Source organism: Physcomitrium patens, chromosome 17, assembly GCF_059467195.1.
Source record: "Physcomitrium patens ecotype Gransden chromosome 17, ASM5946719v1, whole genome shotgun sequence".
Classification (NCBI taxonomy): Eukaryota; Viridiplantae; Streptophyta; class Bryopsida; order Funariales; family Funariaceae; genus Physcomitrium; species Physcomitrium patens.
Genome location: NC_143426.1, coordinates 3,842,839 through 3,984,802, shown reverse-complemented (window position 1 = coordinate 3,984,802; position 141,964 = coordinate 3,842,839). Strand labels below are relative to the sequence as shown.

Genomic DNA, 141,964 nt, shown 5'->3' with positions numbered 1-141,964 from the left:
TGGAGCCCACTTCTAGAACCTTCTAAAAGAATAGTTGTTTTGGTAGAGCTTACAACTAGGAACATTCTAAAAAGTTCTAGGATGGTTGGACAAAATATAAATAGGACTGACTGAGGTCATTTGGGATATTCAATTAGGTATGGCTTTGATCCCTTTTTTTCAATAAAGTTTGGTTTATATATTTTTTTTTGTTGTCATAATTTAGTTGGTATCATATACTACCTACACCACAACCTTAAACCATAGTGCACCTCAATTCAATCCACTTTGATTGTGGGCTTTTTGATTTTGAAGAGGTATCTATAACATGGTTAATTGAATAAATCCATTTTTAAATTAAACGTGTAATTGTGCCAATGTATCAATCTATGATATAATATTTTTGATACCAATTATATTTCTCTTAGTGAATTTTGTAATATTTTCTTTAGACCAATCATAGAACTGTGTACCTAAGCATTCAATTTACAACATTATAGATATACATACTTAGCCTACATAATTATTAATGGTTTTTTAGTATGCTAATTTCTTTGAAGTAATCTTATACTTATAGGAATTCATTGTAATATACAAGTCTTTGTATGAATTAATTATATTTTTTATTCTTTAATTTGAGCTTATTTTATATATAAAAAGTACATTTATATTCTAAAATAATTTGCTTGTTCAACTTGTTGAACTAAACTAATGAACAAGTATACACTTTGAAGTGCATGTATTGAAATAATACACATTATGTAGATAATATTTTTTTTATATTTGTACAACTACTTATAAAAAATACTCATATTGGATGAAGACTTAACAAATATAATAAGATGAGAATAATCCTAAAACATTCCTATGTGTTCTTCCTACTTACTTGCTAAAAAACTAGTTTGTTGAAGTGGCATAATAAAGTTATTGTTTATTCATAAAATATTACTGAAGATTAACATAAGATGTGTAAAGTACTTCAATACCTTCTCTCATCTTATGTTGCTTATTGTTGCATCTTCAAATTTGTTATCATCACGATGTTTGATTTTGAAGCTCAAGAAAATATTGCCAAAAGGGTACAATTTGTCTTCTTTCTCTTCACCAATTTTAATAGTTAAGTGCCATTTTACTACTTTTTGATTATGATCGTCTTTGTTGTATTACTTTATTGATCAATAATTTATTTTTGTATTGCCATTGTAATTAAATGTGCTTTTTATGTTGTTATGGTTTAATTTATTTTTTTTGTGATATATTTGTAAATTTATATTTTGTTTGGTGAAGCAACTATGTCATGTTTTGATTTCTTCTTTATATTAAAGAGAAATCATGCAAAATCATGCACCTCTTGTGTCATGTTTGCTGGTTTAAGATTTCTTTATGATAATATCATCATTGGAGGTATATGGCAAAGATTAGATGCAATAGAAGATCCTTTCTTGGTAAGAAGAACTTGACTGAGTTGATTTCCTTCTTTACTGCTACTACAATTTGATTTGCCTTCTTTCTATTGTGTCATAATTTTGAATAGAAATGGATAGATTTTGAATCCTCGTACAAGAAGATTTTAATTTGTATAATAAAAATTGATATAAAAGTTTTTGAGTAAAAAAAAAAATATTGATAGAAATAGTACATCTAAAAAAGATTATCCACTATGAATGTTTTTTAGATTCCAATGAATGTTCTTTGAAAACAAATCCTCATTGGGAAGAAAGTTTAGATTAAGATTTACTCTTTATTGTGAACTCCAATTATGTGCCTCATTTTCTGAAAATATATTTTGCTATGGAGTTTTGTAAAAATATCTATCTCATACTTATTAGTATGAATAGATGATATTATGATTTCTTATTTTTCAATGTATTCTTAAATGTAGTGGTATTAAAGTTTGATGTACTTCATCTTTACATACAATTCTAGACTCTTTAAGATTTTTCTTGAACTTTGATTGTCACAATATATGAATGTTGAGCCTCAAATTTCTTATTCCAACTCATTTAATACAATTCAAAATCGACTTTTCAAGCTCCATCTAATAATATTCAATATTATGCCTCTATTATGGAGAAGGCTACTATTAGTTGAAGGTTTTTGTTTCAAAGAATGAGAGCATTTTTTATTTTGAAAGTCATTCATTTTGTGGTTTTTTTTTATCCAAATTCTTTTAAAGTATAAATCTATATAGCCTATTAATATATCATTGCATTGATTTGAAATAAAGATACTATGATTTATTATAACTTTGATATAGGAAAAAACTCTTTTGGTCGCTTCAAGATGTGAGTGTTGTAATACAACAATAAATTTGCTAAGACAACTTATAAAGTGCAAAATAACTAGGCAAGTATAAGTGAAGTAGATTAAACTACCTACTATACTTTGATACTCATTAGAATTGGTAAATTTTTCTTCGATGTTTACATATAGGCTGATTATCTCTTCTATAGATTTGGCTATTGATACACATTCTAATATCTCAAATCTTTTCAACAAGTTTTAGTAGTATTTTTTTTAATTAAAAATAATCTATTTATTAATTTTTAAAATTATATTTTTATATAAAATTTAATTTCCTTAATTTATATTTTTTTCTAATTTGATTTAAAAATTAAAAAAGTGAGTCTATTTTATCTTAATTATTGCTTGTAATTAGATGGTCATCAATGTAGATTAGTACTATCAATGTGAAGCTTGTCTTTTTGTCAAAATACATATTATAATTTGCTTCACTTCTTGTTTTATCAAATTCAATGAAAAAGTCATGTATTTTTATATACCATATTTAGTTACTTTGCTTTACAACATAGATTATTTTTTTAATAAATATATATTTTTTTATTCCTAAATAGTAAAATTAGCTCCTATGATATCTACATATGTATCTATTCTTCTAAATCTCTATTTAAAAAAGTAATCTCAATATCAAGATGCTTAATATTTCATTTTTTTCAAAGGCAATGGTTATTATTATTTGTATATTAGGCCATTTAATTATTGGTGTAAATGAGTTTATATAATCTACTCGATCTTTTTGTTTGAATCTCCTTGCAATGAGCCTAACTTTCAATTTTTTCACTTTGTCATGTACAATCAATTTTTTAAAAAACTCCATTTTGAAGAGATTAGAATCTTATTTGAAGATAAATCAACCAATTCTTAAATCTCATTTTTTTGAATTGACTCTAGCTCTTCATCTATCTTGGACATCTATCTTAGATGTTTTTTTTGCTTCATCATTTTTTGTGGAATCATTGTGATCAATGGAATAAACATAGACTTTAGTGTTGAATGAAGATCTTTAGATTTTGATTTTTCTTCTTAACATTTATACTAATGCCAATTCTACATTGTCTATTGATACTATTTTTTTTTATGATTTTTGATTATATGCTTTATCAAAGATTGTTGCTGTTGTTGATTGTAAAGTCATAAAGTTGTGATGCTGTATAGATTTAGTGTATGATTTTCTTTCATTTAAATCTATATTCAAATTTTACTCCTCTGTGGATAAGTTGGATTTTAAGTAGATTTCTATATATCATTCTAATTATTTTGGTTGCATAATTTGTTTAATGTCCAATATGCTTTCATCTAAAATCATGTCTTTGATAATAATTAATTTTTGAGACCATAGATTGAATAGTTTGTAAGTCTTTATGTTGTCATTGTATATATAAGAAAAAATAGCAGACAGACTTTGGCTACAATTTACAATGTTGATGCTTTGATATATAAAGATGTGCTAGTGCTCCAAATATTCTCATGTGCTTCTCATTTGATTTATGGTTAGTATTTTTTTTTTGTTGTGTAATGTCGCCATTACTTTGAATTGGACATCATTTTGTGATATAAGTTGTAATATTGATGGCTAAGTAGTATGGTGCCTTGCATGCAAGTGACATCATATGCACATAATCTAGCAATGTTCAAATTATCCTTTCCACAACTCCACTCTAATAAGAAGTATAAGCTTGTATTTTTGATATGTTATGCCATGGTCTACCATAAACTTTTTAAACTTACTCAAGGTATATTCTTTTCTTCTTTTAGTTTCAAGAATTCTAATTCTTTCATCCATTTATATTTCTATTATTATCTTAAATTTCTTGAAGGTATCAAATTCCTTAAATTTTTCTTTTTAAGATATATATATATATATATATATATATATCCATGATTTTTTTTAAAAACCATCTATAAAAGTCATGAACTTGAAAGTAATGGCAATGATATGGAACCATAGGAATTTGAATGTATCAATTCATTTCTTTGTAGTACTCTAGTAAAACTAACCTTAGATACAATTGCTTTGCTTTCTTCCTATACAATGTGAATATGGTTGATCATGAGTTTGAAAATAGAAAAATCTTTTCAATTTGTTCTACATGTCATGTAGTATCATGTAATTTATATATCTGAGATAATTATGACAAATAAAAATTTGAACCTTTTTATCTACTATGAAATTAAATTATTTGTTGAATTAGATTTTAACCAATATTCACCAATATTCTAGTAAGTTTCAAGCTCTCCCATATTAGATATATGATATAAAATATTATTTTTTATAAAAAAAAATATGAGTACAATCAATGTTCTATCCTTCTTCTTTCTTTCTTCTTCAAGTATAAATTTTGCTAGTTCTACAACTATCCTAGCCTCTTATGGACCCATATAATGCCACAATTTTTTTCCCTAAGAATAGTTCTCATCTTAGTTTTTCAAATTTCATAATTTGAAGAACTTTCTAAGTTATTTGATTCTACTATATTGAACGTGTTGTCTAATAGTTTCTAGTTTTATACTCACTTTATTTAATGTTAAATATCTAACTTCTAATCTTGCCATGTATTGTTCTTCACAAGGCTTCTTCAATGTCTTTGTTTAGGTGTAATAATACTACTCCTCAACCTTGTTACTTCAATAGATTTTTTTTTCAATCTTTGATCATTCTTGCTTGCAATCTTTGATCTTTGGAATTACACTCTCTATAAGATGATTTGATTTGATACCATGTTGGTTCAAATCAATGAATAATAGCATGTATTATGATGATACATATCATACATATAATATTCTTTTCTATTTGCACAACTACTTATTAGAATTAATCATATTAGATGAGAATTTAAAAGAAATAATAGAATGAGAGTAATCCTAAGAAATTCATATGTGTTCTTTCTACTTACTTGCTAAAAAGCTACCTTTCTGAAGTGGTACAATAAAGTTATTATTTATCCATAATATATTACTATAAATTACCATAAGGTGTAAAAAGTACTCTAATACAACTTAGATATCGTAATAAGTATAATTAATGTGGTTATCTTCTATGTCAATTATTGTATCTTTGGTTCAAATCTACTAATCCTTGGCATTCTCAAGATTGTGACTCATACAAATATATATTCAGAATTATTTCAATCATAAATTTATGTATGTATTGTATATGTATGTATAATGTATGTATTGACAAATACACAAAAAAATTATATAAATGTAGAAATTCTAGATATGTGTATTAATATGAATTTATTGATATCATGATTTTTATTTTTCTTATAAATAATGATAAACTTCACTAGTTTAAATTTTTTGTATGATCAGTCAACATTGCTGAATGAAAGTTTTTAAGAAGAAGAAAGAAAAAAATAAAAACAACAACAACAACAGAAACCAAAAATTATTCAATCAATGTACAATTGGTATTGTGATGTGAATAGTAATAAAAGTACTCTACAAAAATAAATAATAGAAAAAAAAATCATTGTGTTTATTATCATATAATGAATTGATTGGAAATATTAGCATTAAATTATGAACAATTTTTTAAATTGGTATTTTTTTTAAAAACTGAGTAAATATTTTATATAATAAATAGATGTTTTTCATTACGTTTATAATCACCTATTTTATATTCATATATTATCAATCAACTGAGATAGAAAAAATACTCATTAAATCCATATACATACATACATACAAACACAATCTGATACTACGATTAAAATCTTAAAACATATCAAAGTTCATTTAATCAACATTTCAATGAAAAGCTCTCATCAAAAGCGGAATGAAATACCAGAAGAGGTTGAACGAAATAGTGTTGATAGTTCGAGAATCACAATAAAAGAAGTGAGTTTTTTGCAAGTGTGACTCTCAATGAGCCTTCTAACAAAGTGAATATTTTATCAGTTTCCTGACATGAATTCATTGCAATGTAATAACTCCAAGCGTACAAAAACTTTCGTCTTTTTCTATCTCTCACACTCATCAATCTGCTGACCTCTGCTAGTCCACGCAAAAAGCTACAAACATCCATGAAATGTAGAGGAGAAGCTTAATACGAGATAAGTTTCGCAATGTTGTTGTGGTAGATTACTAGTATGTGATGTTGTAGCACTAAGAGGGAGTGCAAGACTAACGCCCCATTACAAACAGTGATACATTTGGATTCCATGCTTAAAGGCATCGTCGGTTTGCGATATTCATACCCTACTCGAGATTTTTACGCCAGATTACTAATACGTGCAAATATAAGGCAATTGGGGCCTGAATTACAACCAAAAGGGCTGCCTAATCTGTATTATGATAGAGAGAATGATAAACAAATACATCATCCACCAATGGCTGTACAAACTTTGTAAGGTGTGGTCTCACATAGACAAAATTCTCAAGATAATTGCTATATGGAGCCTCAAAAATTGCCAGTACAAGGTGCCAATTTGATATCTGCAATGCCAATTGAGAACTTATTACCTAAGTTATACTTGCCAACTTTGGTAGTTACACAAAGTGGTGCTAGAACCACTCCCTTAGAATCCAGGGAAGAAGAAGTAGAAGACGTGGAATCTCCATCTTCATCAGAAGAATCACTTCACTTCCAAGAATTCAATAAGACCACTAAAAAAACAGCAAAAGATATGTAATTTGAAGATGCATATGAAATGGAGCTATCCGATGATGATGAATTCCAATTTGTGAATAACAATGATTTCCAAGCATCCCTCCAATGAAAGACTAAAGTCAAAAAATCCAAGGTGAACAATCTAGCAGACCCTTATGATTTGTAGAAAGACCTAGCTTATGTAAAGGTAAATATATCTTTTGGACAACTCATCCAGCTAATGCCTTCATTGCAAAAATAATTGAAGGAAGGTGCCACAATGCCGAGGCAATTTAAGAAGTTTGGAGAATCTTGAAGGATTAAAGAAGAAGAATTGGATTTTTTTAATTCAAAGGAGAATTATGATGAAGTAGAAATAGAAGTAGAAATTATAGATAAATTCATATTAAGTACTATTGTAGATGATGGTAGTAACGTCAATATCATGCCCTTATCTTTAATGTAGAAGTTAAGACTCCAAGTCACACACTCCTCCATTTTTAATCTAAAGACCGCAGACCAAAGAAGTTGTAAGCTACTGGATATGATTAAGAACTTAAGAGTTAGGACTGGTGGAGTTGATTATATCCTCAATTTTGAAGTAGTGAAGATGAAAGAAGAAGAATGCAGTTATTTACTATTATTAGGCCAGAGTTTTTTGAAAAAATGTAGAGGCATTATAAATTAGTTATCAAAAAGACCATACTTTACTTATGGACCTCAAGAAAATAGAACAACCGTGCTAATTAAGCCTGCATTCTTCATAAAGAGAGGTGAAGAAAAGGTAGTAAGGCAAAAAGGCTCTCGATCCTTGTTGGTGGGATCTTCCACAAACCTAGGACCTATTAAATGCATTGGACCAGGTTTATATGATTATAAAGATGATGGAACTTTTACACAATAGTTGGCAGAGAATCTCTATTTGGAAGAAGAACAATCAGTACTTTTTTTAGAAGTGATATCAATCATAGAAGAGCCTTCAGATTCTTTTTGTTGGAATATGGCTACGTTGGTTGAGGAGGTGGAAGAAAAAGAAGCCTTCCGATTTAAAATAGATGGTACACAATTAGAAGAGCTTAAAGCTTTAATGCAAGAAGAAGACATTCAACCCCCTTTGCACTTCAAAAAGACTTCAAGTGGCATTGAAGTAGGCCATAATCTCCCAATCTATCCTCCGGTGCCCAAGGATTGGTACCATGGACCTACAAACCCTATGCATGTATGTCCTTTTGATTGGCAGCAGATAGACATGGCACTAAAGGGAGAAGAGCCCAAATTAATTAAGATTGGCTCTCATTTAATATATGAAGAGGTGTCTCATTACAAAGATTTAATTATGGAATTTAGGGATATCTTTGCATGGTCTTATTTGAATCTAAGAGGGATTCCATCACACATTGTGCAACATCACATTCCCTTACTTCTTGATATGTAGATCATGCTTCAAGATGCACAAAAAATGAAATTCTCAGAAAAATTTGATGTTGTATGGACTGGCCTTTATGTTGTGGTGGATGTCTCCACCAACAACTCTATACAATTGAAGACCTTAGATGGCTCATTATTTTTTACATGAACAACAGGAGAATGTTATAAGGAATACAAAGTGTGATGATAGGAACAAAATTCTTTTATGGATTATATTTTTCTAACGTCAAATAGTATGTTGAAGAGTAAAATGGAAGCTATAAAGATCAATATTAATCAACCCTCAAGGACGATTGATTGGTGATTTATTAGCAACCACAAAGTTGAAATATCAGCTAAGTGCTTCTTTTTATAATATTCTTGTTATATCTCAAATTTTTCTTCTTCTCTTATTCTTCTCTTTTTCTTCATAGTTCCAAGAGAGGATGTTAATATTATGAAGTTAAGTGGAATAGTATGATTTATATGGTATTCTTATATTTATTAAAAATACATAAAAATAAAATATAATATGAATATTCTTCTATGTGTTAGGCCCAAGACATAATGTGGAGGGCATTGAGTGAGTAATTTTCATCTTTTGCTCGTAATATTCAATCTTATCTTACTTCTTGAACTTGTATTAGATGATTTAGATAGATTAGGTCCAAATTTCTAAGAGAAGGACATTGCTTCCTATGTAGTAATTAACAACTTCTTATTTTATTATTTTTCTTTTATTTTCACTTCTTTTCTTTTATTCCAAATCCACTTTGATAGAGAAAGAAGGCCGGTTGAAGTAATTTAATATCTATAAGTCAAAATTTTCTCTAATAAGGGAGGACATGATTATTTTTATTTTTTAACTTTTTAACTTCTAATTATTTTTCTATAGTGCTGCAAATCAACATTACTTGAGGAAGAAGGATGAGTTCCAATATTTTAAATTATAATATTAATAAATTGATATTGTAATAGATATGATTTGGTATCGGGTTCTATAATATGATTTTATTTTTTAGAGCTCTCCAATCGTATCTCTTCGACTTGTTGTGTGAGATAGGTTTCATCAAGTGGTGAAATTTGGCCTCACAAAGGGCGGTTATTTTGATAGGACCTATCATTAAGAATATTCTAAAAAGTTTTGGAATAGTTGGATAAAGTATAAATAGGACTGACTGAGGCTATTTGGAGCATTTAGTTAGATATGACTTTGATCCCTTTTTCTCAATAAAATTTGATTTGCATTTTTTATTTTATTCTATTTTATTTTTTTTTTCTATTTTATCTTTCATATTCTATTTTTTATAATTTTGTTCAATTTTGTTCAAGTTGGTTTTGTCTTACTTTATGATGGAATTTATGTTACTGTAGATTGAAAGGATTTTAGATCTTTAAGAGAATGCAGTCCCATTTCAATCAAAGTTTTTAAGATTAAAATTGAAAGTGAATACTTGAAGGAAATTTTTCACAAGAAATTTTGGCCAAGGCAAGAGGAATTAATTAAGTTGGTGAAAAAAACTATAAGACCAACTTGTTAATGATAATATAGAATAAAATAAAAAATGCAAATCAAATTTTATTGAGAATTTTAATGAAAACAAGTAAAAAAGACATACAAGTAGATTAAGAAATAAAATCAAAAAACGAGATTGGTGAAAACAAGTAATTGCTTGAAGAAAAGTCTCTTCTTTCTTTAGAAATAGATTATAATGAAGCAACCTAAGAAGAGCAAGAAGAACAACTAAGAATTTGTAAGAAGCTCTAGAACTTTAAAGTAAGGGAGAAGAGAATGAAAGAAAGGATAGAAACCTAAGATAACAAAATCAAACTTCTAAAATCTCTAGAGACTCAATAGAAGAATCAAGAGTAGAAAAACAAAGTGTTCTCTTTTTTGATGAAATTGAAAAAATAATAAAGAGGCTTATAGAAGAAAAAAACAAAGAATTTGAAAAAAAGATGGAAGTGAATCAACTTCTAATAGGCTCTTTGATGAGAGAGAATGTAAAGAAAGAAACTTTACTTATAGGTAAAAAGGAAAAATCAAGCTTTTATAGAATCAAAACAGAACAATCTAAGAAGTGGAGTGGCATAAAGTACGAGAGAACCACAAGGAAGTTTTTCAAGGAAGTTGAGCATTGGCATTTGACCAATGATATTGAATTTGATATGGACAAGATTAGAATCTTATTAAGATTACTTGAACAAAGTGTTTTGGATTGATTTGATGGAAAAATCAAAACTAATTCTAACTATGCCTAAAAAACTACTTGAATTGAAGTATATAATAGACTCATAAGGAGATTTGAGAATAAATCAAAAAACTTGATAGAAAGGTTGTAACTCTTCAAATTAAGGCAAGAAGGAAGAAAAACCTATCTCTTTAAGTATGTTGGAGAATTCTAAAATCAACTTCCTTATATTCAATTGGATTATGAAAAATATCTCTTATTTTTTTTTGTAATGAATTAAGTGTAATAAAAAAGAAAAGTTATTTAAAGAAAGTGATAATTTTAACTAACACCAATGATGTCTTTGTTTTTGGTTCTAAATTAGACTTAGAAGAACAAAGGATTGGCCATAGTAAGCAAAGCATTATGACAAAAAATTATAAAGGAAAAAATAACTCTTAAAAAGGAGTTAAATCCTCAATCTTTTAAGTCTAAGACTTAAGAGAGGCAAGGAAATAATACTAAAAAGGCAAAGGCAAGTTCATCTAATGTGACTTATTTTAAATGTCAAAAAAAGAGACATTATGCTAATGATTGTAAAAATAAAAAAATATCTAAAAAGATAAGTGAGAACTTTAATATTTTTTTGTTAATTGAGACTCATAAAATAAAAGAACTTCAAAGCATGAATCTTAGCAAGAGGATCTTGATAAGAAAAGAAGATTTTGAAGGAGAATTCACCTTAATAAGCTTACATAAGAAACTCATGTATTTAAGTTCTAATGTTGAAGTATTGAAGTTTCTATGTTGATTGACATAAAGATAGCTAACTTGTTTATGAGTCCAACTTATGCTAAGAGGTTAAAATTGATTCAAGAACAAATAAAGGAAGTAAAGGTGACTTTTTTTCCAAGGTGGAAAAATAACCAACTTGGTTATACATGATATAAAGTTTAAGTACATAAACATAAGATTCCAAGAAGACTGCTCAATATGCAACCTTAATAGAGAGGATGTATTAATAAAAAATACTTTCTTAGACTTCTATAGAATAGAATTTTTATAGAAATCCAAAGTGAGAGTAGTCATGGTTGAAAAGAATGGAAAAGTATTAGACTTATCATCCACAAACTCCTTCATGTTATATCAATTTAGGATCTTTATAATTTTTCAAAGTAAGTTAGAAAGAAAGTAATTCTTTTTATACTTGAAAAGGAGTGATTTTAATTTTGAATGTAAAAAATTATTTTCCTTATAATAAAAAAGAGTTGTTAAAGACTACTTTACACTTTGTAAAACTTCTTTAAAATCTTGTAATAGATTTTGGAAATGTATTAACAAATGAACTTCCAAAAGAACTACTACCTAATAGATTGGTGGATTATAAGATAGAATTAATTTCAAGTATACAACCTCCAAGTAAAGCACCTTATAGATTGAATTAAATAGAGTTAAATAAACTGAAGATGTAACTCAATGAGTTGCTTGAAAAAAAATATATTAGATAAAAAAATCTTTGTTTGGAGCTTTTGTCTTTTTTGTAAGTAAGAAAGATGGAAAAATAACAATATGTATTGATAATAAGGTCTTAAATAAGATCGCCATTAAAAAAAAATATTTACTTCCTAGAATTCATGATTTATTGGATAGATTGAATGTTACTAAGTGTTTTAGTAGGATTGATCTTAAGAATGGTTACTATCAAATAAGAGTTGTCAAAGAAGATATAGAGAAGACTACTTCTAAAACCAAATATGGTTCCTATTTGAATTGTGTAATGCTCCTGCTACCTTTACTATCTTGATGAACTCTATCTTTCATTAAAAAAAGTGGTAAATTTGAGGTAGTCTACATTAATGATATTTTGATCTTTTCCAAGAACAAAGAAGAATACAAGCTACATTTGAAAGTAGTCTTAAATAAAATAAAAAATAATCAACTCTATGCCAATATGGAAAATAATATTTTTTATTTCAAAGAGTTAAAATTCTTAGGACATCTTATCAATGGAAATGAACTAATGCTAGATCCAAAAAAGATAGAAGGAATCTAAAGTTGGGAGATACAAAAAATTCAAAAAAAAAAATAGGTCTTTTATATGATTAATTAATTATTATAGAAAGTTCATAAGAAACTTTTCAAAGATTGTTAGTTCTCCCACAAGTCTTGTTAAGAAGAATAAAATAATCATCTCATAAAATTTAGAATGTAAAAAATCTTTTCAAGAGATAAAAGATGCTTTAGTATCGAATAACATCTTATTCTACTGCAAGTTTGATATAGAATTTGAAGTCCATATAGATGCAATTGACTTTGTAATTAGAAGAGTTCTAATACAAGAAAGAAGACTTCTAGCTTTTTAAAAGTAAGAAGTTTAATAGAAGTCAATTGAAGTGGCCAACATATGAGAAGGAGATTTTTATAGTATTATATTGCTTGGAAGCTTAAAGACACTACTTCAAAAGTAGGACAACCAAAGTATATATTGATAACATTTCTCTTAAGTACTTTACTTCAAAAATCTAAGCTTCTCCTAAAGAGTTGAGGTGTTATGATGTGATAATGTCAATGAATACTGAATTTATTCACAAACAAGGCAAAGACAACTTGGTGCCAAATCTACTAAATAGAAGAGAAGAGTTCATAGAGAAAAAGCTTTATGATAAAATTATACTAAAGATAATAGTGTATTGTGATGATACTATAGTCATAAAAGATATTAAGAAAGGTTATGAATAAGATGAAGATGCACTTGAAAAAAAAAAAAAAAAAAAAAAAAAAAAAAAAAAATCTACTCAAATCAAAACTACAAGAAAATAGTAAAGACTTATGAGAATTTCATTTATAAGAGATGGAATTATTTGGTTTAAGCAAAATAGATTCTAAATACCATAAGGCAAGTAGAGAAGAAAAATAATGTATGAAGTATATGATTCTTTATGTGAAGAACATAGAGGTATAAAGACCACATTTAAAGATATGACAAAATCTTATTATTATCCTTCTATAAGAAAAGATGTAGATAAATATGTAAAAAAAATTGGTATTTCAAAGGAATAAACATTCTATACATTAAAAGTATGACTTTTGGAACCATTGCCAAATCTATTTCTATGTTATAGACATGTTTTATTAAATTTTATAATTAGCTTATCAAAGTATAGTGAAGCTAATTTTATACTAATATTTTTTAATATATTTAAGAAGATTGTTAGATTTATATCTATAATTATGTTTTTTAAGGATTCAAAAGAAGAAATTAAAACTATCTCAAAAATTATTATAAGCCTTGTCTTTGATTGTTGAATTTTTATATATGAAAAATCAATATCAATTATGAATGATAGAAATGTGAAATTTATAATTTAATTTTGACAATATGTGATGAAAAAATTTGCTTCCAAAATAATACTAATAATTTTTTGGCATCCACAAGGAAATGGCCAAACTAAAAGACTTAATGGAGTTCTTTCAATATACCTAAGGCACTATGTAGCAAGTAACCATAAAAATTGGATTAAATGGTTGCTCATAGCAAATTTTAGTTATAATACTATTCAAAGTATTTCTTTAGAAAACACACTTTTCTAAGTAGCTCTTTGTTTCAATGCTTTTAGGCCAATTGACTTGATAAGAATTAGGCAAAGTGATGAAACAACTTTTGGTTTTTATTCAATACAAGGAGTAAGGTAGATAGCTACAAGAAAGGCCATAATGAAAATTGTCAAAGCTAGGCTAGAAGTAGTCTAAAGAAGATATAAGAAACAAACTAATAAATATAAGAGAGATGTACACTATGAAAAATGAAACAATGTATGATTGAATACTTTATTTGCCTACCACATCTCACTTCTAAATAGAGCCAAAAATGGGCAGATCTTTATGAAATTGAAAAGGTCCTATATAAGAATGTATATATGTTAGATATACCAAAGATATTGAAGTGGCATCCAATTTTTTATGTGAATGTCCTTAAGTTTGTAGAGGATATAAAAGGCTTCAATAAAAACAAGGCAAAGATCCTACCTCAAGAAGACATGTGGAATCAAACTATGGATCAAATAGAAGCAATACTTGATAAATATATGAATATGAGAGGAATTCAATACTTATATACTTTCAAAGATTATCCTCCACATGAGTTTCAATGGATAAATGAAATGAACTTAAGATATATATAAGGATTAGTCATGGCTTTCAAGAAAAAAGTAGATGACTATAGAAAATGGAGGACCATAAAGAAACAAATCAAAAATCACTAAAAGTGATTCTTTGATAAAAGTTGTGGGAGGCAAGTGAAGGTGATTAAAGAAGATGAAGAAATCTTCACTCCAAAGTAGATGAAGGTCACAATCCTATATGATAATAAAAGATATAGGTATCTATAAGCCGAAGTATAAGAAATCCCAATAACACCAAATAAGCAAGATATGTTAGAGGTAAATACTACTTGAAAAAAGTCTAGGTGAAATATTTTAAAAGACTAAGGTGGAAGAAGTTTTTAAGAGATAAAAGATTTGAAAGAATTCCAAGTCAAGAGAACTTTGTAGAAGAAAACCTTAAGAAGTTTATATGATGTAAATATAAGATTCTAAGCAATGAAGCTTGAATGATTGGCCTTTCCTAAATGGATCTCTTATTGAGTAATTGGAAGTCACTTTGATAGGATAAGGAAGAGTACTCAGATGAAGCAAGTCTTAGTTAAGAAATTCAATAGTTGTGGCAAAGTCTAAGTGAGGATGCAAGTCTTTATGTTTCACGTAAAAAAATGTAAACTTTCAAATCAAAAGAATTGAAAGAACTTTAAAAATTTTAAGAAAAAAAAAAAGAAGTTATACAAGAAACACAAGATAGAGGTAGCATCCTATTTCAATAGGTAATTAAAAAAATCTCAATTCCTGAGAAAAGGACAAATAAACTTGAGGCTGGGTAAAAACAAGCCTTTAAGCTACCTATAGAAAAAATGATGTAGTACAAGACATCTCTTAAAAATAAATTTTGAAAAAAACTAACTTCTTAAGCAAAATATCAAATTGTGTATTAATGAGGACATTGACTCTTGAAAGTGGAAGAAGGTGTGAGGGTCAAAAAAGTTTGACCCTCTCACTTGCTTGTTAAAATATTCATAAAGAAAGAAGAAGTTAAAGCTTTGTGAGCCAAGACACCCCCAATGCCCATAGGAGTACAACAGCTAGGTGGGAATGGAGAGATTGGGAGGGCCACCTTCCCTACCCCGGGGTTCACATTGTGAGGGGACCCCTGAGGTTCACACTGTGCAGTGGAGAATGTTAGAACCTGAAGATGAGTCCCAGATGCCTCGGAAAGAGACTCCATGACCCCTGTTCCTTAGAATCTAAAAGTTTGATTTAGGCTTAAGTGAAAGGGTCCGGAGTTGCCCCCCAGTTGACTGAAATTAGCGGAAGACAACCCCCAAGTGTTGGCTACAAGAGGACGTATTGCGACACAAAGTTGCGACGTGATGCAACTAAGGGCCGCCACACGACTGGATCCTAGATTGGATTCCAGACTGATTCTGTCTTGTTTTAGAACTAAGTGGTAACTTGGTGGGGCAGTTTTGGGATTGTTTTAAGATTATTTTCAAGTCAAGCAACGTTGTTTTTATTGGGTGTTTTCAGAATTGAAAAGGAGGTCAAAGTGAAGCGAAGTTACACTGCATTGCACACACGAAAATCAGAACCAAGTCCTGCTTAACTAGCATGATTATGAACTTGCTTCACCTATTATTGAGCTGCTGTGCTTGCACTTGCAGCGAGGATTCTCAAATTAGTAGTTACATTTGGAACAACTCCTTCTCTTTGCATCTCGAGAAAGAGGGAAAAGGGTTCATGTCCAAGCCCATTTTTGTGCAAGTCCACCAATCATTGCAGACCCCCTGATTACATCAGGATCCAGCATTCCATCGAAAACGAGCCTAGCATCATCAACTTTGGCATTCTTAGAATACATGTAAACTAGCGCATTCTACACACACATGTCTGAATCAAATCCAGCTTTGAAAGTGTGACGATGAACCTCCTTTACCCATCGCAAAGCCCCCGCGCTAGTGCGTACAGTTGCAGTGAGGATGCTTAAATAATTAGTTGCATCTGGTACAAACCCTTCTTGCATCTGAAGGAAAAGGGAGAACGCTTCATGCCCATACCCGTATTGTGCAGGTCCACCAGTCATTACATTCCATGTGATTACATTTCGCTCCGCCATTGCACCAAAAGAATATTTTAGCATCCTAAATGCTCGAGTCTATACAGGAACGTAAGATTAAAAACCACTACGCCTGCTATGTGCATGAATTTCTTTGCCCCAGATTGCACCAGCCGGGCAGGCGCATGCTTTCAAAATACTCAAATAAGTCACCTCATTTGGCCTCCCACCTTCTTGACGAACTTGATCATAAACCTCGATTGCGTCAGTAGGACGACTGTGCTCGGCATAACCTCCAACCATGGTTCCCAAACAGTTGTATTAGGTGCATGTTGGGATAGCGTGCCCTCGCTACAAACGAAGGCTTGAAAATTGTTGAGTTGCACAACGACATGTTGATCAGCTATTGCACAAGCTTCCCCCAGTTGTCATCAAATGACATTTGGCATAGCTTCCCCAAGTTGTCATCAATTAATATCACCTTTGACTGCAAAAGTCGAGACCCAGGTCTGAAGTCGATCTGCTCGAACCCATTACAGCACCGTAAGGAATGTCCTGGATTTCAAGTTTTCTTACTGATTTCTATTCGCGGTAGGTTCCACTTCATGCGGTCGAGAAGATTCAGAAGAGACATCTTTCACTGCGATATCCGGCTCTTTGGGAGTGAGATTGAGATCAGAACCCCACGGATCTGTATCATCACATGGACTTATCTTTGCATTAAGACCTGTCTTATCTGGTGTCGAGTGACCAACTTCATAATCAAAATGTCCTTCCGTGCAGCTCTGATTGGTGTCCATGCGAATTATCAGGTCACGGAATATAGCATTCTTCATATCACTATCCAGTATCAAAATCTCGCGTCTCCTCCTCCTCTGATGTTCTCGACAACACAACACCGAAACAGACGTAAATATGACCCACCAAATGAAGTTAACAAAAATACCCAGTCCCACTTGCTCGGCAAGAGTTCGAATGACGTAATCGATGATTGTATCCCACGTAGATTTCTTCTCTGAATCAGACGCCATGGCTTCAACTTCCTAACATCACAAGGTTTGGCCAAATTCAAATGTTATCATTCAACAATGTATAGATTTGCTCATCACAAGTGTTTTCAACCCATGTCAACCAAATAACTGGTCTCTGATTGTGTCGGGTTCAAATTTCTACACCACTGTTAAGCTGTACAGTGAAAGATGTTCACCTGAGATTTGATGCGGGGGCCTCAACCTGCACTGTCAAGCCGCAGCGACAACAAAGTTCGTCGTTTCGTTTCGACCCGACTTCTAAAATAGAAGCAAACGTTTTCGAATCTATTGACTACACATTGCCGAAACCCAAACTTAACTTCTCCGAACCTGAGTGCAGTAACTCAACATTCGTGCATGGGGAGTACCGTCAATACATGGGGTTACATTAGGTTCTACTGTTGCTCGAACTAGCACACCAAGCGGCTGCCACATCAACAGCTGTATAATCTCAAGGAAAGCTGATCTCTCGAGCACGAATACTGCTGGAGAGAATTGTGTCCCCACTTTGCTCCAATTTGATAACTGATGCGAGAAGCCTCGTTCTAACACGACAGGTCCGCAAGCGAGCTCGTCATCACAAAGCTATATGGTCGAAACACCTAAGATCAACAGATGGTAGACAGGATATGAGCCAGTTAACTGAAAGAGGCCACCCTGGAGTGCTTCATTCTTTGTGAATTTGCACCCCGCTTTGCCTCTGTGTGCCTCCAGCTCGACGAGATGATCGAAGACAGGGAGTGCTGTCCATCGAAAAATCGGTAAATCGATGACGATGGAGGGCCCAGTTAACGCAAGCCCTTCGCCGAACTTGCGTGGTCTAGGTTTCAATATTACTGTGAACGCGTTGAAATTCCAGTAGCAAGAAACCTGCGCAGTGGTTAGGGGGGTGTAATCCGCTTAAGATATTCTGCACTACTCGAGAGTTGGAGAGGAATCATTTTTCGACGTCAATCATAGCCAGAAAGTGCCAAGGTTCTGTACAGACACGCACTGTTTCTCATAGAATGATGGCCACAGTGATTGTGATGCAAGTTGCAACAAATTCAACATACAGTGCTGACTATACAAAGGTGTGCTCCTCCAGAACTGTTTGTTCTGATGACGCGTACCCACTGCCAAGGACTACTCTCGCATAGTGCTAGGAATCTGGCCAGTACTACTCTGCACAGTACTATTTTGGCTGATATCGGGTTCCCTATCAGCAATCCAAAATTTGGTGTGCTAGATGTAAGGTTATCTTCAGTAATGCTCCGTATAACTTCAGCCAGGTCTGCCATTTAGCATGGTTCGATAAGATTCACGCCGGTATGGCCAGAAGGAACCATATTCTTAGTTATTTTGATACGTAAGGTGCAGACAAAAATTGAGCAATCGCAGATGACTATACCGACACTTGGTGCAAAAACAAAAAAAATTGTACAGGTGGGCTGGTTTCTCGCCGCTGGAGATTGTCACGCCACCGAGTAACTTGAAAGGGACCTCGATTTGTACATTGGAATTATTGATGAACACCGTTTCTTTCAAAAAAAAATAAAGAAAAGAAAGGATATATCTTACTCATAAGGAGGAAAAAGATCTTGCAAGATTTGTGGGAAGTGTTAATAGAGTAACATGGCCCACAAAAGATTACCTCTCACCGTGCAAAAACTTCAAAATTAAAACATATTCTACAGAAAACTAACTTTATTTGTAATAAAAAAACAAATTATTAATTCAATCAATACTTTCTTATTGGCCCATTGGGCCATGTTAATATTCTTTGGAGATTTATTGGATGACATATTCCTTGTTCGAGGCCCACAATTGAATAAACTACTAGAATGATTCTTTGAACTCATACATAGAATTGAGAAAGTTCAATTTTGGAAAGAGCAATCAGTTGACCATTAATCAAAATTTATGGGTAGTCTCAGTCAGTTTGAATTGTTTATAAGATAATTCATGGCCAAGTTGCAAGTAGTGGATAGGTGGAGAGATAATGAATTTACTATTGCTGACATTTGTATTGTATGTTCATAATGCCATGGATCACTTAATGACGTAGACAACGACACAATACAATTGATTGTGTACATTGTCAGAAAGAAGAAATGAATCTTAGACTACGTTGGGAAAGACAAGATCGATAAAGCATTAGAAAGAGGACCTACGTCGCCATTAATTCTCCTTAACTGGTAAATCCACTTATTAAGAGTTCGCACGGAAAAGAAAACGAAGACAACTCGGTTATGTTATTAGTTCTACTAAAAGCAAAATCGAGCATCTCCACATGCCAGAAAGTAGTGGATGCGAAAAAGAAAAGCCACGTATAGAGTAGAACACCACAACCACGTTAATCCTGATGCCTCAGGATTTTCAAGGTAACTGAGCGTTTCTGGTCAGAAGCACTCAAAAGGAGTAGATCGCTGGCACTGGGCTTTCATGCCGTTAGCATATGAAGCGAAGTTCTTCCTTATGATTAATCAAAATTGCTTACTGATAACGCCCTACAAAATCTCTAGCTTTCGTAAACAATACAAGAGACTGTGCTTCCACTTTGTATGATCCTGCCAAGAAGCACATGCTCTCACTTCAAATGATTTTCTAACCAAAACCTGTCTACAATGTGCACGTATCTACCGCCCTCTAGGAAGACAATAAGTTGTTGAGAGCCCAGCCCTAGACTCAACATCTCAAAACAACTCCTGCTAGACAAAAACACTTGTCAGCTGGTTCCTAAAACCTAGCGCAACTCTGTGTTATAACCTAGAACTATAAAATTACTACAACCCGGCAGGGAAGTTATTAACTTGCCCTTGCTCTAGTACATTGTTTCCATTTGCCTTGTAGCTCACTCTCAACTTCATGACTAAAGCTTTCTGCAATATCAACACATGTAAGAACGCTGAAGTGAGCAAGCTGGTCGTGAGGAGCACCTAAAATCAAGGTTTACCAACACATGTAAAAAAGGAAGTTGAAAAAGCACTGAACGAATAGTACCTGCCCATGCATATTGTTGGTGAGTCTGATCAATTGTGTGACTGAGTTGGTTGAATTAGCAGGAAGAATTCCACTTGTAGCAGGCTCCAACTGCAATTGCATGAACTGCAGTAAATGGTCCAAAGTGTTACATTAGATTCTTCAAGAAAAATACAATGTAAGATTTAACAAAATTGCTATTTCCACGTGCGACTGGCTTAAACAAAAGGATGGAAACTGACCAGACCCAAAATATTCAAGATGAGTAAGGGATCCCAAAAAAATATAAGCAATAAGAAAAAAATATATATATATATATAGTAATAAGAACATGAACAAGTGGAAGTAAATCGTAGGAAGTGGTATAAAGTATAAGAGACTTAAATCTCAACATCCAATTTCTGATAAGAGCAAAGACAATAACCTTTGGTACTGCTGCCTGAAAGACAAAATCTGTGTAAGGATTTGATGACAAGTTACTGTAGAAGGCCTTGATGATAGTAGTTTTAGGTGAATCTGCAGGTTTCGTGAAGTCGAATGAGATCTTTAGTCCACTTGTTTGCATGGCAACAATGGTCGGAAACCCTGAAAAAGAATCACAATTCGAACAAACTTCATAAGTTGAGAATCAAGACCTCAGGCCACTACCTACATCGGGATTTACAGATGTAAAAAAGAGAGGAGGCGACTCAGGCACACCCAAAAAACAGTTTACTAGGTATAATTTTAACGAGCAAGTTTGACTCACCAGGAGCAGGATCAGGAGAAGGCACTGATGCAAGCATTGCTGTAGATGTAAGATTTGCGAAGGGATCCACAACTGCGGGCGGGCCTTTAGGGGTACCTCCACTGAGAGAGAGGTTACCCAACGGAATATTTCCAAGAGGATCAACATCCAGTAGACCTGCCAGGGGAGCTGCAGCAGTAGATGTAGGAGCAGATGTAGGAGGAGCTGGCCCATCTAGAGAGAGAAGGTCCAACAACATGTCGGCCCCTCCTGCTGAGTGTTTAGCTGTGAAACAATAATATCAAGCTTAGTTTACGAAAACCATGGACTTGGAAGGACTCCAAAAAAAAACAAAATCATAAGAAAGAAACTATTCCCGGCTTCATCGACCAGATTACAGATGCACCTTTAACTGGAATTAGAAATCAAGGATGCACAATTGGATATCGAATTAAAATTGTGTCACGAAGTTTACCTGAAGAAGTAAGAGAATTAGAGCCATCCAAAGGACCATTACCAAGGAGATCCAACAAGGCATTTCCTGAGGAGTTCGATGAAGTGCTTGGCTGCTCATCAGTAAAGCTAAGTAGATCCATAAGGTTGGCAGTAGCAGCAGGTTGTTTTCCAATTCCATTTGGTTGTTTCAAGTGCCCATTAGCATCAGATTCCGATGCTACAGCAGCAGCAGTTTGTTGCCCATCAACGCCCATTTCATTCTTGGCGGAATACGTAGCTTCATCCAAAACAGGCATCCTCTCCAAAAGTGTTGCCCTGAGAATAACATCAAGAACCAAGCAACAATGAGCATGAATACTCAGGACAGATAACCATTGACTAAGCACAACTGATAGAACAATGGATTTCCATAAGTATTGTTCAGTGGCAGTAATCCTGGTTGGATTCTTTGAGAATTCAATCCCATCGAGTAGAGTTATTAAAAAACACAATCTATTGGATGATTTGGTACTGACAACAATCTCAAAGGTGACGTACCTGATGACCCTATCTGAAAGTGTATAATTCTTTCTACAAGCACCATACATGTCAAGAAATGAACAGTAGAATAGGTGATGAAACTAACTTCAATTCACTGTGCTTGGTAAGGATTGACCCGAATTCAATAGCCCGTTGTTGCAACTCCAGTACCAAACTTCCTTTATGTTCTAAAATCAAGTTCTTGATGCGGCTGCAGAAAAACGAACACAAAAGAGCATTAAGACAAATATGATGTCTGCGATAGGAAGAAAGGAAGAAAGAAAAAAAGGAAGTGAAGTAAGAAATAGAGGTAAAAAGAAACGAAAATCAAAAATTTAAAAAGACAAAAAGACAAGAATGAAAAGATGGTCATAGTATGACTTGGAAACTCTCATCAAGACAACAATATCATGAATACGTAAGGCTCATTAATTAATGAATGGTGTCCTATGTCTGTGATTTACTCTGCACAGGTAGGTAAACGAGTTGAGAGTTTCAGAAGCGCCGTAAGTGCAAATGCTACTGTGGTGGGTGTTACTCTCGAGTCTTTTAAGACACTTTCAACAACATCCACAGCGTCTGATTCTGCAACCTGTTGAAGCATGAAATCACAACATGTTTATCCTCGAGAATTACCCCTCAAATTTACAAATCAAAGTCATTCAAAATATGCAGCAGAATAAACATATGAATTTTAGACAAGGTACGATGTAATTATTGCAAACATTACTTACTTCTTTTCCATTTAATACTTAGAAACCTGATGGTATAAAGAACATATGACTGAAAGCACAAATTCGAGCTGAATCCATTTCCCCATATACACATATAGATAAGTGAATCTAAAAGGAATTAAGAAAAAAAACTTACAGTGAGTGGATCTTCGCCTTCCAATTCATTAGCACTGTTAATTAAAAACTCTCCATACTCACCAATACACCAAACAGTGACTTGTCCAAGACTTTCCTGCACTCACAAGAATGAGCGTGGTTACCATTGCCGGATAGAAAGAGGGCAATGCATTGGCATACTCGATTATCATGTCGTTAAAACTTCAGACCAAAAGCAATACCTGCCCATCCCACGCTTGAAATACTCGGTAAAGGGTTCGAACAACATAGCCTTGAAGATCATTTGCATTGCTTATAACGACTACCAAAGACCTGATCACTTCATTGGTAACATATTTCCCAGCCTGTACAAGACATCAAAGACTCATTATTGATACATTGAGCAGTCAGGTATACCCAGACAGGACTGCTCCGTTTGAATTGAGATAAATACTTTGATGTTACAAAAAGTAGCCATAAGCTTGGAAACGTTACGTAACCAGACCCTGTCCCACTTATTATACTCTTCACCCAAGAATGGAACTGGGAGGACGACTTCCAACATCCCAATCCAATCTTACTAAAACCCTTTACTTCCTGCCATCTACCAACAGAGCGACCTCAAAATATTGTGCCTAATTGAAAAACACTCGGAGGTTAACCGAGAAATTCGCAGGGGTCTATGAAGTATACAAAGTCATCACATGCGTCAAATGGAAAACTGCAACTGCATACCTCAACCATGAGCAATATCATCTGATCAATGTACCACTGCTTGTTTGGCGCAAATCTGCAAGACGTATACAAACTTAGTGTCTCTACACAACTTTCACGCCAGCGTGTCTTAAGCAAATTAAACACCACAGACCATATTAAAAGTCAAGCCCCTCACAAAGTTGAACGCAGACAACTGTTGCATGATAACAGAAGTTCCACGAACGTGATAGATGCCCTACTTTTGAACAAGTCCAGCTATCCTTGCAGTGAGGTCTCCCTTAAAGTCAGGATCACTGACTTTCAGATATTCAACCAACTCCTTTGTTAAAACCTTGACGTTGTTTTCATTCACCAAAGCACAGACAAGCTCCAAAGCTCGTCTTCTAATGGAAATATCTGAATCCTGTACAGAATATAGTCAGGTCAATTCTGTACTTTTTATTCCATACTAATAGATGAAATCAATAATCGATCAACATGAACCATGAGCCCAGACACAATCACTGACAGAACAGTGCTTGTAACACTCCTACCCAAATACAGATCCTTAAAACCTGCACTTAGGCACATACTCATTACGGCAGACGGGCGAAGGCACTTAGCAGTGAATAAAAAAAATTAGGGGCGAACACTCGTCGATTAAATCACACCATGATATTAAGAGGGGAGGATTTCATGCCTTCACACATTCAACAATCGTCGTACGATGCCGCTGGACGGCTTGAGTATCGACTGATACGACCTTGACAAGGGTGTTCAATGCTACATATCTGCAACCAATGTTCACAGGGGCAATGCAATTTATTTCACATTCATGACGCAAGACTTAAAAGAGTACATCTATGCAGTTCTGTAAACGCCTCTAAAGCAGAGAAACAACACGTAAAAAGAATCAAATATAAAAATGAATTTTCTGAATGCCACCATATCCTCGAGAGAGAGAGAGAGAGAAACCTTTCTTAAGCATGGCGCCTTAAGAAACCAAAGTGAAGACAGTGACGTCAAAATAAACTATACCTTATATTGTTATCACGATTAGCCAAAAAGCGACCCAAAATGTTGATAGCCAATACGCGAAGGCCTCCAATAGCCTCTACGGCCATGATTGTCTGTACACACTCGTATAAAATAGCGTTGCCCGCATTCTTGTTGCTTTCTGTGTTCGTTGCAACCTACAAGAAAAATTTCCAAAACGTTCGTTACGCTTACAAGACTAGATATAGGAGAGTGGAGGAGGCTGTCGGAGTGCAGATAAAGTCGTGTCGACTACTTACCTGCGCAAGGACATCACTCATTGCATCGCTGACATCGGCATCACCATTCCCAAGTAGGCGCAGCAATCTAAGAAGCCTGATTTGTAAAAAGGGGTCTGTAATTCCACTGACATCATACTCAGGAGCATAACCACTGACAACCAGGTTCTTCAGCACCCGGACCATTGTCGACACATGCTGCACAAACAAAACATAAATTGGAAAACCAATAGTATTAATATTGTAACAATCTTCCGTGAAAGTAACTAAGTATATCTCAGGCACATCAAAGAGAAAAATCCTCGCAGGAAGGAATAAGATCCTGATCGACAAACTAGGTTTGAAAACATGCGACACAGTTGCACACACCTTCCTAAAATGTTCAAGGGCTAGCTCGTTGGATTGACAAAGCTCTGTACAAAGCTTTACTCCTGCTACCAGAACCCCATGATGCTTGTCTGTGAGAAGTCCTGTAGCTGGAACCGTCAAATACTCAACAAGGTCCGGCACCTTCCGAACGATCCTCACGGAACACAACGCTGCCTACAAGACCATACAACCACCACCAAACAAATGAGGACAATAAGCTCACTGCTTCTACACACCTGGAAAGAAGATGATTCCTACTGTCATGCAGATACATGGGTGTAGCAAAGTGATGGCTGCAAGAAGCCTCAAAGCTTTTTAAGACGAAGTAAGCCCGCGCTAATGAAGATATAGAACTCAAATTTATCACAACCGAATTATAAATGTTATTTAGCTCTCCTAATTGAACATAATTATTACGAAAGAATTTAAATTTCTCAACCTTCTTACGAATGTAGGAGTTGTTGCTTTGTAAAAGTTTTTCAACTTCTGGAGCAAGATCCCTAGCCATTTCAGCGGTACAAATATTGCCGAGAGCGCAAAGTCCTAACCCAACAATAAACTGATTGGTGTGGCCCAAGTCACTGCGGCAGAAGCAACAATCACGCGTGAAAATGTCAATCACGCTGACGTACTAATCCAGTGAAAAATACACTACATTGACATGAAAAGCATGAATTAATTCTTCAAGAACCACTGAGGTTTTTCAGGATAGTACAGCAGGCATGAGTTACCAGTTTTTTCATGTACTTAGGGTTATATCTAAACCATAAACTCATCACATTAGCAACTAATAGGACGGAAGATAACAGTGTCATACTTTTTCAAAGAATTGGTAACCAACATCAACACTTCCTGGCGCTCATCAAGCAGTAACATGAGACCCAGGTAACCAATTCTTTTCTCAGGAAAGGAGCCTGCAGCGATCAACTTGATGCATTCCATCTGACCAAAGTGAGTGGGATAGCCCAGCATATGGATGAACATAAGCTTGGCAACGTTGCGGTGTCGATAATCCTGGTCATTATCTTTAAAAGCATTTCGAAGTAAGGCGCACTCTTTTGCAACTACACTTCTCTCCTCAGCTGCAGTTTTACAAGCTCGAATGGACCGTATCATGTCCCTGCAGTGCAACAAACAGACGTCCACAAATATTACTAGAAGTTTCCTTGTAAACTAGAACCTGTTGTCAACGTAGTGTCGCATTCGAACGGACAATTAGTGAATTTGAAGGTTGACCAGCACATCGGATACCACCAAAGCTAGCTACAGATCAACCCAGATACATACCCACTTCGGTGCAATACAACTTTACCCGCCTTGGCTCTGAACTCGGATTAGTTGCAAAGGAGTAGAATTATTTTCGATGAAAAAGCCATGCCCACACATGAGACAAACTCGCAGAGTCTCAAGTAGTAAACACCACATTAAAATTCAGGGTTATTTTTATTAAAAGTGACACCGAAGGTTGAACAACATTCCGTTTTGGGGCCCAATATTCTAATATAGTTTGTCATAGAGTAATACGATAATAATTATTCGTAATGAATATTTTTCTACTAAGATAAAGAGAATAGTAGCTCTCAAAACATATGCACACTTGCTTCCTAAAACACGTATCAATTAATTCAAGTAACACAGCACTCCAACTCGGAATTATTTGAAGGAATGCTCCTGACTGCAACTGCAATTTGCGGATCACGCATCATGGGGCAAAAAAATGGCATTCACCAACGACAAGGTAAAATTTTCCCAGAAGAGTGGACTCTCAAGAGAACAGCTAATCAACACTGGCCTGCTACCGAGACGCCTAAACTGCTAGTAAGGAGAAGTGATCCAGACTGACAAAATCATGGAAGGCAGAGCAAGACATTCTGAAATATCTAGATGCAGGATCATGTCCTAAAGCCACTCGTTGTCAAAACCGAACAGGGATCCAAATTGAACGCACCTCAATCTGCTCCCCATTGTGAAAGAAATCTTCACCCCCAAGCCAACGATCCAAGATCCAAAACTCCCTTAAGGATGCTGCTCCTACGTGAAAACCGACCGTCAACCCTCTTGAAACCTAAAAATTCCAAAATCCCGCCGCGTGTCTCCGTCCATCACCTCTGCCCATCCTCGACACCCCTACATCACGTCCCCCCTACAGAGTCAAACTCATCGTCTCCCCTCCAGATCCAAACTCCACTGCCTCCAAAGCTTTACAGCACGAACACACAACCCTCCGTCGCCCTCGCTATAGCCTTCCTCACTCCTTCAGCATCATCGCAGCAGCATTCACCGCGTAATCAAACCCGAAACCCTAAGGGATGGAATCCGAGGCCACTGGTAATCAAGAACGAGCTGGAAACGACCAACAGCAGAGGGACAACGAGATACACAGCTCAACAGAAGACGATTGCAGTGAGGGAAACGAGGTCGGAGGTGCGGGGGCGAGGAACGTAACCAAGCCCTGCCCTGCAAATGCAAATCAAGCTGCAGCCACGACTATGGCTATGGAGTTCAGGATCGTTGCTTCAGAGCCGAAAGCGTTTGGGAAGGGAGAGATAGCAAGGGCGAGATGCCTGGCACATTGGTAGATATGACTCTCCTGGAGATCTTGATCGAAATGAAGATTCTAGGGCGGGACATTATTGACCGGGTCTGCTGGGTGGACATCCAGGGCCAGGTCTGGTGGATAGACATCCAGGGCCGGGTCTGAACGCCTCGGGGTTTCTATTGCACCCGTCTGAATTGCCCTGAACGATTCCCATCAAGTGCTAATCTATAAATAGCGATAAGTAACTAAATTTATATAAATTAATAAATTTATAAAATAAAATAAAATAATCTTTGGAGCATATTATTCTACTAATTCAAAAATATTATAATAAAAGATTGTTTTTTTACAAATTACAAACTTATATGTGTAAGGAAATGTGTAAGACTATGGATATGATTGTGTATATAAATATATATGTAATAGCATTAGAGTTTGCTGTTGTGCAACAAGGACAATATGTTAAATCAATGGGGTTTTAAAAGCTTTGAGAGAGGTGGAAATCAATTGTTACATAGATATTTTTTTTCAAAACGACATTGTAGCAATAAGACTAAAATAATATAATGTCATGTCTCCTATATGTCATAAATGCACAATACAATTGTAGTGCATGCAATTTTTTGTATTAAAGTTGGATGTTAGGTCTTTTTTCTAAATTATATGTTTATTGAAATGCATAAATGAAGTAGGAATTGTTTAATAATTTTGGTGAAATTTTTAGATGAATTGATAATTGGATGGATACATGGAGAGATGGATAGCACTTTGGATGAATACATATAAACAAACACCATTGCCTTTAATATGGGGTATTGCTAATGCCACCACAATTATTGCTACTACCACTGCAACTTGCCACCTATTCAACATATTTTAAATTTTAAATTGGTTTAAATTTTAAAAATTTTAAAAAGAATATATTTAATTTATTTTAAATTTATTATTAAAAATTTAAAAAGATAATTACAAATCTAATAATAGCATATGTTTATGAAATATTACTTACCTTTATCTATAAAATATTACAATTAGAATGTAAATACATAAAATACAACCAAATAATTTTAAAAATAGTACTTTCTATTTACCATTGACAAAAGGAGTGGGTGATGAGGTGGATGGGGGGTTGTGGTGGCATTAACAAAAACTATGGTGGCATAAGCAATACCATTAATACATAAAATGTATGTGTATATGCACTAGTATGATATGACAAATAATATTATATGAATCTCAATCAATTTATTGGACAATTATTTTAAAAAATATATATCAATTAAAATTTGAGTATTCAACTAAATTCATTGCGGCACAATAACATCGTGAAAAATATTATCCAGCATCAACTGTCATGCATCTCCAGTCAAAGAATTTGAGCTGTGGTTCGTAGTTGAAAACAAGACTGAATGAATAATGCATAGAATCTTTATTCGTGTAGTGAACAGCGTGAGACTAGTTTAGTTTAAAGATTTTTGATTAAGATCAGTCAGGGAAAGGCTTTTGCTGATAGATGACCCCAGTGATTTGCCATTTCAAAAGTAATACTATATTTAACACTACAAATCACAGGTGAGTCAACCAAGAAACTTTCGACTTCCCCAATCCTCTCAAATTTGTTTCGTTGAAACAATTGTATCCACCTTGCTCCATGACGCAACATCAATCTGAAAAGAATGGAACGCATGAAAACAGCCCACCAGGTACAGTTTTATGAGGTACAACAAGATTTCAAAAGTAATGACGGTATTAAGTTAATAGGACATTACCAACGTACAGTATTTCAAACCAATCAACGACGAGTTGTGAAGTAAGGGTTCGAATCTATAACGATTTATTAAATCAGTATCATAAGCTGACTTGTACAGGCCCATTAGATGTAACCTATGTGCCTCACGTCAAGCACAATATCTGGCCAAAACCATGTACCAATGTAGGGAGTAAGTGAATCCTTTCCTTTGGATTTCAAATCTAGAAATTAGTAACAATAATCTACTCCCAGTAGTCATCTATATGCTGAAATATTTCAGGTGTAAGAATACCCTAGTTCAACCTAAAATACTTATCATCACCTCCCCAAATCCACATGTGCAATCTCGTTAAATTTATAAATGAAATGGTCCTATCCTCGCCTAATACTACAGCCGTAATCTGTACACTCAGAAGTTCACTCACCTCCAGTCAATGAGGAACCACTTGTACAACCTGCACATGTGATTACAAAATGTTTCAACTATGAGATCTAGAACTAATATTCCCAGAACGTCATTACGAAAAATTGATACTGCTCATTAAGATAACACCTGAACTAAGGATCACAAATTTTAGCCTTAAACGTTCAAGGTGACATAATTGGTCATATGTTCAGTATACAGGTCAACTGGGCTTTTAAGGATGATAACAACATTCCATTCAGACTGGGTAAGGGCCCACACGATGTACAGAATGATCATAGTCTGATTATATCACTAAACTACAGATAAACAGATCCAACAATAAAACGAATCCTCTCCTCCGTATGACTCTAGACGAAGGGACAAAGAACTTACAAGCATTAATTTGTATGCAGTGCTGTCAAAGCAGATTCAACTGAGAAGATGCTTAGATGCAACAATAAAGATTTCCTTAGATTCAACACGTTATGACAAAAGTGGCGTAGGGCCATAAGACAATTTCGGAAGTTTCTCCACCCTGCACAAACATATGAAGATTGCATGAAGTTAAACGAAAAACTCTGCTTAGTAAATTACAAATTGATACACAGTTGGGTTGAAATAAGACGAGCAGAAAGCTTACTTCTGGCGGATCTTGAAAAGACCAGTTCCTATGGGCATCGGAATTCCCATGATAATACATTCACTAACACCTTCGATCTTATCAACACGCCCGTGAATAGCAGCATCAAACAAGTGGTCAGTGGTCTTCTCGAACGATGCCAGCATAAGCACACTATCTTTCATCTTTGCTATACCAAACCTTGTGATTCCAAGAACTTCACCCTGTGTCAATGACATCAAAGCACATAGTATAAAGGTTTTAGACAAACCAGACATACCACCGATAACTTCTCAAAGAATACTCATACATGCATGCAAAGCTGATTCACAAAGTCATCATGATACAAATGAACTTGTATAACAAAGGGCATAGGAACCAGACATCGTAAACAGTATACACCCAAATCAAGAATTTAATAACGACCCGACGAACTGTTCCGATCAACACCAGGCAGTATACACAACTCAATAAAGACGTGCAATATGAACGCCGAATTAAAAAAGAGGGAGATCTTCACAGACACGAGACGCTACAATTCACGCTATCGGACCAGTGCAGTTATGTGGAGGAAATCCCCCAGGACAGAGCATCACACTAGACACTGCAGAAACATGAGTCTTTAAAACTCTTGGATATTACAATTTTGGGTAAAATGAGAAAATGTACATATAGGTTGAAGTTTGAGTAACAGGAGAGAAATCGAAGAGTAAGATGAATGACCTTGTATGTCATAACGTCGGCAAGTAACATCATATGCCGTGCATCGATGGTCATTCCATGGCTGCCCATAGTATACTGAATTTCATCAATGATAACATTCCTTGCTGCCTCTATTCCCAACGTCTGCTCTGCTTCTATGACATGGTTGCTCTTGGTGAGTTTCCCATTAACTCCAGATATGCCCATAACAGCCTTCAGATTTGTCCTGATCGACGAAAAAAAATCGAATTCAGACTCTCAATGCCTTACTTCCAATTCACTAGAGGAACAATGATGCCCTGAACAAGTTTTTCTGCCACATAGAAACTTCCATAAGCGAGACGAATCAAGTATGTGATACAGACGAAGCTTCTTACCCTTCCACTAGAAGATTGTATACACCTTTTTCTTTGTTGATAACAGCTCGTTCAACAGATGGTATGCCCTATGGATAACCAACAGATTAGCTACAAAAACATTGTTACTACAGTAACAAAACGTGATAATAAGTTGCCCATACACATTCATATGCCTTAAGTAATGAAAACAAGGAAGCTTTTGAAACGAAGGATATCATGAAGTGAGGCAGAAAGAGATATGAGACATTCTCCCTAGAAAAGGGTAAACTCGAACAACATCATACCTTCACAATGACTTTTGGGAGCATATTGCAAAGCGAATGAAGGTAAAAGTACAGCTTGCCCTTGTCCTGATCCGGTGGTATGACAATAAGCTTGTCGCGATCCACAATTCTAATATTCTGCCATTCCAAATGAGGCCATCAATCTTGGATCTCTAAACCCTAAAATCAAATTTATTTAAAACATTTCCTTTCCTATCCACAACCAATGTGCAAGCTGGTCATCAAGTCAAATAATTTAGAAGAAGCTTACTCTATTAGATTACGAAAGAAATTATCCCACTAGACACTTCCCTAATCGCTTTGACACAACACAAAAATAACATAATATAAGCATAATAAATGTGCCCTCGCAGCACTAACCACATGCTTGAGTTTAATTTTAGGAGTTTGGACAATAGCCAGTGCAACAGTGTCAGAATTGATGTCAAGTTGAAGTGCGTCGATTCGTTTCATATCGAGCTTTACTGAAATAATTGCTTGACTAGCCCTCAGCACTGTCTTTATGCTTTTCGCTACCTGCAAGTAGAAATAATGCTCCAGGACATCAGAATAAGCTGATCAATCTCAAATCCTTCCCTGATCAAGCTAAGAAAAACCTAGATCAATGACAACTCCACATTCTTCCACTGGATATGATTATCGAATATTGTGCTCTTGCACAGCAAAGAGTGCACAAAGACTACGAACTATTAAAAGGAAATTAAGGAATAATACACTGCAACACTGTATCGCCACTAAACAGTCACGACAGTGAGAGATATACGTTTAAAACTGACCTAACGACAAAAGAAATTCAAGATAGTTAAGATTCAAAAAACGTCAGATGATATATCAAAAGACCTATGCATCATCAATAAAGCAAAATGTAAGATCAGACCTCTCCAAGCGTAGTTTTTTCAATGCGACCTTTCACAATTCGTGCTGCTTTCTCATCATTCCCGCTCACGAGTACTGCGGTGATAATGGGGGTACTGATGTTCTTCGATGCATTGATGATCTCCTTGATTCGCGGCACTCCAAGTGTAATGTTCATACTTGCCACACCAGCAAAATGAAAAGTTTTTAGAGTCATTTGTGTTCCAGGCTCTCCGATACTCTGCGCTCCAACAGCTCCCACAGCTGCGCCAGGCTCCACACGCTTCATATGATACCTTTTAATACATGTATCCAGAAACACCTGCAACAAACAAATCTTCAGCCATCACACATGAGCTATAAATGAGAAATTAACATACACGTTCAACAAGATAGTGAAAAAAACATAGAAGGCAGATTTATGACCTCCAGCTGCCGGGAGGTAAGCCCAGAAATGTAGGTAGCTGTGCTTTCCAGCAATGTCTGATCAGGACCTCCATTACAGTCAAGAGGCAACCCCAGCTTGGTCCGTGTTGATATGTTATCTTTGATACAAGAGTCCATGAATTTTTTCAATGACGTCTTGAAAGCGCCTACTGTTTCGGAAGTCATATCTGGCTTTGTAAGCCTCTCATTGAATAGCTTTTCAATTTCAGTAGGAGGGAGACCGAGCTGTCCATATGAAGGGCATGTTGCCTAATCCAAAAGATCACAAACAACATAAGGTATCCATGAAGATTAAAAGATAAATAAAACAGGGTGTTCTTCCATTGATCTCTCCATTACATCCTGGAAACCTGACATTTCTAAACAGTACGCTAAACATCAGAAATCCATTTAAAATCAAGTGAACACGTAATAGCATTGGTACCGAAAACAAATTGAATTAAATTAAAATCAACTTAACAAAGTAAAGAAACTAATTAGTTTCAAGTATGACATCAGAAATATAGACTTGCACGATTGATAAGCTACAGCTTTGTCAATACGCTATTTTAAAAGAATTCACGTGCAACCTCGTCACTTTCTAATAACCATCCTCAAAAAAACCAACTGAAAACAATGAAAAGGGGTTCAACGTCGTACCTTAGTTTTCATGAGCATCCGGTCAAGATTGAATGGAGCTCCATCTTTACCCTCCATGTATACGGGATCCATACCGTCATCTCCGTACAAAAGTTGAACTATTCCTCCACTCGAATTTCGTACAGTACCATCATACTGCGCAGATAAATCCTCCAAAGCTTTCATCAAACGACGAGACATGTATCCAGTTTCGGCTGTTTTCACCTGGTCAAGAAAGTTTACGGAAAGTGCAAAGCACCACATTATCAGAAATTAAAGCACAAGATACAACCATCATCTTGATAGATATTTAAGTTGACGAACCGAAAGCACTTGCTACATAAACAAAACATGTTTATGAAAGGAATCAAGTGAGAGCCACCGAAAACGTACTGCGGTATCCACAAGTCCCTCTCGTCCACCCATAGTGTGAAAAAAGAACTCAGTAGCAGAGAGCCCACTGTAAAAGGAGTTCGCAACAAAACCCTTGCCCTGCACTCGCAAGTTATGATCTCAAATTATTACACCATTAAATAAGCATAAAGAATGTCAGTACAATCGAGCAAAATGAGAAGTAAGTCATCTAAAACATCAAATCAAAAAGCCTCGTACAAAATCCACTCTTTACCTGAGGTGTTCGATCATGCCTTGGAAAATGAGGTAACGTCCGATCAATAAATCCATTAGGGGCACGTTTACCTCCAACAGACTGCTGACCGACGCAAGCAACCATCTGGCTGATATTGATGAAAGAACCTTTAGATCCACATTCCGACATGATGAGCGGGCTGTTGCGCCAATGTAACTCATCTTTACACACCTGCAGAATATTACAAAATGGTCTTAATACCACAAAAAACACACGGCACATAAAAAGGCAATGTCGGTCACAAGAAGAACAATAAAATTGAAACCATAACAGAGACGCAAAAGAGGGCCCACATTTCCAGCAGCCTCCCGAATTTTATTCAGCTCTCCTGTGACTGCAGACTCAAGAGTCTGAGCGGCATTACAACCTGGCTGAAGCTCCAATTTCCCTTTCTTATACAACTGAATATGTTGATCACAAGCATTATATCCTTTTGTAATCTGCTTCTCCTTTTCTCGATTCAAACGATCACTAGGGGCCACGTCATCAATACCAATTGAAAACCCATGGTTTCCAATCCACCTCGCACTGCATGTATAGATTGATCCAAATGTTAAGAGCTGAAGATTCACTGATTTATACAAGTCATTGGTTCAGGTAATTAGAGATGAAGTATGTGTGTGTGTGTGTGTGTGTGTGTGAATATGAATAAATATTATTTCAATGTGCAAAACAGTGAGATAAGTCGACTGGAATATATATTCAACGACTAACGCGTGCATAACAGCAAAGCCCACCTGAGTTTTGCTAGCCTATTCATGCAAACCGCAGCTGCTTCATTGCCATAGTCTCTAAGGAGAACAGTGAAAAGGCCATCCTTATTACCATTCCCTGCGAAATGGAAGATGCAATTCTGAAGTCTCAGCTCCTCTAATAATATCAATCATAGAAAAGAATTCCAGGTAGACTAAGTACACACATCGATCGCAAGCAATAAAAAAGATGACAAAGGTTGCAACCCTAATCATTCTGTGCCTACCAACAAGGAACTGACTATGTGTATCATATTTATGGTGTCAATCAATATGAAAATCACAAATACATGCTTATATCAACAGAAAAGATGGATAGCAAACGAAACCTTTAAATACTAACGACACAATTGCAGATAATCTAAAGATCTACTTAGAGATAAACTCTTAAAATTCAAAATGCATGAGTAAACTTAAAGACAAAATGAACAAACCTAATGTAGCCTTGCCAAGTTGCCCACATATCAACTCACTATTCCGAAAATAAACGTAGCCATCAGTAGGACACATGGACCCTTTATTGGCTTTTTTATCGTAATTTTTCTCATACGAAACCAAGTTAACAAACACCCTTGTCTTAGCATTTGGTCGCACGAGAACGCTAAAAAGCTGCTTTCCTGTCCACAACTCCATGGGCTGCACACAGCTGAACGTCAATGCAATGCTCTCTAGATATATCTGAAAAACAATCGCCCTTACATTCTATTTAATACAAATGACATTGATTTAATTCCAATATCGTAAAGAAGAAAAATGTCAGCACCACTTCCCATTCCTTAAATGATGAACTTCGCAAATCAAAGAGCATGGAATTAGTACCTTGATAATGCTTGGAGTTGGAAGGTCAATATTTTCTGCTGCATCCCCCATGTAAACGCATGCCTGTGTAAATGTAGCACGATCGTAGAAAGTGTCCTTCCTTGTGAACAAGTAAGAAGATGTCAAGAAATCCTGTGTTGAAGCAACCAATATCTCGCCATTCTTAGGAGTACACAAATTGTTGGCCACCTGAAGCAAACAAGACTATCAGTACATGAAAAACACGATGTAAGAGAGGCATCAAACCCTCAATGTAGACTTTCTTGACAAGGTCAGCAGACAGCTTTAACAAGACTTAATGTCAAAAAGGAGCAGTGTACCCCCATAAGCATCAGCGCTTCAGTTCGGGCTTCCTCAGTTTGAGGAACATGCAGATTCATTTCATCACCGTCGAAGTCAGCATTATACGGGTTACAAACGGACTCGTTAAATCGAAGCGTACGCCATGGCATAATTCTTGCCTGTAATAAAAGCCGGTGTTAACAGAAATAACAAGGCAGGAAGGACAAAAATACATCCAGTACGATGCAATGTTGATCCATCTAGCAGCATATTTCCAAAGAAGGTTAAAATTATCATGTAATCTAAAAGAATAAGGATCTTACCCTGTGTGACATGATAGACATCCTGTGCAGACTAGGTTGCCGGTTAAAAAGTACAATATCTCCGTCTTCCAGATGCCTTTCTACGATGTCACCGTATTTGAGCTCAGCTGCATATCGTCTTCGATCACCAAACTTCAAGTACCTGTTATGGCCATTTTAAAAAGCATTAAAAAATCAAGCACCTGATAGGTACAAGTTTAAGATAAGAAGTTATACAAATAATGATTTTTGTTAACTTCAAAAACCGATGCAAATATAGAAAGGTTTTGCACAAGCTTACAATTTATTGCCATCGGGAAATATTATGAAGTTGGCTCCAGGATGTTTTGTCATGCCATTAATAATACGCCCTCGTAATTTGTCGATGTTATAACGAGATACCTTCTCTGGATAGGTTAAAAGCTGCGCCATCAGCAATGGGACGGCAACCTGTTTCAGAACATACAAAGACAAGAATTACTCACTTTTCGACACAAATTCAGCATTAAAAGTTCAAGTAAAGTCACACACGATTAAAATGGCGCTGATAACTGAAATGAACAATGGCGATGTCAGCTAACCTCCGTGATTTTCAGATTTGGATCTGGTGAAATAACAGTTCGGCCAGTGAAGTCAACCCTTTTACCAGAGAGATTTCCACGGAACCGACCCTGTTTTCCCTTCAAACGCTGCACAAAACCTCGAGGCTGCTTGCCAGAAGTGGGTTGTTCAGAACGAGGAACTGGTGTTTCACTGTTGATCAATTGTGAGACCTGTGACTGAAGTAGTTCCCAGGTTTCCTGATAAACACAATAATCGCCCAAAATAGGGTTATAAGCATGATTAAGGCATGTAGACAGCCCTCCTCCGTTTTATATGATGACTCGCTCCTGAACCAGTCAATAGATTAAGCAAATATTGTTGACTACACCGCCCACATAAGATAACGGCAAAAAAAATTAAAAGTTGTTCAACCAGTCATCCAGCCATCGTCAGAATAAATTGCATCAGAATATAATTGTGATAGAAGTTTGCTTCAATTATTAATTAAGGAAAGAATGCTGACTCTTAGTGCAAAATGAGAAAGTGTGTACATTTAGATCATAACTACACAGTTCCCAGTGTAAAGGGAAACTAAAACTACACATTCAAATTCAGGTTCAAATTCAAAAATTACCATTGTTTTTTCTGCAGCCAACCCTTGCTCCACACAGGTACGAAGAGAATTGTTGCAGTTCAAGATTCCCAAAAGCCGCACTGTAATGTCATCTTCATTGCTGGTTTCAATAAGTCCAGTAACACAATGATCAACAACCAAGTATGTTACAGCACAGTCCGCAAAGTTGCTCTTTGCTCTATAGATCAAAAGAATCAGCAAAAAGAATACGAAGCTTGAAGAGTGTTCTCATGTTCACTCCATGCTCTTCACTACGTTTTTAAGCAAATGAGAAAGAACACACCAATTGAAAATTTTGAACAAAAATAATCGAAAATCCTCACAAGCCCTGCAATTTATGATTAAGAAGAAGTAAAGAATTGTTTGAGTAACTGCCCGAGCTCCAAGACTATACATGTATAACTCACCTTCCAGCTGCGGATTCCATTTCCACAGAAGGTCGAATGGCCACCGGGGGCACAATCAAATGCGTTACAATTAATTTTTCTGGTCTTTCCGCTAAATCAAGCACCTCGCAATCCTACTCACACCAAACGGATAAATAAACATGTAACACCGTGTGCGTCTTGGTCCTTCACAAACGTATGAGCTCTAAATTCACGAACAATAGAAAAGATGACAACAACAACAACAACAACAACAACAACACTACTACTACTGCTAGTAAGAATAAAAATAAAAACAATAATAACAACACGTGCAGAGAGTTCAGAATACCTGTTCAATCATAGATTCAAACAGCTGAAGCACTCTCATAGGATCAAGGTTATCATAAACGCGATTAATACAATTCTTTAGTTCTGGCTTGCACTTCATAGCATCCTCCAGTGATACAATCATCTCCTCTTTTAGATCTAAAGCCTTGCCATACTTGTCATGAATAAGTTTTACTGGTGGTTGTGCCATTTTCTTCACCACCCCTGGTAACAAAATTAGATATTAATTGCCATCACTCTAATATAGTTACAGCAAAATCTTCCAGCGTCGTTGATCAGAACGGCGCTAAAAGCAGAATGAATACATAAATATAAAACAATGTTTATAATTACGATAATAATATGATACACTGTCAAAAGTTCATACCGTTATAATCTCCACAACGAGTACAAACGCGCACTCGCTTACACCTATCGATGACCTTCTTCAAAACTGCACGCCTCTGCAATACCTCGATCCGCGGATTTCGCATCTTGCGAAGAATCAATTTGCATTCTTCCTCCGGCATCAGAATTCGGGCACATGACTGCAATGATCCCAACCTCTAAAAGAATGAGGATGACTACCATAAAGGTCGGTACTAGATGAGCATGACTACTTCATACGGTAGTAAAACTAGCAACTACTGCAAACTGCGGCAACACTTGAACTGGACTTAATCACAGAACAAGCAGATCACAACCCCTCCAAACTCTTTTAAAAAATAATATAGTAAAAAATTGGACACAATATCGATAAACTGAAAACGTACAGAAAAGGGGCAAGCATCCTAATGCATTACATATCAATGCATCATCAAGAAAAAAACTGAGAGGTAGCACCTTGCAAATGCACTGCAGAATTTGGAGAATGTTTTTAAGATAACCAATGTGAAAAACTGGCATCTCAAGCTTCGTGTGTCCAAAGTGCCCGGGGCAATCGGCCAACTTTCCAAAACAAGTAGAACACTCTCCCTTCTTATTCGTTGTTCCCTGCTCATAACAGGATATTAGTTAACATGTAAACCGTATATAGAAGAATTCAATTGGATAATCATGTATTATAACATAATTCCCATCGTAGTCTGTATCCACAATCCCACTCCATTATACATCTCCAATTGTGTCTTGACAAAATTGTGAGGAAACGTTGTAGTGAAGGAAGACTCGTACCAGCCGAGTGTCGACAACTGAGTATGGAGCTGGATTCCTTTCCGGCATAGTGTAAAGCATTGACTCGTACACGTGTAACTCAGAAGCTTTGACAATATCTTGCTTCGACATTGTCCCAAAACGAATGCTCTCGCTGCAACCACAGAACCAAATTATACCCTACTCGATACTTCGAGAACAACTACGTACCAAAATCTCAAAGATGTTCACAGGAGCCCACGTTCGTACGCAGCAGCAGAAACAACAAACAGAGAAAACTCACATCTTGCGGGGTCCGACATCCTCAATGAAGGGCCGCTTTGAAAAATTGATGGAGGCATGGGCAGGAGCAATTGGCGCCCCCATGGCAGTACCGCCAATCCCAGCGGCACCTCCACCTCCCCCTCCGCGCCCCATCGCTGCAACTTTTACCGCCTCCTACACGTCGTATCCTGTTCTCCTAATTTATCCCCTCCAATTCCCCAGCTCTCCCTGCCATCCAAGACCATAACTTCATGATGACCAACATACCCAGATTAAAATATTTCACTCATCTCGCTATTTGCCACTTGTGACCTTCTGAACAATTGCCATCACCAACCTACTCGAGCATGTGAAGCGACTCATTACACTCAATCCAAGTGCTGTAGTAAGCTCAGGCGCAGGAACGACGACCAGCCCCCTCACTCACAACCACAAGATTTCCTCTACCCATCTTCTGCGTACTAATGCCTAAATTGCCTAAATTAGGGTTTAAGCGAGGAGAAAATGTATTACGATGCCCGGAAACTTCTAGCGGCACCGGCTTATCGCGCATATGCAGATGAAGATGTTCAAAGATTCTGCCCAGTGAGAGGATTAAAAAACGACAATCAACGTAGAAATAATGCCGTGGCATCCAAGTCTCGGGCCATAAAAGTCACTGTAGGGACCCCAAGGTTTTTCTGAAAGAAGCCTAAAATCAGTTGCCGATGCATCTCACAAAGCTCGAAATTCGCGTGAGAACTCCAACGACCGCCATAGTGAGCCTCAGCACACATCTGTCAACAATTTCGTGGTGAAAATGGAAAAACACTCGCGAAAAATGTAGTGCGTACCGTAATGGTTTAAGTTTCCCAAATTACGAGCAATCCGAGGAGGCTGGCAATTTGCTAGCGGTCCGTGGAAGAAGTGCAAAAAAAAAAAAAAAAAAATATATATATTTTTTTAGAATTGCAAGGCACTGTCCGACTGATCCTGATCTGAGCTTCTGGTGCAGAGGACGGACAATGCCTCGTCCCTTGCAAGTCCAAAACCCTACCATGAACAAAATAACAGGAATCTTCTTCTGAGGTTATACTCAGACTTCGTTCTCGACAATCTTCTCATCCACTTCGACGTGCAGCTTCGTCTACCGCGGTTCGTTCATCTGTCCTTCGTACATTCGTCTGTGTATACTTTTCATCCAACTGATAGATTTGGTAATAAAATTTAAAACAAACACATTGAGACATTGATTTGTGGCATTTAAAAAATTAAAAGTAGTTCTGTAATTGATCTGTGTTTCTGAAATTCCCTATTTTCTAGCTAGTTAATTGATATGTTGAAGATTTAGTGGAAGAAGTAACTACTTGTATAGAAGAATAGTTAATTGACTTACATGTGAAACGATTTTTTTTTTTTAATTGTAATTTTGCATAGAAGATAATATCAGATGGTTGATGAGTCATGAAGTACATTGTTTTCATTTTTAATTGCATGGTTGAATGATAGGTTTAGTGTAATAAGATATATCAATTGTACATATATAATTTCTGCTCCTACTCAATTTCATTGTTTGTATAGAATGCATGTTTTCTTTATGCTCCCATCCTAAATTTTGACAATTTATTTAGTTCTTTGTAATAAAATAGTGAATGATTTGTATATATATTTTTATATATGTCATATATATATATATATATATATACATAACAGCTTAGGTATAAGATAATGAGACAAAAATGTAAACTATTTAGTTGTTAAGAAGAGAATTTTAAAAACCTGAAAACACAAAGTAGTTGAGGCCCTATGTATTTCCAAGAATAAAATTATTATTGTTTGTTATCTTTTGCATCTTGGTTTTCAATGCCTTTAATCCATTTTTGAAGTGTTGATTTATAAAGTTTCATGAGCAACAATGAGAACATAGTAGAAGCTTATAAAGAATATTATTGTAACAACTTGAGGATTGTACTACTTCTTATCATATCAAAAATTGATAGCCTGAAATACTTTATCTCTTGCCCTCTTTTGCAAGCTACTAACAAAGCTCTAGACTCATCAACTTAAGTCATGTGACTAGACTATTCTTAAATCCAGTAGAACCTTTACCATTCACATATAGATATGTAATTAGTTATATGATATCTCATAGATCTAAATTCAATTTTCTATCTACTATTTCTTCTAAAGTAATACTTGAAGCCTTTGAAATTGTGAAGAATGATAATGCTACTCCAAAGTAGTAGCCACTACACTAGAATGTCACTATAATTGAAACCAACATACTAAAGTATCTATAGTTGTAACATCTAACTCCTTGATTAAATTGCCAAAGAAAGACTTGATTACGTACCTTGAAAATACAAAAACTTTACCTTTGCATGCATAGACAAGTACAAAGAAGTTAGCAAGCTACCATGCTTTCAAAGGCTCACAATTCTAAACTAAGTATGAAATATCAAAGAATTTTCTATTGTTGAATATAGTATTGATAAGTATATAAAGGCATGATTTTCAATCATAGATTGGAAATCAAAGTTATAAGTTGAAGAATAGATGCAAATGTCATGTAAAGAAGTTATGATGCATTTGCATTGACATGGACAACACTTTAAAGAACTATTAACAATGATTGCTAACCAACTATAATATCCAATTTTTTGTGGTATTGAGTAAAGTTTTATCAATTATATTAAGAAAGAAGATATACGAGCTATACAATTTACAATCTTAATTGGCAATAGTGTTTATATAAAACTTTATTCATTAATAGCTCTAATGTTTGTAAAATCTTTAGACAATTGAAAGTTAAGACATACTATTCATATGATATTACAATATATTGTCCAACTCTAAGATACAAAGATACATTGCTTTTAAGAGAAACAATATGATTCTTAAAAATTCTTCTTGACATTCTAAGCAGTGCTACCTTAAAAGGTTTGACATAGAATATAATCAAAGTAAGAATATAAGATAAAAATAGTACTTCTCATAGGAATTCAAATTTTAATAAATGTTACATTGGCTGAAAAGATTTAATTAGAGGTGTTCTAAGGAGCTCATTGGATGTTTCAATTAATATAATAGAAAATAATATAAAAAATACTACAATGATAGATAATGGTGAAGCACATAAGAACTAATTAGAAGGATCTTGATCTAAAATAATAATGTCAAGTTTTTGCAATAAAGCTTAAATAAGAGAGATTATAGTGAAAAAATCTCAAGATCAAAGATTTAGAGATATTATAAATAGAAAATTTTAATATAAAGCTTAGGTAAGCTTGAATGAACAAACTTTGCTGAAGTTCTTTACTAGAACCATGAGTAGACTCATGAATAGAAACTTATTACTTTAAAAAATAACTACAAGACATACTTGATTAAATAGAAAAAAAAAAAAAAAAAAAAAAAAAACTAATGTTTACAAGTGCATCAAATTTAGATTCTTTATCTTTTCAATTTTATTTTTCTTCATCGACAATTATAGCAATGATATTTATTATAATAGTAATATTTGATGATGTATCTATCTTAATCCACTAAAAGACATTGTTTGAATCTACAACCAAGTATTCTACTTCAAAAATTATAGAATTTAACTATCACATTAATAGATGAGGTTAAAAATAGTACAAATATGTGCTTTGTATATGGCTTCAAAAATATATTTTAATTATATTAAATATATTTTATAGATTCAATTTTTTAAAGAGATTTGTCAATATTGGTTTTTTATAATATGAAGACAAATTTGACAATGAATTGTTTAAATGCAAAAAAATGTTCCTCACATATTTTATTCTATATTATATAAATGAGTTGATTGTTTTATATGAAAATAAAATGTTAATTCTTTTGATCTATCAAGATGCTAGTCATATTGCCTTATTTGATTTTGATTAATTTACATGATAGTATTTTTTAAAATTGTAATTTGATTTATTTAAGCTCCAACATATCATTAAAAGATATTCTATAGGATATAAGCACGATGTATTTGAAATTGCTTTTGTAATATGCTACTAAGGATTCTTAGATTGTCTAAGCATCCCAAAATAAAAATAAACCTTATCTCTTGTTCATAACATATTACTTAAGAAAGATCCTTTAAGAAATACAAAGAAAAAAGACATATCATTTTTAGAAGAAGTATCAAGGACATGAATTAGAAAATGATGCATAAACCAATGAAATCCGTATCAAAGAAAAAGTGACAAAATAGAAATAAGAAAGTAAGTATATTAAAAAGAAACTAGAATGGCTTATTTCCAGAAAATAAGAAAACTTAAGACTCTTGAAATTAGGCTAGAAGCAAGAAAGGAATTGATAAGAGTCAAGAAGACTTCACTCTTGTCTCTCTATATATTATCTAACTAGGACCTACATGGCAATATTCTATTGGACATCTAATATGTGTTGACTTTGTAAGATATATACCTTGACTTACAAAGCAAGTTTTTTTATATGTGCGCCACATAATTAGCTTGTTTTTTAAGCTACCAACATGTATGGCACATGGTTAATTTTTTAACCAAGTTTTTAACCTAAAAGTCAATAATAGACACCTATAAAGTCAAAGAAGCATCTATGTAGCTTCTAAGAAGTTTTTTTAGAAGATATTATAGAATTAACTTACTTTTGTTTATTTCTATCTACTTCTACCTATTTATACAAATAATTATTGACTTATATGTGTATGTCCATGATATTACTCTCTTTTCTAGGTACAAGTTCTACGAGGAGCAGACTTCATATGTTGAAGAAATCAAAGATGGAGCGAATAATATTTGTCACATACTCTGATCCTTGTCCTCTTTGAAGATAGTTGATAGGCCATCTCAGCCATCGATAGTATCTCATATCAGGGCGATAATACCAACCTATTATTTGGTCATTGTTGAGGCCTTCGTAACTTCCTTCAAATAAAATATTTGAAATTCCATGAGGTGTCGTTCCTACCTCTCATAAAATTACCAAATATTAGAAGTCTCTTCGAAGGTCGTGATATCAAATGCGTTGTATCTTATCATCTATTTGAAAAAAAATATGTCTTTTTCAAGGATCTTCATCTTGATTGCATTGTTTTGAAGGTTTTAACAATTCGAATGTCTTATCTAGCAGATTAGCAAATGAAGGCTCTTTACTTGAATCCCCTGTTTTTGGTTCTCCATCTTCTAAGTATCACAAATATAAAGAAGCTACAAACAAGGATTGGAAGTAAAATGTTATCTTATCTAGATCTTATTTCTTTTATAAAAAAAAGCTTCATTTTGATTTTAATGGATGTCATCGATGAAAAGCCTCCACCTTCTTTGATGCATTTGTAGGATTCTTTATTGGTTGCCATATATATTCATTAATATTATATCCATGCTAATGAACAAGATATTCTAACTTATTTTGGTGCGGCCTTGACTCTAAGACTTCTTACAATTCAAATTCTTCATTATTGTCTACTTCTATAGGAGGAAGTGGCTCTTGTCTTTTTCTTGGTACGTCCACTAATTTGTATGATTTAAGAAAAGACCTATCAAATACTGGATAGATTTTTATTGACTCCGGTAGGTGTAAATGATATGCATCTAGATTGATTTGTATAGAAATACGAAATGATTCAGGCCTACAATAGTCCAACTTGTCATAAGGATAATAATTTTGATAATGCGATGAAGTAACTATACCTTGTCATCCACGTGGAATGGTGGTTGTTCCTTTCTATAGACATCCACTATTATATTGTGGTTTGGCTACTATATGAAAATAATGTGATTATGTATTTAATGTATAATTTACTTAACAACATCATGAGAGCCATATTACTAGATTTTAGTTGGTTGTAGAATGTGGTTAAATTACTACTTTAAAAGGAGGTTGTTTCAAAGAATTACTATTAGAATTTGTATAACTTTATTTTCTTTTAATAGTGGCTTTTGAGATTGATTTTGTTGGTAGTAATTTTAAATATTTTGAGTCACCTTTATTAGACATTGGTGATCCTTGAAGTCTTATTTTGGTTCTTTAATTTGGTGTCGAGGTCATATATTGAATGAATCTTATAAAAAAAGAGTTGGAAAAGAATTTTGGTAGCAAAAAGAAAATTTATGGTATTCATATAGATGAATGGAGATGGATGATGAAAATCTCTATTCCTATTGGTCAAAAATCATGACCAATGGACTTTGAGTAGGCTGCCCCAGGCCATATTAGAGATTAGGGTTAGTTTTTTGGGGCCATTCGAGCTTTGAAGGCAAAATTCAGCAAATTTAGGTTTTTGGCTATGGTTTTGGTATAAATCTTGTATGATTTGGAATTTATATGAAGGAGATATAGGCGCTCAAAGTTAAGGTGTTGATTTGGGAGCTACTTTCACTCTTTTTGATATAACGCACGCATACGGAGGGCAATTGAGGATCGATGACTGTAATTAAAGAAAGCACTTTTGTAGCTATATTTTTTGTATATTTTTTGCTGGATTCTAAGTTGGATTAAAGAAGATATTGGATTTTGAAGCCAGTGCATGCAATCTAAGGGTAGTAAGTAACACAATTTACTAGTGGTTGTATCTTGAGCTATATCTTGAACAATTTGATAAGATTTTGGCTCAAAATTTCAAAGAATGTGTATATTCATGTTAATAAACTTTATACATAAGTTTAATGATATTTGAGTATTGGATTCGTGAGGTATTAAGAAAATAGTGGTCGGGTACTTTTAAATTAGAGTTTAGAGCATCTGCTAGGATTCCTTAGATGCCAAGATCAAGAGTAAATTTAAAATTCATTTTTTTTGTGATCAAATTTAAGGATAAATCCTACCTATCCTATAAATTTGATACAAACTAAACAGTTAGATCAAGAATAATGAATTCTTAAAGTTTGGGAAAAAAAAACCCTTCATGGAAAAAATGTGTTTTGAAGGGATTTTGCTATATTTTGAATTTTATGCAAAATAAAGGAGTTTGGAAGCTAAGACAAGTTACATATAAAATTTTAAGGTAAACCCTCTATAATTAGATATTGAGTGTATTCTTAAATAGTAAATCATGTGATATAACACCACATTGATCTTTTGTTGTTCTTGAGTTTCTTTTAACTGCGCCTTCATTGCTGCATGTAGATTTGACAAACAATTATCTAAATCTTCTACCACAAGATTATCAGCTTCTAAAAAATCAAAAGTATCAAGTTATGGATGATAACCATAATTGGCATAGAAAGATATTTATTTTATAGAAGAATATACTGTATTATTATAAGCAAACTCTGCCAATGGCATAAGAGTTGTTCAATCATCTTGTTGGTAGTTGATGGTACATCTTAAATACTGCTCCAAAACTTGATTAACATACTTTATTTGTCCATTAGTTTTAAGATGAAATGTCAAAGATAGTTTTATATCTATTTTTAGAATCTTATAAAGAGTCCACTAAAATCTTGATATAAATTGAGTTCTCTTATCTAATATGATATCCTTGGATAATCCATAATATCAATAGATACTGCCAAACAAGACTTTAGCTGTTTCTTCATATGTAATAGATTTTGTACTTGGTAAAAAATGTGTCATCTTGATAAAATGATCTACTATCACAAATATAGAGTCATAAGAACCTGAGATTAAAGGATCTATAATGAAATCCATAGAATGAAAAGACAATTGTTGTTCACGAATGATAATTGTTGAAGAAGTCCGTAAGATCAATGATAGAGAGTTTTTGATCTTGAACAAATGTCACATGATTGAATAAAGTCTTTAACATCCTTCTGCATTTGTAGCCACTAAAAATCTCTAGATATAAGCTCCAAAGTCTTATTGTATTCAAAATATCTTGCTACTGAAAAGTCATGACATGCTTAAAGAAAACGTAATCGTGCTTCTCTTTTTGGAGTATATAATCGACCTTTGAAATAGAATAGTTTGATTTTGAACTCAAAATTAGAAGTATCATGCGACTTAAAAGAAGGATTCTTGATATTGTGAATAAGAGGAGCAGAAGACATACTTGATTGGATTTGTTTCACAAAGGTGGAATGAATATTCAATGTTGATTTCATTACTCGAAGATGAAAATGCTCTGGCTTCAAGAGAATCATTCTTTGTTGATTAAAAGATGCATTTCCTTCTTTTGGTAGAAGATAAGAATGTTTAGAAAGAGACTCTGACAAATCTTATTATTTTCCAGGTCAATATGTTATGTGGAAAACAAATCTTGATGAAGACATGCTCCAATGGGCTTGGCAATGATTCAAAACACGTATTGATATGAAGTACTTGAGATTCTTGAAGTCCATATATATATAGTGACTAGATTGTAAGCACCTTTTAGATGATGACAACATTCTTGAAATGAATCCACAATTGCAAGAAGCTCTTTATTATGGATTTCATAATTAATCTCAATTACTAAAAAAATTTTGGAATAAAAAGCTATTAGATGAAGTTTATCGTCTGTTCCTATTTGTGATAATACAACATCCAAAGCAAATTTTGATGCATCTGTTTCCATAAAAAATGCCCTAGAAAAGTTGACGCAATATAAGATTGGTCCAAAAATAAAAGTTGACTTCAAAGCTTCAAAAGATGCTTCAACTTCTCTTCTCCACTCAAGTTTGTCTTTGCAAGTCAAATGTATAAGTAGGACTACAACTCCAGAGAAGTCTTTGATGAAGATCCAATAATAGTTAGTAAAGTTTAAAAAGCATAGGATATCTCTTACCATTTTTAGACCACTAATATAATAGATAGAAGAATATTTAAATAAATAAATAAATAATATTTTGATTCATATTTAATTGTAATATTGCAACACAATGAAACATATATATTTTGTTAGTTAGATGGAGCTATCATTAGAATTCCAATAGCAAGGAAGAGAGTGAAGACTTTTAAGAGAAGAGATAAGCGGTTTCAAATAGAAGACCTTCGAGAATTCTTACCTCAATATTTGGACTAAGAATATAAAGAAGAAGATGCAAACATAGATGAAGATGAAGAAAATAAGAATTAAGGTTAGCACATGCTAGAGGATGTGCAAGTTTGGAAGAGGTTGATGTCGTACTGGAATTGATTATAATATGTAAAAATTAATTAAGACATATAATATGTTTGTAAGTCTTGATGTAGATTAGAGTAGTTAGTAAATAAATTTAAACAGAATTGATATAGAAAAATTTATTTGGAGATTTATTTATTTTGATTATAGTATTTATATTATGTAGAATGTAGATATTTAGTATAAAACTTAAGAGAGGTTGGAGTCTAAAGATGAAAGTCTAAACTATTAGGAGGCTTATTGGGAGGGATGAAAGGAAGGCATGGTTGGATGAAGGCAAGGAATGGAGATCTTCATTCCTATTGATCAAAGGCCATGCCCAATGGGCTTCAACGAGGCTGCCCGAGGCCTTATTAGGAATTAGAGTTTCTCTTTCAAAGTCATTCGAGCTTTGGAGGCTAGAGTCAGCAAGTTTAAGATATTAGGTATAATTTGGGTGAAGAGTTTGTATGAATTTGAATTTTTATGAAGGAGATATAGGTATTCAAAGTTAAGGTGTCAAATTTGTACCTACTGTCACTCTTTGGAGCATAACATATGCGTACGGAGAGCAATGAAATATCAGCAACTAGAGTTGGAGAGAATACTTTTTTGGCTATATTTTATATATACATTTTGATGAATTTCAAGTCTAGATGAAGGAGTTATAGGGCATTGAAGATAGTACATGTAATTCAAAGACAGTAAGTGAGTCATTTTGTTGATAGTAATGTTTGGAGCCATAGCTTGAGTTTTTGGATGAATTTTTGGCTCACATAAGTGTGAGTTATTAAGTTAAAAAGCTATATATCAATGTTTCATGGTATTTGAGTACTTATTTTGTGAGATATAAAGAAATTATTATGTAGGTGTATATAAGCTAGGGTTTAAAGCTACTGTTAGGATTTTAGTGATATCTCAAGATCCGTAATGAATTTGTAGTTGAATTTTTTTGTGGTAGTTTTTGAAAGTATATCAATATTTCAAGTAAATTTTAAAATAGTTTAGACAATCCAATCATGACATAAGAGTTGTTGAAGTTTGGAAAATATTTCTCATATGGATATAGAAGGTTTTAAGATACTTTATTATACATTTGAGTGTTTATTTGGTACTTGGGCTTATGTTTTGATGTAATTGTTCAAAAATGGAAAACATTATATATATAAACTTAGTATTTTATATCTTAGACTTGATTGAGTATTTAGTCGCAGCTAGAAGCCCAACGCTTTCTTGAGACAAACTCTCTCTACCTCCACAACGTCGAGTCTTTTCTTACTTGGTAAGAGGTTTAAAACATACCACATCAATTTGCATATCCTCTACTTTTGAATGTTTTTATTGAAGAGATGCTAGTATTGCTATTAAATTGTAGTAACGTTGAGGCCTACTTGTGTGACTCTCAAATCAAAATTCAAAAAGTTGATGGTGGCATTTCACAGCAAAGTGAATTGCTTGACGCAATATTTGAGGATCAAGTAAGTTGAGCATCAATTTCTTTACTTCATATTATAATCCATAAAAAAATTGGCTAATAAATATAGCATCATCCTACTTGATATCAGTTGCAAGTTGTCAAAACTATAAAGCATATAATGTTACAAATCAATTGCCTTGTCGTAAAATACAGATCTTGTTGGTTGCAACATGAGTTGCATCATGTTCTCCATACATAGATCAAAATTCCATCAAAAATGCCTCCAGATTATCCAATATTAGATCTCATTATTCAAGAAAAGATGAAAATCATGATATTGCTGAACCTGAAAGAAGTATACCTATAAATCTAACTTGTGATCCTAAAATTGGATAGCTTTGAAGTTGAAGTTCAATCAAAAGTTGTACTTGATTGATAAATCCTCAAAATTTAGATCTTATACTATTAAATTTCTTGGACAGGGTAATTCTTAGTTTTCTAATATTTGAAGGATGTTCCATCATGGGTGGAGGGACATGATTTGGTGCAAATATTGACGTAGCTCTAATCATTTCTATATCTTCACTTCCTGCCATTCTTGTTGATCCTTGTGGTGGTAAGCTAAGTTGATGCATCGCAATAATCAACTCTCTCAATTACTCTTGCATTTGTGCTATTACACTCTTCATTTCAAGAAGCTCTGCCATACTAACACTCAGAAAAATATCCAATATTACTCAAGACAAGTAGAAGAAAGGACTTGAGGACAAAGAAAATTATAAGACTAATATCAGTTTAGAAAAAGGTAATCCACAACTTCTAATATGCTTATGTCTTATCATGAGAAAAAGATAATCCACTCTTAAACAAGATAAGACAAAGCTCTGATATTATAAGTGTACTCTTGTCAATTTATCAAAGACACAAATTGAAAAATGATGCATAAACTAATGAAATTTATGTCAAAGAAAAAGTGACAAAATAAAAATTAGAAAGTATGTATATTAAAAAAAAAAACTGAAATGTCTTATTGCCAAAAGATAAGAAAACTTAAGACTCTTGAAACTAGACTAGAAGCAAGAAAAGAATTGACAAGAGTCAAGAAGGCTTTACTCTTGTTTCTATATATATTATCTAATAAAGGGCCACATGGCAATATTCTATTGGACCTCCAATATGTGTTAACTTTGTAAGACACATGTCTTGACTTACAAGGCAAGTTTTTCTACATGTGTGCCACATAATTAGCTTGTTCTTCAAGCTGCCAACATATATGGCACATGGTTATCTTATTGACCAAGTTTTTAACCTAAAAGTCAATAATAGACACCTATAAAGTCAAAAGAGCATCTATAAAGCTTCTAAGAAGCTTTTTTAGAAGATATTATAGAATTAACTTACTTTTATCTACTTCTATCTATTTATACAGTCAATTATTGGCTTATATGTGTATGTTTGTGACAAGAATATACAGAAACAGTGAATGCAAGAAAAACTCTCTTCTCTACTTTGAAAATTTGTCAACAAATAACTAACCCAAATTCCATAAAAAAGATAGTGAAATCAAAAAAGACAAAAATCTTTTATAAAATTCTATCCAAACTTTTATAATTGTAAGGCAAGCCAAAAAGGAAGCACAATGAATAATATAACAAATATTACCAAAAGTATAGTATTTAATACTATTAAATAAATATATTAAATTATATGATATATTCTTTAAATGTAATACTAAAAACTATCAAATACATAAATTAGAAAAAATGCACTTGAATGTACTAAAAAGATAATAATTTATTAGATAAATATCAGAGATCAATAGGATTCAAAAATTTATCCTTGCATTTTAAATAAAATAAAATAAAATAAATAAAAAATAAAAATAAAACTTTAAATGATATACAATTTTTTTCAACAAGCAATTGGTTGCTAAAAAAAGAGGTCTTCAAGAGGTGTAAATTAATGAAAAATTGATGGTAATATTACTATGTCTATATAGTTTTGCAAGAAAAATATCTCCTTGCTTTATTTTGACATGAATCTATCCAACTTTTATAAGAATGTACTCTTAATGCATGAAATGGTGACAATAACTATTTTGCAAAGGTATTTGTTGCATTATGAGCAATGGTAAAAAGTTGATAAAGTTTCTTTTTTTCTTTTTCTTTTTTTCTTTTTTCTTTAGTTAATATGAAAAGAAAGCATCTGCATAAGAATCAAAGCTATGTTTGGCAGATCATTGTTCTTACATATAATACCATGATACTTGTATATTGATCATAGAGAAAAGATAAGATTGACTTGTATCTCTTGCCACAATTTGGGTTTGATTTTAGAAGAGCAAGGTCACTTCTATAATAAAAAATGACATCAAGATAACAATAGAAGAACTTTGAAAAATAGATAAACAAGTGCATCAAGTGCATCTAAATTGTGTTTTTTATTGAGACTAGCAACGACACATTATGTATTCTAATATTTAGAATTTCTACCTAATTGAAAGCATGCAATGAAATTCTTTTCAAATAAGGAGTTGAAATGAGTACAGAAACAAGAATTATCATAAAAAAATAAAAATAAAATGTAAAAGAGAGATAGATTTCATTAGCAAGAAATTATTTGCTCAATTCCTAAGTGCTTCTTGAATTTTTTTAGAGATGAAACTCAAATATCCATAGGGATTTACTCTCAACATTGTTAAAATGCAAGTTATTTCACATGCTCTTCTTATATCTAATATTAGAAGTTTTTTGAATATTAGTGAGAATTTTAATTTTGGATTTTTAATATATGGTGATTTTAGTTTTGGATTCTATAGTAATCAAAATTGAAATCACCATAGAATTATTGTAGATTACTCTTATAAGAATTTAAGCTTTTTTGTCCTTGAAATTTTTAAAGTTTCGCTAATCAAATTAATTAAACCTCCTTTAAAGCTTGTGATAAGTTTTTGACTTATGTATACATGAAATTTGGTTTATTTGTACTATGGACTGTGTTTCTAAGTGTCAAATATATATATATATATATATATATATATAACTTTTGTATTAAATTTATAATAATTTTTGTCCTTGAAATTTCTAAGGTTCTAAAAGCTTACACATGATATATAATTATACAAAATATTTTCTATTATTATTAGAAGTATATTATATGGCAAGATTTCCATGTACTTCTATTATGAAAAGAATATATTTTTATGGTATAGGAAGATATAAATGGAATTTAGATTTTTTAAATAAGAAGTTTCAAATCTTCTCCATTAAAATGAAACACAATTGGCTATTTTACAATACGATTTATATAATAGATGTGTATGTATAATGCAAGAAACTTAGAGAACTTAGAAAAAAACATAGAAATGAGAAAACATGGAAACTAATGAATACAAGGAAGCATGGATGAATAAGAAAGTAGATAGATATGCCAAAGATTGCAATGTCCAACAGCACAAGTTTCTACTAGAAAACATAAATATATAGTAAATAATAATTATATTTTCTTAGTTAAGAGTGGTTAGATTTTGACTTAGGAACCACAAATTAAAATTTTATAACTTTTTCGTGGCCAACCATGGATATACACACTTGCTTTAAATGTACTCAATGTGACTGCTTTTCCTCAACCAGTGGAAAAACAAGTCAGCAACAAATAAAACTGAAGCATCTCAATTTGAATAGTGTGGAGTTTTACCACAATGTTTGCTCTTCAATTATATTTCATGGCAACATGTCTTTGGCTCAAAAGACATGCAGGTTTAACACAATGCATTCCAACTCAAACATGGGATTTTCTATCACTCCTAAAAACATCAATGCAGAATTTCTAATCAGCGAACCACATCGGAGTCTGAACATCACATATTGATAGTTCTAACCTTTTCACTTCCCCAACAGCATCATCATCATGAAACACAAATGTATGAACGTATGTGTGTCTGTGTACATGAAGAAACAACAATGCCTCAGGCCTTCAGATCTCACAACGCAGGTGGAGGATCTGAAAGACAAGTAGAGCATATAACGACCCCGACTCTCAAAAGAGGTTTAGAAATCACAGAGCTAATGTCTAGTGAAAGAAGAAGTACAAGACGCGGATACACAACAGTATGAGTTTATCATGTGTTTATTTCACACCGAAGATCTGTCAAAAGTGTTTCAAGCACTAAGTGTAATGAAAATGCAATGGTCCAGCAGGATTGGCTGGATCGAAAAAGTGTTGAGTAGTTTCACTTTTTACTTTTTTTTTTGTTTTTTTTTGTTTCCCTTCCCTCTATCGTACCGATTGTAGCAACTGGGGACTACCAAACTGAAAGAATGTGCAGCGAAGCAGCAGGTCTTCGTGACCGTCTCGGGCTGCGATCAGCTTCGCGCGGACGAACGGGCCATTCCTGCAGGCACATCAGGGTCCGAGGAGCGTCGTTGAGTTTCGATCGAAACGGTCCCTTGCGAGACAGACTAAGAATCGCGATGGGTCCCAGTGGGACTATCTGAACTGGCAGCCCTCCCACGTTTGCCGCTCTGTTGGACACTATGGACCGTCCGTCTGTCGTCGTGATCATGAAAGACAATGCTCCAGCTACCTTGGTCCGGCAAGTCCGTATCGATCCCCAGTTCCGGAATATGTTCACCCAACCGCCATACTGCCCCTTAACCCTCATAGACCTGATATCACCTGCACCTCCAACGTTGTCGATCAAAATCATTGTGAAGTATGGGTTTCCTCCGATAGTGAATCGAACTCCACCGCGTTTCACACATTTAACCCTGTCATCGCAAGTAACCTTGCCACCATTAGTACCTTACAAGCAGGATGAGTTCATGTTAAGAAATGCAATGCAGAACGATGTCTGCACTACAGAAAGTCACATACCTCCTGTAGAAAACGGGAGCGACTCCTCCTTCACGTCTTGCAAGCGCGGTAAATGCGGGCATTGGCAAGTCGAAGTGAGGGCGATAATCACACCATCCTCCGTGAGAGCCTCGAGGGCACAGATTAGTGGCAGTCACAACGATCGTGCGAAAATAGTTCCAGCACCAGTTTCGCGCGATTCAAGAGGCCCTCACGAGTGCGCACTTCAGCTGATAGCAGCTCTCGCAAGCCGCTCCACCCTGGAACAGAGGAGAACTCAATGCCGCAGTCAAGGGTCAATACCCGAGGGCGTATGTATTTTGATACGCGCCCCCCCTGCGTTCCACCACCATTAGGTGATCCGTAGTAGGTGATGTGTGCATCCTTCCATCCATACGGAGCTCCACGCACGGAACTCAAGCTCACAGACAGAAGCACGGTTACGACAGTAGCAAGCTTTAAGCTATACGTAGCATTCATCTTCATGATCTAGGCCTGGTCTGATAATAGACGGATCCAGGAGCCATCAAAGTTAACGAATGCATTGATAACTTTGTCATTGTGAATCAGTCTTTAAGAATTAATGTACTTGAATTTAAATATTTATCGAAATTTCGTAGTGCAGCAGTTCATCGAAAATAATGTGAAATGAGTACCGGCGTGAATATGTCAATCTATCGAGACAGGTTCACAAATCAGCTGAATCTGCAACAGGCATGCCATTAAAAGTCGAGTTCGTCACTTACGATCTAGAAGCAGATGTGAACCTATGTTCAAAGGCAGAAAACCAAATTAGTAACTGGCTTCCCAAGAGGAGCTCATGCGGAAGATCGAATCTTTGTCAGATGCTTGGAGCTGAAAGAAAAAAGAACTCTCGGCCTCAAATGAGAGCCTAAATTATGAAGCTTCTCAGGGACTTCAAGCACCTTATACGTTGCTTCTCTCTTTCTTCCCTCCACCCAACCGACATCCGAATCCAATGGAGAGAGAAGAGGGACAGTTCTTGAACAGTTCTACAATTACATTCTAGTACTTAAATTGAACATCATAATCTGCATGACAAATGAGATATGCCTCCGAATCGAAGGAAGCTGAGCACTCGGGGCAAAGCTGAAATCTGGGCACTCGTTTAACATCCCTCCTAGAACATCTCGCAGAGCCTTGCCCATTTCTGCCATTATCCCAAGCATCTCCGTCCTGAAGATTGCCAAGATCGCTTACGTGCTTCGTTGTGCTTCGTGATTGTATGCAGTGGAGAGCACAAGCGGTGTTGGGAATCTTGGGGACGGAGCTGGCGGGGGCGTGAACATTCATCAACGGCAGAAGCGGGCAGAGCTCCGCGCGATGTCGGTGAGGGATGTTTCACGGGCATCACTGGCATTCGATACAGGACGATGTTTGGATCAAGTTGCAGTGTCTAGGGCATCTATCAACAAGAAATTTGCAACTGTAGCAATAATTGATCCACGAATATCACTGAGTTCTTGAGTCCAATTGGAGGACATTGTGGGACAGATACTCGGCGTTACCCTTGGAAGTCTCTCAACTAATGGTACACAAATTACTGAATGTGTGTACAACTGCCCCGCTAGATGTCGTCCATTACTCGTAAACATCTATAAGGGCCAATTCACGTTACAAGAAGTGAAGGATCAAACTTGTTCTGTCTCTCCCATCATTACAATTCAAACCCGCAAGACATTCGTCACAGGAGATGAACGTGGATGTAATCGTTCAGTTCACTGTAAATTAGCACGTGAACATGCTGATGCAATGATCAAAGGATCACTCAGTGTGAACAATGCCTACTTGTCCAAGAACGGAGTTAGATAGAAACATGATCAAAGGGGCAAACTGGTTTGACAATAAAAAATAGTGGAAAATATGCAACTGATGGTTGAAATACAGCCACCGTGACCATGAGGCGGTGCCTCAATCAAACTCTGGAAATTCTTCAGCACACAAATTTGGTGGTAGAGGACATACTCCTCACCAGCCAACACACGAAGTAATCGAAAAACGATAGCTTTTTCAAATATGCCCGAAGACGTTTTTCAACGTTTGACCATCGCTGTTTAAGAAAGGTCTCGTACAAAAATGTTCTCAACCGTGCCATTAATCCATGCTTTCATTTGTTCGAACAGCACCAATTTCACCCAAAGTCTACAAATCTCTACAAATATACATTCTTACCACCTTAGCCCTGTCGCCAAACCCTGAATATACCTTCACCAATGCCTAAATATAGATTTCATTTCTAAAAATTTAGGACTATCCCTGTGAATCTGTACTTCACACCTATCAATCCGTTCCAAAAAGTACCAGCACCACCTCAGCAATCAATGTAACCTCCAAAAACGTAGGTACCATAAATGAACCACCCAAGGAGTAGGGTAGCGAACCCGGCCCAGAAGAAGAAGTATACCCAATCTGCCATGAACAATCCAAGGGTCATGATTGCAACGAATGGCACATAGCCTCGAAGGAATCCGGTGAAGTCGACAAATTCGCCCTGCACAAGAGCAAGTAGAAGGACATCCACAAGATTCCAGTTCGTGTGTCCTCCGTAAGCCATCCGGTTCATGCAATTCGCAACAAATGAGTGACAGTTGCAAGTAAAAAAGTTGTATGACTTTCTCCCAAAGACTTGAACTGATCTTGAAATCGCATCATCCCAAGAATAGGCCATGCCAGCAGCGGCATGCTTGTCAGCAACCTTGCATGTATGGCCGTATTGAGGATGGGGGAAACAGCACTGTACACCACAATATCGAATTTTAGAAGTCGACAAATGTCACACGAAGTCTAAAACTATCAAAGTATCAAAGAAATATACACTAACAGCTAGCATCTTCATAATGGATAAAAGTTCAGGCCCGTACATTGTTGGGACTGAGACGCACGTATTTGGCGCACGAGCCGAATGCAAGGTTGTCAACATTAATATTTCCAGCGAAATCGAGGATTACACCATCCTCTCGGCAAATGCCAACGTGACCTACGAAGGGTACAAGCCACGCAATAATTGGTAGTGGTACCCACACCAAACAGTACGGGAACTTCCCATTTTTTAAATCCACAGGTCGCTCTGGCGCATTCCACCTTCTCACAACCTGTAAAAGGTATTCGAGTTGGTCAAATAAGCACCCTAAAGAATTCTGAAAAACGATTCTAAGAACTCTAAGGATATCACTGAATCCCATGAATATTAAAGGGTATATTGATCAGATGTGGATTACCGGTCTGGGAGGAACAAGACTTCTCAATTCCTCTCTGGAAGTAGAGACTGGTCCACTAGAAACTTGAACGTGGTCGTATCTCTCAACTCCTTCGTCTGAAATTGCATCATCAGGTATCTCAGTCACAGGTCGAGTTAATGCACGCCAACGACCACATGTGAAAATAAGTTCATTAGTTGCGCGAAGATATACGCTATGGAATGCCTCTGACATTTGGAAGTAGGTGCATCAGAATCAGTTGTGCACTAATTTTGACCTTCAGTAAGTACCTGGTTATCGACCAAATTGTTACCGGGTGCCTCAAGCTTCACCTTACATGACTAACTCAATGAATCAAGATGCAAATGAGCCATTAAAGGACATTGAATGGGAGATATAAACAACCTGAAATCCTCTTAATGTGCTGAGCAGTTTTAAATACAGAACGCAGTGTTGTGTTGAATTGACAAGACTTACGATTCTTCTCAGATGAATAATGTGGTGCCAGCATGGCTTTATATTGTCCAGATAAAGTAAAATCCACGCCGGAAAAATTCATTGCTGCTGCTGACGAAATGCTCTACCCCGTAAGATATCTTCGCACCTAACGCTTAAAACTGGAAACCCACCCCCAGACAGAGGACAAATAAGAAATTCATCAGCTTCAGAAAGCAAGATATCCTCAGCAACACCATCCATGTTCCTCAATATGAATATGTTAAGGTGCCTTCATTCAGTTCCTACATACAACTACTGCACTTCGTAAGTAGAATTCCTTTAACACAGTATGTCCTTCATTGTTACATTACCAACAAAAATCTAAAGGGCTGCCCATGATAAACCTCATCAATCACTCGCTCGAAAAAAACATAATAGAGGAAAAGGGGGAACAATGACTACATGGCAGCTTCTACTGCTGAATTTGTTAAGTGTACTTTAAGTCAGGCTTGAAGTACAACTAATCGAAATCCTCATTAGTTCGCCTGGAATGTAACGACATCATGAAGAACCGTCGCAAAGGATTAGGCCACACAAACATGACGAATTGATGAAATATTGAGATCAATAAATGTATACTTTTGCGCCGTTAAGCACACGACACAAAATCGGAATTCCTTCACACGTAAGAACTCCTTGCAGCAGTCCAGCTATACTGTACCAGGATGACTATGATCATCAAACAGGCTTGGGCACCCTCACATGCCACACGGTGTTTGAAGACCAATGCCAAAGAATATTATCGCTCAAAATTACCTCCAATAGTGTCTAAAGTAACAGATAACTTAGGAATCACTGGCCATTCTTTAAACAGAATGACCAATTGCACCACCGCACAAAAAAGTGACCCAGGCGAAACTATGCTATGACCACTTTACATAGAAGTGAGAAAGAGATATAATAATCACCGACTGTACCGAGAAATATTCCCATCATCTCATCGTGAAATGAACAAGACTAACAGTCTGACTTCGACACAGGGTTAAAATGGTCAGCGAAGTACAACTCCATGGCGACCCTCCTATAATCCCAATTCTGAAACCTTCTATTCCAAAGACTAATCCAGTCAAATAGTTCTAGTCATCGAATAGAAATAACGAGTCTTGCACGTAACGACCAGGTACATCTAGCGACATGAAACCACTAACGTAAAGAATTTCCCCAGTGCGGAAGAGCGTGGTATTTCGCAGCAGAACTATTTAATCCATTACAGTTTATTTGGTGTGAGAACATCATCCTTCTCTTCGAATTTCGAGAGCTCGGGACAGATAGATACCAAATGGATAAGAGTCCATGCGAATACTTCTCAAGAAGACAGCAATCATATACGCATCCCAGAAGAAAACACAACCACGACCCTCAACCTTGCTTGCTCCACCACCAGAAAAGAATGTTACGATTTCTCACCAAGCACCACCTCCCTTCAAAAAAAGAATTAACGGGGCTCCCACGTCATATCTGTCCCTTCGCCTTAAACCAAACAATCGCCGCTTCACCTGTACGCTTCGTCCATGAAGAAATGCTAACCCGTGGAACCAGAATCTCGTCTCCACACCTACCGGCGCACAATTTGGATTTACAAATTCAGCCCACTACACGCTTACAACACAAAAGGGCCCAGATCGTTTTCTTAAACTCCTATAACAGCACTGAGGAAACTGAGGCAAGCACTGAACAGAATCATCTCAGATTTTGTGCAGATCATTACTTCAACTGAGGACCATCGGCATGACAATTCAAAGGGAATCGCTGGGGACGCATCAAATCTCCAATAGTTAAGCCCACGTAGGCGAAGCTCATTTAGAGCTGTGACGTAGCTAGCTAAGCTACCCGACACTATTGCATTCGTAGGCAACAAATCGGCCAAAGTGCTGGGTAAACGATAATCTGGGAGCATTATCATAACAGCAGAAGGATCCAGAATTTTCGTCGTGCAATCCGTCGTGACACATACGTTCGTTCACAAGAGGATCGTGGTGGCTCTATCTTTTCTGGGGTCCGCGATCTTCGACCCGCCCAACAGGGCGGCTTTGACCAAATTGTGCTCATCAATGAATTATCAAATATTTGATCAATAAAACCGATTTCTGGCCCAACAGCACTCCCAAGGAAAGATCTCGCGAGAAGAGATTTTAAGCAGCAGCTACGCGTGAATCCACTCGAACATTCACTGTCGATCTAAAAAGCTCGGCCGTGTTAACCTCCACACTTGTGGTCCTCCGAACAAAGCCCTAGTTCGTCGTTACACACACTGCGTCGCAAAGGGAGGATGCTGACAGGGCAGGGCTCGTCCAGCTGGACACCGAAATTAAACCTGGGTGGCACCAGACGCCGTGGGATCCGGAAGGGAACCCCGTTCCCAATGGCCTGTTTCCTGACGGAGCTTGGCCAATAAGTCACTGGACCACTTCGTCACCACGAATGCCACGTCACACGAACTTTGCTGATTATGCTGAGTCAGCTTGATGACAAGGCAGGGTTTGACCAGTCGTGGGGTTGCAAATGGCCAGATAGTCTTGTTGACTAGGCCACTGGATCCTGATTGGCGACCCCCAGGAAACGGCTTTCTTTATTAGACAAAGGCAAAACTGCCCACATATTGGAAGCAATTTTTATTTTTAAAAGCAGCTTTTGGATTTTACGAATACACACCCACTGTAAACAGTATTGTTTCAATGAATTTTAAACACAGTTATGAATGTTGGGTGATTTTTCAATACAAACCACTGAGCACTTCAGGTTACGTGCATAATGCATGTAAATTCTTTGCAACAAATGAAAACAAAGTAGAAAAAAACTACATAACCTGAGTGCTACCAATAGACTTGATATTTATGAAATATAGGTGTAGTGCTTTAACACAACTTGTACTATTTTAAAACAGCTTTAATGTGTTCTTATATTTCAATCATATACACAAATGTGCACTGGGTATTGATTTTAGTGTTTAAATTAACAAAAGTTTTTTTTTTATACCAAGGATTTCTTGTATAATAGTGTGATGAAGGAATTTAGAGTCAAATTATAATACATATTGTGTTTTAAAATTTAACAAAATTATTATTTTCATGAGTTCACCACTCGATTCTTTGCAATTATTATATAATAATATAACAAGTTATATGGTAGAGATGTTAAAATAACATGATGACAAACATTTTTGCAAACCTATCTCTTCACTCATGTACTAAGAAATGATTATCTACTTCTAATTTATTATCAACAACATCTTTGGTATCCCTTCAGCTTACAGGGCATTGGATGGCAAGGTCAATCTATCCTAGGACTAAGATTTAGGGGAATTAATAATAAAATTTACTTCTTCTTTTATTCCATTGAATTTTATTTAATTTTTAATTTTTTACTAGTATTACTTAGATGCCCACTTGGCTAAGTTAGGAGCACCCATGGATTAAGAAGATAAAAGAGTTGTGAGGAGTCAAGACAAGGAAGAACTCCAAAGGACCAATATGATACACATTGCACAAAAAAACAACAATGCTCTTGATTTTAAATGAATAAATAAATAAATCTAGGCATTGTGTGCCACCACTTATGATCAAATCATACACCTCATCATTATTCACAAAAATTCTAACTAATTATTCCAATGTCAACAATGATCGGAAATAGATTGAAACTAAGATATATTAATTAAAGAAGATATTCTATTTAGCTTTCTATGTAAGGTTAGTAAATAAGCAAAAGGATGGGCCTAATCTTCTCCTAATTCTAAACCATTATATGGTCTTTATTTGTGGTACCAATATAGGGGTGGTCCTATCAAACATATGCATTGAATAGGTACCAAGTATGAAGAAAATCCTTTTCTGAAATATACAGTACTAAATTCTAAGAAAAAAAAATCATGTTCTACAGAAAATTATTAAATCCAAAAAAATATTTGGTTAACATATTCATTCTGTATGGTCCCAACTTGGAGTTGTTTCTTCGTGGCTCACAACAACAGAGACATCAATAATTTGTATTTCTCCAAATTTATCCAGCAGATGACACATTCAAAGAAGATGAGCATTGTAATCTCATCCAAAGTCATTTTTTAACTTGTTTTTGTAGCAATTCCAGTTATGATTATTCAGATATTAATCAAGATAATGAACTCCAGACTCACATCCGACAATTGTATTGTCTAGGTACTTGGAAGTGCACTCACAAATGCACCAATTACTGTCTTCCTCTTAACATAATCTTATATTCAATAATGTTTAACTCACTGATAAGAGCCAAACAATTGATTCGTTAAGTGTGATGCATCCGAAGCAATTCTTACTCACCCTGCAGAGAGAACTTTATTTCGCAGCACATTTCGTATTCATCTTGTCAGTTATCTCACGTGGGCTGATGATATTCAGATTCTGAAACTTGCAGTATTTGAAGAATGGAATGCCCATGGGACAATATGGAATAAATTGACGTGGTGCTAGTTTTGGTGGTGTGAGGAAACGTGAACTGAAAATCGTAACCGTCGCAAACCAGCTCCAGAATGAAAAAAGAAACATCCATTCCGTAACATTACACCGTCGGTTAAGGACGTACTCATAAGTTTGTGATCCAGAGTCATGCACACATGGTCACTGTCTGCGTGTCTAAAAGAATAGCGATTTCCAGTATGTAGTGAATCTCAGGGAGCGACGTTCAGCGGAACATGCTAGAGATGTCAGCACATCTTGGTACATTTTCACCATCACAGATGAAGGAACCATTCCTGACCCAATAATCACCCTGAGAAGCCTTCTGTGACTTTCAATCTTCCTATTATCTGCAAAAGAAAAGCTAAAATGACTACTGCACTGGACTTAATCACAACAGGTGGACAGAAAAATGTCTCCGTTGAGAGCAATCTCACAAGCTCAGGATGTCTGAATCTCGTCATGCTCTTTGTGGCTCACTGTTGCTGATTCATTAGAAACCATGTGTTGATGAATAGGAGGATTGATAACAGTCATAGGCATCACAACGTTATCAGAAAGACGCCCCTGCATCTCACGGTGCTCCTGGCATATTGCACACCAGTGCAAACAACAATGGACCATGCAAGGATCACATGGCGAGTTCTGCAGTCAAACCAAATTCCAGTTAGATATTGCAACATCCAAAATCCGGCAGAGCTGAAGACTAAAAATGCATTACAGATATCTTCAAGATGTGAGACGACTAACTTTACTATTTGCCTGATATTGTGAATGGAACGGGAATTCGTAAGACAGAATGAACATCATGCAACATTGTGTAGACGGGATGACGAGAAACCACAACTGGATGAACATAATCAGATCAATTACGTCATATGTAAAGGAAAACCGCTGTAAGAGCAGAATGCGATACATGAAATTCAAGATTATTCTGGACATTCATACAAATCCGGCAAAGTAAGTTATAGCAGTAACTGAATTATCAACTTTCACAACGTCGATTACAGCAAACCAACACAGAGATTTCCATGAAAGAAAATCGACCTGAAGATGATATTTCCTTTGCAGCTCTTGTCGAAAGAGTCCTGAGTAGATGCCACACATCCACCAAGCAAACAGCAAACCCTCTGCTACAAGAAAGAAGACCCTAGGGTTTAATCCATGGAGTGCAACTGTGGTAGCTCCCAGGGCGAGACCCCCCTCTACAAAGACGGCATGACAGATACAAGGAGTGGTCCACGGAATTTCCTCCTTCAAATTCTCCACGTTCCGTCCGAACAGGACACACGGGCAGAAGAAACCAGTCTTGCCTGTACATTGACCCACTGTCACTCTGAGTTTTGAAAAAAAAAAACAAAACAAAACAAAACAAATAAATAAATTGAAAGATCAGAGGTGAAACAGCTAACAAAGTGTGTACATCTTTGAGTACCTCGCCTTGAAACTACTCTAGTGAAGGGCAGCAAGAAACACTGCAGGAAAGAGAAATCAAGAAAATCGCGTATTGAATGTAGTTCATCCCCAATGTTCGAAACTCTGAAATCATCGACACTAAAAACGAAAACCCTAAAACAAGAAGATGATAAAGTCTCGTACAAGAGTCGATGTCATCTCCACACCCAAAAATCCCCGTTGTCCAAGGCTCATTGCTTGGAGGTTCGTAGCTCTCTGGAAGTGGCTGTCCACATTCATTACACCGGTGTACTACCAGCTGCGCAACCACCCAAAACTCAGTACATAGACCCAAACACGCATAGATGCAATAGAAGGATGGCTGATCATAATCGCTCCCAAACATATTGTAACTGATGTGATTTGTGGGTCCCAAGAATCCTGGATTCGGGTACAACAAGCGACAGGGTCGCAACTATCATAATAGCGCAGAAGAAATGGAATGCTTACGTCCAAAACTAACACGCCAGTCCAAATTAGGCAAAATCCCAGAGGGATGCCTGATCGGCAGTGTAAGATCATCTCCACAGCAAGCATACATGCCACCAAGAGGCAACCAGAAATACCTAGACGAGATCACACGTGATGCCCAATTTCTCGATCAAGCCAAACATGCTTGGGACAGACAAACCACACGCAAATGCATCATATGCAGTAGGTGGTGTACTAACCGTGAAGCAGCAGCAGCAGCAGTAGAACTATGCGTCTAATCGCTTACACGAACGAAACAGGCACAATCTCTTTATAATCAGAAAGAAAATTATATCTAGCATCCATCTGGCCACCCAAGAGTGCAACCATGCAACAATGCCTCACACACCCAGGAGTAATAACAACTATCCACTCTTTGAGACCTAGATGAGCGGCACAACGATCTCGTAACCCAAACAGAAAAAATCCGCAAGTTCACTCGCTACCGACAAGAGACGTATTGCTCGACCACAATCCGATGCGCAGGAGACCCACATCCAAACCTCGCTCCGACGCACGAATCCATCCCCTAAGAGCCCACCCACCACAATCCCAAGCCACAAACCCAACTAGATCCCAAGCAACAAACCCAACCTGCGGCACGTACACCGGCTGATTAAGCTCCCCGGGACGGATCTCCTCGGAAGGAAGCTCATGCTCCTTGTCAAGCTTCACATACCGTGAGGCAGACGTCTCCTCCGCAACAACAGACATACTGAATCGCCCGCCCGCTTCTCCTCCACAACTACAACTACAAACAACCACTCACCAACTATTCAACAACCCCAACGCCACTTCTACTCAGGACCCAACAAGCCAGCAACACTCAGCAGCTCAAATCCGAACAGGAACGCGCGACGCGGATGGTGAGAAACAACAACACTAGCGCGACGCATACGCGATCAGAGCGATGAGGGGAGATCAGGCGATGAAGAGAAGAGAGGAAAAGCATCAGAGCCTCAAACCCTAACATATTAACAAAGTGGATTATTCTTGTGTTTCTTTCAATTTGAGTAATTCATTTGTGTTTTCGTGTTTTTTGTCTGCACCTGTGTGTGCTTGTGGCTTACTTGTTCCGGGTTGGGTTTATTGCAGTTTTTTGCATTTTGCGTTTTCTTCGCCTGCTTGAATAACCTCTGCATTTTTCTGGTGTTGGTGAATTCTTTGTTTTTGGTTTGTTTTTGTTTTGTTGTACTGTTGAAACTCTTTTTTTCTGTTGCTGGAAATAGTCTATGAATTCCTGCGATTTTATTCATCGTAATCTTGTCAGGATATGGTATCAATTATGACCGATGGTTTCAACCCCTTTTTTGTGAAGATTAGCATTGTAATATCATTCCTTTTGTGTTTTCTTTGTTGTGATTAGATTGTTAAAATGAAAATAGTAGGTATCGAAATAAAGATATATAATGTATGTCTTTTTAAAATACTATGGTATTCTTTAATGAATATGAATAATATATGGTCCAATAAATATGAAAGGTTTAATATTATATAAATCAAACCTTAGCAATGTAACAAACCATTAAGAATCTTTTTTAGGTACAGCTAAATAAATATATTATTGAGTTTTGAAACACTATCAGAAATCTAAAAGCTAATATTTATTCCATCAAGAAAAGTAAACACAACTATTTTACAATATATATAATTTATTTTTAAAATATATGAATAAAATAAAATTGATTTAATAGCTGAAATGTGATATGATAAAGAACATTACAATTTGAATAGATGCATAAATTGATGACTACACACATATACATATTTTTTATTTATTTTTAAAATATATATTTTAAAATAATAAATAATTAAAATCTTTATATGAATGTATATGTTAGTAAATTTTATAGTATCACTTTACTTGATTTAAAATTACGTACTGTGGTTTCATGTTAAATCAAAATATTGATCTTTATATCATTTATTTAGATAAATTCTACAATTCTTTTCAGAAGAACTACTGTTATCAAATAAGATTAATATACTTAATATTTTTTTTGCTTTATTTATTTTTGATATTCAAAATATATAATAAAATTTAATTTATTTATGTAACATGTAATATATTTCGATTAAAACTATTATATTAAAATATATAAATAGTACATATAAGTATTATTAAATAAAGTAGATATGGATGTATAAGTGTATTTAATATGTAAAAAGACTTAAATTATTTAAATTGCATATGTTCATATATATATATATATATATATATATATATATATATAATTTTATTTGTTTTTATAATAATCCTTAAAATAACAATACACAAAGTAATTTAAAGTATACCATAAAGTTATAAATATTTATATTGCTTAGTACATTATATATCAAATTTTTTACTTTTTAAATATATAGATTTTTATTTTTATATATTAGTAAAGAACTATAATTATATATTTATATATATATATATATATATATATATATTGCAAATAGACATATTATATTCTTTGGGATCAAGTAGGATGAGAGTAAGTAATGCTTTTGATTAAGTAAAATAAGAAACTAGTGTCTAGATGTGCATGGAAATGAAATTTTTGTTCTAATACAATGGTGACATCTTTAGTTATTGGTTTAAAGATTGAGTATTTTAATGTCCATTAGCTTCTTAGAAAATTAATCTCTAAGACTTCTAACTTCTTTTTTTTATATCTTTCTTTAAAAACAACTTTTTCTATTGTAGAACAATTGTACATTCTTTAATTTGTTTAATAGTTTTAGTTGATCACTTCTTTACTTTACAGTAGAAGAAGTTCATTTTATGAACAACTACAAAACCACCTAATTTTGGATATCAAGCACACTTTCATAGTCACTAGGCACTAAAATTGGTTCTATTGTAATGCTTCGTGGTTAAGAAGATTCTCATTGTGATAAAAATTAGAAAAAAAAAAAAAAAAAAAAAAAAAAAAAAAAGTTGATACAAATTACATGAGAGAATAATGAAGTGCTAAAAAATAACACAACTGAATAGAAAATATGTGTAATTAGATAGATAATACTTTTGGTAGATGCACACAAACAAATAGTATTGTTTTTATTAAATTTGAAACATAAGTATCATAATTAATTAATTTTTTTATAGTAAACTAAATTACCAAAATTCATTTGGTTATTACATCTTAAATAATCATAAACACATCAATAACATGTATTTTAATTTATTGTACTATAACTTTTATGCATGCTATATTAAAATATACCAATGTCACCATTACATACTATAGACAAGTATTTGAAATCATTTAAATCACATCTTATTTCCAACTTGTAATATATATATATATATATATATATATATATAAAATATACATATACATATCCATATATGGTCTTAATTCTTAAGTGAAAAATATAAAGAGCAGACAAAACTTTGAAGGAAAAAGAAGAAAAGAGTTTACATCTACAAAGTTCTTTTAATGTTTCTTGCATATACACATACATGCAGTAATTTTCTAAGTATAGAATAAAGTGATTGCAACCCCTTTTTACTTTTTTAGTAGAAAGGGGTTTTTGTCAAAATGATTTGTAAGGAGTATGTATTAGTGTGTTTCGTTAAGAATATCTGATTAAAAGACTCGAGTATTCTGTTTAAAATTTGATTGAAAACCTTATGTTTTAAAACTTTTAGTAAATCGCATTTTTTCTCATATACTTAATGTTTTGATTTACAATCTTTATGATTTTTAAGTAGACTATAGAGGGTGATAAGGAGCGCTATCAATTAAGACTGATGTTGCATGAACATGAAATCCGTAGACAATGAGATGTTCAACCTAACCCCAAGTTGAACATGTATTCTAATAATGTGAATTCGAAACCAACGTCGTAGTATGATAGATTGCACGCATTTAAAGCAAAGAGTTGTTTTGAGTATCGTCCCACAACTGATCATTCATCTAGTTCAATGGAAGGAAGAAGCAACTCAAGCTTGAATTATAAAACTCAATAGTGGATGTGGAATGTTTGATTGATCAAGCATTTTAAGATCTAGAGCGGTATTGAGAGATACACCAAAATTCATGTAGAGAAGTTGTTTTATTGAAAGCCAACAAAAGCAATATTTGTTCTCTGAGCCAGAGGACAAGTATAAATCATCCGTACCTGATGATTGCAGATATAAAAAGAGAACTGAAATCACGCTGCAGTGTGATGAATAGATTGCAAAGTTATCACAGGTGATAAGTTGGATAACTACAAATTGGAAGGTTTACCATTAAGTCAACTTCCAAATAAATAACCAGCAGCATGATCTTCGTTCCCATTGAACAAAGACAACGCTTCCAGAACTTGAGACCTGTCAAAACCAAGATCCAGCAATCTCTGCACCTTCGCACATTCCGTCTCTCTCTGAGAAATACATTGCAATTTCATAAAATTTCATCACACATGAATGTCATCTCCTCTGAGTTTTCATTGGCAGAGCAAACAGGACAACTGAAAACAGCAATTAATTTTCAACGTCTTCTTCATGCGAATGAATCAACGACGTTATTGCTCACGATTCTAGACATATTTCTGAGTCTTAAATCATGTTCTGACTGACAAAGTGATTCCCCTTAAATTTTCTCATTTTCAAAAAAATTAGTAGCTTCAGATTATTATAAAAAGGTATAAGATCATTCATTACCTGTGGACTCCTACTCGTTCTCCTATCAACTCGGCTAGCCTCCGTACCTGATGGTTGACGACCTTTGAAGACAAAAAGGATAAATCCTCAGAATATTGTTGATGAAATTGGATTCCTTTTTTACATTACATTTGTTGCTTAGCCCAAGCCGAAATCTCAAGTATTTCATGTGCAATCAATATGCAAGCAATATTATAACTCAGCAATGCATTCGAACACTTTTAAGGCACGATTTAAGGAAGCGAACTGCATTGCTATGGAGATATTTCTCAGTGATAACTATGATAGCTATTCTTACTGAACATCTGTGAACATATAAGTAGGTGCTGCGCAATGTGAAAGTATGGCAGAAACCTTGAACAAGGGGTGCTTGAAATGCAGCGGGAGGATGAATTGTCAACCCAGGGCCGTTCGTAGTACCCTCCTACACAGAATAAATTTTGTAAAGCTATAGTCACTATTACCAAGGAACAACTCTGTTTCAAAGAATCAGCATCCTTGCGAATGTGATTTCATTATTCTCAATTGTATCCGAACGATTATTTCTAACATATGAATAATTGAGGCGAAAAACATGTAGTAAATCAAGAGTTGTAAACATTGTGTTGGATATGTAAAGTCGAGATTATAAATTTACCGTTGGAGGTGGGGTTTTTCCCAGTTGTGCTTCATCGTGCAAGTGTTGAGGCAAATCTTTTTCTGTATCCAAACACCTCTTTAGAATGAAGGGACATTCCCAGTTTCAATTTGAAACAACCTTGAACATAAATTCCTCAGGGTATCGTGCGGTTCTTAAGAAGTAGTAAAGGTAGTCAAGCCGTTATTAGGAACGACTCTTGCTAAGAAAATTAAGAAGTATCTATATTTTGTATCTAACAACAACATGCTTTGAAAACTGAACCTTGCAAAAATGGAACCGCAATCTCCCCACCACCAATCCGCAGGACATTGTCTTTTAAGTCTATACTGCACTGAAGTGACGATATTGCACATGAGCAGCGAGGTTGGGTGAAGCCTCCACATATAGATACACCTTTAAATGGAATTGTGCATCCGAGACAAAAATAAAAATAAAAAATAAATAAAATTGTCACGTGTCATAATAGTCCAGGATACATGCACACTTAGTTTTCCTATCATACGAATGGTTTTTTACAAAAATTCAGCCTCCTTTTCATTCAATTAATCAGAGTGATCATCTTTATCTGATGCTTCACTTCAGAGCAGTTAGTGTTAAGTGCACCTGGTGTTTCCGCAGCATGTCGAGACCAAAAATAAATTCAATATCTGCGTGCTCCAGAACCGTGAAAGAACATGGATAGTAGTTCCTTCCTATCTGCTTACACAATTTAGGATTTATTTAGGATCAATAATTGAAGTTATTTTACTTCCTTGACCAGTTACACACTTTTCAACTTGCAATTGTGATCAAAATTGACGAAATACCATAAGCTGTCTAGGGATCAGTCCCAAATAAATAATGGATGCCGATGTTATCAACCTTGATAGCCGCAACATGGACGCGGCCCACAATCACAGTTTGTCCTACACCCTTAGCAACACCTACGTAGCGCCGGTCTAACAACCTCAACAGCCTGATAAGCAAATTTCCATCAGTGCGGTTGTGAAGCCAATGGACTCAGGAATATGTTAGGTTACAACTATGACCAGTAGCAAAGCAAAAATATCCTTCGCATGCACGTGGGGCAGCGACTTCAACGCTTTAGGTCTAGTATTTAACCTAAAATCTTTGATGTCATACACTGAGTTATTAAATATTACTTAAAAAAGTGAGGTGTCAAAGTGCCACAAGATATCGATCTCAAAAGCAATCTCATCTTTCTCTATTGCATTATTGTTTCTTGTCTCTTTTGAGGGTCATGTTTTCACGAGTGGATTTCCAAGGGTGGATGAGAGGTTTACCCACAGCGCTTCGCACAGTGCATTGATATGATGGTGCTCTGTGCGCCGCTGTCAACAAATGCCTATCCTCCAAACAGCTAGCTCAAGTCAATTGTCTTGGGTACCATTCGGTTGAAAGCAAAGTGGCAAGTTACAAATGGCCATTCTCCAAGCTTCGAGAACAAAATAACAACGTTACCAGTTAAAATGCTTGTTGAACATGGGACTGAGATTGTGACTCACCTTCAAAGGGCACCCATTAACCTCCATATCCACGAACAGCATGATCTGAGCCCAACCAACCTCTCAATATCCAGCTGGTTCTCGAATCTATCGAAAGAAAAGAAAAAAATGACGCAGGGAAAAACCCAATCGCAAACTAGCAGATCGATACTATGAATAACATGGTACTGTACACCAACTTAAAGAGCGCCGGACATGCAGACAAAAAGGTTATTGGCAACTTACAACACGACCAAACGCTTCGGGATTGTACTCAATGGCTGCTTCCCAATTATCATTCACGTTTCTCTTCACAGTTTAGCATCAACAACCACGGTTAGCTTTAGAAGCGTGACAGACGAATCAGAGCACATAGTATGCTATAAGTCGAAGAGGATTGTTCAACCTGGCGGATATCCTCCTCGATTCTCCTTTGAGCGTCCACATCAAACGGGTCAGCAAACAATAGATCCTGCACACATGCAAAAGAATTATGTTAATCTCGCACCAAAGATACCAAACTTCTTAAGACAAAGCTAGCACGACTAACATGCTACCATGGAGTGAAAACTAAAAGTAGAATCACTCAACAGATTGCTTTTGTTAAAAGTTCAATGAGCGATTGAATGAATAGCAAAGGCTGTATGCAGGCTATATACGAGGTGAGGGAAGGGATTCGGCTCCGGAGCTGGGTGAAGTTCAACAGACTGAGAGAATGCGGTAGGCTCCTGTGCATGTTGATGTTGCTTCTTGCTGGGCCGCTCTTGCGCCTTTATCAAAGCAGCAAACATTTCTGTCAAGATATGAATGGTTGTGTTGAATTGAACTGAGGGATTCACGACGAGGAATGTGGTGAGTTGAGGATACAGCCTTTTGAAGTTAAGCGCAATGATTCAATAGGCTTTGGGTTTCATTGTGTCCGAGAGAATTCAGACACACTGAAAAATCAGAGGTAAGTCCAGAAAACTCGACGTTTCAGAAACTCATATTTAGAATAGCGAGAGGATTGTCTTCCAAAAATGGATAACTGGAGCTTACAAAGGAGCAAAACAACTGTTCTAACCATCAAAGAAACTTTCGACAAGAGCGCTAGAAAAATTGTCTTACGTTGTTCCTTGAGTGCGTGGATAGAAACTCACATACTCATGCTCTTGTTGCCCGCGTATCAATTTCCGTCGCTGTAGCTCGTGTAGGAATTCCTGCAACGATTCAACATCGTTCTCCAGCACAGACCGCGCGAGAGTCGGGTGGCTCTGCACCATACAAACATGTGGAATCAGCAATTCATAATTTTAACATTATGAATATATGAAACAATTCTAACATGTGGGAAGCGAATGGGGATCATCACAATGCCACATTAAATATGACTTCTCGTTTTCTCTATGAAGGAGAACAATAAAAGCTGCAATCCGTGTGAGAAAAGCTTTAAAATACAGATATGAGTACACAGCGGCCTATAACTTGAACTCGAAAGTGGAGTATTGATCCAGAGGAACATACTTGTTCCAGCTCAGCCATGGCAACAGGATCCCCTCGCAGCTGACTCAGAATCTCTACTGGATCAGCAGCGGATCCGTTGGCCCGGATTGACCCATGCCAACCTTCCAAAAGCTCTTCTGCACTGCGCATGACCAGCTTTTCATTTCTCACAATACAATTTCTTACAAAGTGCGTAAACGCTCACAAATCCAGCGAGTATGACCCAAAAATAACGTGCGGTGAAATTGCGGTGGGACCTCGAGGGCAGGGATTTCATACCACTCTTAACGTGCTGCGATGCCGAAGATACTAGTCATACATTATGTGATAACCTCCCTATTTCCCCTAAGTTGTCAAGGGTATCACTTGAAGGAAAAAAAGGAATGCTCAAAGTCCTTTTTAAGTGAGCTGAAGAGTAATGCAAATGAAGTACCTCGAAAATGTAGACATGACAAGGGTAAGCATGGAATCCTCCAGGATTCCAGCTGCACTCAACCTCACGGAATTTGGCAGCTCTTCTCCTTTAAACCATAATTGTTGTTGTATTGCGGGGACATTTGCCTGCATCCACCGATAGAGACTTTTAGTCATCGCTGTTTACGAAGTATATATATATATATATATATAAATTGACAACCATGAGAAAGAGATAGATGGAAATACCTCCACTTCGAGGATGGACTTCAAATTCTCTACCTGAAACACACAAAAGGAAAGACATGACGTTTAATGGCATGAGCACTCGTGCATGAGTCGTACTTAGAATGTCCTTCACTCCCATGAGAGGCATTAACACTAAATTACACGAAAGCACATCAAGTCGCGATGTCCATCATGCAAGTTTCCTCTTGCACACGCAAATGCATCGATGTAATTAAAATGCTCCCTGACAAATTTTGGACCTTCTTCCATTGCCTTCGTTCAGAAACCGGTGGAATGCAATTCGACGCAAACTTACATGTACAGAACCGACAGGACGATAAGCATAAATGTTTTCATGAGGAACCAGCAGTCCATGTGTTGAAGGAAAAAACTAAAAAAGTAAGTCAAGAGTTAACGCAATCAACTGAAACAAAAACAAGAAAAGACGATACGAGAAAAAAAAAAAGCTCAAGCTCATACCAGCTCGTCAGAATCCACCTCCACCGTGAAGGATCGATCGTTGATCCGCACCGCAACCTTCATGGTACTATCAACAACCTTCGTCCCTCTGTAAACGAGACAATTCTCCAACTGAGCTACAAGTTCTCACCCCGTTTTCCACGATGGAAGCAAGCGTTCCACAGACGCAGCCAAGAGATTCGAATCTGAGGTGTGAGCCGCTTCACCTCCAGAACACCGAACAACGAACCTTACACAGCAAAGGAAAAGGAGAAAAAAAGTGGTAACAAGATCAGCATGTCGGTGGAGAGCGCAAATCTCTCTCGCACAATAAAAATGTCGCAACATTCAGAGCGCGAATTCTCGGAGCTGCCGCTTACATTCTCACTGCAACGAAGCCTTTGGGATCTTGAGGAAAGCTTGGTGGCCAAAGGCAACAATGCTCTCTCTCTCGAAGCTTGCGACTCTTCATCGTTTTTGATGACGGAATACGTTGATGTAACGAATGAAGTCCAACGTCCTCATCCTCTCGTGTTCATCCATATTCCGAAGTTGGTTGCCCTCGGCAACATGTACTCTATTCACGGTAATACGTGCTTCTTCCGTTGTGGAGCTTAATATGAGATGTTTGCTTTTCTTTTCTTTTTTCTTTATTTTCTTTGATGTGATTTGTGAATTAGTTTATTCACGGTTTTGAATTTTTTTGATTTTCTCCATGTTTGATATTGTGGTGACCACGATTTGTTCTTGGTATGTATGGGAACTTCACATGGAGTGCCGAAGTTGATTACATTTTTAAATATTTTGAAATAATGATGTGTAAGTGTATTTGTGTAATTTAGTTTTTTTTGAAGTAGAAAGTTCCATGTGCAAGGATTTTTGTTCATAATAGTATCTGGTGTGCTTAAGTTTAAAATCAAAATCATATTGTTACACGTGTTTTTTGGTTTGTTGATATATATATATATATATATATATATATAATTTATTTATCATGAACATGAATTATTCATTAATAGATTGACTTGACAAAATGAATGAAATGTTGAGACTTGGAAATATTGTATATGTGCTTGTAAAGAAACTGATTGACTTTTATAAATTAGGGTTACATTAATAAATAAATAAAAACAATATAGAAATAATACAAAAAAATAGCATTTCATCATAAGATCAAGTAAATAAATACATACCATTCCAAAAACCAGTAATGTTATTCCAATTTAAGATAAAATTTATTTTAACAGTTAATGCATATTTTGATATATTTATATTGGAGGTTTAACATCATTTTTATAAAAATCAATATTCTTCATTATTTCCAGAAATATTATACAATATTTTGTACCACTTTTTACTGAAACTTAAAACTAAACAAATTTGGAGCCATTTAAAAGATAAATGAAGTCTGATTGTTTTGTCTAACTTGAAATTTACTGTGTACTACACTGATGTTGGATATGTACATATATATATATATATATATAGAGAGAGAGAGAGAGAGAGAGAGAGAGATTAAATTTGGTGTAGAAAATTTATAAACAACACAATAAGTTAAATTTACAAATTTATGAAGAAAAAAAAAATGTTCTGATATTTTAAATTACTTTTGGATGTTGCTCTGATTGCAAATTCTTTAGATACAAAACAAACTTTTTTTGCAGATGATCAGAATAGATGTGTTCTTTACAAGTTCAAAGGAAGTTTTGTAATTAATGCAAACCATTACTTTCACTTCACAGCAGAAAAGTATACATTCAAATCATTAAAAGGTCGTAAAGAACAGTGTTATTTTGAATGATTTCATGCAAACCAATCATGATTCAAGCTTCACATAAACAAAGCATCCCAACACTTGATAATTCATTGCTTAGAGTTATGTTGCAACTTTCCATGTTGATATTCTGAATGAAAGCCCTTTCTTCTCTCCAACTCATTCTTTTCCATCAACACAATTTTATCAAACATTCACTTCACATTCCAACAATCAAAATTATCACCAAGAACCATGTTCACTGATTTGTACTCAGTAAAGGATTCTATCAATTAATACGAAAAACCTTCCAAAACATTAAAGAAGTTCGTAACTCATACCCACTTTAACCAAAATAGAATTTATTCAATGTAGTAGTTAATGTGGTGTCACGAAAAGGGGGACTCGGAACTTGATGTAAAGATCCAAATCTCAATGACATGGAGAACTTTGTCCACACTCCACACATCAAAGTAGCATCAAATGCGCATCAAAGACCTTTTTGGGCCATGCTCCCAAACGCCAACTTATGGACTCATAGCGAATTCCCACCTGGGCCAATAAGGAATAAGCAAGTAGCGAACCGGACGAAGCCGCCGGGAATCGAACCCGGCCCGATCCCCAGGGGCTTTGGAAATCTACGGAGGGTAAAACAGGGCAGCCTGGGGGGGAAGGGGCGGGTGATGCCGGCCCGGCCCGGCCTGTTCCGCCCGTCACGTCCGTCATCTCCGAGAACAAGGTCGGGAGCGAGGGTTTTGATCGCAGGATTAATCTCAGCTTCGGTGTCGCCATCGCCCCTCTTGTGGGAGCTCCGTTGTGCGGCGTTCGCTCCGACGTTGGTGATCTGGTCGCCACGATTCAAGGGACCGTCATTTGGTGAGGGACCGTGTATTGTCGTGTCTGTCGGGACGGATCGAGTGGACGCGACTGTGCTTGGGAGCGAAGCTTGGTTGTGCTTTGCCTGCGTGCTGTATTTTGGTGAGTGGTGATCAGGGATTGGGATGGTAGCGTAGGCGGTTTTCGGCGAGGGACGTGAGTTTTGTTATTGTGATGTAGTGGAATTGGCACTGGTCGCTAGAGAGGACTTCAGAGCAGGAGGATTTCGGTAGTTTTGTTGGTGTGTTGTGGTGAAACACACTTAGGCTGTTGGATGAAGCTTGTGTGGGATAGGAGTTGGTGAGTACAGTCTGTAGTGATCTGTTTTTGGAACGAACGGAAGTGGTTTCCCTGTTTTCTAGGCATTGTTCTGAAAGTGAACGGTATTGTGGTGAGGTTGAGGGTTTTGTTCTTGCGATTGGTGTTTTAGGGGATATTTCGGGCATGGTTTGCGACGAGGTGGAATTGGGAGGTTGCATTGATGCGTGGGCTCTGGAATGTACGTAGTGTCGTCATTGTCTTAGTGTTTTTTTTTCCTTCTTACTTTTTTTCTTTGTTTCTTTTTTCCATTTTTGCCCCCATTTTACATAGGTGTGTTCTTGTTTAAACCTTACTCAAAGGCGAACGAATGTTGTACATTTGAGTTAGGGTTTTACTTAACTAATCGTCGGAAGTTTCGCACTTTTCAGGTTTCGGAAGGAATGACATTAGCCTGAGGAGATCTGTGTTTCACACACACACATCTATCTATCTATCTATCTATCTATATATATATATATATAATCACACACACATGTTCGTTTGAAGGAATTAGGTTCGGAGTTTTAGTGTGGTGCTAGGTTACATGAGGGTTTTTATTACTCACAGAATAGGATTATTGCATGATCTACTCGTGATTCTAAAGCTTAAACCGCTGCGTGGAATCCTTTCGCCACAGTTCTGTTGTGGAGAAGGTAGCTCTTCGTTGGGGAAGGACGTTTACAGGTGTCATGGAGTAAACTAGTTGGAGTTCTCCCCATAGCTATCTTGGTCGCTTTTAACTGGGGTGGATTATCGACATATTTGAGGAAGGGGAGGTGGTCCACTAGGTCCTCGTGTTTGTAGTTTGTTTGTCCAATAGATTTCATAAGTGAAGTTGTATTGCGTCACACGCTTTGAAGCTTGATTGGTGCATCCCATTCCTGTACCTCGAAGTAGAATTTACCATAGGTTAGCTATCAGAGTTTGGTCGTTGTGAGCTCTTCAGGAGAGAGTGATCAGTTTAAGAAGGCTGGTCGCATTCTGTTCCAATGGAAAACGCACCTGGAGGAGATGCAGAGCTTGTGTGTAAGACACTTCAGGTGGAGCACAAGCTTTTCTATTTTGATTTGAAAGAGAACCCTCGTGGTCGGTATTTGAAGATTTCTGAGAAGACTTCCGGTTCTCGATCTACTATAATTGTTCCCGTCGCGGGCATAGTTTGGTTTGTGGACCTCTTTAATTATTACGCTAATGGTGAGGAGGAACTCTCAAGCAAGGAGCTACAGCTGGACACTAAGGTACGGGCTAGCTGAAATGTAATTATTTAAGCCTACTTATTGTTTACTCTAAGCATTGAGTATCTAAGGTCACGAGTGCATGAAACAGTACTCGCAATCGATTACTTCATGAATTTGAGCATTTCCGCTTATTATCGCAGTTTCGTGTTGTTTAATGGACGAAAACGGTGTGCCTTGTCGCTGGTTTTCATGTGCATTGATATTGCCGGCCATGTTACTATGTGTGAATCTTGTAATGAAGCCCCTTGCCCCTGGTTGCTTATTTTTGTTTTTCGCTGATATCGAGGTGATCATTACAGGTGTTTTACTTCGATGTTGGGGAGAATCAGAGGGGTCGTTTCTTGAAGGCAGGCATTTTTCATTAATATTTGATGTTGGTTTCATATATGACGTAAACTGGTCTTGGATGTGAAATGGCGGAATTTGGGGAACTTAGCATTGGTTATTCTGATTCTGCATGAGTTGCGCTCTGTGTTCGTTACAACACTTGCTAGTAAATCTTTAGATTAGGCTTATTGTCCTAAGGAAGCTGTCTTCTTTCTCTGATTTTGATGGGAATATTCTAAGGACCTTCTCAACCAGGATTTGTTTTTCTCCACTTCGATTCGCACAGTTAAATTTATTTTCCTCTTTTCGAGGTTTTCTTGTACTATTCTTTTGTGGAAAGTGAACAGAATTGATTGTGCTGTAGGTGTCTGAAGCCTCGGTGACCCGTAACCGCAGCACTATCATTGTGCCTGCCGGGAATGCAGCTGATGAAGGTTGGGCGGCATTTAGGAATATCCTGGTCGAAATACACGAGGCGTCTCAACTTCTACTGCCACCGACAGCTAGTTCTGGGCCCCTTCAGGTTAATGTTGCTATCCTCTTCATCCTGTCTAAACGCCCTTAGTTGGTGGTCGATTTTATTTTGTTAATGCGCTTTGAGGATGCTATGTCGTGGTATCCCGTTGATTGTCAACCTCTCTTCATAGCATTAGACTAATTTTATGTGTACGATTGTTTCTGCGAATTTTTTTCATTGAAGAAGGCCCTCAATCTGAACTGTGTGTTGTAGGTCACATGCTGTAATAACCAGTTGGGTTTTTAGATTTTTGTACCTCTCGTAGGGCAACAGCTTTCTTGATTGGAAAGATTACTTTGGCTGAGTCAACTCTTTTGTGGTACTGCTACTATTTGTATTTCGGTTGTAAGTGCCGAATAATTCAATGACTGCAGTAATTGTTCGTGTTGCAATCCAAAGCTCACTGAAGGTCGTTGTATTAGCCTGTGCAGCAAGGTACTAGTTCACAGGAACACATGGGTGTTATGTCAGATAATGTTGGTTCTGGATACCTTCCTAGCACCTCCTCTCCAATTGCTTCAGCGAGCACTGTTCCACTCCCTGAGGTGGGCTCTTCCAATGTGGGTTTGGCCGGAGGAGGTCTGGCTACTGCACGTGTTATTCGAGCTGAACAGAAGAAATTCTTTTTTGATCTTGGCAGTAATGCTAGAGGGCAGTACCTTCGGATTTCGGAGGTAAGGTTGATGCGCCAAGGATAGTTTTTCTGAAAGAACTTATTCATTCATTAGTTGGCTTCAGCCACCGCTCTGATACTAGTATTCTAATTCATGTCAGTGAATAACTGTTCTGGTTGAGTTGCTTAATTTCCTTTGACAGTAAGGGTATAATATGGTAGGAATTGAATGCGTTCAGCCCCTCTGAACCACCGAAAGTTGTGTCAAGACTCTGTGCTAGTCACCATTGAACTGGTTCTTGATTATGTTCATACGAATCTTTGATATTATTGTGTTCATGATCGTGGCTTTCAGGTCACAGGTGTAGATCGGTCTGCTATTATTTTACCAGTAGCTGCGCTGGCTCAGTTTCATGAGACCCTGGGGCAATTTGTTGAGGTGGTGAAGAGTCAAGGCCCGATAGGCCCAAATGTGGCGAACGTACGCACCATTGCACCCCCACGGAACAGAGCTGAGAGCTGAGGGTAGTGAGTGAAGCTTTCGAAAAGCTTTAAATTGAAGCAGCCTTCAGTTTCTTGGTTATTTTATCAGTGTTTTTCTGTGAGGAGGCCCCACACTTACATATGGACTTGCAAAGTTTATAAGTTTAAGTGCTGCAGAAATGATGTGGCCAATGAATACAGTTAAATTTCTGGGGTTCATTTTAATGTTCAGCTGACTCTTTTACTCTGTAACACTTGGATTAATGTAGCTTCTCACACCGCGGGGGCTCGCTATCTACTTGTGAGTGCAGGGGCAACGTTATGCTGAGACAGAGACAATAATTTGAGATTGGTGCGGGAGCCAAGTAAGAGCTTCTCTCTTTTGACATTTTTCTATGTAGTTTGGGGTACATCGATGAGTAGATGTTTATATAAACTTTTACGGAGAAGCCTGCTGGTCTCTTGTGGTTAAATTGGGCAATATATTGCCATTTTGGCATGTTGTATAACTTGACTTGCACTCTGGTAATACCATTCTTTTCATTTTTTCTGAATCCTCTACTAGTTAGTTCTCTACGTCTATCTCAACCAGAGTGCCTTCTTGCTTCTTCTTTTTTTTTTTTTTTTTTTTTTTTTTAAGAGTTTTTGTTGTGAATTTGGGTAGATTGTCCATGCTGGAGAACTATCCTAGGAGCTTGGGTGGCCAAATGATCCCATCATCACCGATACACTTGCACCAACATACTTACTACAGCGGTTGTACTATCTTTTTACATTTGTAAGAAATTGTACATGATAGATTTTTGTCGTCTCATTTTATTTTAATTGTGTTTGTCGTATTTTTTTCCTCCTACAAATCACATTCCTTCTCCCTTCCCTTCTCCTTCCCTAGCATTCCACCTGAAACATCGATCCATGTTATTTCCCGTAAGGCTGAAATGTTCCACAAAGTCTATTCCTGTTTCTGGTATTCGTGATAAGTGCCACATTTGTCCGTCAAGTTTGTTGCTGCAGTATCAAGTCTGTTTTTATGTTCTGAACTGAACAGGGTTGTCATTTTGAATCACGAGCAAATAGATGATAGCTAAGATTTCCACAAGAGCTACAATCATCACGTGATGAATACAAGTTTCCACTGCATGTGCACGCCCGCTGAATGAAGTCGGTTCACCAATTTCTTTATTGCAAACCTGACTGCTGAAGTGAACTCTCACTTATCATTTTAAATACTCGTCGGCTGAGTCCTGCAGTCCATTTTACAACATTGCGGGTCGAGCATGTACGGAATTTTACACACATTGGTGGTTCAAAACTTGTACTTTTAAGTGGAGATTGGCACATATCTAATGTGATGAAACGTAGGTTTCAAGTCCGTATCAGTTACCAGGTGATGATTCTCTCTTGAAAATACTATTTTTTTTCTGTTCCATTGATCGCTTTTTGTATGCATACCATGCAAATATGTGACCTGAAGGATGCTATTATCGCACACCTCTTCTCTTGGTTTCTTTTATGCCTTAAATGTCCAAGCCCAACCTGTTTTCGTTTGGAGATTTTGTCTACTTCCACCAGGGTTTATAATGAATGAGCACTCGTCGAAATTATCTGTACCTGCCCTAAGCTAGAAATATTTCAAAGTACTTGGGTTTAACAGGGAATAGAATATGTTCCTATAGTAGCAGTGATGTAATGCTAACCACTATGTTACAGACTATGGTATACGTGCTGCTCATGTGGTGGTCAAAAAGTCAACTGAGCAGTATATAGCAAAATACCCCGTTTAGTATCATGCTTTAGTCACTCAAATCAAGTCTCAATGCATGTTTTGAATTTTACTTCTGTATTAAAATCGTCCGTAGTTTCGTTGAAATGAATCTCATCTTACAGTATACCGTTGAAAATATGTGAAAAGGCTACCTTATGCAAGCAGTATGTTAACATTGTCGCACTTAAATAATTTAAAGCCGTTAAATAGTATTCTTCAAAACCACTCGTATAATCAGAATGTGGACAATAGTTTAACATTCTCCCTTTGTTCTGATGCACTTATTACAACACAATCTTCAACAAGTTCACGAATATAGTACGTAACAATTATTTCTGGAATGGAAAATTCCGCTGTCCTATCTTAAAACCCATTTCCACTTATTTGGTGCACAAACAAAGTGCAAACAATCATCTTGCTTTTAATTATCTCCACTAAAGACAATTTATTATGCAAGCTCTAATATTTCGATGTATAGATAAACAAAGACATGTTCACTTGGATTATTTGTAGGTTGCCCATTCAGTTAGTCCTCTCTGAACCTATCTCATCCCAGTTGATGAACGTATCAACTAGGTTGATTCTGTAGTTAATTCTTTCCATAAACAGAAGATCCAAAGCAGATCATTCCGGGTAAATTAAAATCTATATTCTATCACAATACTTTATCAGGAAAGCTAGAGATAGACGACCGTCCAAACATTCTGGAAAATGATACATTAAATATGATCGTGAGGACCTTGCTTTCATTACAAGACAAAACTAGATGAACTTCAACAGGCCAATTAATAGCAACACATACATCATTGTCAGAATTCCAATCATGCAACAGTAGACAAAATTTCTAGTGCTTCAGGCCATTATCAAAGATCTAGTCAGAAGTGCTATGTAGAGGAATAAGTTTTCATCACTAGTGATGATCTTGCATCACAGTTCTTATCGAGGATACGGACAAGGATACAAATGCAGTATGCTTCTCCATGTCGACATTCCCAATCGTACCATATGCGCCATGTGCCTCCTCATCTTTGATAAACACTAATGAAGTCCTGCTGATACAAATGCTTTTGCTGATATTCCAGCTGAAAAACCCATTTGCACCTAAAGCATTTGTCCTCCTGGTGAAGCTCAGTCATGTTCCAGGACCTGTCACTGAACCATGTAAGTTTTAGTCCTATTGCTCACACCTATCCCGTAAGTCACCATCTCGTAGAAAACAATGTGCTGTAAATCATGTAAATTGCTTCGCTGTTATCAATTTTTACCAATTTTCGCAACCCAGGTTGCTTGAAGAATGGACTCAACTTTTCGTGTTATGTGTCTACTTGGGCTTAAAATCAACATATGAAACCAATTCACCCTGACTCATGCGCATATGATGGGGCTGATTTGATGTCGAAGGTGGATTGGGTACAGACTTGGCTTATAAATACACTTCGCAAGCAGCACGCGTGATCTGGTGGATTGTGAATCGTACACCAAGATACTCTGCCTTGAGAACTCAGCCAATTCGAACTGGTAAAACCGAAAAAAGTGTAGCTATCTCCGAACGTGTTGATGACGTCCGTCGAAATGTCTGTCATAGTTCCTAGATCTGAGCACAAGTCCAAGCCAACTCATACTTTAGGGTAGGAAAGATATGTATTCCACACGGTCTTGAGATGGAATTAACTACAATCGTTTTCAACAAATGTTGTTGCATTACAGCAGTCAGAACGACAACTCGTTACTAACATTTATCAATGACAAAAAATGCTGACCGTTTTTAAAACGAAGTCATCCATATCCTAATTGCTAAACAAATTTTGGACTTGCGTCACAAGGATAATGGTAAGATCCCTGCCAATCGACTTCAGTAATCAAGAACAAATCATCTGAACAAGTCATCGGTCAATATGATTCCAAGTATACATTTACATTTCACTTAGAATCATATCAAACCGATTGATGGTGCATGCTGAAGTGCCTCTGCGAAGTTTGACCAAGGGGATGCGAACCTGGACTCATTTCTCACAACGCTTGAGGTATCATTGTTATCGTCATCAAACCGCACCACAGCACCAGCTGCTTCAGTGTCGGCTATTCTCGAATGTTGAGCATTTCCAGATTGATGCTTATAATGGGACATCGATGAAATGCTTCCTTGCTCCTGTTGCTGACTTTCAACGGGAGTGAGCAACGGCTGTTTGAGGGAACATCCTATACCTCCCGCTTCCGTAATCTCTGTCATGTGGTTTTCTATAATATCATGCAACACCTGCGAAATCCAATAGAAAAATGCGGTAAGAGCTAAACAACAAGAGGCGAAGATAACAGTGAGTGCTCGACGAATATCTAAAGTAGCTAACCACAAACAATCATGCAGGGAAGCACTACCTGTCATGACAACCAAAATGTAGTCAACATGGTGACTAGCAGATGTACAAGTAAAAAGGTAATAATGGACAAAAACTACACCTGCAGAGGCGTTCGCTTCAGTTTCTTTCCGCGATATGACATCCGCCTCCGCTTGTAGTCCCGCTCTTCAGCCAGTAACTCGGCTTTTGTCTTATTTCTTTTTTCCTGTGATACAAGCAATAATGATAAATAACGCATTTATCAAGTTTCGCAATGAACAAAACAGAGGCCAATAATTCCCTACTGTGCTCCTACTTATATGCCTAGTATCTTGGAACGAGATTTTTACCAAATTATTAAGGGAAATCAGTTCATGTTACGGGCCAGGGAAAAGGTTTTCTCCATGTGGCTTGATATAAATAGGCAGAACAAGTAAAGGGATGTGTGAAGCAAACAAACCTCCTGATGAGAACGCTGCCAAGTAAGGCCGTCATGCTCACAAACAGGATGGTAATCAGAACGCTTCGCTCTCTCGTTGTTTGCAGACATTACAGTCACCTCGTAATTTGCAATCCTGCAAGCATCAAATAAAACGAAAGATGAGATGTCAGTTATGGGCAACTTGGACCAGAAGTAGAGTTACAATACATTAAACGACATCAACTTTCACCTCTGAAATTTGTGGATCATTAAAAGTTAGTTCACCCGCTGCAGAATTAGAATGAAAATTTAGTCTCAGGGTGGATGCGCATTATTACCACTGAGGTTTCGGGACATTGTTGAAGCTCAACCATGATTTAATATATCTGTCAAAATTGGCTCTCTCGTAAATGGCATCCATCGCAGCACCAACCAGCTTCACATCCAACTTATCCTCGAAAGCCACCAGATTTGACGTATAGACGTGTGAATTTTCGTTTCTTTTAAGAGAGATTTTACTGCACTTTGTGAAAGCCTCAGATTCTTCATCGCACCGGGCAACGGCATTCACATTCTCTCTTCTAGACTTGAAGCCATTATGTTGCAAGTGAAAGTCCAGAGGAACAATAGACAAAAACCTTACACTTAATTTGAGGCATTGCTTCAATATAGCAACAACCATCGCTCTACTACTAGTATGTCCATAGAGATGAGACAACCACGATGCTAACCAAGTACTGGCTTCAGAAAACATAGCACAATCTACAACCTTTGTGTCAGATAGAGTGAACGCATCTCCCTTGCGTAAACACTTGACAAAAGTTTCATCAAAGACTGAAAGGGATTGAGTTTTCAACGCTCTTAAATAAATCTGCACAAGACAAGAAATGTGAGCAGCCATTGGAACATCTAGGACCACCCCAAAACCAGGCGAGTGCAAGAGTAACCATTCCACAATCGAAGCCTTTGTCACCCACTCCAATCCTATTGCAGCGGAGAGCACCGTTCGTGAACATTGAGATGGCATATCCGTCCAAAGTCCTAATTCCATCTCTAATTTCCATAACATTGATGGCAAAAGTTTGACGCAGCTCAAATAAGACTCTCCATCAGCATGGCAATTATCTACTCCAGCATTGTCGATCGCTTTAGGTGAAGTTCCAGCACTTCGAAGGTTCGTTTCTTCGTTGTTCATCCCCTTTGAGGTCGTATATCCACACTTTTCCAACTCTTTTCTCAGAGAGTAAGGCATAGTGGACAAGACATCATAGGAACCAGACGATGAATGATGTGCCACGGATGTCAGAACAACACCTGGAGCATCTCTGTAAAGGAATAATGAACCCTTTGGATCAAATTCTTGCTTGGTCGTGGATAATGTCAAGCTTCCGCGTTCTGACTTCTCACTCTGATTAGACCTCCGGACTTTGGCATTCACTGGAGAAATCTTCAATAAATTTTCAGTATTCCCTTCATCATGTACTAGAGGCTCAGCAGAACCCAAATCCAAGGATCGTGGATACTGTAAACAATCAAGAAGGGAGCTAGCCTCGGGTTTGCCAATCAAATGTGAGGGGCATTGAAGTGTATGACGATGCAGCGCACCCAGCGGAACAACATGATGAGGATCGGAAGGGCATACGCCCCACTCTGTTTCGGTAGTTAAATCCTCAATACCATTTAAGGCTAAAATTTTACTGATGACATCCTCCACCTTTTCGACAAGTCTGTGAAGATCTGAACTCTTTGGAAGAACCGAATTGTGCGACGGTTCTTTTAAGCTTGAGGCTTCTTTGACCTTTTCATCTATCCAATCCAAAAAGATAGGCTTGACCGATGAATGAGGGCGCACACCATTCAACCACGGCATTCCTGCTGATCCGCTATGACCAACAATAGAGGGGCTCCTGTAGTCACGTCTCGGTGCGTAGAATCCTTCATGAACTTGACCAGTTTGTTGTCCGTATCCCTGTTCCTGATCATGACTTGGAGGGACAACAGGAACAATATTTCCTTGCCCACAGTAACCAGGCTCCGGAACGAGATTCTGCGATTGCGAGTGGATCGTACTAGGCGACGTCGTCCTAGGGCTTGGGACAGTCCCCGAATAACCCCTGGGGTAAGGACTCCATCCTGGAAAATAATTATTAAAACCAGGACTTCGACCAACAACAGGATCCACATTGCCGTAAGCACCAAAGCCATGACCAGGAGGGCCAGGAAGACCAGGTGACGCACCAGGTCCACGTGGTGGATACTGATAAAAGCTAGGGGTATTTGGCCGAGTCAAATGCTGCGGATACGGCATCCCAGGATGAAACTCTGCAGCTGCATTCTGGCCCTGAGGCCGATGATGAGGCGGAGGATGGGGTTGTTGTGGCGGCCATGTTGCACAAAATGGCCTGTTTGCCATCTCCCACACGCATCACAACATCCAAACTTCCAGATGTTGTCCTTAATCTTCGATTATCGAGATCGCCCAGACCCTCTCTCCACCTCTAATCCCTAATGACACAGATTTCATACACAAATCCACCTAAACACTAGTCATAAAAATCGATCGCATGCTGCAAGCCGCGCATTGCACATCAAGGAGCAGAAGACGACTATTATAACCCACGACCAGCATAATCAAACACTACAACTGCAACGATTCAAGAAAACAAGCACACGAGTGAAGTAAAACATTCACAACATAAATATAGAGACAACCATGCTATGCACGACGCCTCAAGTCCTTCGAAAAAAACAAGGGGGCAAAAAAGAGCAAACAAGGCCATGACGGGGTATTCGCTGACAGTAATTGTATGTTGTGGATAGGTATCGATACATAGTGGACAAGATTACCAGCACATAGAAGAAAACTTCAGGAACAGTACAAACCGACATCGCCTAGACGCAAAACCTGCGTAAATTTGGGACACACAGAAACCTCCTTCGGACCTACGAAAGATGCGATCACAAACAATGACTGATTCAGCGAAGGAAACTTGCAACCACGGTAGAGTAAATGTACTGGTCATGGAGAAATTCACGCTGTGCGCATCGACAACCACGACTTCCTCCACTTCGCAGCTCCACGACGACGACGAAAATTGTGCACAACCCGCTGGGCTCACTAACAAACACATGCGCTCATCAGCTGTGACCTAAAATTCGCAGCGAGAGATTGCGATGGACGAAAACCCGAGCTTAAGTGAGAGAACGACGCAGGTGAAATCTACCAGCTGCGCTCATGTTCTTCTTTAATTTGGTTGCATGAATTGCACGATTGTTACATTTGTTGATATTGTTGCTTTTGTTTCTTGTAAGTTGTGAACCAAAATCCATACTTCAAACGAATTCTTTTTATGAGTTTGTGCATTTTTGGGAGTGTTTTTGGATTTGACTTACAAGGATTTCTGGTGCTAGTTCACAATGTTTTTGTCTGGCGTATACTGTGTCTACGTTGTTGTTGGCATAAATACAACTGGATTAAATTTTGTTCATGCGATTGATTGTGTTTCTTATTTAGAGGCCATTGCTACACATGTATATGTATACATATACATAAACAAATAATCTTATTTTCAAAATATTTTTTAAAGAAATTTCAATGCATATAAAATACTACTAAATTAAAGTTTAATATAAAGAAATAATTTATTTGTTTTTATTTTGGATAAATAAGTAATAAACATTTATTATTTCTACAATATCATCATTGGGTAGTAAACATCTTCTTCACTAATAAATTTCACAGTATTGAATAATTTTGAAGAAAGAAGAATAAATAAATAAATAAATAAAATTGCCTACTTGATAATCAAGTAGTGCACCAAAGTAGCCAATTGGCAAAGCTGGTAAAGAATCAGTTTAACGTGCTATATATATATATATATATATATGTGTGTATTCGAGAGAATTGATGGTAAGTTGTTTTAAATTGATAATACACGTTACCCCCCCCCCCCAAAAAAAAAGAGTTAAAGTATGAGATGAAGTTGAAATAATCTAAAAAAAATCAAGAAAATTACCAAAAGAATTTACAGAACAAATTATGTGAATTTTTGAGGGGAGTTAGAGAAATTTTACGAAAAGTACAACCCATATTTCAATTTTTTTAACCCATCGCAACGAGTTTTAATCTTAATATTATTATGTAATGAAACCAAAACTCATACATAGATCTTAATTTTTAACAGTATAATTAGAGTAGAGGGGCCCGCAGGAACAAGGGAGCCCATCCCTGAGGTTTATGGCAGCATGGATTTGATGCCCCACAATTGAAAGGGTCCGCTCTGCTCCATTACAGCGGGTTTATCTTCGACTGGACGATATTCGTCAACGACGACTGAGCCGGTGGACAGAGCCGACGAATCGTCCACATGGGCGACGACCGACGGAAGCGTGGAGAAGGGCGGGCGGGCGGCCGGGCGGCTGGTTTGCTGCTGGGAAGAAGGAGGCTTTGCATTGTTGCGGGAAGCGAATCGATCGCGAGATGCATGGAACGAACCCAAGCTGACGATGGGTACATCAGCCTCAGCATCTTCAGTTGCCCAGTTTCAGAATTCGCTGGTTGGGTTTCATGCGTTGAATGATCCGGAGTCACGCGGCTGGAGGGCTTGATTCGAGCCCGGGATGGTGGCAGATTGCTGCTGATGCACAGTGGTAGGCACCATGGCGAGAGCCACAGTTCTAGAGAGTGAGAGTGAGAGTGAGGGTGATTGAGATTGTATTAGCGTTTTTGTTGGAATGATGCGTAATCTGGTACATGCCACAGAAATCGTCGAGTTGGGTGGCGTTGATCGAGATCATTTGAAAGAGGGGGGGGGGGGTGGACTGTTTGGTATGATTTTTTTGAGAAAAGGTGATATGGTGTCGGCTTACGGGAGTACTAAGTTGATGAAATTCCTTGATGGGGTTGTGTGAAATTGATGCGGCCTGAGCAGATTGAGGTTGGACGAAGATTTTGAAAATCGGATTAATAGACGGTTGTTTTTGGGGGTGATAGGAGGTGGGGTTTTGGACACGGGGTGGTGGTGGTGGTGGTGGTATTGGTGGTTGTGGTTTAAGGATCTGCGGGTGTTTGGGGAATGGTTGACATGTTCCGGGGTTCCTTTCGTTTGCCTCAAGGTGGGGGGTTGCGGTGGGTTGAGTTGAGTTGCTTGTCGCTCGTTCTGCACAGGTTTCGAGGAGAGTCGGTCTGGGCTTGGGCACTGTGTGAGCCGGCGCAGAGGAAGAGCTGGTCAACTTAAGGACTTTAGAGGAGAGAGGAGAGCGGTGCCCGAGTGCTTTTTCTTGAGGTGTGTAGGAATTTGACAAAATTTGAATTACGCCCTCGTTGGAAGCTGGAATCTTCGGGTGGTGCGGGGCCTTTATCACGACGGGGAAGTAGACGGCCATGTAGAGAGTAATTGGGGGTGCTCGAGACGCGGTGGAGGAGGCGTGGAGAGAAAGTACATGGGATGGGTGTTTCGATATAAAACGTTGTTGTGTGGGTCGTTGATCAGTGGATGCGGAAGCGTGTTGTGAGGTTAGTCTTCTTGTGTCACGAGCTGTAGGGCAATTTCTCTATTTGTCTCCAGCCCGTGTTTGACTTTACTTTTCCTACTGTGGGTGTTGGTGCTTCTCGGAAATAGTCTACTTATTGAATAAGCAAGTTTAGGGTTCCTTCAAATCAAGAGGAAGGCCTGGGCTGTGATTCTAATTTGTCTGGCATTCAACATGAGTATTTCAAGGTTGTGTACATGAATACAGTGTTAGAGTGTAGCTGTTTTGAAGTTGCAAATACTTCTATCCCTCGAGGCAACTACATCCTCAGTCAGTTCGGGATGTTTAAATGAGGATGTCTTCCGAATCGGCCACCTCTCAAGCACACGAGTTTCTGGAACGTAGTTACCTTTAGGTTCACTTAGGTCATAGTTTAGGTTTTTGTAAATCAAACAACATGTGTACCTGAGTGTGCTGACACCTACTTTATCAATCAAGTCCATCCTCTGATAATAAGCTGGGACGGACTAATGCGAGCTTGGTTACGAAGAACGTCAGAACACTCTGTTCTAGAGTTTTTTTGAGCTATGTTTTTGGTGTTATACGTCGTGTTTTTCCTTCTCCTACTTCATCCGGGAGTGTACTTGGACTGCAATTATAAAGATGAGGATTGAAACTGATTCGATAATGTTAACCTACTTACAGATGGAAGAAACTTCAACATAGTAGAGCGCCGTTCTTTGTAATACAGAACATGAACAGTGGAGGGGATTGCGCCATTCATCTTTTACAAGTTTAGAGTGTCTGGGGATGACAAGTAATTCTTAATGGCTGACAAATTTAAGGTGAAGTGTACAGACATCCGATCGTCTCACCGGACTCGTTCTCGGCACTTCGTTTCTGTCGTAAGTTACTGACCTAAAGCTGTCAGATTTCTAGCGAAAGCAATGAGTGGATGGGTACGTTGAATGCGATTGGCATCGCGCTTAATTTGGAACTGTTCATGATAGAATGCGATATCTGCATCCATCTCATTCATAACTTGATCTACATACGCTCAAGCTTTCGTTATTCTGAATCTCACAGTTTAAATCGAAAGTCTAAGATATTCATTCGGGTTGTTGTGTTTCAGGCATGGATTTAGAACATATTTCACTGGGTTCCCAGGGCCGGAGGGGTTATCACTGACGCTCACTCGAGGATATCGTAAATCTATAATTGGATTTGTTCTCATGGTACTACTCCCTGACTTCATTTCGTGTGGATAGCAACTAGGGCATTTATGTACTTGCCATTAATGTTAAATTAAATATAGTTTTTGCTTCTCGTGGTTGAAGTTTCTAGTGAAACGGAGTATCTTCAGTTCATATTTGAAAACGTTAGGACTGTATTTAGTACACTTCAGGATAGTGTATGAATGCAATACGCAGGCAAATTACACTGAAATGTGTGTTGGCAATCAGGTTTGTGAACTGTTCATTTGGCAGAAATCTTGAAACCGTTGTTATGTGCTGTGCATTGCGCAGTCTGTATCACGCCTGATGATGTATGCTAGCTTCGTGACGGTCAACGTACAGAATTTTTGGTTTAGGTATACTAGAGTTATTGAGATTTGCACAGTAAACTAATTGTGAAACGTTCAAATTAGTATGCAGCCAAACTGAACCTTACATTTAAATTGCAAATCTGCTCTACACAACATTGCTGGATTTTTTTGGCCAAGTGTTCTGTAGTGTTTAAGCATTGTTGTATCTAGGGGTTTTTCTACTGTGGCTTCACTGAGGAATACAATTTGGGTCTTGAAGGGCTGATTTCTAATACTTTTATAGTCTTCAGAACAGTGATATAGCTAGTTAGGTTTAAGGCACCTGTACCCCGATCTTTAAAGGTTCAAATTTTTGATACGAAGAATTATGGAGTACGACTTCATTGGTATTCCTATTTGATGGTTGGCTACATACTTGGGGTTAACAAGATTGTGCTTATTACGCAGGTCAGAAGCGGTTAGATCTTCTTTAGGTGCGGAGATAAACATCTTTAGGAGGCTTGGAAGCGAATATCTTTTATGACCAAGAAGTCATCAGGTTTTACACATTTGCCACATTTTTTTTGTTTGTGCATAATGAAAGGAACTGCGTTGTAGGTTCTGAGTAGTACATTTACTTTGGAATAGTTCTAGGCGATGCTTCCTACACGCGAGATTGTAAACGGCATCGTATTAAGCACTAGGATATATTGCAACATTATAACCATTGGTGGAGCTTTGAAGCAATTACATTCGTCTATCGTTGCGTTATTAGTCTGAACGAATTGGGCAAGACAGTGAAATGCTCCAAAATAACTTACTTTCATACATAATGGATTTCAGCCTGATTATTGTGTCATTTTTGGTGCGGAGAATAGCCGGGCCCCTAGTCGTATTTGAGAAGTAGCCTAAATATTCTGTTTATGATGTTGTCTGGGTTTATGTGAGAGCTTTGCAGTGATGATAGTGATGTTGTTGCATAGCGTTTTGCGAAGTTAGAACATATTAAGCAAAAGAGAAGATGCGACAAGTTCTGTCAGTCGCTTTTTGTTTCTTTTGTTAATTTTTCCAGTTGCACGATTTTCGTCCAATGATGGTGAATGTGAGAGGAATTGAATCTTTATGTGTATGTTTTTCTGTAAGAATTGTCTTATGTTTATCTGACGTCTGGTGCATACGTCGACACGTTTTCTCACCATGTAACTTTTATGCAAGTGTTGACAGGAACGGCCGCAGCAAGAAACGGATATGAAAGCAAAGGATTCTGAGCCGGTCCCGGGTAATCTTTTGCTTATCCGACAAGGGTATACGACAAGATTTCTGTCTAACGCAAGTGTGTTTGATCACATCAGTGTAAAATCTTAAGGCGCCTTGATCAGTTAACTTACTACTTCATATCACGATTCAATCTCGAATCGTTTATTAACTATTTGACCGAAATAATTGGGCGTTCAATTCCGTTTGTTGTCTTTTCTAGCTAGAAAGGTTTCTTTTAAGTTATACGAGCATCTCCAACTGTAATCGAGCATCTTATATCATGTCATATGAAGAAAAACTTTTGTATCATGACTTGAGAAAAGAATCTTCACTGTGTCGCTTTGTTATTATTACTGTTTTATGTTTTTTGTATGCGTGTGTACGGGCAAGTGAATGGTAGTTGACGTAATTTTAGTCATGGCATGGTTGCGTACGTTGTATGTTATTAGATACTGAAGTGCTACCAATGTTTTCATTCTAATTCCCGGCGTTGTTTATCTAACAGAGACGGACGATCAATTAGAGACACTCCAGAATACTATATTATAAATATGGCACAGATTCCTCTCATCCAGTCCAACTAAAAATGTCAGCACAATGAGTGAAGAGGAGGAAGAATTCGTGAAGGAAGATCGAGGTGGGCAGGTTCTAGAGTGTTAGATTGATGGTGGTTTAGTGGCACAAATGGCAGATTCTGGAATTCTCGATGGTGAAACTCAGGAGCACTCCTTTTCTTCTCTATCGAGGAGCAGTACTCAGTCGTTTGATAACTCTGAGAAGGTCATCAGTGAGGATATCAGTAGCAAATCAATTCCTGTAGCTTTCAAATCGCTATCTCTGTCCTCTAAATTTGATTCGTTTAAGGATGTGGAGGGTGTATGGTCCAACAAAGATGTTTGGGTGGTGCCGCCGTCAGACGTCAATGATGAAGTAATGGGAAGTAGTCTGGTTGATGAGTACGATGATGAGGATGATGAAGAAGGGATTTGGAAGAAGCATTCGTCACCAGAGACTATTCGTAGCGGCAGTGACTATTTGCATAGCAAGATAAAGCTTCGTGCGAAACTGGAGCGTGACTTCCTCTTAGCTGTGGAGAGATTACTTCAAGATGAAGGCATTCCCAAGGGGGAGGAAGGCGACCCCAATAGCTGGTTACAAATTGTAAGCAACTTGGCATTGCAGGCTGCCACCAATGTGAAACCAAATACTAATAAGGGAGGGGTTATGGACCCCGGAGAGTATGTGAAGGTAAAGTGCGTAGCATCGGGTGAATGTGCTGACAGTACATTGGTGAAGGGTGTCGTTTGTCATAAGAATGTGCAGCATAGGCGAATGATGTCACGATTCAAAAATCCTAAACTTTTGTTGTTGGGCGGGGCGTTGGAGTACCAGCGGTCTCAAAATCAACTATCATCTTTAGTTGGAGTGCTTCAGCAGGAAATTGATTATCTGACTACGACACTCGGACGTATCGATGCTCTTCATCCTAACGTCCTGCTTGTGGAGAAAACTGTTGCGGGATTCGCTCAGGACACGTTGTTGAATAAAGAAGTATCAGTTGTATTGAAGGTGAAAAGACCATTGTTGGAGCGCATCGCCCGATGTACCGGTGCGCATGTGATTCAATCGCTTGACAACCTGGTGAATGTTAAAGCGGGGCAGTGTGAACAATTCCGTATCGAGAAGTATGAGGAGGATCTAAATGTAGGGGTTCCGGGTACCAAGAAAACTTCCAAATATCTTATGTTTTTTGAAGGTTGCCCGAGACCTTTGGGGTGTACTATCATACTTCGAGGGGCAAGCACTGAGGAGCTGAAGAAGGTGAAGAAGGCGGTGAAGTTAGCCGTGTTTCATGCCTATCACCTTTCTTTGGAGACGTCCTTTCTGGCTGATGAGGGTGTAATGCCACCTTCTAATCCACTTCAGTGCATTCCTTCTTCTAAACGATCCAGCTCAGATAGCTGCATTTCAACCATAGCTGGTTTTACCCCACCAGCTTCTCGAGTACCTAGTCATGGTAGGAGTGACAGCCTCAATAATCTGGCGGTGCAGAAGAATCATGTACAAGCAGAAGATGTCGGAGGTGGCATGTCACAGCGGGGATCCAGTGACAGCTTGGAGGCTCAGCAATTCGCGGAGTTCACGACGGAAGATTTCCCTCCATCGTCACCTGATCATCAAAGTATCGTTGTGTACGTTTCAAAGCGCACCATGTCGAAGGGCACTGTTTGTGGGAGGCCTCAACTCAGACGAATCAAATATTACGGGTCATCTGACATGCCTATTGGAAGCTTCTTAAGAGAGTTTCTTGGTAACGTCTCCAAAACTTGTCCAGATTGCGATGAGCCAATGGAGGAACACGAGCATCGGTTTGCGCATTCGCGTGGCTGCCTCACCCTGTATTGCAAAGTCACGAGGGGTCATTCATTACCAGGTGAAAAGGAAGGGCAAGTATGGATGTGGCATCGTTGTCTTCGCTGTCCGCGCCCAGATGGGATTCCTCCACCTACTAGAAGAGTCCCTCTGTCTGATTCTGCTCAAAACATCTCGTTCGGGAAGTTTTTGCAGCTTAGCTTCTCTGAGCAGGCAGTTGAAACCATCGCATCTTGTGGGCATTATGTTTACAGGGATTGTTTGAGATTCTTTGGGATGGGGGTTGCGGTAGCATGTCTTCTGTACAATCCAATCAAATTGCTTTCTGTCTCCGTGCCTCCTCCTCAATTAGAATTTAATCTTCCTAGTGAGCAGGGGTGGTTGAAAGTCGAAACTCAAGAGATTGTAGAGCTTGGGGTGAATCTGTTTGCTGCAGCCAGAGACCAATTAAATGACCTTAGCAACTACACTTCCAAGTTAGGTCCTCAGCTCATCGACAACGGTCCTGGACCACGTGGTCAGCTTGCAGAGCTGGAGAATTTGCTGCAAAGGGAGAGAGAGGACTTCGAGGAGCAACTGCACATGGCAGCTCCATTGAAAGAAGGGGCATCTGAGCCAATCGCTGACATCTTGGCTCTCAATAAGCTGCGTCGCCACCTGGCATTAGTTTACAATACTTGGGACCTTCGAGTAAAGGAGCTCTGCGCGCATTTGAATGCCCTTCAGTATAGGGGTAGAGCTGCAGGTTTGGAAATCAATGGCCCCCCACCAACTACGTCGTCCTCTAGCATTCCGGCCTCAGTTTCAGAGGCTAGTGGTGGATCTGTCTCTCATTCAGAAGGACCGCCTTCGGAATCGTCTTCGGGAGATCCAGTGTCACCGGAAACTGAGAGCGATCCAGGGATGCCAGAGGTTCCAGAAAGCAAGTTGAGCCAATTACCTGAGGAGGTTGTGTCTGTTGCCCCTGAGGAAACAAACCCAGAACCTGAAGGAGCAGATGATCTTGGTCCAAGTGCTGAGCAGATTGATGAAGATTCGGACACGTTAAGTGACTCCGCAGCAAACGGTGAAGTTGTAGGCGAAAACCCCGCACTTACTGGAGAAAGTGCTTTGGATGTTGTTTCGAACAAACCCTCGACTTTGGGCAGACAGACCTCAAGTCCTCTTCCCTCCAGTAGTTTAGGCACGCAAACAGAAGACACCGATTCCCCTGCTTCAGGTGAAACGGCTCATCCGCGGAGTCTATCAGAAGGACATTTTCCCATCATGGTGGACCTTCCAGATACGCTTGAGGCCGCATGGAGAGGTGAGGGTGGGTTTAAAGATGCAGTTGCTGTGGATTCCAGGCCTGAGGTTGCAGAGGATCCTCTTGCTCCCGACAATGTTGTTGCCTTTGGTGGTCAGGAAGCGGAGGTAAGTGATCTCACAGCAATGACCACGCCATCAAGCCAGCCGGAGGCGGATGATAGTGAGGAAGTTGTTGAGACAAGTGGAGAGGACGATTTGGAGCAGAGCCGACTGACTTCTCCTTCAGAAGATAAAGAAGAGGTTAATTTAGCGGTCAGTAGACCTACATCCCCCTTGAACGATAAAGAAGTACCTGAAGAATCGGGTGGTGTAACAGGGGCTCCTTTGTCCAGCAGCTCGTACAAAGGATATAAAAGTTCAAGCTTAATGCAGAGCAACTCCATCGTCTATAATGCTCCATATAATAGGAGCAATACAACGGTCCCAAAAGTCAAACAATTTTTCTTACAAGGAGTCGCTAGAGTCCGTCTGCCTCCAGGCGTCAATGGTACAGTTGTTGCAGTTTATGAGGACGAGCCTACCACTGTAATTGCGTACGCCATCACGTCACCTGAATATCAGAGACAGATTCAAGATCCCGTGCAAGAAATCCTCAAAGACTCTTTCGAGGAGCGAGAATCAAGTTCTGGTGCGGAGGATTGGACATCTCCGAGTGACTTCGTGGATGATGGAATGAGAAGTACAACACCTCCCTTAGATTTACCAGGTACTCCCCGAGGAAGGAGGGCGGAGTCTTCTATTGATAGGGCACTTACCTCACCAACCCCTCTTACTGTGAAGCTGCGGTTCACAGACTATGGGGATACCGTGAAGTCAGAGTTTCAGGTGAATTGTTACTATGCCAAACAGTTTATTGCACTCAGAGCAAGATGCTGTGGGGGCGAGATGGAATACATTCGCTCTCTGAGCAGATGCAAGACGTGGGGCGCCCAGGGCGGGAAGAGTAAGGCGTACTTTGCTAAGACTCTTGATGATCGCTTTATTGTGAAGCAGGTTTCTAGTCCTGAGAAGTATTCTTTCTTGGAGTTTGCTCCTCAATATTTCAGACATCTTTGGGAGTCCATGAGCTCAGGCAGTCCAACTTGTCTTGCAAAAATTGTGGGTTTCTATACCGTCACTGTTAGAAAAGGAGGGAAGGAGAGAGAAATGGACTTGATAGTGATGGAGAATTTGACCTATGGAAAGACAATCAGCCGTATTTACGATCTGAAAGGTTCCTTGAGGTCCCGCTATAATCCAGATACAACAGGTACTCTGCTAGACCAGAACCTGCTGGAGGATATGCCAACAAGTCCTATTTTTATGACCAATAAGTCTAAGCTTTTGCTGGAACGAGCTGTGTTCAACGACACCAGTTTCCTTGCAAGGGTTAATGTCATGGATTATTCCTTATTAGCTGTGGTGTCAGAAGACCGTCAAGAATTAGTGATAGGAATTATTGATTACATACGGCAGTATACGTGGGATAAGCATCTGGAAACGTGGGTGAAAGCATCTGGCATCTTGGGAGGGTCGAAAAATACTACACCTACCGTTGTCTCTCCTAAAGAGTACAAGAAACGTTTCCGGAAGGCCATCTCTAGCTATTTTGTTGTCGTTCCTGAGTCCGAGGCCCCTCCACTCCTAAGCATAGGGAACCCGCCACCGTCATCTCGTGATTCTTCCTCATCACCAGAACCTGACAGTCAGCCATCTACGGGGGAGGAGGTCTAGTTTATCATTAGTGGGGACAGGAGAGGCAACTGCCGTCTGCAGCCCTCCTGAACCATTTCGATTTGAGTTCTGTACATTTATATTCAACTCCAATAGAGTCATGCCCATGCATTCATAATTTTCTCTTTCACAGAATGTGCAGTCGGTGACTGTTAGCCTCTACCTCTTCCTGTCTCTTCTCTCTACCTCACATTTGTTTCCCTTGCCATTATCTCCAGCACCAGTTGCAGCACATCTAATTTGCAATCAAGAGTGTGGAGAGACTGGTAGGACGTTGGTAGAAGGCTTTTCTGTGGAGTGTCAATTCTCTTCAGGATGTGTATTGACTAAAGTAAATCTTCAGTCACTCATTTGTCAATTCAATGTCGCTTGAAAGCACTAAAAAATGTATTGGTAGCTGTTTTAAGAGGAATGAAAATTTTATCAAGTCTTAGGGTACTGTTCTATTTAATCTCAGTATAATACAAACTATTCGTGGCTTTATCAAGACTACGTCATAGTCTTTTAGAAAACAGCAGTCATAATGTGGTTTGAAGCTTTGAAATTACGACTGGGAGCATGTAAGCTGGTTGCAGACGTTTTAAACTTAGAACTGCTCATGACTTGTGAAACCACGATTGCCTTGGAGGGAGTTTGGCGATCACAAACTCTCAAGAAGTATTCATCTCTGTATTTCGGTGGCCTCTTTTACTAATTTTCTGCAGTCGTTAATCTTTTTCGCTGGTTCACTTGATGACTTCTCTATGTGTATGAGCCTTGAATACATTTCGTGCACCTAATGCACAAAAGGACTTTGCTCTGATATTTCGGTTGGCCACAAGTGCATCCTGAGACATAACTGGGAGAAACCTATCTTCGCATGGATATTCACCCATGTTCACTTAGCACTGATATTTAACTGGGTTTCATTCTCACCTCAAATCTGATTCCAACGCTGTCAAGTTATGTTGTGTTTGCTACTAATTGTGTTCCTTCCTGGTTTTTGCTCTGTCCCAAGAATCTTTTTTCCCATGGTTCTGTAACAAAGGGCAAGCCTTGTACTACTGCAATTGTGGCTGTTACCCTAAAACACCCACAAGACACTGAAACGTTTTAACACCTCAACTCTTGTTTAAGAGCTCGAGGTTGTTGCAATTGTTTGCCAACCATGAGAGAATTGTACTACAGTGCATCCTCAGCACCGTGCACAATAGGATGTGGTGACATTCGCTATGAATCCAACATCGTCAGTGTCATGCCAACAATGAGGTCTTCATGTGTGGAATCAGCATGTGTTGAACGACAAGTTCAAGGATTGCAATTCAGGAGCTAAGACCAAGCACTCTGGATTTCAAGTACGATTTCAATTCATGCTTATTGGTGAAGGTGGGGGCTGTGACTAAGAGAACTTAGATGAGAATAGCAATGATCTTCAAGCAAATATGGAACAATTAGCTCGAAATTAAGAGGAAGAGATATCGATTTTGATGTTCATAGTATCGTAAGTACGGTTGAGTTGGAAATTTTAATGGAACACTTTCTTACCCTAAACATAAAACCAAAAAACAGGTTAAACTGTCGCCACAGTTACCGAGATAAATGGCTACCAGTTCTCGAGGCCCGTCTCGTCGTCGACGAATTTTTTATCGAAGCTGGACATTCGTCGTAGGAAAGAATTGCTCCGTCTCTCAGCTCCGTATCCCAGTTCATCTCTCACACTCATCGAGGATCGAAGGCTTTGATTGCCTCATCCAAATAAAATGTGCTGAATCCCGATTGGCAGCTTTTCTGCTGATGCCTCAGGAACGGAGACTGGCTAGTTTGATGCTGCACCTATCTTACGTTTCGGTCTTCTGCTCACGGATCCGGCCTTCGCTCTCGGAATTTTGGAGTTCAACAGCATTTCAGAATCGTCGCGTCGGGAATTAGCTATGGCGATGACCACAACCGCCACACCCTTAGGCCTCTCATCCTCGCATGCCTTCTTCTCAAGTACGTTTTATGGTTTCTCACTGTTTTGCGGACTGAATGCGCTACTCTTCCTTCGTAGATTGAGGAGCGTTGCTGAAGAATGTACTCAACAGAGCCGCGGTCGTCATTGAACTCAGCGGAGTCCTGCTGATGTAGTGATGGAGACTTTGTTTTGCTTAATTTCATCGCTCGGAAGGATTCTTTTGGGCGATGTATCGTTGTGAATTGTGGTCAGTGTGTTTGGACACTCTCCTGCTTTTGCATAAATCTAGCGACGATGCGTGCGAGCACCTTGGTATAGAATTGCTGATACCAAGCGTGTTTTCATGTTATAAATGAGACCTACGAATTCTTAATTTGTGGTCCGGATTTACGGTCCAGAAAGCGAAGTACTCGGAACTATTTTCGTGTTTTCACCCTCCTGTTACAATCCTTCGCCTCTTGGTCTTTTCACGAACCGTGGGTGATTCTACGGTGTAGGTCGATTGAGTTCTAAGATGGATTTCATCGGGCGAAGCTGTACATGGAGAAATGCTTAAAAGTGTATTTCAATGCATTTGTCAAACTGACTTTTCTGGTTCAAATCTGCGAAAGGTGTAGGCATTTGTTAAATCAGTTGCCTAGTGGAATAGGTTAGAACTCCATCATGGGAAGTGCAAACTTGGATGTAATATCGAAAACATCTGAATGTAAGCATTTTTGGATGGTTCTGCAGGAGATTCAAATGCTCTAGGGGCCTCCAAAGTTTCACAGTCTCGGATTGTATGGAGAGCTGTTTCAGGTCCACGGGCTCTGTCAAATGATTCCGTGGAGGGTGTCTCCAGGAGGGAGGCCACCGTTTCTGCGATTCTTGCAAGTTTATCGTTAGGTTTGGTTTATTTTGCATTTTTTGGTGAAGGAACAAGATGGAACTATTTATTTATTTTACTACTATTTTTGTGCGTGTATTTTAATGTATGCTTGCTTACGTTAAGTTACATCCATTTTGACGTGAGAGGAAGAATCTTTGCGAAACTTCTGGTGAAACAGATCTGAGACAAAGCAAAGAAAGAGTACTTTTAATCACGTGAATCATAGTCTCTCTGCAAAGGAACACATTTTGTGTTTTGCAGCTCTGGCTCGTCTAAGTTTCTGGAAGGTTTGTGTATGCAGCAACAACAATGGGCTTTGGTGAAGACGCAGTGGCTGTATCATCAAGCAGGAGGGCTGTAAGTGTTATTTCTATGTTTATTAATGTCCAAGCTGCCCTCGAGGGCAGATTTCTAGAAAAAATTGAACTTTGAGGATCATGCAAGGTTGAGGGTTCTTCAGTTACGTTTCTTCTTGAAGGTACTGATTGCATTCCACGAAAAATTTGTGCAAATAGAGTGCTTTGAAGGCTAGCTTAGAATTTTTGTTCGCTTGTGGCAGTTGCGAACCGAGCAGATTCCAGAGAGCGAATACAAGACACTTCCCAACGGTCTCAAGTAAGTATTTGGTTCCCTTGCTGCCCATCACCTCAGTTTATGTATGTTGACTCTGATATCTTTGTAATCGTTTGTAATACCATTTTACGCATTTATATCAGCAAGTTTCTCACCTGGATAATCTTGTGATGTATATGTTTTGAGAGTATTTTTACAGATATTACGATGTGAAAGTTGGAGGTGGAAAGGCAGCTCAGAAGGGTTCTCGTGTTGCGGTATTTCATCGTACAGTATATTTGCTACTAGGTTGTTGAATTCTACTGCTTATGCTAGACTTTGAAGGTTTTTCCTCTTTCATTAACACTTGAATGATATATTTCCCCATTTTTTGCTTTATCACAGGTTCACTATGTAGCCAAATGGAAAGGCTTGACCTTCATGACAAGCCGACAGGGCATGGGTGTTACTGGAGGCACAGTAAGTCTATGCTACCTTTATATTTTAGCTAGCTGGTTGTATCTTAGTTATGCCCCTCCGATTTTATTGTGTGTTCCTTTTCATTTCGTGATAATTCATTCTGAAGCTCTCAAGTTTGTGGCATAGTGAATGAGGAATTGCTTCTTATTATGCAGCCATATGGGTTTGATATTGGGGCTTCAGCATATGGAATTGTCTTAAAAGGTTTGGACTACGGTGTAGAAGGAATGAGAGTGGGAGGTCAGGTACCCAAGTTGACTTTCTCGATTTCTTTTGTTCTTTGCTCCTCTATACACAACTTATCCTCCATTTATTGTGGTTTGCTTCTTCCTTGCATGTGATTCCTTCGAGATCATTTGTTTGACCATCGGCCTTGTTGCAGCGTTTGCTGATTGTGCCTCCTGAACTAGCATATGGTAATAAGGGCGTCCAGGAGATCCCTCCGAATGCGACACTTCAGGTGAATTTTGCAACTCTTGAAAGACGCCGAGAGACTCATTTAAATCTCAACTGCTACGGAACTGGAACTGACTACCATATTTATGTGTTACAGTTCGATGTCGAGCTTTTGAGCATCAAACAAGATAATTTCGGGTATGTGTTATTTATCCTTACCGAGCTTCATTATCATTTCGTTCTAGTTGTTCTAAGAATGAGTTTTAGAGTATGTGGCCCTACGTTCAACTACATCTGAACTAATGAGCTTCATTTTGCCTGCAGGACTCCCGCTAAAATTGTAGAAGGTTAGATTCTTCGGATAGCACATGGTTTACCTGATGTAAAATTTGTACCATGCGAGTAAGGTAAACATCTGCTACACCAATTTATCATTTTGTACGTCTGCAACTGCTTTCTGAGCATGTTCCTCAAGGAACACATCAATGATACCGGAAAAATGTACTTACTAGAAAATTCATTAGAATCATAACACTATGTGTACGTAAGGAGAGCACTTAGATTTGGTCTGTGCGAAGTAGCAGTAGAAACATCCCCGTAATGTTACGAGCACTTCCTTGATCAAAAATGAATTTATTGTTGAGAGATTCTCAAGTATGACTTCGAATCTTGTGCCTAGACACAAATATTGGAGTGCTGTGATGTCGCATGAATTGTAAAATCCACCCATCCTCGCGATGTTGAACCCTCCTTAGTGCAATGCGACAGAGTGAAAAATGTCAACCTCTGGCCTTCCGAATGTCAGCGACAGCAGCATCTCTAAGAAGCGCAACATCAACTGTTCCTGCTACCATGTGGTACCCAAGCTGCAGCAACTTCGAGGGTGAATCATCACTGGTTGCAAATCCACCCATATACACTCCTAAAGACTTCAAAGTTTTCTCAGCTTCCCTGCAAGAAAAAACCATACATAAGCCCCTAAATAATCATTCATCAAAATAAAACGCTGACATCAACCTCGAATATGTACTCCCAACACTCAACCTTGAATATGTATTCCAGCACAGTTCAATTCGAATGCATTCTGCAAGTGCGTAATCTAACGACCTGAGCAATGCTGTTGAACTCTTATCCTCCGGTATTCGCAACAAGCCCAAGTCAGAGCGCAAGTCCAGAGGTCCCATTTGAATACAATCAACACCATCTACAGCAGCAATGTCTTTTATGTTGTCGACGGCTTGCTGAGTTTCTATCTGCAAACCATTGCCCGTCTCTGTCAGCATCCTAACGTGCAGGTGTACAATTCGGTAGGCTTCTGTGTCCAGCCAAATTCAGAGTCTACAGTCAGATTGAGAGTGCAAGTTGAAACAGTAGATGTACCTGACACATAATGAGAAGATCTTCCTCGCACCGGCTCAGATAGGAGTGATCAAGACCATACCGAGCCGCTCGTACTATGGGGTAAGCAGCCCCCCTTATACCCGCTGGAGGGTAACGACATGATCTTACTGCATCACTAACAGCATTTGCATCGTTAATCATGGGAAACATGATGCCTTGAGGTCCAAGGTCCAAAGCTTTCTTTGCCCAGACAGGGTCGTTTACTGGTATACGTATAATAGCAGGCGTTCCTGTACAAGCCAAGGTCTGTAGAATAGGAACAGCTGACATGGTATAACCAGGACCATGTTCCAAATACACAACCACATAGTCGTAGCCAGCCCAACCAAGAATCTCGGCGACAACTGGAGAGAAAGAGACAGAAAATGCTCCATAGAGCTGTTCGCCATTCTGGAGCCTCTCCTTCAGCGTTCTCCGTCCCTGTCCATAGCCTAAGATTTTTTTTTAAAATTGCATAATGACAATCATAGGATGAGGCTTACATAACTAAAAGCAAACTTCAAATCCTCAACATCGACAGTGCTTCAGCGGAAATTTTCATTCAAATTCCTTCAAATGCTCTAGCTCCGAGCAAAATCCAAATGAAGGTGTTCCTTATTGCAGACATTTCCACAATGCAAACGGATAGAATTCCATTGCACAGAGTTCTAGTGAGTTATAGAATTCAATGATAAGAGAATCAAGACTTCCATAGACAATGCACATTTTAACTCCGCCTCAGTATGTCTACATGCACACACTCAAACATCACAAAATCGAGCAACCGAAAAACACATTCATTAGCAGAAAAACAAAATGTCACAGTTTCGGAGAAATTGTCTTTAAACGAGGCAGATAGCCACTAAATGCGCGCGCGTGTCAACCACCCCATTTCCCCGCACCCAAAATAATCCGACCATGAATTTTAGAAACAAAATGCTGTACTGCAGCACAAAACCACCTCGATACAATTGAAAGAAAAAAGAAAAAAGAAAAAAAGGGAAAGGGAAAAAAGGGGGGAAAAAAAAAAACCGTGGACTAATCGATGCGTGAGTAGCGATACTCCCAGCTTTCATCGGCGCGAGAGGAACCGGCGATTCCAAATTCCTCCTCCTGGACAGCATCCAGCTCTCCGAATTGCCATTTCCGCCCCACAATCGCGTCCCATACCACTGGGCGCAGCTAAACGAGAGTACTCCGAGCGGCGAAGAAGACAATGCTTGAGGTTTTGACGATCGGTACACCAGCCGAAGAGGAGCTGCGGCAACAGTGAACACAGCAGCACACATGACGCGAATGATCTCGACAACAACAGCAACAACAACAGATGTTCAATCGCATCCACAGCAGATTTCTTCGCATTTGCTGCTCGGGCTCTCTCTGTCTGCTTGCTTCGATCGAAAGGCCCTGTCTCCGTGTCAAAGGCGGACGGACGGGTGGACAGGCGGACGGACAGACGGACGGACAGACGGAACGGCGACGTTCGTTTCCTTGGACGATGTCGGTGCTGTCTTACAGACTGACGGAAAGGCGGACGGACGACGTTCGCCTGGACTGCCGGATTGTAGACTTCGTTCAGAAATCGTCGATTATTCCAATTGAGCTCTGGTGTTACGTACAAAAAGCAATACTTACAAAAATTCTACTCTTAAATTTCTGTTTTTTTTTTAATGAAATCAAGTAATTTCTACGTGTTTTTTTATTATAATCTAAAAATAATATGATTAAAAATTTATCACATAAATCTACATATAAATTGTTGATTTCTCCTAGTTTAAAAAATTTTAATTAAAAATTTTAATATTTGAAGTACCTTTAAGGAATCTATTTGGATTTTTTGTAATATAATATCATGTGGGTGGTTTTCTATATCTTTGGTGGTACGATCGTAGCAACTTCAATGTAATAAATTTTCTAGTAATTAATGATTATTTTTTTTTATTAATTTTACTTATTCTAAAAAAAATGTTACAACTTATTTGTAGAGTATCACTTCACTAAAAAAGGACTGTTGAGATCATTAAATGTAGCTGGTGCTCTCCATAATATTTATTGTAGATTATAGTAAATACTATAGCTATAGTATTTAGAATCTAGTAAAGAAGTGTCGTTTATCCTCTCCCCTTTTCTCTTCTTGTATACGAGACACAACCAGATCAATAGAATTTTATGTATGAAGCTCTCTCTCTTTAGAAACCTTCTTGTGTGTATGACTTACTACTATTCTTGTGTGTGTGTATTATTTACTATTACTCTTATGTCTTTCTAAATATTCTCAACACGTTATCAACACGACTCTCTTCTACACACTATGACAATTTTTTTGCTCTAATCTTGACTCTTCAAACCTATTGCTACTCTGGCTTATTATCTGCCTCATGATCTTGCTGCTCACCTTGCTAGCCTCTCACACATTAGCTGCTTGCTTAGAGCACTTATTCCACTCTCTGTCCTACTTGCTTAGAGTACTTCCTTAGAATACTTGATCTAGCTTAGCTTCACCTCAGCTTGCTCATTGCTGCTCCCTGCACCTACTGCCAAATAACTGCTAAGCTACTGCTGAACTACTGTAAAATCAGCCATTGTCGTTGCTACCACTGCCACCCTACCGCTGTTGATGCTAACGCTTTGTCACGGCCATAATCATGTAAGCTAATAATTACATATAGAAATAGGTAGAAGTAAGTAAAAGTAGATAAAAATAAGTTAATTCTATAATATTTAATATAGAAGCTTCCTAGAAACTTCCTAGACGCTGCTTTGACTTCATAGGTGTCTTTAATTGACTTTTTGGATTAGAAACGTGATCAACAAGTTGGCCATGTGCCACACATGTTGTTAGCTTGAAGATCAAGCTAATTATGTGGCCCACACGTAGAAAAACTTGCCTTGTAAGTCAAGGCATGTGTCCTACAAAGTCAACACATATTGGAGGTCCTATAGAACGTCTCCACGTAGCTCCTAGTTAGATAGTATATATAGAGACAAGAGTGAAGGCTTCTTCACTCTTGTCAACTCCTTTCTTGCTTCTAGTCCAGGTTCAAGAGTCTTTAGTTTCTTGTCTTGTGGCAATAGCCATTCCAATTTCCTTTTAATATACATACTTGTTTATATTTTGACTTATTATATCGAGATAGCCTTTTTGTGTATATTTTCTCTCATCGAGTCTTTGTCCTTGACAGATTGACAAGAGTGCACTTACAATATCAGAGCTTTATTTTTCTTGAGTAAGAGTGGATTACTCCTTTCTCTTGACAAGACATAAGCGTATAAGAAGTTTGCGGATTACCCACTTCTAAACTGATATTATTCTTAGTATCTTCTTTGTTATCAAGTCTTTCTTTTCTTTTGTCTTGAGCAGTATCAAACAAATTTTTCTTCTTAGTGTCATTATGGCAGAGCTTGTTGAAATGAAGAGTGCAATGGCACAAATGCAAGAGCAAATGAGGGAGTTAATGCTTGCGATGCATCAACTCAATTCACCAACACAAGAAAGAACAAGAATAGCAGAAAGTGGGGATATAGAGATGATCGGAGCTGCTTCAACATCTACAACAAATCACGTTCCTTCTCCAATTGTAAAACACCCTGTAAGCACTAGAGAACCAAGAATTGCCTTACCCGAGAAATTTGATGGTACGAGATCAAAGTTTTGAGGGTTCATCAATCAAGTACAATTGGCAATTGAACTTCAACTGCAAAGCTATCCAACTCCAAGATCACAAGTCAGGTTTATTGGCACTCTACTTTCTGATTCTACATTATCGTAGTTTTCGTCTTTTCTTGAACAACGAAATCCAATATTGGACAATTTGGAAGTTTTTTTGGCGGAGTTTCGATCTATGTATGGTGAACACGATGCAACTCGTGTTGCAACAAATAAGATCCGAATTTTGCGACAAGGAAATCGCTCAGTAACAATGTATGCTTCACAATTTCGACAACTTGCAATTGACATGAAGTGGGATGATGCTGCACTCATCAGTCAATTTCTTTATGGATTGCAATATGAAGTAAAGAAATTGATGCTCAACTTACCTGATCCTCAAACTTTGAGTCAAGCAATCGATTTTGCGGTAAAATATGATAATCGACTTTTTGAATTTCGATTCGAGAATCATTCACGGGAACCTCAACGTTATTACTCAATGGCAACATCAACATCTTTGCCAAACGTACATTCGAAAGTAGAAGACATGTAAATTGACGCGGTACGTTTTAAACCCCTAACTGAGCAAGAAAAGATTCGTCGTCGTCAAGAAGGATTATGTTTATATTGCGGAGAACCTAAGCACACTGCTCAACATTGTCCAAAGAAACGACACAACTATAAAATGAGGGGTACGACGGTCACAGAAGACAACATGTCAGAAAACGGATTCGTCCAGCTACAATAGGGACCATGCAGCTGGAATCTTGTACAATTCCTAATGAAGGTCCTATCCTCTCCTCAGAACCCTCTCCTTGTTTTATAATAGACTTATAATTAGGACCTAAGAATTACAAAGCCTCTGCTTTATTAGATTCAGAAGCCTTAGCATGCTTTTTAGATGAAAAATTTGTTAAAAGTCGTAAAATACCTTTTATAAAGAAACCTAAACCAGTACATGTAGAAGTCATAGATGGTCGTCCCTTGTCTTCTGGAGATGTCACTCATGAAACTCATCCTATAAAAGTAACAATAGACGGTCATGATAGCTACATAGCTTTTAACATAATTAAATCTCCATCCAATCCAGTTATTTTAGGTTTATCCTGGCTAGAAAAATATAACCCTCGAATAGATTGGAATTCGTGTAAACTTGACTTTTCTCAGAGCATTATTAATAGTTCTACCAACCAAGTAAAAAATTATAAGTCTAGTATAGTAAAACCCGTACTGATAGGTGCAAAAGCATTTATACATGCAGCAAAAGAAGGATCAACTTTTGCTATTTATGCTGCATCTATTTCTGAAAACATAAAGACTTTAAGTGGCATTCCAAGTCAATATCAAGAGTATCAAGACGTTTTTGAGAAAAAAAATGCAGATATTCTTCCTGAGCATCGCCCATATGATTGTTCAATCGACCTCAAGGAAGGAACTCAGCCTTCATTTGGACCAATTTACAGTTTATCGCAAGATGAGATGGCTGAACTCAAGACATATATTGACGAGAATTTAGCGAAGAATTTCATACGCCATTCAAAATCTCCAAAAGGAGCTCCAATTCTATTCGTAAAGAAAAAAGATGGATCTTTATGAATGTGTATTGATTATCGAGGACTCAACAAGATCACAATCAAGAACAAGTATCCATTACCTTTGATATCAGGACTCCTTGACCAATTGAATCAAGCTAAGATCTATACAAAAATAGATCTAAGAGGAGCATATAATCTAGTACGGATCAAAGAAGGAGATGAATGGAAGACTGCGTTTCGAACCAGGTATGGATATTTCGAATATAATGTCATGCCCTTTGGACTCACGAATGCACCAGCTGCTTTTCAACATCTCATGAATGATGTATTTCGTGAATTCTTAGACAATTTTGTCATCTGTTATCTAGACGATATCCTGATCTATTCTAAGAACGTCGAAGAACATGAAATACATGTTCGTCAAGTATTACAAAAACTTAGAGATGCAGGATTGTACGCCAAGATGGAAAAGTGTGTATTTCACACTACTCAAGTTGACTTTTTAGGATACATCATTTCAAATGATAGTCTCGTGATGGATTCTAAGAAAGTCCAAACAATCATGGATTGGAAGATTCCAAGGACAGTAAGAGATGTCCAATGTTTCTTGGGATTTGCCAATTACTATCGGATCTTCATCAAAGATTTCTCACGAGTTGCAGCTCCACTTACACGCTTGACTAGTAAAGATAAATTTCAATGGAATCAAGAAGCGGAAGCAGTATTTGAAGCCTTGAAGACATCGTTTGTCTCTGCACCAGTCTTATATCGTATTGACTTTTCCAAGGCATTTTTTATGGAAATAGATGCATCAGATTTTGCCTTGGATGCAGTTTTATCACAAATGGGAACAGATGACAAACTTCATCCGATAGCTTTTCATTCAAGAAAATTCTCAGCAGCCGAGATCAATTATGAGATCCACGATAAAGAACTTCTTGCGATCGTGGATTCTTTTCAAGAATGGCGTCATAATCTAGAAGGCGCTTCTAGTCCAGTCGTTGTGTATACAGATCACAAGAACCTCGAGTATTTCATGTCAACACGCGTGTTGAATCGTCGTCAAGCTTGTTGGAGTATGTCTTTGTCAAGATTCGAGTTCATTATCACTTATCGGCCAGGAAAACAACAAGGTTTGTCTGATGTCCTATCTAGATGTTCTTCTTTTGCACCAAAAGAAGGAGATGTAGCTTTTGAGCAACAAGGAATGGTCTTCTTGAAACCAGAGCAATTTCATCTCCGAGCAATGAAATCAACATTGACTGTTGATTCAACTTTTCTCAAGCAAATCCAGTCCAGTATGTCCTTAGACCCTCTTGTTTATGATATCGAGAATAATTCTTCCAAGTCTCATGATTCTTCTAAGTTCGAGTTCAAGAATAATCTATTATATTTTGAAGGATGCCTATATATTCTAGAAGGAGAAGTACGTTTACGTGTTCTTCAAGCACGTCATGACTTTCCAGCAGCAGGGCACTTTGGATATAATAAGACTTTGGAACTCATATCAAGAGATTTTTGGTGGCCACAAATGTGGAAGTCAGTCAAAGACTTTGTACAATCATGTGATATTTGTTCAAGATCAAAAATTCTTCGTCATCGACCTTACGGACTTCTTCAGCCATTACCTATACGAGAACAACCATGGTCTTCTGTTTCTATGGATTTCATCACAGATCTTCTAAGCTCAAGATCTTATGATTCTATATTTGTGATAGTAGATCGTTTCACCAAGATGGCACACTTTGTGCCATGTACAAAATCTATCATAGGTGAAGAAACAACTAAGCTTTTCAGTGATAATATCTATCGCTATCATGGATTACCTAAAGATATCATATCGGATAGGGGAACTCAATTTGTGTCAAGATTCTGGAGGACCCTTTTCAAGATTTTAAAAGTGGACATAAAGCTATCTTCGGCTTTCCATCCTCAAATTGATGGACAAACAGAGCACGTAAACCAAGTCTTGGAGCAGTATTTAAGGTGTACTATCAACTACCAAGAAGATGATTGGATAATCCTTTTGCCATTGGCAGAGTTTGCTTATAATAATATGGTACATTCTTCCACACAACAAACACCTTTCTTTGCCAATTATGGCTATCATCCACGACTTGATACTTTTGATTTTTCAAAAATTGATAATCCTGCAGCAGAAGATATGGCAAATCGGTTGTTAGAGTTACATGCAATAATGAAGATGCAATTGAAGGAAGCTCAAGAATGACAAAAGATAAACGCAGATCTATATCGTAAGGAGCAACCACAACTCAATGTGGGTGATAAGGTATGGCTACTTCGTCGCAATTTCAAGACTCCTCGACCTTGTAACAAGTTGGACTATCGTAGGCTTGGCCCCTTTTTTGTTTCTGAACAGATCAACCCAGTTGCATATCGGTTACATCTACCGGAGTCAATGAAGATCCATCCTGTATTCTACGTGTCTCTTCTTAAACCATATAAGACAGTGGATATACAAGGAAGAAGACAAATGCCACCGCTTCCTACAGAAGTAGATAATAATGAAGAATTTGAGGTGGAAGAGATATTAGACTCAAGGCGGTGCCGAAATAAGCTGGAATATCTTGTTCATTGGCGCGGATATGATATTAGTGAATGCACATGGGAGCCATTCAGGAATCTAGCAAATGCATCAGCTAAAGTCAAAGTTTTTCATCAACTACATCCATCAAAACCAAGATGAAAATCTCTCTTATAAAAGAGACAAGATTGAGGCAAGATAACATTCAATTTTCTATCCTTGTTTGTAACTTCTTTGCATTTGTGACACTAATTAGATGGAGAGCCAACAACCAGTGGATTCAACTCAAGAACCTTTGTTTGCTGACCTGCCGGACGAGATATTACGATTGTCACAATCTTCAAGACGACGCAATCGAGATGAAGATCTTCAAGAACGACATGTTCTTCCTCGAATAGATGGTGAGATACAACGCGTTTGGTATCACGATTTGGGAAGTGACTCCCGATGTTTGGTGATTTTGCTAGAGGTAGGAACAACTCCTGATGGTGTTCCAAATATTCTACTGGAAGGAAGTTACGAAGGCCTCAACAATGATCAAATAACTAGGTGGTCTTCCCACCCTGGTATGGGACACTACCGATGGTTGAGAGGCCCTATCAATCATCTTCGAAGAGAACAAAGATCAGAGTATGTGGCGAATACAATTCGTCCCATCATAGATTTCCTAAACATATGATGACTGCTCTTCGTGGAACTCGTCTCTAGAAGGGGGGGTAATGTCACGGCCATAATCATGTAAGCTAATAATTACATATAGAAATAGGTAGAAGTAAGTAAAAGTAGATAAAAATAAGTTAATTCTATAATATTTAATATAGAAGCTTCCTAGAAACTTCCTAAACGCTGCTTTGACTTCATAGGTGTCTTTAATTGACTTTTTGGATTAGAAACGTGATCAACAAGTTGGCCATGTGCCACACATGTTGTTAGCTTGAAGATCAAGCTAACTATGTGGCCCACACGTAGAAAAACTTGCCTTGTAAGTCAAGGCATGTGTCCTACAAAGTCAATACATATTGGAGGTCCTATAGAACGTCGCCACGTAGCCCCTAGTTAGATAGTATATATAGAGACAAGAGTGAAGGCTTCTTTACTCTTGTCAACTCCTTTCTTGCTTCTAATCCAGGTTCAAGAGTCTTTAGTTTCTTGTCTTGTGGCAATAGCCATTCCAGTTTCCTTTTAATATACATACTTGTTTATATTTTGACTTATTATATCGAGATAGCGTTTTTGTGTATATTTTCTCTCATCGAGTCTTTGTCCTTGACACGCTGCCGCTGTTGCATGTCGCCCTACCACTGTCACCATTCTACTACTGTTTTGTTGCCTTAATCTACAATCTCTTTTATAAAAATAAATAAATAAATAAAATTAATATTTTTATTTTTCAAGTTCAAGTTTATCATTTTATTTGACTTTATATTTTAAGGTACGTTTTACTCAACTTTTCTACTTGATCTTGTATTTTCTTTACAGATTTATTTATAATGAGTGCTTCAACATCTTCAACTGCTTCTACTATGGTTCCAACTATTATTAGTACATCCCAACATTTTCAAGCTCTTTTATTTCCACCATTTACTATGGATGGAAACAATTATGTATTATGGATAAAAATGGCAAAAGCAAATTTATTTACAGAACAACTCTTGGATGCCATTATATTTGAAGAATCTCTTACAATAAGTATTTCTATTCCTCTTACTTTTCGTTGGAAAGCACTTCTTTTCCTTCATTGTCATCTTGTACGTGCATTACAATATTAATATTTGAAAATGGAAGATCCTGTAGAACTTTGGAAGAATCTTAAATCCAAGTTTGATCATCAAAAGACCATTTTCCTTCCATGCGCACGTCATAATTGGACACATTTACGTATCTTGGATTTTCTAAATTTAAATGCTTTCAATTGTGAAATGTATAGTATTATCTCACAATTTTGATTATGTGGAAAAAACATCTTTGAAGAAGAAATGATTGAAAAAACTCTTTCTACATTCCCTCTTGTATTTGCTGTGCTTGCACAACAATATAGGAACATGAAATTTCAAAGTCATTCTGATCTCATATCCTATCTACTTCTTGCGGAGAAGCAAAATGAGCTATACTTAGGCAATGCGAAAGCTCATCCTATTGGAACTACAGTTCCAGAATTTCATGCACTTAGTATTTCAAAATCTAAGAAAAAATTATATAAACATGGAAAACGTGCTTATAAGTATCAGGGTAGTCATAGTCATGACCATTTCTACCCATATGGAAAGAATAAACATTCTACTATTAATTATAGTAGAAAACAAAAATTAGAGATGCATTCTTGCCATAAGTGTGGAATGATTGGATATTTAGCACGTGCATGCCATACTTTAGAATATTTTATTAAAATATTCTAAAAAAATAAGAAAGTACGAGCTGAGGCTCATGAAATTCATACCATGGATGTGTCAATGGATTCAATTGGTGTTGATGACCTAGAGGCTTATATGAATAATAAAACCTCTAATAATGAATCAAATGATATGCTTATTGATTCTGCAATAATATATACTATCTTGCGAGATAGATGATTTTTTATTGAAAAATATTCAACTTGGCAAACTAAAAATATGATGACCGTGGCTAGAATAAATGCGTTTTGTTTCCAAGAGGGCACAACAATGGTAAAATTACCTGCGGGTTCCATCATAAAATGTAAACATGCGATGTTTGTACCCTTAGCACGTGAGAGACTGATCAGCTATCGAGATGTGTGTATTAATAGTTATCACCTCTCGATTTCTATTTTAAATAGAAAAGAGGTTTTGGTTCTTGTGAAGAACCATAAAGTTATTGAAAAAGCTTTTGTTACAGAAAATGGTTTATATTGAATTATGATTTGGCCTTCCATTATATTTAATTTTGTATCATCTATCACAAAGAGTTGTGTTTCTCTTTGGCATGGACGATTGGGACATCTTGGATCCACATTATTTAGAAAGATTATTCCATGTATAACTGGACATAATTTAAAGCCTGCATATGTAGACTTTATGGAATTATGTTGTGCATGCGTGTAAGATAAAATGATTACTCAGCCTTCAATTTGGAAACTTCCACAAGAATTACTACTAATGCTTGAAAGATTGCATGGTGATATTTGTAGTCCTATTAATCCAATATCAAGACTATTTTATTATTTTTTCATCCTTGTTGATGCATCAGGTAAATAACCACATGTTTCATTATTATCAACTCAAAACATGGTGTTTGCTAATCTTATATCTATGCTTATTCATTTTTGGGCATATTTTCTTGATTATCCTACAAAAATATTGCATATAGATGATGCAAAAGAATTTGCATCAAAGTCTTTTGAAGACTATTGTACTACAATAAGAATTGAGTTGACATATTGTGTTCCATATGAACATGCTCAAAATGGACTTGCAGAGTCATTTATAAAGCGTATACAACTCATTACCCGGCCACTCCTCCTTCACGTAAATTTACTTGCATTTATGTGGGGTCATGCAGTTTTACATGCTGCAGCATTAATATGCCTCTGCCCTTCTTCTCTTGAAATTGTTTCACCACATGAGCTCATTTTGGATCATATTCCAAATGCATCTCACTTACGAATATTTGGTTACCGTACTTGGATTCTAGTATCAGAGCTTCAACAGCGTACCATTGGAACTCATCGATAAGAAAGCATATATGTTGGTTTTGATTCACCGAGCATTATTCTTATTGTTGATCCATCAACTGGCACATTATTACATGCACATTTGTAAAATTCTCGTTTTGAAGAAAATGTATTTTCATCTCTTGAAGGAGGAATATCCAATCAACAAAGAAATAAAGTACTCATATTTGAAGCACGAGAAATATTTATAATGAATCTTGATCTTAGGACATCTTTGGCAAAAACTGAAGTTGCTAAAATTTTGCATCTAAAATGGATTACAGATGAAACACCTAATGGCTTCAATGATGTCTCTAGAATTACAAGAGTTCCTATTAATGAGGCTCAGAATGCACCTACTCAGATTGTAGTGCCATTGACTACAATACCTCAAGTTATAACAACAACAATTAAAAAAACTCATGGACCAGATAAGCAACCACATAAGAAGAAAGCTATAAAATTGACTAATCCTGATATTATTTTTCAAGAAATTGCCACTCATGGTGCGAGATTATCAATTCATGATGATATATCCATGCGTAATGTACCTTCAATTCCTATGAAAAACAATCTTGGAATTGGAAGGAATAAGAACAAATTGAGTAAAGAATTATCTATTATGTATTGTGCTACTGATGATATTTGGGACAGACCATCTATTATGGTAGATGAATCATTTATATATATGATTATAGAAGCCCTTTCTTGTGAGGAAGATGATCCTGAACCTCAAACCATTGAGGAGGCGATGTGTCGCTCTGATTGATTAAAATAAAAAACTGCTATTGAGGAGGAGTATGCTTCTTTGCGTAAGAGGAATGTCTTTGATTCAATTGTAGACACTCTTATATCTCACCCTGTAGGATATAAGATGATATTAATATACAAGCGAGATGCTCAAGGTCAAATAACCCACTATAAAGCTCGTCTTGTTGCTCAAGGATTTACTCAACGATTTGGCATTGATTATGAATCCATATATTTTTCAATCATGGATTCAATTACATTTTGATATATTATTGGAATGATAGTTGATGCCACCCTTGAGATGCATCTGATGGATGTAATAATTGCATATCTATATGGTTCTCTTGATGCAAATATTTATATGAAAGTTCCACCTGGCTTAGAAATAAGAACTCCAAATGGACCCGCTCCAAGACAATATCATGGTATTAAATTATGTAAGGCCTTGTATGGTTTAAAATAATTTGGATGCATATGGTATCAACATCTTCAAAATTATTTAATTACAAATAATTTTATAAGTAATCCACTAATCCTTTGTTTGTTTATCAAACGAGATAAAACTCGTTTTGTGATCATCGCTGTATACGTTGATGATCTTAACCTAGTGGGCACTACATCTGCATGTATTACAGCTACTAACCTACTTATACGTGAATTTGATATGAAAATATCAGAAAAAATAACTTTCTCTATTGGTCTTCAGATTATACATTTAACAGATGATAGTATTTTTCTCTACCAACTGACGTATATTAGACGAATCTTGTGAAGATTTAATATGATTGATGCTTATCCATTGTCCACACCAATGGTTGGACGTGGTCATAATGGTCATGATCCATACTCTACATATAAGGAGGAGGAGGAAATATTGGGAGATCAATATCCATTCCTTGCAGTGGTTGGAGCACTTTTGTATTTAGCTACATCTATAAGACCAGATATTGCATTTGCAATTAGTGTTTTTGCAAGATATAGTATACGTCCAACACTATGACATTGGAATGGCATCAAACATTTATTACATTTTTTAAAAAATACTGAAGACTTGGGATTATACTACATACAATCCGGAGATCCAAAATTGGTTGGATATTGATATGCAGGGTATAAATCTAATACTGCAACAGCTAAATCTCAAACAAGACATGTATTTTTAAGACATGAAGCTACAATATCATGGAAATCAGTGAAACAAACAATAATTGCAACTAAATTCAACCATGCAAAAATTATTGCCTTATATGAAGCATCTCGAGAATGTATTTGGTTGCAATCAATTGATAAATTCATTCAAACAATCTGTGGATTTTCATATGATGATTCTCCAACTATCTTGCATGAAGATAATAGTGCTTGTATTGTACAGATGCAAGTTGGTTTCATTAAAGGCGACATGACAAAGCATATTGATCCAAGGTATTTTAGTTATACTCATGACTTGATTATTAATCAAGCACTTATAATTAAGAAAATTGAATCTACAAATAACCTTGCTGATTTCTTCACCAAAGCTCTCTCATTGTGCAACCATCGTCAACTTACTTATGGCATTGATATGCGGCAACTTGCTTTTCTTGAATAAGAAAGTTAATGAGCTCTTTAAGTAATTAAAGAAAATAATGTATTCTTTTTCCTTAATCTATGGTTTTGTCCTTAAATACAATAAGGTTTTCCAAGCTAAGGTTTTAATGAGGCAACAATTGCTGATCTTGCAAGATCACAAAAAAGTATAGATTATAATTCTATAAAAATTTTATATTATGTAAATATTATGATGAGCAAAGAGGAGTGTTGAGATCATTAAATGTAGCCTGCGCTCTCTATAATATTTATTGTAGACTACAATAAATACTATAGCTATAGTATTTAGAGTCTAGTGGAGAAGTATTGTTTATCTTCTCCCCTTTTTCTTCTTGTATACAAGACACAAACAGATCAATAGATTTTTATGTATGAAGCTCTCTCTTCTTAGAAACCCTCTTGTGTGTATAACTTAGTACTACTCTTGTGTGTATATATTACTTACTATTATTCTTGTATCTTTCTAAATATTCTCAATACAAACTATATCCTATTGAGTTCTCATTTCTATTATTTTCATTTGTAAGGTAGATTTTAATAGAGTGTAACTTAAATTTTGAGTATATCCAAATTACTACTCTACTTTTTGTTTATTGTATAAAGGAGTGTGCTATTAGAAGGGATTTTAGTTTTTTGTTTGATTGAAAAATCATGTGTGTGTTTTTAGATTTTATTTGACATCTATAATTTAATTTATTTCTTAAAAAGATTGAAATTGTATTCAAGTTATTTCTAGATTATTTTTCTTACTTCTTACCTTCTTTGTATAAACTCCACAATACTATTTTAGATAAAGCGATGTAAATATGTGCCATTTCATATGTTGTTATCAAAGATAATGTTATTCTCTCAAATTCAAATAATCTAATTAAAAATAAATAAATAAAATTTATATTATGTTAATTTTCTTTTAATCTTTGGAACAAACATTTGACAACTATTGTTTGTTTTCAAAATATAGATTTCCAAAAATATTCCCTCTTCTCTCAAAAAAATTGGATTGTATTTTTTAAAATAAAAAATAGATTAACTTTATCAATGTTTTGCCATAAGAAGTTCTTTAACTTATATAAGATAATATATATATATATATATATATATATATATATATACATATATATATTATTCTAATTATAAATTATAATATCTTAGTATTGATTATTTATTTATTTATTTATTTTTATTATTTGGTATTTATATCAAATCTCTTTATATATAAAAAAAAATTAAAATTGAGTTAAAATTTTTATTTTGAAGAGATTGAATATTTTCTTTTATGCTTTGGTTAGATTAGTATTTTATCAAGTTTAAAAAGTTGAATATATTTTCTATTCTTGAATATCATTTTATTATGTTTACTACTATGATATTTTGTGCTATTACAAGAACTCATATTTTCATGCTTGTTCACATAGACTTTAAAAATATATATTTTTTTAAAAAAAAATATCATATATATTTCTAAAATATGTTGAAATATCAAAAATATCCATATGTTCTTGATGATAAGAAATGTATTCATCACTTTTGTGATAACATCAAAGTTCTTGCTTCAATCTAAAATAAATAGTGGTTGAATTGCATTTACCTCACTATATATATGGTAAAAATCTTAGAGAAAAGGACAAGAAATTTCCAAAATTTTTGAGAAAATAAAAGTAAGTAATACAACTCAAAACACACTCTCCTAACTTTTCATTAATTTCAATTAGGAAGTTTCCAAATAAAAAACCACTATGCTCATAAACATGTCATATTTCCATTCAAGTCAAATAGTAGCATCAAATGATTTATAACTATTTATTATAGTTTTTTTAGATCTTTCATCATTGCATAAATAACTTATTTTATTATAAGAATGATCGTTAAATTGATCAATTCTTTGACCTTACATTTAGTTCAAATCTAATATTTTTCAGTGTTTGAATTCCATTGAAGTTTTAGCAATTTTTGTAGATTCTTATTTGTGAGCAATTCATGGCAAAAAGCACTGAAGATTTGAAGCTATGGAATTTTAACTCACCATTAAATGGTCTTGGTTTTATATCTAAGTTTTACAAAGGATGTTGAATTCTTGCATTGTACTCATGCTTTTAAGTCATTTGTATTAAAAGAATTTTATTTATGTTTTAAATGATATGTCAAAGTAGAAATTCTTCAATTCCAAACAAAGTCTTTGGTAACTTAAAAACTCTTGTTTGAAGTCTTTAACTTGGTTATCAATATTACAAACTAAGAAAGATATATGTTTTTGTACTAACAAAAATTAGGCAATGCAAGAGTTAGAAGGAAAGGCATGAAGTAATATGATATTAGTGAGACAAAATGAAATTCTTCTTAAAACGTCAAAGTGTGAAGGTAGGATATTATGTTAAATATGTATTGTGGCTTGAATTCAATAACATAGTTGCTAGCTGTATTAGAAGCTGCAAAAATCACATGTACATATGATTTTTTGTTCTTTTGAACAAAATTCTTAGAGACATAAATCTCAAGTTGATGAAGAGGGTCCACCAATTTCTTTACAACACATAAATTGAGCTCCACTTGAACTTAAAAAAAAAATAGTTGTGATATCTTATTAGATTGAAGGATAGATTTGATATTATAACAAAAGTGAGGGGTTGATTTTCTATTATCAAGAATATAAGAATATTCTTGATATTTCAATATATTTCAAGAGTATGTATATGATATTTTTTTCCTAATTCTCATAAAAGGCATAGAATTGAGTTTCTATCTAAAAACCATTTATTTCACATAATAAAATCAAGATTTATATATATATATATATATATATATATATGTTGATGCATATTTAATTCTTTAAAAAATATATCTAAGAATAATTTATCATCTATAAAAAACATCATATTTTAAATTACATATCATTTATCTTATCTTCTTAATTTTATTAAAAGATTTTTTATATAATTTTTTGTTTCATAATCTAAATAAGAATTGATTAAATTTTATCAAAAAATAAATTTATTTTGAAATAATATCAAATATTTTTTTCTATTTTAAAGTCAATTTTTTACATCTGTATATTAAATATATATAGTAAATTATAAAAATATATATTTTTATTTATTTTCCTAAATTAAATTGATATAAATTTATTGGGTCTAATAAACTAAATTCTACCAAAAATAAAATAATAATCCAGGACCTGCCATGAACGTGTGAAGCGAATAGCTGTATCGATGGGCAAAAATTGATGAGGAGTATGTGCTGGAGACGTGCCAAGGCTAGCTTGGTATTGACAGCATTTTCGATGCTTGAATGAATCGGACAATTTGTATGGCCATATGTTGCTAGAATTTTCTAGAATCCACCCCAACTGGATCTAATCCCAAGCTGTTGATCTACTTAAGTGCATGAGTGATCATCAAGTAAAGATGTACTACAGTGACGTATGATGTTATTAAACTACAAAAACCTGTACACTCTTGTGTGTATGACTTACTACTACTCTTGTGTGTGTATTACTTACTATTACTTTTGTGTCTTTCTAAACACTCTCAACAAAGACAACCTTGGAGTGTCTTTTTACAACTCATGTGTTCCATTCTCCAAATAGTTACATTTATTTATTTAAGAAAATATGTCGAAGTGTTGAAAAATAAGATAAAAGAAAAGATAAAAGAAAACAAATGTTTATTCGAAGAAATCTTTCACAGTAAGTCCAAAAGGCGGTCATTTATCCCTCCGTTTAAAGGGCCAAAGGCGAAAAAGATGCAGCCTCTTAAAGGCAAAGATGGGGTGTGCCACAAAGCGGGGGATGGAGAAGCCGGGTCCGGCGACCGGGTCCCGTCCGTCATGGGTGTGGTGGGAATGGTGGGTCGGGTAGACCATATTAGGGTTTAGCCCGTCCAGCCCCCCCTTTTCCCCCCGACGCCCTCGTCTCGACGTCTCTCTCTTGCTCTTGTGTGTGCTTGTCCTTCATCGCACGCCGCAAACATGGCCCCTAAGAAGAAAGAAGCGCCCCCTGCATCCAAGCCCGCCAAGAGCGGCGGTGGTGGCAAACAGAAGAAGAAGGTGATGTACCCTTCTTTCTTTTTTAGGAGAATGTCTCTGAAGCTTTTGATAACGTCCGTGGACCGTGTTGGGTGTTAGTTGATCGGGGAGTGTAGGAAGTATGCCCTAACAGTAGCCATGGTTTCTCTTCACGCAGAAGTGGAGCAAGGGGAAGCAAAAGGAGAAGGTCAACAACATGGTCTTATTCGACCAAGCAACCTACGACAAGTTGCTGTCGGAGGTGCCCAAGTTCAAGCTGGTCACTCCCTCCGTGCTCTCTGACCGACTTCGTGTAAGTATCTGATTGTGTTCTGGGTTCCAATTGATTCAGGGCAGCCTATATCTGTGCCACCTCAGCTAGATCGAAAGTCTTATATTGTGCTCGTTTCAGTTGTGGAAGTGGAAGGCATCGCTAGCTTAGGTCTAGGGTATCTGGGTCTAAATCATTAGTGTGTTAGTTGCATTTAGGGATGTAGTTGTGAACACTCTTGCTGTATGATAGATTTTAGATCTAATGTAAGTGTTTTCGCCAGCCTGGATCGATTTAGTCAATTTCAGATCCAGGGGTATGACTGTTTTTGCTGCGTGCAGTGACCTCACCTGCTTAATCCACCCCAATTTCACTTATGCTTAAATCTTTTGTTACTACGTTCGTGGATTGTTTTTGGACTAATGGTGCATTCTGTATGCAGATCACTGGATCTTTGGCAAGGAAAGCTATCAAGGAGTTGATGGCTAAGGGCACTATCAGGCTTGTTGCTGCCCATGCCAACCAGCAAATTTACACTAGGGCTACCAACACCTAGGTTTCTGTTACGGGTTTTGCTTGAAATGTCGTGTGGAGAACGTCACTCCGACTTGCAAGCTTGGGGTTTCGACTGCCTTATAATGTTGTATCCGAATTTAATATTATGCCCCAGGGTTTTGCGGTCTCGTCATGGTGACTCCTGCCATTCGATCTGTACTTTCGAGTTCATTATTTGCACTCAAGGATACTAGCTTGTGCACAACCTGTTCTTGGAATGAGAGATGCATAAATGATGTGTCAAGAATGACATCAAATCCTATTAAATCATGTCATGAGTTTGTCGAGATTGTTGGCGGTCATCCATACCAGCCTGAACATAACTTCCGCGTCCTGTGCAATTGGTGAAGGCGATATGTATAAAATAGGAGTCGGTTCTTGTTGCGTTTCAGTGTCATAATTCTTCCTGTGCGTGCCTTGCCTTCCTCTAGTGGGCGTGTTCTTCGTGAAGGATTTGTATTGTAGTTCAGAGTTTGAATGTGAACTCGTAACCCATGCCCATGGGACAAAAGCAGCTAATTAGCTCAACAGCAGTTGTTTACTACAGCGATCAAACTAGCAAAGTCTATATAATGCTGTGTAAGGTATACTTCTTATTGATAAATATCTCATGTCCAAGCACCAATTCCATATACTGAAGAATTCTACAAACTAACTGTGACACCAAAACAAGCACCAAAGACAGAACTTATAGGATAATGGAGATCCTACATCTATCGGAGGATATCCAATGGATTGACTAAACTTGTAGGCTTATCAAAACATTGTCTAATAATTTGTTTTGTGAATATATCTACATGTTCCAATTTAGTGACAATATCTTTCAAAGAGACTTTTTCTTCAAGAATTTGTTCTTGTACAAAGTGATGCTTTGGTTAGATGTACTTAGTCCTTGCATAAAGTCTAGGATTTTGAACATGACAAATTGAGTCCATGTTATTGCAGTTAAGATTAAAATTGTATAATGTGGAAATGCGAGCTTCAAAAAAATCAAACTAAATTAATTCATTTGACAAATGTACTAGTATCTTAGATGGAAATAAAATGTATATTTTAATAAGCAACCTTTGCAAATAAATTGCTTCTTTAGTCATGTCTTATATAATGTCTTATATTAGTGAAGAATAGAAGTTTACCACCATCATACAAAATTGAGTAGTCCTAATTAATGAGGCCTTTGTGTTAAATTAAGTGATGAATCTCTTTAATAGGAAAGTGTGTTCACATAATCAATTTGTAATTCTATATTCATCCAACATTTCTTGAAGATAAAAACATTGACAAAGCAATATTCTATTATAATGTGTTCAAATTCAACTCCCATTATTTTTGGATTTCTCTTAGGTCCTTCATCTTATACTTGTTTTAGAGCTGTAGTTTAATTTTGACAATGTATTTATTATTATTTCTAGTAATGAGAAAATCATCAACATAGAGAAGAATAATTACATTAGAAGCACTTTCAATAGAGTGGTAGAGATTAGAATATGATTTATTATATATCTAATCAATGCTCAAAGATATATGTCAATTTCTTTATACTATACAATGGTAATTGCTTTAGTTTGTAAATAGATCTAAACAATTTGCATAGAAGGTGCTCTAATCTTAGTGGTTCAAATCTAGTTGATTGCTACATGTTCATTAATTCTTCAACATTTTATTTAGGAATGTAGTGACTACATCCATGTGATTAATGCTCCAATTTTTTGAGATGTTAAATACAATATTTGTCCTTAATATGGACTACCTTATTATAAGTGCAAATATATCATTATAGTTGATACATTCATATTGTTCAAGGCCTTGAGCAATAAGAGAAGCCTTTAATTTAGTCATTATCAAATATCTTTAATTGTTAATAATTTGACCTTGAACATCCATCTACATGAAATAGCATGTTTCCTTAGTAAAACCTTAGTAAAGGCCAAAGTCTTTTTTTTTATGAAAAAGTCAAATTCTTCTTGTATGGCCACTTTTCATGATAGATCATTCAATACCTCTTTAAGCTTTATGTCATATATCTGCATAGTGAAGAATGTACAAATTACAATCTTCAAAATTGCATAGAAGAAATACTTTATTTACTTTGGATAGAACGTCATGTTAGTTGAACTTTGATTTTTAGTGGGAACAACATGTACAATAGTAGGTGCAACTTCAACCTTTTCTAATTCATCCACATTATCTTGGTTCAATTGAGTTTAATTTATACCTTAAGCTGATTTGTTTTCATACATATTTGTTGCTGCTTCTATTTTAGATTCTAGAACCTCTTCAAATATTTTAATAAGAGATAGAAAATTATCAAAGAAATTAATAAGAGGTAGAGATGAAGAAAAATTATTTAGGTGGTATTCAAAGAAAGACACATTTGAATTAATGAGGACTTTGCTTTGAACTGGATTGTAGCAGTAATATCCCACAGTGACAAAATTATTTTCAATAAATATACACTTGATTGCCTTAGCTTGTAGTTTGTATCAAAACTCATGTCATATATGAATATTAGATATACTCCTAAAAATACATAAGTATAAAAGATCAAGACAATATCCATATAGCATCTCAAATAGTATCTTATTAATAAGAGTCATAATAGAGTGTCTATCAAGCATGTAAGTGGCAACTTGCATAGATTTAATTCAAAAAATATTGAAATTTTTCTATAAAATAAAATATTCTATGTTGCTTCTAATAATGTCTTGTTCTTTTTCTCTATAATACAATTTTGGTGTAGAATTGATAGAATTGTGAGTTAATATCAAATTTCATAAGAAAAACATAAGTGAAAAAATTAAATCAAAAGATATTCTCTTTCTTTATCTATACAATATCATGGAATTTGGTGCCCAAATTCTTTGTCAATCATAAGTTAAAAAGATTTGAAGTATTAAAATGTCTTGTTCTTTGCAGCAAGAAAATAGATAAATATAAATTTAATGAAGTTTTTTATAGAAATATATATATATATATATATATATATATATATATGTGATTGTAGAAGACTATATAAGTTATTGTAAAGAAGTTCTAATAGACATGAAACAATAGATCTAACTTGTTTTAAAATTCTTTTTTTGTAACTCTTGTCCATAATAAAAAATATATAATTTTTTGTAATAAATGGTAGTATGGATACTCCAATAATTATTTATCTTATAATCATATGATATATTATTTGATTATTAAGATGGTTAAATCTTCTATGTCATAAGTCATATAGGTCCATGGAAGTATATTGAACCTCATTGATTCTAATAACATAAACAAGGTGTTTTAATTTTTTATAAGATATTCCATAATTATTTTTAAGTAGTTGAATATTTACTTTGGAATCCAACAAAGTAGTATGCAATTTATACAAGTTTTTGTATTGGTCACAAATATTACAAAAGATAATACAATTAGGATTTTTAGTATCATAGACAATATATGATTTTGATTTGAAGGTGGTAGAATATCTAATACTTGCCAATTTTTCTATAGACATAAGATTGCAATACAAATCAGGCATGTATAAAACATTGGATAAGACTTTATTATTGACAATAGAAATTCTTTTACAAAATATAGAAAGTGTAGCCTCTTTTGTAGTAGTAACATCAATATTGGAGGAAGTGCTTTGCTTCAAGTTGTTTAGTAAATCTTGCTTTCTTATAATATGATTGGATACAAAAAAACCCATGAACCATGATGGAATGAAATATTTAATAAGATTAGTTTCAAAATGTTTATTTAATATGTAATAACCATCCTTGTACTAACTACATAAAATTGTGAAGGATTATACATTTTAGTGAGATGAACTTGGGTCTAAGAGTATTCCTTAAGGAAATGGATAGCAATGGCATGAGCTTGAAATATGATACTTTGTTTGTCAAATTGTTTTAATTCACATTGAATTTTTTAGTTTCCAAGCTTGTTGCAATAATGGCACGTACTCATTTGATGACAATCACAGCTTGTGGTATAATAGTTATTTTAACTACCACAATTTTTATATCCACGTCTTCAAAGACCATGATCTTAGTAGCCAAACATTTTGAGATTGTCGAATTTAGCTATATATATGGCTTCTTTAATCATTTAACCTTAATGACCGGACATTTTGAGGTTGTAGAATTTGATTGTGTATATGGCTTCTTCAATCATTTGATCTTGATGACCAAACATTTTGAAGTTGTAGAATTCAATATTATACATGGCTTCTTTAATCACTTCTTCATAACAACTTTTCTTCTAATCTTTTTTAGTTTGTATATGTTTAATCAATGTGGTGTATATATCAAAAGAATCTTAGTTAGATCTATACTAAATTGTAAAATAAAAGTTTCTTAATTCTTAAAAAATCCTTTCAAAACTATATACATATCTTTTATAGGATCCATTCCAATATTAATACTAACAAGTTTGAAAGTCAAATCTTTGATGAGTTTGAAGTAGTCTTCTACAGAGGTTCTTTTAGCCATCCTAATATTTTAGAGTTGTCATTTGAGAAGCAACTATTACTAAAGTAAGTCACTACTATAACATTGTTTAAAATGAATCCAACATCAAAAAGCTCTATGTGAAAGGCTTCAATAATGGTCAAAAACTTGTCACATACTATAGCTATAAAAATGGAGATGGCTTTGACCATCTTTGTCTTTTTATCCTAAGTAACCAATTATATAGGAAGCTCTTCTTTTTTGAAAAAATAAACATCAATTCTAGTAGCATTAATGATAGTTGATATTATTTCAAAGACTATTTCATCCCAAACTTCATCTTGTATAAATAAAATATTTACACAGATTCTTTAATTAATCTAATTTCTTATTCTATTAATCTTATTAAAATTAATAAATTAAATTATATTTTATTTTAAACTTTTGATTATATATTTTTCAAAGAAGTCAATGAAAGCATTTTATATATAAAAGCAAATATTTTAATAAACAAAGAAGCAAATGATATTATTCCAAATTTTTCTTAAAAAATAGATTAAAGCAATCAATAAAGATTCAAAGACAACCAAGTTCTTCATATCTTGTGGCTTTCTATTTGTTATTAAGCAATCTTGCATTGACACAATCTTTTACAATATATTCAATTCTCTCTACATGTACTTTTTAGACTTATATAGACAAATAGAATCACTAGTTGCTTTAATTTTAATAATGGATTTATCTCAACAAAACTTTGTAGGCTTATCAACTTTGGTATTAGCCAAAACAATATATCTTGAGTCTTAGAAATAAAAACCAAGAAGTGAAATGTAGTCTATAACTTATTATCTACCAAATATCGTTGCTCAATCACACAACAAAGAAAAATATCATTAAAAAATGGATTTAAAAACATACATAACTATGCAAATTGGTGCTTATTAGATTCAAGCATTGACTTGCCAAAAAGTCATTTATCTACCATACAATCTACATTTAGTGTGTGGTATTCACTGCCTTCTTTGAACCACAATTGTAGCTCCATGCTACTTAATTTCTTATCTTACTTCATCCAAAAGCACACATGATATGGAGTACTCCAATTTCTTAGGTAATTACTTCAAGGATGTGGCATCTATTAATTTATATTATAAAAATTACTATAAATTAAACTTTTACTACATATATAAAATCAATCATTAGAAAACAAGAACAATCTCCTTATGCTTGCTTTTGTTGAACTTGCTATCACCTCTAGAAATTGGCTTCACATGTTGTTTACAAACCTCCTTTTTGACAAAGCTTTTAAAAAGTTGAGCATGCAACAAAGAATATAATTGATTTTTAAAATCTAATATTCAAACAACAAACTAGAGCTTAATTAGAAAAATGAGATAAGTAAAAAAATTTGCTTTGATGCAAGAAGAATTCTATAAACTAGATTCAAATTAACTGTGACACAAAAACAAGTATCACAATCAAAACTTAAAAAATAATAGAGGTCCTTACTTGAGATCATACATCTATTGAGATCCTACATTTATTGAAAGGTTTTGAACATGAAATGTTGCAATACCCAACTTGTTTATTAAATCATGTATTTTTTTGAATTCATTCAGTGTATAATCTTAAATGCACTGATTAAACTAAGAATTTTCTAATTTATATAGTGAGTCAAAAAAAAGATTTAGATTTCAATATATAAAGTTGGATGCCCAATTGGCACCATTTAGTATCAAATTAGTATGAAATCTCTTTTCATAGTAAAGGCGGTTTACAAAAGTCATTGCCATTTGGTGTAAACCATGTAACAATATTCAATTTCTTTGTTTTTAAATCCAAAAAAATCACCATTATTTCAGAAGAGAAAATATAATGTAAAATTTGAAAGTTGTGTCACTTACTTTTTTAGAACACTTACATCATTGTAATTATTGATAATTTTTTAATATTCCTATTTGCTTCCTTTCACTTACTTCAATCTGGATTAAAAGAAACTAAGGGCCATAAGTATTGAAAACGTCATTATTATTAATATGATCAATGGATATACAATATATATATATATATATATATATATATTGTGTGTACTACAATGACACCAAGAGTCACAACTCTTGGTATAAAATCAATATAGAGTAGATAGTATTCTACTCATGAGACTAATATATTATACAATATAATTCTTCCAATACTCCTACTAGTACACTAATCTTCATCCTTGAATTTGATTTCATCTATTATGGAAGTTCATCCACTATGAGAAATATGTATGAGAAATATAAGATTTCAATCTCCTTTTTGGGTATTGCATTGATGTAGAGCTCTTTCGCAACTCTCCTACTACTTCTTCAAATCTGAGAAGGTATGTGTTTCTTTGTTGATTTTGAACTGTTGTTAGATTGTGTTTCATGATTGCTTTGCGCACACTCTTTTTTTGTTGCAAAGTTGTTTTTGCTATTGTTATTAGAGGTGTTGTTGCTATTAAAGATTGCTGCCACTGTGAAGATCGGCTCTGATACTTGCGTATACATTGATGGAAGGTCGACTATCGATGTAGGCACCTTGACAAGCTTTGCAATGGAATTGACCGTCGATGCGAGGCCGGCCATGGCAGGCTCCACTACTACTGTGGCAAGCTCCGTTGTTGCAGTGGAGTTGCCAACCAATGAGAGATTAGTCATGGCGGACTTTGCTACTGCTATGGCAGGCAATCTGTGTATTTTGATATTTTATGGATTTGGAGTGATGTGGCTTACTATGTGTTCTCCCACTCCATGATGTATCAAAATATGATTATTGTAGAAAGTTTGGTAATTTTGAATAGACCAACAATGCTTGAATTATTATAGAATAGGTTTCTTATTTTGAATTGAGAGGAATAAGTTACATGCCTAGTTGAGATAGGCAATGAAAATTTTTCTCTTTCAAAAGAGATTTTATAAATATATCTGATGTCATATGTATGGTTGGAACATATTCTAATTTAATTTCCTTGACAAGTATCTTTTCTCTTGTAAAATGGTATTATGTATCGACATGTTTACTTCCGGAGTGATATTTTAGATTTTTATTGAGAGCAATTGCACTTTGATTGTCTAAGTATATGATGGTTGGTATATGTTAAGGGAATCCAAGTTCATGTAATAATTTTTTCAAGCATATGGCTTCAGTGGTTGCTTTTGTTAAAGCCATGTATTTTGATTCTATGGATGACAAAGCAACAGATTGTTGTTTCTTGCTGTCCCAAAAGATAATTCCTCCAACTAATAAGAAACAAAGACTAGAGGTGTAGCAATGGATGTCTTTATCACCTGCTCAATGAGCATTAGAATAACCATGGAGAATATCACCTTGAGGTAAGTGTTGATATTTTATTCCAAAGAATAATGTACATTTTATATATCTCATAGTTCTTTTCAAAGTTTGAATATGTGTAGGTCCTTGTTTAGAGAGATATTGTACTAAACCACTGATAGCAAAAGCACAATTAGGTCTAGAATTAACAATGGCATCCTTTATCGGACATGTCAAATTCTTGCTAGAGAATGTCTTTGACTTATTGAATTAAAGGAAGCTTGTTGCTGATAACAATATAGTCATCAACATAAATTGTAATTATGGTAAAATCTTGATTATGTTCTCTTTTGATGTATATGTTTGTATCTGATTCGAGACGTTGGTATTTGTGAAGGATTAAGTATTGATCTAATCGTTGATACCATGCTCTAGATGATTGTTTAAGACCATATAGGGATTTTTTTAATTTACATACCTTAGTAGTATGTATAGAGGGTAATTCTTCAAGAATAATCATATAAATGTCTTCTTCTATAAAACCATTTAAAAAGACTATTTTAACATCTAATTGATGTATTTTCAGATTATGTTGAGCAATTAAAGCAAGAAGAACTTTGATAGAGTTAAGTTTGACTACAAGAAAGTATATCTCTGTGTAATCAATACCTTGAACTTGGGTGAAACCTCTAGCAACTAGCCTTGCTTTATATTTTTCAACACTTCCATCAACTTTAGTTTTGATTTTTAAAATCCATTTTGAACTGATTGATTTTTAATTAGGAGGTAAATTTTTCATGTGCCATGTATTGTTCTTATTTAAGGATGTAATTTCAGCATTGATTGCTTGTTGCCATTCATAAGCATCAACCCTCTCCATTGCTTCTTGAATGGAATTTGGAGCTTCTATGTGAGTAGAAACAAGGTGGACTTGGTGATGTCGATTACATTGTCGTTTATATTCTTTTCTACCTTGTATAGACTCCAACAATCTTGTTGTTGGTTGAATATTTCTTATTGGTTTAGAACTAGTAGGAAGATTTGGAGCCTTCAATGTAGAATGTACTTCATCATCTACAAGACGTAAGATCTCTTAATCATTTGGTAATGATAGTTGAAAGAAGTCTTCTATGACATCAATGTGAGAAGGGGGTTGTTCTCCCACATTTGAAGGAATACTATGTATTGGTGATTGATCAAATACATGTGTTTCTTATAGTAGTGACATTGATGTGGAAGACATACTTTGAACAAAAGAGAAGATTTGCTCATTGGTTCTTTTAGTTATTGAAGGGTGTTTTAATAATTCTAAATCTAGTAAGAATTCTTCATTGTCCTTTTGTAAGTATGGAGTTGTTTGTGGATCATGTAGATTTTCATTGAAGAGAACATCTCTTGAAATAAGAATTTGCTGATTTTGTATATACATAAGTCTATAGGCTTTAGATTCTTCACTATAGCCTAGAAAGATAGCATCTTGTGAATAAGAGTCTAACTTCTTTCTTGTTTCTTTAGGAATGAATACATGAGCTTTATAACCAAATATTTTAAGGTAGGATAAATTTGGTTGTCATTTGTACCATAATTCAAATGGTGTTTTGGTAACTTGTATAGATTTTGTACGGCTCCTATTTTGGAGGTATTTTTCTGTTTGGAGTGCTTCACTCCAAAAAGTTTTAGGTAAGTTTGAATAGGATAGCATTGCAAGTATTGCTCCTATTAATGTTCTATTTTTTCTTTGCAGAAATAATATTTTGTTGTGGTGTATAAGCTGCAGTATATTATTATTTAATTCCTTCTTTGTTACAAAAATCTTTAAAATCATAGGATGTATATTTACTTCCACAATCGGATCTTAAGGTTTTAATTTTGAAACTTGTTTGTTTTTCTACAAATTTTTTGTATAAGGTGAATTTCTCAAATGCTTCAAATTTATGTTTCATCAAATACACTTAGCAATATCTTGTTAGATCATCAATAAATGTGATGAAGTAAGTACATCCTAAATGTGTGCCTACTTCCATAGGTCCACAAATGTCAGAGTGTATAAATTCTAAAAATTGGATAGCTCTTTATACACCTTGTGTAGGAAAATTTTCTTTATGTTATTTATCTTCTATGAAAGGTTGGCATAAGGTAATTTTTCTTTCATCAAAGGGATCAATCCCCTTTGCCATGGTTTATATTTGTTTGAGTCTTTGAAGATTTATGTGTCTTAGACTTAGGTGCCACAAATCAGCTTTATTTAATTATGTTGTTGCTTGAATAGCAATTTGAGGCTTATTTGAAAGTATAATTGTACCTAATTCATATAAATCAGGGTTTAATTTTCATATTGCAATGATTTGATCAAATTTATTTATAAGTGTAGTAGTGCCAGCTCTTATGTGAATTTCTCCTCTTACCTTATATAATTGTTTCGCAGAGAATAAATTCTTTGCAAGTCCAGGTATATGTAATATATTAGGTATGATCTTCTCATCACCATTTGAAAGTTTGATATTTACATCACCATGTCCTATTATATATGATGTAGTATCATCTCCTAAGTAGATAACTTGTTTTTCTTCATTTTTGATGTATTTAACAAATCCTTCTAACTCATGACACATATGTTGAGTTGCTCCCAAGTCCACATACCACATTGAATTTGGGTTTTCTTTAACTATAAGTCCTGCCACATATAGTTTATTTGTTTTGGTAACAACATTTGTTTTTTTTCTGTTATTATAATTTTCAATTGCTATTCTTGTTTTGCAATCTTTGATCAAGTGACTTGGTTTCTTACAGAAAAAGCATTTCTTAATAGCAAAATTGTTCTTTTCATGTGGTTTGGAGATACTACTCCCTCTTTGTGAACTCCTCCTGATATTCTTATTAAAATAAGATTTCTTATTATTATTTTGAAATTTCTTATCTACATACAAGGCTGAATTATTATCAGATGTTAAATTCATGTTTTTCATGAGTGTTTCTTCTTGGATCAAAGCTGTTATCAAGGATGTTAATGTAATCCCAGGCTGCCTTCTTAAGGAGCTAATGAAGGATCTATAACTTAGAGGCAAACTTCTTATTAAAGTGAGAATTGCTTCATCATTTGAAACTACTAATCCTGCTGCCAACAATTGTTCTATATGTGCTTTAAAGGTATGTATGTGTTTAATAACACTATCACCTTCTCTCATTTTTAAGGTAGATAATTTGTCTTTTAAATACATCTTAGTTATTGCATCATGTCATTCAAATATTTTTACTAATTCTTGCCATGCTAAATTTGCTGATGTGCAAGATTATATATGTGAAAAAATATTGTTTTCTATGCAATTATTAATTATAGTTAAAGAAAAGGTATCCTTACCTACCCATGTGTTTATACTCCCTACTCCTATGGCAGGTAAAGCTGAGATTTCAGCAACTATTTCAGCTTCCATTGGTTCCACTAGTAAGAGTTCTTCACCACTTACTATGAACCATAACTTTTCAATCTTGAAAACTAATGTTAGTCTATGTTTCTATATGTTAAAATATGAAGTATCTAATTTTGGAATATGATTAATGTCTAATTTTTGTGTCATCTTCAATATTCTTAATTTGAAATTGAATTGTAATTATTTATAATTTTTTTTTTTGATCAATTCAATTTTATCTTTCCTTATGGTTTGCATGTTGCCATTTTCAGGTCTCTAATTGCTTTTCATGGTTTGATGAACTTCAAGTTCTTCATCAACCTTTGTTGTTATAATGAATTGTATTGATATTATTTTCATTGTAAACTATTTTTATAATTTCAGCAATTATTTTCTTAATAAAGCATTCACCAAAGCTTATTCTGAGGATCGAATATTTCCATAGCTCTGATACCATGTTGAAAACGTCATTATTATTAATATGATCAATTGATACACAATATATATATATATATATATATATTGTGTGTACCACTGTGACACCAAGAGTCACAACTCTTGGTGTAAGGCCAATATAGAGTAGATAGTATTCTACACAGGAAACTAGTGTACTATACAGTATAATTCTCCCAACCAATAATAAGGAGTCCAGATCATGCCTAGGTATTCAAGGATATGCCGATCAGCATACGCTGAAGCCACAACAAAGTTACAACATCAGCAGCAGCAGTGGTTTCACACATTGACTCCATCCACCGCGATTCTTTTCCAGCCATCAGCATCGGCCCCGCGAGGAGTGCAACTTGGTCTGCAGAGCACTTGAGGGAAGTGTAGCATCAAAGGCAGTGGGTGTCCTCACCCAACTAAGAAGTGAGGCTTTCTAATCAGCTCTAATCCACCTGGGTTTCTGACTCGGATTGCATCGCTCGTCGAATAGAGGCCACTGACTTGGTACAATACTGGCAGAGAGTTTTTGAGGGGTTTTCTTTTTTGGTCAAAGGGCCATCTTTTGTTGGTTGGAAGTGACTGTGCACGGCTTACTGACTTGGTCTTCATCACTAATTCAAGTGGTCTGAGCAGTGATAGGGACTATGGCGTGAACCCTTGCAGTCCTGGGTCGCAGCAGATTAGGCGATGAATTTACGTAGCATCCGCAATCTAACTGGGATTAGCAAAAACAACAGGCTTGGGTAGCAGGGAGAACGGGGAGTAAAAAGTCAAGACAAATAGTGGACGTAAGACGGGAGTGGACTCGTACGCAGCAGAGGCGCCCAGGGAGTGGACAACGTCTGACGACATCGATAGTGCATGTGAACGGGCAATGAGATGGCAGGAGGAGCGACGAGGCTCGCGAGACCAAACGGTCTGTTACGCAGATGGTACTACAGGGGAAAAACACATGTTATCATTTCTTGCTCCACATGTATGCTATGAGGATAGGAGCCTGAATGCTGATGCTGTATGTAGCTGTAAGGTGAATTTGCAGGAGCTGATCCTTCATACCAAGTGTCAGTAATTGGGTAAGAAACTAGAATCAGAAAATTGCCGCTGACGTAAATAAAATGAGGAGATGATTTACCGGTTTCATGCATGTTATGGTTTTTTTCGATCTTCATGCAAGTGACCATGAATCCATAGATCACCTATGTGTTTTTGAGCTGTACATAACAGACGCGGAACATAATAATATTTAGCAAAAAATTGTTAAGTTTTCAAATCAGTGATCTGCAAGAACTGCAATTTCCCAAATCGGCCACCCTTAAAGGTTCAACCTCTAATTGTAGGACGGTTTTAAGGCAATTGTTGCGAGATATAGGCTACGATCGCAAGGGCCACCTCTACTGTATGAGGTTAGACTTCTCAGATCTGATGCCGGAATACACTTTTAATTTCTTATTTGCGTACAAGGCACACAGTCAGTACTGTTATCAGCCTCAGGTATGAGAAAGAGCTGACGCGACGACCAGAAGGCACTAAAACAGCCAAATCGATCCACTCGAAAGGAAGACGAGGAAAGGGGCAACACGTCGAAATTCACTCCGATGCAGCGAACACACCCTGAAGAGAGGCATCCTACCTGGTGTTCAGGCTCAAACTACGGTACACACGCACATGAAAATGAAGACGAGATCAATTCTAGACGAGGATGGATTTCCAGTATTGCACTGCCCAAAGAACCATCAGAGGAAAACGTTTGGTAGGAGTGTCCGGAGGAATGGACCACAAGATGAGAGGAATATCTGCACTTGACTATATCGACCTTAAGGCGACATGTAACCTCGCGAAGAAGCAACCCAAGTCAGGATTTGCACAAAAGACGCGCCGTGAAGTTTGGGAAGTGGGGTGCTGGAAGAGTTTTTTAAGTGAAGGGCGGTGAATTTAGCTAGAAAGTGATCAAGTCGGAACCTTGTTCCCTATATTTGAAGTTTTGTCAAACAAGGTTAATACACAATGACTCTAAGTGATACCAAGGTCACTAGAGAGGGTATTATGAGCATGATATTTTTGAGGTAATTTACATGGACTCACAATTATTTCATTTTTTTTAGTTTTTTTTGTCATATGTAATCATGTGATTATTGATTTTTAAAATTTTGATACTACAAGTAAGAAATTTTCATATTTTTTAAAAATAATTAAATTTATTGAAATTATTTTCTATTATGATAATCAATAAAGTTACAAGTCTTGACATGTATTTCTTCCTAGAAATATTTGTAAGATGTAATAAAATTAAAATCAATATGAATAATTAATATACAGTTTCTTTTTTTTTTATCATTGAATGATGCTAATTTTAAATATTTGATGCTAATTGATGGAATTTCATGTTTTTAAAATTAGCATCAAATATCTTAAAAAAAAAAAAAAAAAAAAAAAAAAACCCCTTCATTTGTTAAAATTCGAATTAAAATGTTGTACATTAAAAAAACATAAGATTATATAAAAAATTATTAGAAAGGTAATATAACTGATATTAATATGATAAACTAACTTACATCAAATAATATAATTTTTTTGATGTCTCATTTCTAAGATCATATTTTTCATTTTAGTTGATTTAATTTTAATTAGAAAATATTTATTCTACTATAATTGATTCAATAATTTACACATTCTATCCAAAGTAAAAGGTAAATATTAACTAAAAGCATATGTAATATAGTTATATATTTTAAACTAATAAATTTTAATATTTATTGACTTTAAGTAATAATATTAACATATAGATTATATAATTAAAACATAGATTATAATTGATTTTTGGACATATCATTGCAAGTTAAATTAATTGATTTTATTTATTTTGGTATAAATTTCTATTAGTCTATTATGAATCAACCATATCATAATTGTAATCTATGTCAATAAATAAAAATACTATTTAAGATAAAAATATAAAAATTAGTAACTCTGCTAGCTATTGGATATTTTTTAAATATAATTTTAGATTTTGTAGATTTCATTTTCCAAACTCATTATATAGAATAGAAATGCATCTTTGTAGCCATTTACAATACTACAAAATTAATCAAGATTAAAGTAATTTCATAAAATTATATATATATATATGTAAACATTAATTTTTTATTTTTTTATATGTATATAGTTATTAAAAAATATAACATTAATTTATGGGATGAATAAAAGATCTCTTCTTAGACCATTTTTTTTTTTTTTTTTTTTTTTTTTTTTTCCCAATACACACCATTTGTTTCACAATACTTAATATAAATATCTAGATCAAATCTATGAATATGGTTTCAATATCCATTTTGTAAAAAATAAATTGGTTCTTTTTTTACCAAATCACCTCCAAGATCTTGATCAATTATTTAAGTTAAATTGAAAGTTGTTAATGACTAAAGATTATTGAGTTTCATTTTCTAATGATGTAAAATCCAAGATGAATAAGTTCTATATGTTCTAGTTACAATTATAATTAGTTAAATAAGAAAACCAGAAAAAACTTGATAATGAGTCCAATATCATGTAGGTGCAATTTGGTAGAGTTAGGCACTTTTGGCTACAATTAAAGATAGATATTTTTACTACTATATAGATAATTGTAAATTTTGGTTTCTAAAAGCTATAAATGTTTTCTTAGAGTAAATTATAAAATTAGTGAAAATCTCATAAGATAAAAATTATGCTATTTAAAAAAATAATTATTTTATTATCTATAAAAGAACATCTAACTATTATCAATTGATTGTGAAAATCTAATGTGACAACATATTATAAAAGATAGATATGAATATAATAATATGGTCAAACTTATCAACTATTTATAAGTGTAAAATATTAGTAGAAATATATAGTATTGGTAATTCATTATATTTTAGAAAAGAAAAATATTCTACATTCAAATAAAATTTAGACAATTATTTACAGCATTAAAAATAAATTTGAAATCAATGCCAAGCAGAATCTATTTTTAATTTTAATTTGATCTAAAGTTTTTAGTGGCTTTTAAAGAGATCATTATTTGGTCACTTCTACATGATATATTTATCGAAAAAGTAATGTTATGAACAAAGGATTAATATTTTATGCTTTAAATTATATAAAAAAATCATTAATTATATTACTAATATTTAAATTTATATATATATTAAAAATAAATATAATTTTATAATTGAAAGATTTAATTAAAAAATAAATATATTATAATAAAAATATCAATATATTTACTTTTTATTTTTACATTATGTTAGATAATTATTAAATTAACCCAAGAATTTAGTAAAACAATCCATTTATCCTAATCATCATCAAAAAAAATTCCAATGCCTAATCTAGATTGATCAAAAACCAACAAAAAAAATTCCAATGCCTAATCTAGATTGATCAAAAACCAACAAAAAAAATGGTTAAATCCTCAATGAATGATGATGGGTGGATCAATTCTAGAATGCCTAGGTGAATTCAATGATTCACTTAATTTATTATAAAATATTATCAAGTTGTTATCCTTGCATGTAGAAACTAAGTAGAGACTATGTATTCTATTCTCTAACAATTGCATTTATAATTTTTAAAAAGAGGATTATTCCAAGTTTATTCATAATTTTTATGAACTTAATATTAATATTTATGTATGTATATACATATATATATATATAGAGAGAGAGAGAGAGAGAGAGAGAGAGAGAGAATAATAATATTTATATATTAAACCACACCAGCGCTTGCTTCAACAAAACATACATACTCTTTCAGGGATTCTTTCAAATCGATAACAACTGGAGCCATGAATCCATGTTGACTCTATAAAGAATCCTACAACACCGTTGGCACTGGTGGGCGAAGTTTGCTTGCTGCGGCGCTGCTCGCTCGCTGAGCCTGCGAAAGAGAGAGAGCTCAATTCACTGAGTGAGTGAGGGCACAAATCCACGGTTCCATTCTGCGACCTCCATCATGATCGGATACAGCGAGATCAGTGACGCGCTGCTGCTGTCCGTCTGTCTGTTGCGGTACTGATCTCATGGGAGTGGTCGCTGTTGGGCCAGAATTCTGCTTTGATCCCTACACTCGACCTAAGCTTCGAAGCAGCATCGCCCCGAGTTTCCACGACTGCGTGGATCAAGCATTTCTAGTCATTTCTGTGGCGCGAGACTGGAGCCTGCACGCGTATGGGAGGGAACTGGTGCGTGCGGGTCTTGCACTGGTTACACCGTAAGAGAGTACATGCGGTTCCAAAGGTTCTGACTTCTGAGTATGAAGTGCACGGGATTGTGTTTATTTCTGTTTCCTTTTGTTCTAGTTGCTCTCTACGTCTTGCTCGGGAGAGGCCGTTCCTTGTGATATATTGCGGCAGAAGCTAGCAGTCTTAGTGCTAACGGTTCAAACATATCGCACGCAATGGCGAAGGGATTCGTTTTGGTGACCTTGAAGTTAGACGCTTGGCTTCATCCGGGGTTGTGCAAAAGAAGGAACGAATCTGCACTTGGGGCTTCGTATTTCGTCCTTCTAATGTTGAGAAACTTGTGTTCGGACGTGCTCTGACTAGAAGCAGAGGCTAGTCCTGTTTGCTGATCACACTCCTCGTGCAGAACGAAACTTATTTGTAAACCTCAACAATGAGCTCAATGAAAATTGGAATAGAGCCTGTACTGCAATTGTGGATACAGGAAGGGTTCAGATGATGATCGAGGATTCGAAATTTGAGCTGTTCTCGACCTAATCACAGTTGAAATTTGAGGTCGTGGAGAATCTTGCAGCAGCTGGGGTGAATTCACACACCAAGCTGGGATTGTTAGGGAGCGTGCGCATTTTAGACGGGTCGACCAAACTTTTCCAGGTCCGTTGATCTGCGTGAGTACTTCGAGCACTCCAGAATTCCAGGGTGCTCTGGGCCAGGTCTACTGACACCATTCAAGCTTCTGTTTTTCGTAACATACCTCGAACTTCTTGACAATGTGTGACTCTCAATAGAAATCAATTGGTTGATAGTGAATTGTGTGTTATGTCAGCTTCGTTGTTACCAACTACAATAGAATTCCAAGTAAGGTTCTATCTAGACCAATAGCTGTCTTGATAACCATTTATCATTTACTTCTTCATGTTTTATTATTTTCTAAAAATTTAGCCAAAAATGTTCTTCAAAGTTGCAAATGCATTTGTCAAATAATCTTGTGAGACTTGATCCTAGTGGTTTGACAATTTTGTGGCAAATTTATAGTAAAATATCAGTTAAAATTTTAATTTGTAGAAGTAAAATAAATATGTTTAAAGTATTACACACATCCATATCATTTAAATAAATCATATTATAAATTAATGATTTCTTCTTTTGAAATACATTGTCATTTCTTTTTTAACCTAAGTTGTATGTATAATTATTTTTAATATACCCCAAACTATAAAAACTCTTTTTAGAAGTTTTGTCAATTTAAGAACCTATTCCAAATTATTTCTAAACTTAGATACTTGGTTTGAAACTTTTATAATTTTTTAAAAACCCCACATGACTAAAGGAAAAAATCATTCAAAACCTAAGAAGGAAATTTAACATATATTATGTCTTTTGAACTTATAAATTTTCTATCTTTCTTTATTGATATTTGATAAACATTTTGTGTATATATACCTCAAACTTTACTTATTTTAACAATATAAAAAAATATATTTGTTGAAGACTCAAAAATTAGGAAATAAATAAATAAATATGAAGATTTATTTATTTATTTATTTATTGTACAACCCAAGTAAAAAAACTAAGAGTATATTATCTAAATAATGTTCTTGAGATGGATCCTAAAAAAATAGGAATTTTTATTATTTCAGTTTTTCAAAAATATTCTTAATAATGTAATATTTTAAAGATTTAAACATTTTTACTACATTCATTATAATTATATGATGATCATTTTTAAAGTAAAAATTTAACTTGAAAAATTACTAAAATACAAAAAAAAGAATAAACTGATACTTTAAAGACTGGGAGAAATGTTTACCACAGTTCCAATGTTAACTTATTCAGATCTTTTGAATATATATATATATATATATATATATATATATAATTTTTTA

General features: G+C 36.0%; 13 protein-coding genes and 1 pseudogene across 56 annotated transcripts; 5 read left to right on the top strand and 9 right to left on the bottom strand.

Moving 5' to 3' along the window:
* Positions 1-16,136: 16,136 nt before the first annotated feature.
* Positions 16,137-18,393, bottom strand: LOC112294231 (uncharacterized). The gene is made up of 2 exons (XM_073540063.2): positions 17,819-18,393; positions 16,137-17,654 (listed from the first exon to the last, which is right to left on the bottom strand). The coding sequence occupies exon 2, from the start codon at positions 17,640-17,642 to the stop codon at positions 17,184-17,186; it is 459 nt and encodes a 152-aa protein (XP_073396164.1). The 5' UTR covers positions 17,643-17,654; positions 17,819-18,393; the 3' UTR covers positions 16,137-17,183.
* Positions 18,394-20,080: 1,687 nt separating this feature from the next.
* LOC112294595 (AP-1 complex subunit gamma-2) lies at positions 20,081-27,564 on the bottom strand. Its single transcript, XM_024545233.3, has 18 exons — positions 27,423-27,564; positions 26,292-26,594; positions 25,914-26,055; positions 25,475-25,648; positions 25,127-25,303; positions 24,870-25,024; positions 24,532-24,622; positions 24,092-24,255; positions 23,871-23,925; positions 23,378-23,500; positions 23,176-23,271; positions 22,770-22,897; positions 22,412-22,516; positions 21,806-22,101; positions 21,352-21,615; positions 21,028-21,188; positions 20,625-20,729; positions 20,081-20,503 (listed from the first exon to the last, which is right to left on the bottom strand). The coding sequence occupies exons 1-18, from the start codon at positions 27,437-27,439 to the stop codon at positions 20,408-20,410; spliced, it is 2,652 nt and encodes an 883-aa protein (XP_024401001.1). The 5' UTR covers positions 27,440-27,564; the 3' UTR covers positions 20,081-20,407.
* A 1,855-nt stretch (positions 27,565-29,419) lies between these two features.
* Positions 29,420-41,188, bottom strand: LOC112294649 (DNA-directed RNA polymerase III subunit 1). 4 transcript variants are annotated; one of them, XM_024545344.3, is made up of 29 exons: positions 40,979-41,188; positions 40,165-40,373; positions 39,903-40,035; positions 39,573-39,722; positions 39,118-39,277; positions 38,752-38,954; positions 38,442-38,554; positions 38,035-38,134; positions 37,439-37,657; positions 37,159-37,307; positions 36,879-37,020; positions 36,594-36,734; positions 36,274-36,462; positions 35,889-36,090; positions 35,440-35,533; positions 34,996-35,230; positions 34,682-34,873; positions 34,447-34,545; positions 34,075-34,278; positions 33,415-33,684; positions 33,011-33,310; positions 32,494-32,649; positions 32,134-32,250; positions 31,868-31,935; positions 31,512-31,716; positions 30,810-31,012; positions 30,563-30,704; positions 30,189-30,218; positions 29,420-29,680 (listed from the first exon to the last, which is right to left on the bottom strand). In XM_024545344.3, the coding sequence occupies exons 2-27, from the start codon at positions 40,296-40,298 to the stop codon at positions 30,653-30,655; spliced, it is 4,230 nt and encodes a 1,409-aa protein (XP_024401112.1). In that variant the 5' UTR covers positions 40,299-40,373; positions 40,979-41,188; the 3' UTR covers positions 29,420-29,680; positions 30,189-30,218; positions 30,563-30,652. The 4 variants fall into 4 exon arrangements, with proteins under 4 accessions (XP_024401112.1, XP_024401113.1, XP_090100212.1 ...); XM_024545345.3 differs by lacking the exon at positions 29,420-29,680 and adding an exon at positions 29,825-29,924; XM_090244086.1 differs by lacking the exon at positions 29,420-29,680 and having other exon boundaries at positions 29,825-30,218.
* Positions 41,189-54,690: 13,502 nt separating this feature from the next.
* LOC112294729 (expansin-A4-like) lies at positions 54,691-56,696 on the bottom strand (annotated as a pseudogene). The gene is made up of 2 exons (XR_016498055.1): positions 55,454-56,696; positions 54,691-55,347 (listed from the first exon to the last, which is right to left on the bottom strand). The product of XR_016498055.1 is annotated as an expansin-A4-like (transcript).
* A 763-nt stretch (positions 56,697-57,459) lies between these two features.
* LOC112294890 (protein REVERSION-TO-ETHYLENE SENSITIVITY1) lies at positions 57,460-61,026 on the bottom strand. Of its 5 annotated transcripts, XM_090244085.1 has the most exons (6): positions 60,857-61,026; positions 60,556-60,703; positions 59,128-59,267; positions 58,672-58,766; positions 58,315-58,545; positions 57,460-58,187 (listed from the first exon to the last, which is right to left on the bottom strand). In XM_090244085.1, the coding sequence occupies exons 3-6, from the start codon at positions 59,207-59,209 to the stop codon at positions 57,765-57,767; spliced, it is 831 nt and encodes a 276-aa protein (XP_090100211.1). In that variant the 5' UTR covers positions 59,210-59,267; positions 60,556-60,703; positions 60,857-61,026; the 3' UTR covers positions 57,460-57,764. The 5 variants fall into 5 exon arrangements, with proteins under 5 accessions (XP_090100211.1, XP_024401640.1, XP_024401641.1 ...); XM_024545872.3 differs by lacking the exon at positions 60,857-61,026 and having other exon boundaries at positions 60,556-60,830; XM_024545873.3 differs by lacking the exons at positions 60,556-60,703; positions 60,857-61,026 and adding an exon at positions 60,425-60,543.
* A 2,627-nt stretch (positions 61,027-63,653) lies between these two features.
* Positions 63,654-66,441, bottom strand: LOC112294002 (cell number regulator 6). Its single transcript, XM_024544063.3, has 4 exons — positions 66,099-66,441; positions 65,178-65,292; positions 64,626-64,891; positions 63,654-64,223 (listed from the first exon to the last, which is right to left on the bottom strand). The coding sequence occupies exons 1-4, from the start codon at positions 66,216-66,218 to the stop codon at positions 64,020-64,022; spliced, it is 705 nt and encodes a 234-aa protein (XP_024399831.1). The 5' UTR covers positions 66,219-66,441; the 3' UTR covers positions 63,654-64,019.
* Positions 66,442-69,534: 3,093 nt separating this feature from the next.
* Positions 69,535-75,300, bottom strand: LOC112294261 (protein DNA-DAMAGE INDUCIBLE 1). Of its 2 annotated transcripts, none has more exons than XM_024544553.3 (17): positions 74,872-75,300; positions 74,413-74,445; positions 74,183-74,310; positions 73,771-73,891; positions 73,411-73,520; positions 72,976-73,060; positions 72,674-72,739; positions 72,514-72,576; positions 72,289-72,333; positions 72,067-72,128; positions 71,645-71,738; positions 71,387-71,479; positions 71,045-71,114; positions 70,781-70,842; positions 70,498-70,567; positions 70,144-70,205; positions 69,535-69,863 (listed from the first exon to the last, which is right to left on the bottom strand). In XM_024544553.3, exons 1-17 carry the CDS (start codon positions 74,932-74,934, stop codon positions 69,735-69,737), a joined length of 1,356 nt encoding a protein of 451 aa, XP_024400321.1. In that variant the 5' UTR covers positions 74,935-75,300; the 3' UTR covers positions 69,535-69,734. The 2 variants fall into 2 exon arrangements, with proteins under 2 accessions (XP_024400321.1, XP_024400320.1); XM_024544552.3 differs by having other exon boundaries at positions 72,927-73,037; positions 73,407-73,520; positions 74,872-75,299.
* A 2,055-nt stretch (positions 75,301-77,355) lies between these two features.
* Positions 77,356-81,927, top strand: LOC112294468 (transcription factor Pur-alpha 1). 16 transcript variants are annotated; one of them, XR_016498118.1, is made up of 9 exons: positions 77,379-77,581; positions 77,910-77,978; positions 78,169-79,017; positions 79,317-79,364; positions 79,709-79,867; positions 80,293-80,535; positions 80,830-81,002; positions 81,269-81,322; positions 81,622-81,927. XR_016498118.1 is itself a non-coding variant. In XM_090244079.1 (9 exons), exons 3-8 carry the CDS (start codon positions 78,769-78,771, stop codon positions 81,302-81,304), a joined length of 861 nt encoding a protein of 286 aa, XP_090100205.1. In that variant the 5' UTR covers positions 77,405-77,581; positions 77,910-77,978; positions 78,169-78,768; the 3' UTR covers positions 81,305-81,322; positions 81,622-81,782. The 16 variants fall into 16 exon arrangements, 7 of the variants coding, with proteins under 7 accessions (XP_024400696.1, XP_024400695.1, XP_090100206.1 ...); XM_090244079.1 differs by having other exon boundaries at positions 77,405-77,581; positions 80,830-80,955; positions 81,622-81,782; XR_016498116.1 differs by having other exon boundaries at positions 77,447-77,581; positions 80,284-80,535; positions 81,622-81,782.
* A 1,270-nt stretch (positions 81,928-83,197) lies between these two features.
* On the bottom strand, positions 83,198-88,675 carry LOC112294467 (U11/U12 small nuclear ribonucleoprotein 48 kDa protein). Of its 10 annotated transcripts, none has more exons than XM_073540040.2 (7): positions 88,496-88,667; positions 85,818-87,984; positions 85,519-85,633; positions 85,180-85,284; positions 84,720-84,979; positions 83,988-84,316; positions 83,198-83,874 (listed from the first exon to the last, which is right to left on the bottom strand). In XM_073540040.2, exons 2-6 carry the CDS (start codon positions 87,890-87,892, stop codon positions 84,262-84,264), a joined length of 2,610 nt encoding a protein of 869 aa, XP_073396141.1. In that variant the 5' UTR covers positions 87,893-87,984; positions 88,496-88,667; the 3' UTR covers positions 83,198-83,874; positions 83,988-84,261. The 10 variants fall into 10 exon arrangements, with proteins under 10 accessions (XP_073396141.1, XP_090100199.1, XP_073396142.1 ...); XM_090244073.1 differs by having other exon boundaries at positions 84,028-84,316; XM_073540041.2 differs by having other exon boundaries at positions 85,818-88,015; positions 88,496-88,635.
* Positions 88,676-89,915: 1,240 nt separating this feature from the next.
* On the top strand, positions 89,916-94,380 carry LOC112294466 (uncharacterized). Of its 9 annotated transcripts, none has more exons than XR_012219351.2 (7): positions 89,916-90,129; positions 91,803-91,856; positions 92,084-92,186; positions 92,478-92,542; positions 92,945-93,035; positions 93,701-93,755; positions 94,239-94,380. XR_012219351.2 is itself a non-coding variant. In XM_090244082.1 (7 exons), exons 2-6 carry the CDS (start codon positions 90,975-90,977, stop codon positions 93,018-93,020), a joined length of 318 nt encoding a protein of 105 aa, XP_090100208.1. In that variant the 5' UTR covers positions 89,947-90,129; positions 90,647-90,974; the 3' UTR covers positions 93,021-93,035; positions 93,701-94,083. The 9 variants fall into 9 exon arrangements, 3 of the variants coding, with proteins under 3 accessions (XP_073396145.1, XP_073396146.1, XP_090100208.1); XR_012219354.2 differs by having other exon boundaries at positions 93,692-93,755; XR_012219353.2 differs by having other exon boundaries at positions 93,701-93,780; positions 94,239-94,378.
* LOC141044391 (1-phosphatidylinositol-3-phosphate 5-kinase FAB1B-like) lies at positions 94,260-99,245 on the top strand. The gene has a single exon (XM_073540039.2). The coding sequence runs from the start codon at positions 94,418-94,420 to the stop codon at positions 99,125-99,127; it is 4,710 nt and encodes a 1,569-aa protein (XP_073396140.1). The 5' UTR covers positions 94,260-94,417; the 3' UTR covers positions 99,128-99,245.
* A 1,723-nt stretch (positions 99,246-100,968) lies between these two features.
* LOC112294469 (peptidyl-prolyl cis-trans isomerase FKBP16-4, chloroplastic) lies at positions 100,969-104,434 on the top strand. Of its 3 annotated transcripts, none has more exons than XR_002973377.3 (11): positions 100,969-101,098; positions 101,793-101,945; positions 102,230-102,285; positions 102,488-102,543; positions 102,701-102,758; positions 102,886-102,960; positions 103,116-103,205; positions 103,343-103,420; positions 103,514-103,554; positions 103,681-103,763; positions 104,125-104,434. XR_002973377.3 is itself a non-coding variant. In XM_024544929.3 (10 exons), exons 1-10 carry the CDS (start codon positions 101,038-101,040, stop codon positions 103,706-103,708), a joined length of 696 nt encoding a protein of 231 aa, XP_024400697.1. In that variant the 5' UTR covers positions 100,969-101,037; the 3' UTR covers positions 103,709-104,023. The 3 variants fall into 3 exon arrangements, 1 of the variants encoding a protein (XP_024400697.1); XR_002973378.3 differs by having other exon boundaries at positions 104,112-104,434; XM_024544929.3 differs by lacking the exon at positions 104,125-104,434 and having other exon boundaries at positions 103,681-104,023.
* LOC112294471 (uncharacterized) lies at positions 103,500-105,065 on the bottom strand. The gene is made up of 3 exons (XM_024544930.3): positions 104,737-105,065; positions 104,464-104,609; positions 103,500-104,307 (listed from the first exon to the last, which is right to left on the bottom strand). Exons 1-3 carry the CDS (start codon positions 105,025-105,027, stop codon positions 104,136-104,138), a joined length of 609 nt encoding a protein of 202 aa, XP_024400698.1. The 5' UTR covers positions 105,028-105,065; the 3' UTR covers positions 103,500-104,135.
* Positions 105,066-122,367: 17,302 nt separating this feature from the next.
* Positions 122,368-123,422, top strand: LOC112294059 (small ribosomal subunit protein eS25). The gene is made up of 3 exons (XM_024544182.3): positions 122,368-122,510; positions 122,647-122,781; positions 123,182-123,422. Exons 1-3 carry the CDS (start codon positions 122,433-122,435, stop codon positions 123,293-123,295), a joined length of 327 nt encoding a protein of 108 aa, XP_024399950.1. The 5' UTR covers positions 122,368-122,432; the 3' UTR covers positions 123,296-123,422.
* Positions 123,423-141,964: the final 18,542 nt, after the last annotated feature.

Bases quoted from the DNA above. Each gene is read 5' to 3' on its own strand.
- LOC112294231 (XM_073540063.2), bottom strand. From the start codon at position 17,642: ATGGCGTCTGATTCAGAGAAGAAATCTACGTGGGATACAATCATCGAT.
- LOC112294595 (XM_024545233.3), bottom strand. The intron at 24,623-24,869 runs GTATAGTTTATT...CATTGGTTGCAG, and splicing joins AATCGTGATAACAATATAAG to ATATGTAGCATTGAACACCC. The intron at 22,102-22,411 runs GTTAGTTTCATC...TGTTATTCTCAG, and splicing joins ACCAAGCACAGTGAATTGAA to GGCAACACTTTTGGAGAGGA.
- LOC112294649 (XM_024545344.3), bottom strand. From the start codon at position 40,298: ATGGGGCGCGGAGGGGGAGGTGGAGGTGCCGCTGGGATTGGCGGTACT. The intron at 35,534-35,888 runs GTTTGTTCATTT...TCCATTTCGCAG, and splicing joins ACTTGGCAAGGCTACATTAG to GGAATGGTAATAAGGATGGC. The intron at 35,231-35,439 runs GTGGGCTTTGCT...CTATACATGCAG, and splicing joins AATAGGCTAGCAAAACTCAG to TGCGAGGTGGATTGGAAACC.
- LOC112294890 (XM_090244084.1), bottom strand. From the start codon at position 58,884: ATGTCAGAGGCATTCCATAGCGTATATCTTCGCGCAACTAATGAACTT. The intron at 58,546-58,671 runs GTAATCCACATC...TACCTTTTACAG, and splicing joins GTCTTGTTCCTCCCAGACCG to GTTGTGAGAAGGTGGAATGC. The intron at 58,188-58,314 runs GTACGGGCCTGA...TGTGGTGTACAG, and splicing joins TGCGTCTCAGTCCCAACAAT to TGCTGTTTCCCCCATCCTCA.
- LOC112294002 (XM_024544063.3), bottom strand. From the start codon at position 66,218: ATGTCTGTTGTTGCGGAGGAGACGTCTGCCTCACGGTATGTGAAGCTT. The intron at 65,293-66,098 runs GTTGGGTTTGTT...GTGGTTGCGCAG, and splicing joins AGCCGGTGTACGTGCCGCAG to CTGGTAGTACACCGGTGTAA. The intron at 64,224-64,625 runs GTCGATTTTCTT...GTTTGACTGCAG, and splicing joins AAAGGAAATATCATCTTCAG to AACTCGCCATGTGATCCTTG.
- LOC112294261 (XM_024544552.3), bottom strand. From the start codon at position 74,934: ATGAAGGTTGCGGTGCGGATCAACGATCGATCCTTCACGGTGGAGGTG. The intron at 73,038-73,406 runs GTGAGTTTCTAT...GCTTTGATAAAG, and splicing joins GGCAACAAGAGCATGAGTAT to GCGCAAGAGCGGCCCAGCAA. The intron at 71,480-71,644 runs GTTGATAACATC...TTGTGTAAGCAG, and splicing joins TCCATGTTGCGGCTATCAAG to ATAGGAAGGAACTACTATCC.
- LOC112294468 (XM_024544927.3), top strand. From the start codon at position 78,769: ATGGAAAACGCACCTGGAGGAGATGCAGAGCTTGTGTGTAAGACACTT. The intron at 79,018-79,316 runs GTACGGGCTAGC...TGATCATTACAG, and splicing joins AGCTACAGCTGGACACTAAG to GTGTTTTACTTCGATGTTGG. The intron at 79,868-80,283 runs GTTAATGTTGCT...TCGTTGTATTAG, and splicing joins CTAGTTCTGGGCCCCTTCAG to CCTGTGCAGCAAGGTACTAG.
- LOC112294467 (XM_090244069.1), bottom strand. From the start codon at position 87,892: ATGGCAAACAGGCCATTTTGTGCAACATGGCCGCCACAACAACCCCAT. The intron at 85,634-85,817 runs GTAATAATGCGC...TGATGCTTGCAG, and splicing joins AATGTCCCGAAACCTCAGTG to GATTGCAAATTACGAGGTGA. The intron at 84,980-85,179 runs GTGTAGTTTTTG...TGGATTTCGCAG, and splicing joins TGAAGCGAACGCCTCTGCAG to GTGTTGCATGATATTATAGA.
- LOC112294466 (XM_073540044.2), top strand. From the start codon at position 90,056: ATGATCCGGAGTCACGCGGCTGGAGGGCTTGATTCGAGCCCGGGATGG. The intron at 90,130-91,802 runs GTAGGCACCATG...TTTAAGGTGAAG, and splicing joins ATTGCTGCTGATGCACAGTG to TGTACAGACATCCGATCGTC. The intron at 92,187-92,477 runs GTACTACTCCCT...TGCATTGCGCAG, and splicing joins TAATTGGATTTGTTCTCATG to TCTGTATCACGCCTGATGAT.
- LOC141044391 (XM_073540039.2), top strand. From the start codon at position 94,418: ATGGCAGATTCTGGAATTCTCGATGGTGAAACTCAGGAGCACTCCTTT.
- LOC112294469 (XM_024544929.3), top strand. From the start codon at position 101,038: ATGGCGATGACCACAACCGCCACACCCTTAGGCCTCTCATCCTCGCAT. The intron at 102,961-103,115 runs GTAAGTCTATGC...CTTATTATGCAG, and splicing joins TGGGTGTTACTGGAGGCACA to CCATATGGGTTTGATATTGG. The intron at 103,421-103,513 runs GTGAATTTTGCA...TATGTGTTACAG, and splicing joins CTCCGAATGCGACACTTCAG to TTCGATGTCGAGCTTTTGAG.
- LOC112294471 (XM_024544930.3), bottom strand. From the start codon at position 105,027: ATGTCAGCTGTTCCTATTCTACAGACCTTGGCTTGTACAGGAACGCCT. The intron at 104,610-104,736 runs GTACATCTACTG...AATGGTTTGCAG, and splicing joins ATCTTCTCATTATGTGTCAG to ATAGAAACTCAGCAAGCCGT. The intron at 104,308-104,463 runs GTCGTTAGATTA...TTTTTCTTGCAG, and splicing joins AGTTCAACAGCATTGCTCAG to GGAAGCTGAGAAAACTTTGA.
- LOC112294059 (XM_024544182.3), top strand. From the start codon at position 122,433: ATGGCCCCTAAGAAGAAAGAAGCGCCCCCTGCATCCAAGCCCGCCAAG. The intron at 122,511-122,646 runs GTGATGTACCCT...CTCTTCACGCAG, and splicing joins GTGGCAAACAGAAGAAGAAG to AAGTGGAGCAAGGGGAAGCA. The intron at 122,782-123,181 runs GTAAGTATCTGA...TTCTGTATGCAG, and splicing joins TGCTCTCTGACCGACTTCGT to ATCACTGGATCTTTGGCAAG.